General features: G+C 37.9%; 4 protein-coding genes and 1 long non-coding RNA gene across 5 annotated transcripts in view; 1 reads left to right on the forward strand and 4 right to left on the reverse strand.

The window, feature by feature from the left end:
• LOC139709693 (acid-sensing ion channel 2-like) overlaps positions 1-2,569 on the reverse strand; it is a 24,931-nt gene extending 22,362 nt beyond the window's left edge. The window contains exon 1 of the mRNA XM_071621652.1: positions 2,349-2,569. Coding sequence (XP_071477753.1) covers positions 2,349-2,569 — 221 coding nt within the window. The remainder of the gene's footprint in view (positions 1-2,348) is intronic.
• A 22,207-nt stretch (positions 2,570-24,776) lies between these two features.
• On the reverse strand, positions 24,777-26,603 carry LOC139710079 (uncharacterized). Its single transcript, XR_011709427.1, has 3 exons — positions 26,183-26,603; positions 25,583-25,729; positions 24,777-24,835 (listed from the first exon to the last, which is right to left on the reverse strand). It is a non-coding gene; the product is annotated as an uncharacterized lncRNA (long non-coding RNA).
• A 24,525-nt stretch (positions 26,604-51,128) lies between these two features.
• On the reverse strand, positions 51,129-78,536 carry LOC139710086 (pleiotropic regulator 1-like). The gene is made up of 13 exons (XM_071622033.1): positions 78,404-78,536; positions 75,580-75,686; positions 69,925-70,061; positions 69,100-69,156; positions 66,650-66,746; positions 65,881-65,968; positions 65,071-65,286; positions 64,169-64,306; positions 63,422-63,616; positions 61,800-61,918; positions 54,931-55,070; positions 53,456-53,649; positions 51,129-52,199 (listed from the first exon to the last, which is right to left on the reverse strand). The coding sequence occupies exons 1-13, from the start codon at positions 78,410-78,412 to the stop codon at positions 52,140-52,142; spliced, it is 1,557 nt and encodes a 518-aa protein (XP_071478134.1). The 5' UTR covers positions 78,413-78,536; the 3' UTR covers positions 51,129-52,139.
• A 311-nt stretch (positions 78,537-78,847) lies between these two features.
• On the forward strand, positions 78,848-100,991 carry LOC139710099 (kinesin-like protein KIF13A). Its single transcript, XM_071622040.1, has 20 exons — positions 78,848-78,988; positions 82,850-83,005; positions 83,769-83,816; positions 84,771-84,917; positions 85,610-85,681; positions 86,098-86,177; positions 86,773-86,892; positions 87,525-87,616; positions 88,638-88,668; positions 89,987-90,086; positions 90,647-90,784; positions 91,345-91,461; positions 92,657-92,761; positions 93,251-93,343; positions 94,178-94,274; positions 94,934-95,076; positions 96,047-96,208; positions 97,351-97,557; positions 99,719-99,869; positions 100,728-100,991. Exons 1-20 carry the CDS (start codon positions 78,986-78,988, stop codon positions 100,808-100,810), a joined length of 2,145 nt encoding a protein of 714 aa, XP_071478141.1. The 5' UTR covers positions 78,848-78,985; the 3' UTR covers positions 100,811-100,991.
• Positions 100,992-104,811: 3,820 nt separating this feature from the next.
• Positions 104,812-115,118, reverse strand: LOC139710110 (small ribosomal subunit protein eS1-like). The gene is made up of 6 exons (XM_071622047.1): positions 115,041-115,118; positions 108,646-108,749; positions 107,900-108,087; positions 106,590-106,798; positions 105,826-105,935; positions 104,812-105,206 (listed from the first exon to the last, which is right to left on the reverse strand). Exons 1-6 carry the CDS (start codon positions 115,100-115,102, stop codon positions 105,082-105,084), a joined length of 798 nt encoding a protein of 265 aa, XP_071478148.1. The 5' UTR covers positions 115,103-115,118; the 3' UTR covers positions 104,812-105,081.
• Between the last annotated feature and the right edge of the window lie 6,778 nt (positions 115,119-121,896).

The raw sequence follows: 121,896 nt of genomic DNA on the forward strand, positions 1-121,896 counted from the left end.
TAGGGTTAAGCTTTCTTGGTGTTGTTGTTGTTTTTCACAACAGTCTTCTGCATTTCTTGCTTAACAACAAGTTATATAATTAGTCGTAACCCAACACCTCACGTACAATTCATCAATTCGTGGTTTGCAGGTGCATTTCACTTATTTCAAAACCGAGAAAAATAGAATACATCCATAACACATCAATGATGATTAATAAACGTTAAGCATTTTGAGCTTATGAAAAGGTATAGTATTGGTGGTGATGGCGAATGAGCTTTTAACTTCTTGCGAGATATTAAGCAACTACACAATGACATGTTATGGAACATACAACTCTCAGAGGAATTCAAAGTTTGGCCGAGATATCAAAAATGTACAAAGTAAAACAAAGCAATCCTAATAAAAGGTAGGTCCCACTTTTTATAAGGATTGCTTTGCTGTGGATATCTCAGCCATTTCAAAAGCGATTTTGATCAAATAAACTTTGAATCCCTCTTAGAATTTGATATAGTATTTTATGAGAGGTTTCTCATTATCTCACAAAAAGTTGGACTCTTGAAGCCCCATCTTAACAAAACCTATACTATTCCTTTATAAATTTCGAAGGCTTTCGAAATCGAATCGAAAGAATTGTGGTTAATAATCCTCCTCGTGATGAATAAAATCGAGTATAGTTAAAGTGTTACACAAAACAATGATTATTACAATTCCATGCAACTCAAAATGAAATTTCGTTAAATGTCTGCTGTGCTGCTGTATTGGCAGTGCCGGCAATGAGGCAGCTTTCGTTGCTATGCCTTTCTTACTGTTTCCATGATGGGAGATGCGTGGCGTAACGACAATTAGCTTTGTTTAAAAAAAGTGGGCCGCTCCATTTCTGTGCTATAATTATAATTATCTTTGGCGTCATTTCTTGCACATGAGTGTCTATATCATAGCATTGTGTAAACGAAATGAACAGAACACCTGAAGAAAGTAAACACTTGTTGTTCATCCAAATTGTACAAAATAACATTCTGTTACTTTTTACAGTGATACCAGTTTAGATTAGGCCTACCCAGCCTACTGTTGTTGTACTACTTGAATGGAAATAAGTAGATACTCTTTTTAAAAAAAATGCTTGTGTCGGTGTGCGTGTGTGTGTGTGAGCGTGTGCGTGAGGTCGGCGCAGTACGAGTCGGATGGGCGTATGAAATTACAAACAAGGATTCTGAAAGATAATCAAAACTATTTCATGTGATTCTCAATCTTTCTTTATTTCAACCTGACGGTGTGTTCTAGGCATTGACGTTCTTCGAAATTTGCATGAAAATTTGATTTAGTGTTAGTGGAATGTCCATTAGCAATGCTTAGCGAGACTCGAACCCACACTTAATTCATCTCCTCACTGGGGAGCGTACCTAAAATGGATTAGCAGATTCCGACAATAATGATAACCCAGCTCGAGTGTCGACAGAATAGAATTACACGAATTGGCGTGGAAGCCACAGCTTTATCTGGAACACGTGAAAAGTTTTCGGTGGTGTATATCATACAGTATGTAAAACTCGGATTCTACATTTGTTTTCATGCTCTGCGATTTTCATTTTATCATTACTTACTTGTATTGCTTCTCGGGAGTTTTCGGGAATGAACCATAAATTATGCGATCTCGATCATACAATTAGATAGTTAGAAACCAAAAGTTTCACAGGGAGCATGATTAACCCAATCACTTCAATTAGGCATTTTTGTGTGCAATGAAGAGCAAATATTGCATCATAATAATGGCATATAACAATTTCATCAGAATGTTATGGCAAGTGATCGAGATGGATATTCCCGTAACGCTGGGGTCGACACTATCTTCTTTTTTGTGTGTGTGTGCGTGTGACCCATTCGGGCCCGTATTGAATTTGACATTTTGATGCCCCCCCCCCCCCCCAAAAAAAAAAAAAAAATGTATTGGACTAAAATAAACAGCTGCCCAATTGTCCCAACAATAGATAACCTGTTTTGGAAGAATGTTGACCTGACATCAATTTCAACGGGCCCAGGGCACAGGGCCACAGCTAATATCGAGCCGTGGGTAACGCTTATTCACAGAAATGATTATACACTCAAGAGGCGCTGATAAAAAAAATGAATTTCTCATATTCTAGTTTTCTTAGCAAATTGCATTGTGCAATGTCCAAATAAGGTCGGGCTACTCAAAATGATCCTTCAACCTTTGAATGTCTAAAGACAGTTCAATGATTAATTGAATCTTAATAAACGATGCAAACACTTGTTATTATGAAATCAGTGACAAGTTGTTTTATTTTCAAAAAAAAAAAACTTTCTATTACTGTATGGGGTAATGAGGAATAGAGATGTACTCACTCTACCTTCGAAAGCAGCCATGATTCTTATTGAAGACATATTTGATCCCGTGCAGTGTGGTGGTCTCCAGAAAGTCTGCAAAGAGCATCTCGGATCCCTTTTTAAAAGCCGCCATTGTCTGGGCATCGTCTGCCCCGCCTTTTGGCGCCGCCGTGGCGCCGCCATCGACAGCATGCTCTCCACTCGGTAGCTCTGCCTTGGTCATGGGAACACCGCTGGAAATCATTGCAACTTCAGTTTGCTTTTCTTTCGATGCGTAAACAGGCATGTCAAAACTCCGTTTGGTGTACTATAGCAAGACAACATCAGTCGCATCAGTGAAATATTACCGCTCCCTCTGAGATGGACATCCAGCGAACATTAGCATCCAGTCATGAAGATGCACGCTGTATCTTTCATCACAGAGCCACATTCATTCAAGCACTCTGTCACATCAGTCGATAAGGACAGTACAGACGAGACGAATATTAGGTCTTTCATGAGAATAAAGCAACTCGTGTCTTCCCGAGAGTCAGTGGCCACCAGTGTGCAGAGATTTCTCATTAGCCCAAATACCAATATATCACTCCGCGAGCAGATATCACGGCAACCCATTAGTTGTTGGAGAGAGGCACACGAGAGCTGATACTTAGCTGACAAATTTCAAGGTCTCCTTCAGTTACATCTTGTCATCATGCATCGCAGCTCGAAAATGTGCATTTTTCAGTGAGTGCCTAAACGCCTACCCTTTGTGGTTGTCCAAAAGAAGAAAAAACACTTTAGCACACATTGACAGTTCAGTCTTAATTAAGTCAGGGCCTGAAAAGGTAAATTGTCAATGCTGGAAGTCTGTTTAGATCGCATATTGAAACGTTTTCAGACTTCAAATAGCACTCGTTTGAAGTGACGTTCCTCAAACGCATTCGAATTGCAGAGTAGTTCGCATACTGAAATGTTTTCAGAATTCAAATAGAACTCGTTTGTAATGCAGTTCCTCAAACGCATTCCATTTGCAGAACATTCAAGCATATTATGAGTCTCTCCGCTTACTGCTCTTTCACAGGCGAGAGATTAAACTCATGTGAACGTACCCTGACAAACGTTAATGCAGTGTCAGGATATAGGGACCATCATGTCAATTGCATTTTAGAAGTCGCGCATGCTCCAAGTACAGAGTGGGCTCTAGAGAGGTGAATGGGGCTTTTGACATTTAAAATGGCTGACCCAAGTTTGAATCATGCCCTATATTATACCCATCAAGAATGTCCCTCTTAACCCAAATTCATAGGGAATTATGCTATCTATATTTGGGTTAATATTTGGTTTAAGGCTCTGCTTACTAGGGCGATGCCCTCCACTTTTTTTCTAGAATATTGTGCTACATAAGATCGAATGCCATCTGGCCATAGTGAATAAAATGGCACAGAAGTTATCCGATCATTTTGGCCAGTTTAGGACAGCTCACATACGTGTTTTATTTTTTCATTTTTCGTCATCATCTCTTTTTTTTTCAACAGAAATTCACATATTTTTTATCTGCCTGCAGTATTTCACTTTCATATTTAATTTTATGTTTAAAAAAAAACCACATAAAATAGTGGCAAAGGGTCGGTGATACCAAGCAGGAAGGTATACTAGTATACTGAAGATATCAAACTGGGTAAAAAGACCGTAAATAGGGAACTTTAAACTTTTATTGGAGTCGGGATTACCTGGTAATTCCAACTGAATTCGCGACTACTGGGCCTCCTCCTTCACCACCATAGCCTCTAATCATCATCAGTTTATGCGGGGCGGCATGCAGGACGGGGGGAATGGTAATGAATCGCGATGCGTCAAATTGTTTTTTTTTTTTCTCGCTAGATTGGACCGGGGAGACGCCATTGTAAAATGGACCTGTCATTACTCAGGTCAAACACTCCACCGCAGCAGAAACCGGCTTAACTCATCAAAGGACAAGTCCCGAGTAGCACTCGGGCAGGTGTCTATGGGAAATGGGTGTTGTAGAAAAAACAGCCCGTCCTAAGGAATTGAGGTAGCTTCTTTGATTATCATTAGTTGTGCACTTAAGTGTATCATTTTTTGGTCGTTATTTGATTCTTCGTTAAAAAAACAGCAATGCTTTTAGAAGTCGGGCTATAGGTACCTTTAGTTTAGGTTGAAGTGTCATTAAAGTGACCTAGGATGTTTCAATAGTTTAATAGAGTATCACTCCGGAACGCACGAGGAGTCTTCACTTTAAATACACACTGCAAAAAGTCCGGTGTTAAATAGTGAACACCGAGTTAAATTAACACCCCCGGGTGTCATTTCCGAACATAAAACTGTTTTTTGACGAGTTTCTTAGTAACTGCACTCCTTGTTGATTTTTAATTTAAACAAGACGATCAAGAATTACATTAAAATACCAGATTTTTGAAAAATTAATGTGAAAATAAATTTACAACACAGTAACACCGGCTGGTGTGGTCTCTTATGGAAGCTGGACGGGTGTTAAACCATTGATATTAACACCAGCAATATCAAATCAACACCATGTGGTGTCATTTTTTAGTTAACACCAGTACAGTGTCAAAATAACACCAGGTACAGTGTTAAATCAACATCACGAAGTGTCAGGTGAACACTTTTCAACACCATCACAGTGCATTTTCAACACCTGTGGGTGTGGTCCTCTATTAACACTTGATGTTTTTACAGTGTACGGAGATAGTTAAATGGTGCTCGTAAAGGATATCTTCCCATTATTTTTCGTATTGTGTGTGTGTAGTGGGGGGGGGGGGGGGTAGAGGTAAATAGATTCCGTCTCTAATGACTGGTCAAAGGAATGTTGAGACATCAGTTTGTCCACGTAATGTTGACAATGGTTGATGTCCGCCAAATGATGTGATTTTAACTCCAAATGCCAACCTAATGGCGCATGTAGAAGAAAAAATACATGTATAATTCTTTACATGATTATGTATTCATTTAAATTATCTTTGTATAGGAGAAATAATTGACATCGATTCCTTGGATTTATGCCAAAGTGAAATTATCAGTAAGGATCACTATTACTAATATGCCATTGCCATTTGTATTTCGTAGTTGTTTACATCTCGTCTTCAGGTTGTTTAAAGCAATTACGAAACAAGAATTAAATCATCTTAACTTGATACATTGTACTTTACTTATTATTCCGACAGTAGTTTCATGTCCGATCCTGAACACAATAAGTCCAGATACAGCGACTTCATAATTTCTTGTGCATTACTACCTAGACGAACCAAAACTTCCATCACGTGTTTAATGCACTTACTTGAATAGGGAAAGTATGCAAGGGCGTCCCCTCTAGCAAGAGGCAAGACACTGTCCCTCGGATAGGACATAAAATGTAGGTCCCGTGTGTGAGAGAGTCACATCTCATGCACGTAAAAGATCCCGCTTCATTCATTCATCGCTAAGCAGGGTGTTATCCCGGTGAAGTGGTCCAACCTCACATCCAACTGGGCCCCATGGAAGACTAGCTTAACGTAGCTGAAAACGGGATATCCATACATCTTCTCAGATAGAAAATGAAAAAAACAAACAAACAAACAAAACCAACGTAGTACATAAATTATACTGTATGTCGTGTTAACTTTGATCGCTTGTAATTTTGTGCCAACCCTTCTGGTCTGAGGTGTGTCGTGACATATTGATAAAAAAACAAGTGTAATTACCTTTAACGAAAGACTATACGTGTATACCATGTTCATAAATTCGCATAGCAATATAAATATACACGATTGTTTTTGTTTCATCAGCTGTCTTAATTATTTATCACGATTACTCCATCGCTCCCTCTCTCTCTCTCTCTCTCTCTCTCTCTCTCTCTTTGTCTTACTCTCTGTGTTCCAGTTCTGCTGTCTAGCAATTATCTCTCGATTACAATGGCGCATTTTATTCGATGGTAAATTTCAGAAAGGGGAGGGGGTGTGAATCCTCGCGTATACTAATCTCAGTCAACGGAGATGCTTTACCGGTCCTTTGTAGCAACGTTATGGCAACGCTTTATGACGTCATGAAGGCTGATGAAATAACAAATACAAAATTCATGTCAAATTGGACTACAACGGTTGGTGAACATTGTTTGCGGTCATGTCTGGCACTCAAAGCCATTGATCATAGCTAACCTCGATAATGCAATCGTATGCAGGTGGTAGGTAGACGATAGTGCAATGACTCTCTTCATCCGGTTGACACTGCCAAGAATCGGTATGACCAGAATAGAACGGCACAAATAGGTAGGTTTCTGGGTCGAGGAACCTGCAAATCTGGCAATGGAGAATATGGAGTCAAAATTTAGAAAGGAAAATAATTTTGTTAGATGAATGACTCTGGCCACATAATAGGAACGTCAGTTAACATGACACGCCTTTACTTCACCACAACATGATTTCTGGATGTAATTCACTGCAATCTTTCATATTGTGTATCAAAAAAAAAAGATAATAAATTAATACAAATTTGAATGAAAGCAAATTTTGGTTCTCCTATTAACATTATTTTACTATAGTTTGGGTGCCAAAGCCACTTTTTGGGCCTAACCTTGCTTTACCGTCCACCCAATGTTTTATTATGTTTTTGCCTTATTTCGGGGGTGCTGAATCCGAATCTGGATGATGCAACTCTTCCATCCTTGATGTTTTTGAGATATTCAAGATGGCCGCCAAAATGGCAGACAAAACCGGAAATTCCCACGTATTTCCTTCTAAATGGTGAGATTTTGAAAACAATTGATGGATGTACCCTATTTCGAGGGTGCCGAATCCGAATCTGGATGATGCAACTCTTGCATCTTTGAGAATTTTGAGATATTCAAGATGGCCGCCAAAATGGCCGCCAAAACCGAAAATTAACACGTATTTCCTTCTAAATGGTGTGAAATTGAAAATAATTGGTTATTCTACCCTATTTGGAAGGTGCTGAATCCGAATCTGGATGATGCAACTCATGCATCCATGAAGTTTTTGAGATGGCCGCCAATTAAAACCGGAAATTCCCATGTATTTCCTTCTAAATGGTGACAAATTGAAAACAATTGATGGTTCTACCCTATTTCTAGGGTGCTGAATCTGAGTCTGGATGATGCAAACCTTGCATCCTTTGAGGGTATTGAGATATTAAAGATGGCCGCCAAAATGGCCGCCAAAATGGCCGCCATTTAAACCGGAAATGTCTACGTATTAGCTTTTAAATGGTGAGAAATAGAAAACAATTGATGGTTTTACCCTATTTCGAGGGTGCTGAATCCGAATCTGGGATGATGCAGTTCGAGATAGTCAAGATGGTCGCCAAAATGGCCGCCAAAACGGAAACTCTTATGTATTTCCTTCTTATAATTGGTAAGAAATTGATAACAATTGATGGTTTCACCCATTTTTTTTTTTTTTTTTGACTGAAAGATTTCAGGTTTTCGTCAATGGCACAGTTTGAACTTGCTGTACATACAGTGAAACCAGCTCCACCGGATATCTTTGAGTTGGTACGATACAAGTGTGCCAGCAATGAACCCTTCAAGACTACAGATGCGGTTGAATAATTGCAAGATTACACTGTTTCCTCTATATACATATTATAATGGATAAGTTTTGAACACTAGCAATCAATGGACAACACATGTGTTCATCTAAATCATATTGTGATAGTGATGTAGAGAAGTACTGAAATTACCCAACATTACCTGTCTTAATCCATGAGCAGTTTTAATCTCTTCATTCATGAACACTCAAATTGGTTATTTGGTTTATGTTGGTGGTCTTGATGACATTGTTACCAGGCAACCATCCCGAATATGTGCACAAACAAGTATTATGTAACCCGATTTTCGTTTTTTTTTTCTCTGTAAATGAACTTGGCGGCTGAGGATCAACCGCAGCATGTACGAATGATGAAACCTGTTATTGCCTGTTTTTTATGTTATTGTTCTGTTTGCGGTGGCGTCATCAGCTTATCATGATGGGACTGCGGTGTTCTACTCAAAGTAACTTACTGACAGCTGATTATTTGTCGCTAAAATAACTATGAGTTCGTTAATGATGTGCACAAACAAGTATTATGTAACCCGATTTTCGTTTTTTTTTCCTCCTGTAAATGAACTTGGGGGCTGAGGATCAACCGCAGCATGTACGAATGATGAACCCTGTTTGTTATATTATGTTATTTTTTTGGTGGCGTCATCAGCTTATCATGATGGGGCTGCGGCGTTTTACTTAAAGCAACTTACTGAAAGCTGATTATTTGTCGCTGGAGTAACTACGAGTTCGTTAATGATAAGCCGTCGGTTGAATTCTCTTGTTCTCCCCTAATAAGAAAAGAGTTTGTATTATTTGTTTTGGGAGTACAAATACAGTGTTGTAAATGACAAGGGTTTGTGGAAAGTGTACCATAAAATATATGGAAGATGTACGCTGAGGCGTCACGTGAACCCAAATTCAGATGTTTATTCCTTGGTCCTTTTGTTCCTCTCTACCCTCACACAGTACACGCGATATCTAAGTTATGCCTTGCCCTTGTACCAGATAACCATATACCAATTATGTGCACAAACAAGTTTTGTGTAACCCGATTTTTGTCTTTTTCTCTATGAATGAACTTGGCGGCTGAGGGTCAACCGCAACATGGTTGAATGATGAACCTGGGCTTGTTTTTTCTTATTGTTGTGTTCTTGTCGGAGTCATCTGCTTATCATGATGAACGGCTGCGGTGTATGACCCAAAGCAACTTACTTGTTGCTAGAGTAACTATACAAGTAGAAATTTGATCCTGTTTTTTTTTTTGTTAGCTTTTCTAGGAATGATATGGGACCTTTTGTAATTCGCTATTTTCTTTCTTCTTTTTTTTTCTTTTCGTCACTTTGTTCCTCTCTTATGTAATTGAATACCAAGTCAAACTGTTAAACCGATGGACACTGTGACCTAATCCTGGTTAATAATGTATTTCAGCAGCCGGTCTTCAATCTGATTTATCAAATTTACCTCGCTGCATCTTTACTTTTGATAAGGTATGCAATTTTACACGACCGCTGCACTGGTCATGACACTATGGCAACATTATAGACCTATGCTATTTGATGTATTGCCATTTTTCACTTTTATCCGTTCACATACCCGTCATTTGCAGCATCACTAACAATCGACGTTGCCATGGTTGCCGAATCATTCATATATTTCCAATAGGTCAATACAATCTTTTTTTTCTTTTGCATTTATTTCTGCAGTATCAATTTCCCCCTCTTTTGTATAATCATAGAAATGTCATGCACCGATATGTCAAAATTGATACTCTCTAATTTGTGTCAAGAAGGATGATAGCAAGAGGAAGAGGAAAAGTGTATTAACCATCTTATTTCTTTTTCTGTGTATCACTGTAAAAAAGAAACCCGACATGAATTATTTTTTGTGATATTATTATCATGAAGTACCAAAAGTGTTGTAATATATGGGTTTTATTAAGGTGTATTGGAAAATGTGTGCAGGGTCCGTCGAGTATGACGCTATGATACTGTACATTTTGACTGTATTCAGTGACAGTTTAGCATTTTTCAATGTCCTTTTCATTGTTATTATCCACTGCTCTCTCCACACGGCATTCCATTTCGGACATGCCTGCTGCTGGTAACCACATTACAAGTAAATGATTATATCTGTATACTCGTACTCTCGACACCTAAAACAGTTGTAAAATGCAATCTGAAATTTCGGTGTTTTATGTATACGGTTTCGGTAGACGAGGGAGCTGCGCCCGGCCTAGTTTTCTTTAATTTTTTTTTTTAGCTTTTTTTTTGTTGTAACATTGTCTCTTATAATACATAAAACTGAGATCTAAACTGATGTTGATTATTAGCTGGTTTAACCGCAGTTGTCTGCGATTACTATGGCGTTGTTGGTCTATCTTATACGTAAGCCATAGATTTATACCATTCATGAGTGGTATTTTTTACTCGTGTGTTTTCAAGCACGCCGGGAGCTCCGCCTTGCTTGATGTCTATCAGGTTTAGTTATGTTCTGAGCAATATGTGTGCTTTTGTTGTTTTGTTTATGTTTTGTTGTTTATGTTTACTTGTTTATGTTGTCGCTTGTCATGCTATCTCTCGTGTTCACACTCAGCTGTTGATTTATTTCCAATCCATGGTTTGGTCCCGCTCGGCTTATGTAAAGTTTATTATTCTCCAATTAGGAGCTTACGCTCCATATCTAATACTTAATTTTGGTTGTTAATAATGGCGCAGATAGATAGTTTTGCTTTTCATTCTTTAGGGAATGAAGATTTGATTAACCTTTTTGGAATCAATCAAAAGGATCAACAAAGTAAAAATAACTCATTTAGATATGAATACCGTGCAGCAGATACCATTAATTCTATTTTTGATAATTTGAATGTGAATGAGGGAAATACATTATATCAAGGTTCTGATTATCTAACGATTAATCAATTTCAGTCTTTAGAGATATCGAATGATAGTTTTTCATTGATGCATCTAAATGTCCGAAGTTTAAATAGCAACTTCGAACATTTACAATCTTTACTAGAAAATCCTACCCAGAATTCATTTTCTGTTATTGGGCTCACTGAGACGTGGCTTACTAAATATTCCCCTAATTCTTTTGCATTTTCTGGTTATGATTTTATTACGAATAATATAACTAACAAGGTAGGAAGAGGGGTTGCATTTTATATTCAACAACATTTTGATTATTTTGTACACACCGAACTTAACTCCATGAATGAAATTTTAGAATCTTTGGTTGTTGAAATAAATATCCCAAAGTCTAGGAATATTTTGATTACATTGATATATAGACCTCCAAACTCCAGCAGTGCATTATTTCTAGAAGCCTTACAGGATCTCATCCATAACCCAATTTTTGTTAATAAAAAATACTTTGTTATGGGCGATTTCAATATAGATATTTTGAAATGCCACACAGTAAATGCCTCTCAGAATTTACTTGATAGTATGTTTTCAGCTTCTTTTTTACCACTTAATACTAAACCCACCCGAGTGACAGATAATACAGCTTCACTTATTGATAATATATTTTGTAATATTACGCCTACTCCTAAATCGAATATCATTTTAGCAGATATATCAGACCACTTTCCAATTTTCACATCCATCCCAGTCATCACGAAACCAATTAGTCGCACTAGAGAAGTATTTAGAAAAGTCACACCGGATAACTTACAGAATTTGAAGAATAGTCTGAATGAAGAATTAAACTTGGAGAGAAGTATATAGCACTCATGGTACGGATTTATCATTTGATGTTTTTATGAATATTTTGAATTCTCATTTAGAGAAATATGTTCCTTTGGTAAAAGTTAAACGTGATTACAAAAAGTATCCTAGATCACCATGGATAACAAAATCTCTTCTACGATCTATAAACCGGAAAAATAATTTGTATTATGCAGACAAAATCAAACGTACTGAACAATCTCATCGTAAATATATTATGTATAAAAACACTCTTACAAGAATATTGCGTTATGAAAAAAAGAAGTATTACGCGGATCAGATATCCTTTTGTAAGCATGACATGAGTAAAACTTGGAAAATAATAAACAGTGCTATAAATAAAGAAAATGATAAGTTTTGTATTACAAGAGTTGTTTCTGGTGACAAGGAAATAACAGACCCTGTGATGATTGCAGATGCATTTAACCTTTACTTTTCGCAGATTGGACATGATCTTGCTAATAAAACTCCTGCTTGTCAAAAAAATTCTATGAATTTCTTAAATTACCCAACTCAAATTCATTCTTTTTTGATCCGATTATTAGTTATGAAGTAAAAGATATCATTATGAGTTTGGAAAGTAAAAGAAGCTCGGGACCTGATTGTATTGATAACGTTATTTTGAAAAATATAGCTGAGAATATTGTTGAACCTTTAACTTTCATTTTTAATTTGTCATTAAGTAGTGGTGTTGTTCCGCTACGAATGAAAATTGCTAAAGTAATCCCAATTTATAAGAAAGGTAATAAGGAAGATATTAGTAATTATAGATCAATTTCATTGTTGTCATCGTTTTCAAAATTGTTAGAAAAAGTTGTTTATTCTAGACTCCTTAAATTTCTTGATTTTTATGATATCATTTCTGATTCACAATTCGGTTTCCGCAATGGACATAGCACTTCTCAAGCAATTCTCCCTTTATTGAAAAAGTAGCCAAAGCAGTAGATAGGGCTCATCACACAGTGGGTGTCTTCCTGGACCTCTCCAAGGCCTTCGATACCATTGATCATAAAATATTACTTCATAAATTATGTCACTATGGTATACGTGGCAAGGCCTTGGAGTGGTTCAGGAGTTACCTCTCTGATCGTAAACAGTACGTTTTTCTATCTGGTCAAAACTCCTGCAACCAATCTGTCATCTGTGGTGTTCCTCAGGGTAGTCTACTGGGACCTCTTTTATTCATTTTGCTGTGCGGAGTGTGGAGTGCGGAGCGGAGCAGAAAACCTGACGTAAAATTTCAGCTTTGTGCAACTACCTAGTAGTTTGCTGCCGGCTAAAGCAAGTGTATATTATTGGATCTCTCATTGACGTCAGGATAATGTTGGTCCCAGAGGAAAATATTGAATAATTTGTTGGATTTTCTGTGTTCAAAGTAATGCACTGGACCATCTTACTTGGAACGATATACCCTGCCCAGTCCCACATGTACTCTTCATCTGGACATGCAACCCCAAGGTACGTGGGAAGTGAGAGTGATATGGACGTTGCATACCTCTCTCGATAAATGAATAGACGGTGTATACCGCAGTGAATTTGTTGTTGATATACTCTTCTGTGGACTTTTGCCACCACAATGTGAAGTTAATTTTTTAAATACTACTCTTCGCGGATCTTCAACAGCTATTACACCTCCAAAACCATGCCTCCATCTTAGAGACTAAAGCTGTACAAACATATTTCTTTTCCGGATGCCGAACGTTCGCAATTTTCAACGAAATTCTGCCATACGATTAATCATCTGTCAATCTAAAACGAATTTTATCATCATCTCTCATATTCAGTCTGTGCATGACTCTGAAACATTGATACTTTGTACATTGTGAACTCAACGTCATTTTCATCGTCCTGGCGCAAGTGAAAGAAAAATGGCGCCAGTTCCCAGAACAGTTGACGAGGCCATTAACAAAATAATGAGCAGTGAACGCTTGACCGAAACTATCCGACAAGCAGTCAAAGAAGCTGCGAGCCAAGCATTCGCTGAATTGATGGACCAGCTTGAAAAGCAAGAGAGCAGAATAATGGACTTGGAATCGGTTCAACAGTCCCAGAAAAAAGAAATTGCGAAGCTAAACGGGTTAGTCGAAGGGTATGAATCCCGCATCTCCCGCCTGGAAAATGACACAAACAATCTCGAACAATATTCGAAACGAAACTGCATTCTCTTCTTCGGGGTTCCCGAGACAAAAGAGGAAGACACAACTCAGCTGGTCTGTAAAATAGCGCGGGAGAAACTACGAATCGACTTACAACCTTCTGCCATTGACAGATCGCATCGGCTTCAACGACGTAGCCAAGGCAACGACGCGAACGATGCGCCACCTAGCGACCGAAGGCAAACAAGGAGCGGGCAACGAGATGGAAGCAGTCAAGGCAGCTCCCCGTCTACAGCACCGCGACCACTTTTGGTGAAGTTCATATCCTACCAAAGCAGACAGCTGGTCATCAAAAATCGAAAGCTCCTGAAAGGCTCACGGATGTCAATACAAGAACATCTAACTAGAAAAAATCAGGACCTACTCGCGAAAACGAGAGCCAATCCGACAGTCAAAGAGGCTTGGACATCAGACGGCAGAATTGTTGCGCTAGTTCGAGCAACGGGTGGAAAATACATCACTCGTGGGATCCGCGGAGTAAAGGATCTTCCTGCAAGCTAACTTTGAACAAAAATAATAAACGTTGACTGCGATACTTTGGTGTTGAATACTTCTGTGTGATTTGGATATTTTAATGATTTGTCGTTTTTGTTTTTGTTTTTGTTTTAAGCTTTTGCTTTTGCTTTGTTAATCTGTTTAATGATTATCAGGATTTTTTGTGGTTAATCTGGGAATAAGGTAACGAGGGACTTTTTTTTTCTGGATAATGTTGATATCATACCCATGTGTCATATGCCAAAAGTCCGTTAAAAGAAATCAAAGAGCATTACTGTGTGTAAATTGTCATCTTTGGTGCCACTTCAGATGTACGTCTGTGTCTGAAGCTGTCTTTAACTCAGATAATGATTGGATATGTGATCCCTGTCTACTTTCAGAACTTCCATTCAGTATATGCCTAGACGAGCCTGAATGTGGGCGAGGTAAGTCAATTAACCATCCTTCTTTGTGATATGCAAATGTAAACGATGAAATTGATCCGTATCCCTCTGAACGCAGTGAGGTAGATGAGAAACTTCAATCTTTATCCTCAAGTAAAGGTCTCATTATTTCACATCTAAATGTCTGTTCACTTACTAAGCATTTTGATGAGATAAGACTGTTATTATTACATTCTAAAATAGATATTTTCACTTTAAGTGAAACTCATTTATTTGATTTGATCGATAATAGTGAGCTTTATATAAAGAATTATAATTTAGAAAGATTAGATAGGAATCGATCAGGTGGAGGCATTGCACTGTATATCAATGACAACATCAATTATCGTATGAGATATGACTAATGCATGATAATTTAGAATGCATGGTAGCTGAAATATGCCTAGAAAGACAAAAACCATTTCTGGTTGTAACCTTATATCGACCACCGAATGCAAGATCAGAAATGTTTAACCTCATACAAGAATGTTTTGAAGATCTGAAAGACACAGGCTATGAATATATCATCCTTGGAGACCTTAATTGTGACATGCTGTCGAGTCCTAAGAAGTGGCAGGCAGAAAAATTATCTGATATTGTAAATGATTTTAATTGTCAACAAATAAAAGATCCGACTAGAGTGACAGATTTATCTCAAACACTAGTTGATGTGATTATAACAAATGATTGTTCAAAACTACAAGATTCGGGGATTGTGCAGTTAACAATCAGTGACCATTATATGGTTTACTACGTCAGAGGTAGGCAAAAAGAAAAGCCACAAAAGCATAAGTTTAAGTATTTTCGAAATTGGAAAAAAGTGAACTGGGATGTTGTAAAACAAGAGTTTAATGAACTGAAGTGGGAGAATGTTTTGACATGTTCTGATTGCCAGATTTCTTGTGACAATTTATATCAAACTATCACAGATAAAATTGAAAAACATGCTCCCCCAAAGAAATGCCGAATAACAAATAAAATTTCTCCCTGGATGACATCTGAAATACTGGGTCTGATACGAGAGAGGGACGAAAAGAAAGTGAAAGCAAAAAAATCCTGTTCAGAAAAGGATTGGTATGAATACAAATCGCTCAGAAACAAAATCACGTCAATCATTCGCAAACGAAAACGTGAATTCATTGCATCATGTATCAATGAGAATAATGGAGATCGAAATTCGATGTGGGCGTCACTCAAGCATTTACTTCCAAACAAAATAACGCACTCTCTGGTCAATTCAGTCAAACTAGGTGATGATCACTACGTCACAAACCCCAAAGGAATTGTGAATGCATTTAATACCCACTTTGTTAATGTAGGTAAGAATGTTCAGAGTGAAATACCTCACGCGGAAAAGTCTGCATTGGATTTCCTTACTCAATTAGAAGATTCATTTCAGTTTCATGAGGTTTCAGTTCAGAAGGTCACTGATCTGTTGAAAAGTCTCCCCAAGGGTAAAGGTTGTGGACCTGATAATATATCAGCCGAATTAATTCATGAAATATTACCATATATAGTTGTACCTCTTCATCATATCATAAATTTATCTCTGAAGAGTGGGGATGTACCTGAAAACTGGAAAATTTCAAAAGTAACTCCCATATTTAAAAAAGGTAGCAGAGAAGTTATGGACAACTACAGACCAATTTCCCTTATGTCTGTATTAGCTAAAGTTATAGAGAAGATAGTATTTGAACAAATGTATAAATATGTCACGGATAAAAAAATTTTAATCGAAAACCAATCGGGTTTCCGACCTCATCACTCCACCTATACTGCAGTTTTGAATACAACAGAAGATGTTTTAAATAATGTGGATGAAGGATTGCTTACTGGCATGGTAATGTTAGATTTAAAAAAAGCTTTTGATAGTATAGTTCATCAGATTCTTCTTGATAAACTTCATTTCATTGGCATACGGGGTATTACCCACAAGTGGTTTAAGTCATATTTGTTCTCTCGTTCTCAGTATGTTTACATGAATGGAATACGATCAGAGCAGGCTACAGTTGAATGTGGGATACCACAAGGGTCTGTACTCGGCCCGTTACTGTTTTCAATATACATTAATGATCTCGGTAAAGTAGTACAAAAATCGAAATTATCATTGTATGCTGATGATACTTGTATATATTACAGTTCCAAGAATGTACCTGAAATTAAGTCAAGTCTTGAAAGTGACTTACAAGCTATATCGAAATGGCTTGCTTGCAATAAACTTAAGCTGAATTTAGTAAAATGTGAATTTTTACTAATTGGTACACGAAATCGCCTGAAGAAGGTAGATAAAACGATTACAATATCGTTAGATAGTGATGTGATTAAGAGAGTAAAAACTACAAAATATCTCGGCATTGTTATCGATGAGTATTTGGAATGGGGAGCACATGTTAAACACATGAAGTCCAAGATTGTTAAATGCGTATACCTTTTAAAGAGGATTCGATCGTATATATCTCAGAATGAAGCGCTGATAATATAAAACTTTGATACAATGTCATTTGGATTATTGTGATGGAGTTTGGGGAAACACTGGAAAGGGGCATATTGAACAGTTAAACCTATTACAAAAACGAGCACTTAAGATTGTGCTTGTGGTGAATAAAAGATACTCAACGGAACAACTTTTCCACCAACTGAAGATTGATAGAGTTACAGAGAGGATTAATCAAAGAATGTTATTGTTTATGCACAAAATCTTATACGGTGTGGTCCCAGACTATGTAAGTCGCAGATTTAGTTTTCGAAATCCTCATTATATTACACGGAAGTCAGAATACAGCATCTGTATTCCTCGAGCCAAAACAAACTATGGGAAAAGACGATTAGGATACAGGGGGGCAGTGGCCTGGAATAATCTAACTACTGATCTCAAAAGTATAAGATTCATATCTATTTTTAAGAAAAAAATAAGAAATTGTTTAGAATGACATGACAGATAAGTTATACATATATTTTTTTTTGAAGTATTGCATATAATTTCATATTGATGTTTTAATGGATTTTTAGGTATAAATGGCAAATGTTTTGGATGTTTGGGGGTATATATATCATTTGGGAGGGTGGGACGGTGATACATAGTTTGTTATATTTATGTTCATGCTGTGATTATTGTGTAGATTTGTGTTGTGAAAGTTATCATGTTAAACCTTACTTTTGTGGATGAAGTGCAACAAATGTTGATGTTTTTGTTTGTTTTTACTTAAATCATTTCTTATCGCGTTAATATGATTTGTGTACACTGATTCACGGCCCCATTGAAAAACAGCATATTTGCTGATTGGGCTTGTTATCCGTGGTAAAATAAAATGAATGAAATGAAATGAAATGAAATTCATTTTGTATATAAATGATATAACAAATGCTTCTAATATTTTATCTTTTGTACTTTTTGCTGATGACTCTAATGTTTTTCTTTCTCATTCAGATCCTCATATTTTGGTGGATTTGTTAAATTCTGAATTAAAGAAATTGTTATGTTGGATAAGGTCAAATAAGTTGTCTATAAATCTTCTTAAAACTAAATGTATATCATTTAGTAATACTTTAAATAATCTTCCTAATGATATAAAAATAGATGATATAGTTATAGATGAAGTTACATCAATGAAGTTTTTAGGTTTGGTTATTGACAATAAACTTTCATGGAAGTCACATATTGATAGTATTTGTCACACAATATCTCGAAATATTGGTGTTATTAATAGAGTTGAATATTATTTTCCTATTCCGCCCTTTTAATGTTATATTCAGCTTTGATTTTACCTTATTTGAATTATGGCATCATAGCTTGGGGGAACACACATCCAACATATCTCGACAGACTGTCCCGTCTCCAGAAAAAAGCTCTTCGAATAATTTGTCATGTTTCTTGGAGAGCCCACACCGATGTTTTATTTTCTGAAAACAAAATTGTAAAGATAACTGATATTTATTATTATTGTCTTGGCCAATTTATGTATAAACTTTCTAATAATTTGTTGCCGTCTGTTTTCACAAGCATGTTTGCGAGAAACCGCTCGTTCCATAAATATCCAACTCGTCACTCAGATGAATTCCATCTGCCTTTAACTAGAACAATGTTTACACAATCTATATTTACATTTGCTGGACCTAAATATTGGAACAACCTTTTTAACAGTTTGAGGACATCTCCAAGTTTAAGTTCTTTTAAGAGTAATCTGAAGAAAAATATTTTGAATAGCTATAAGAATTGTTGATTCTTTATTGGTTGCAAAGTGTAAAATCCAACCTTATATTCTATTGAAATTACAGCTAAGCGGCTCCATCCATCTACTACCTCTCGTGTCCTTCTATTTTTTTTGTCTTTTATCTTCACTCCACGCATTAAGCTGCTTTCTCCCCCCCCCCTCTCTCTCTCATACACACACACACACACACTCACACACACACAAACACATACTACTTTGTTTCTCTCCTCTCTTTTCCGGCATGACAGCGACTTAGTGTAGGGATTTGTTCAGGGTTTTTGTTTCGGATAAGTTAGGTTATAAGTCTTTTTGTCTTAGTTTCTTTGTTTCATCCATTTTCAATGCTTATCAGTCTATCGATCATATAATTTCTTGTATTACGTGTGGGGGAATGCAGCCTACAAGCTCAGCTTTTTAGCATTCCTCCCCATTTCCAACATTTTCCTATACCAACAAGTTTTCTGTAAATCTATCCTTTACTTTGTAATGATGAAATTTATGCACTGTATTCAATTTTTGTAATATATTTATATGTTTTTGTTGGAAATGAAAAATAAATGAATGAATGAATGAATTGTTGAAGATACGAGTGGGACATTTTTACAGTTATGCTTCAATTTTTCGGCAATATGATGTAACTTTATATATATATGTACTCTCTAAAAAAGAAAGAGTGAATTTTCACTCGATTTTCACTCCCCTTAGTAGTGACGTCAAGGATCACTAGAAGTGGAGTGAATTTCGAGTGAACAGAAATTTCACTCCAAAAGAGAGTGAAAAAAGACGGAAATTTTTTTGGTGGGATGTTCACTCCTTTCTCACTCTAAATTCACTCCTGTCGTATTTCACTCTTTTGTCAGTCGTTTTTCACTCCGGAGTGAAAAAAGACGGAAATATTTCTGGTTGGATATTCACTCCTTTTTCACTCCAGGAGTGAAAAAAGACGGAAATATTTCTGCTTGGATATTCACTCCTTTCTCACTCTCAATTCACTCCTATTGTATTTCCCTCTTCTTTTGTTACTCCGGAGGTTTTTCACTCCTTTTTCATTCTTTTTTCAATCCCAAGCGGAATTACACTCTACATGAGCACACATCTCTATCACAGCACTCAGTGCACTAGTTATTCAACCCTGGAAGAAAAAGTGACAATATGGTGATGGATTTGGGAATAATGTAGGTGGTCTGGAGCCATTTCTGGATAATGAATACCAATCAAACTAATACAAACAAAAACAAAAAGTAACGTTCATAATATAGATATTTGTTAATATTAATGCATGTATTTTGAAGCAAACCATCCACCACTGGTAGCCCAGTGCATTGCCAACTTTGTGTTCCAGTTTTGAAAGTCATTCCTACCCGAGCTGGATCAATACATGAAACTGAATAAATATAAGCTAGTAATCCAAATGGCTGTAGTTTCATTCTTTCTTATTAATTTATTCTTTCTTTAAGTAGCATTGAGGGGGATATAAGAAGATAATGTACTAAATGCTACGCATGTTATGCTTTTTTTATGAGCTGATTCTCTATATTTCATAAATGTGTGATGTCCACTGGATCACCTGAAAAAAAGAAAGGAATATACCTCTTGAAATATCTACATTTCAACTACAGAGCAGTACACCATTACAAACAGTCTTCATGTGCTGAGTATCTGGTTTTCCATGAATTATGTGGCCAATAATAATTTTACATATTTTTATCTTTTAAGAACAACTGTCACCATAATCATCACAAAGTCCCTGTAAATATGCTATTCTAGCTGTCATTCCCAAAGCTCTACAAATGAAGAGTTTGTTTGCAAAAACTGATAAGTCCATATGTGCCAAATGGAGATATTTGTGATTTAAGGTCAAGAAAAATGTAGAGAATAATAAGAAAATGTTTGCTTCTTTTGATCATAACTTCAAAAATGTACCTTTATATGTAGTGACCAATATATCATTTAAAATGTATTATTTTGTACTTTATGACAGAGACTGTACTTCAAAATCTCAAAAAATCAGTTTTTGTGAACAAACTCTTGAAATATTAACATCACACATTCCCTGAAAATATGCCAAATTCATAAAGTTTGTGTAAAAGTGACAAATTTTACAAGTACCCTTCCTGAACATGTTTAATTTTCGACTACAAGTGAATATGGCATGTTCAATGATAAGCTACAAAAGACTTGCAAAGTATAGTCACCATTATCTATATTATGCTCTACAAGTACATTGTACAAATACCTAAACATACTCGATCAGAGAAGCATGGTCTTGACTTTAAGTCTTTAGGTGGGGTATTTATGTAGATGATAGAGCCAGAGGGGGGCCTCCCTGGAACCCCCCCCCCCCCGACCTCGGCCATCAACTGTGCGATCATTACAAAATCCACACACAAATTGCCTGTGACACAATTTATAAAAAGGTAATATTGATTTTCAAAAAAAAAGTCACTTGGCTAAATTATGCTAATTTGAGCATGAATCAGACCATTTGCTGTAAAGTTCCAAAAAGGCACATTTTTTTTGGTGTAAATATTCTTTTTAGTGTCCATAGCAAATGTAAGAGAAAAAAAAATGTGCCATCAAAAAATTCTGAAGTATCTATTTTTTCTATTTACTCATGTATTTCTCTGTTTTTTACTTTTTGATTTTCGCTGCCTTTTCAATGAAATTTGTCAGCGACACGTTCAGCATGAAAATATTTATGTTATTGATTACAATCAATAACCCCCCAAAATAATCATACCTTCATGAAATTTGGCATGGAATGTCAAAGGGGGAGGAGGGCTCGTAGCCCCCCCCCCCCCCCCCTCAACCGGGCCTACTATTTATGGAAAAAGAATTGCAATCAATACAGTTGACACAACATGCATCATATCATTGATCTTCTTCACTTACATAAGGCATCATTGTACAATATTGAACACTTGTAATCCTTCTGAGTTTTGCCAGATGTAGCAACAACTAATGCATGCAAACTGAATTTCTTATAGAGTGATTTCATGTGACGTCATGTTGGCCACCATAATGGTGGCTTCCATAGCAAAGGCGATCAATATTCACTCATGCATGCCTCTCTAACAAAGGTGTTCTTTCGCTTTAGGTTTCCCTGAAGTAAACATTGCTGCAGCTTTTGTATGCAGGCTTGATTTCTTGTCGGTTTAGGCAATTGACTTCATTATGGTGGGCAATTGTGACATCACTGCAAACACTCTATAGAGTAATTCCGTGAAGTTGGGGCACAAAGTGTTACATTTTAGCATAACTCAATACTAATTATGCTATACATATATTGTTTATAGGCTTTACATTTGTATTGAGACTATACATTTTCCTGGAAATTTTGTGCCATTCAGACTCAATTTTGATGAAGTTATTAAAACGATATGTAACGGTGTCCTGTAGCATCGTGACGCGTCCATGTAGCATCGTGATAGTTAAAATCTGATCCTAAAAGACAAATTAATGCAATTAGCTTGACCAAAATTTGATATATGCATAATTACTAGATTAGTCAGACAGCTAAATATCTTAACCCTCCTTTCCACCGTTTTACTTTTACAAGAAAATTACACAATGTGTCACTATGCTAAGCGGTGGCCACCAAATGTTGCAAAAAAGGACATCGCATAGCATCATGATACATTTTGTGATTTTCTTTTAAAATTCAAACTGTGTACAGCAAATTTGAGATATTTAGCTATCTCATTCATATCTTGTAAATGCATATTGCATCAAATTTTGGTCAAGCTAATTGCCATTATTTGTCTCTTAGGACCAAATTTTAAAATATCACGATGCTACAGGACACTGTTTCATATTGTTTAATAACTTCATCAAAATCGAGTCTGAATGGCACAAAATTTCCAGGAAAATGTGTGGCCTCAATGCAAATGCAAAGCCTACAAACAAAAAATGTATAGCATAATTAATATTGAGTTATGCTGAAATGTATTTTTTAGATATCATGATGCTACATGGACACTGCCCCAACTTCATGGAATTACCCACATCAAAATATGATTGTCAGTTGCAGGTTATCTTAATAATTTGTTACGAGGTCAAGGGAAGAATTATCCATAAGTTTGACTTGGCACATTAGTGAACTAATCTATTTGGCTCCATCTGCTCCAATGCCATATATTTATCAATGATGGGCTGCAGATGTTTTGTGGAAAAAGAAGTTGAACCAGTTGAGCTTCTACCCTCAAGTTTTTCAAAGTACAGTACATCAATTACATAGAGGTGAAAATGTACAAAATAACTCTGGGTCCCGTAACCCTAGGGATCAATGATTCCCATCAATTTTGTTTATTTTTTTTCCCCTACTCCAAAGAAGATGGATGCAATAAATTTGAGCACATGCATATTGTGCTGCATCAATGTTAATCAAAGGGGTGACAAGTGTATGTGGTAACTTAATCACAACATGGAGACATGATCTTCATCCCAAGAGCATGGATGACCATTGGAAGATTCTACTATTTAGCTGCTATTTGTAGCATCCCCCCTCCCAAAAAAAAAAAAATTAATTAATAAGATCGAAAAAATTACATGCAAGTGTCTGTCAACAGTTAACTTCTCTCTTGAATATGAGACCATAAAAAGATTTTATTCAAGCAAGTCAGAATTGCCTGGAGAGAAGGGGGTGCTTAATCATGAGCGCAGCCAGGTTCGTATCATGCGGAATGCCAAGCCAAACATTCTTTGATATGCTTGGAACACCTCACAGATGAATGTATTGATTAACATGTGGCCATGAAGAGGAGATTTTTTCTTGACAATATAAGTCAAAACTATTTTCAGTTACTAGTACAACAATCAACAATTTAAAGCATTAAGAAACTCTTTTCATCGGCGAGTCCTGTTCTACTTTTTATGTTGAAGTGCTGCAGTACATCCTGGTAACAGCTTCATGCTAAACTACCGCTGAGCCTGATGAGGCTGACTCTTCAACTAGAATGTAAGTTCCAACGTCAGAGGAGCATATACTGTATCTCAAAAGAGGAAAAAGAGCAAGGGTATTTAGACCTATACACCGATGGTAGCTGTCTCTTCTCATTGGGCTTCTAATCTTACGTTGGAATGGTGCTCGGTCAGGGGCTTGGTGGGAGCTGCAACTACTCTCTCTCTCTCTCTCTCTCTGCCTGAGGTGATGAGTGGTGTCATAGCTCCTCAAGGTCTTCAAACGATACTCAATGAATCCATGATCCTTGCCATACAGGTATACTCCTGAAATATAAGAATGCATTGTAAGTCAAAGTTTTTTCTTGAGTCTCAACAAATTTGACTTTGGCACAGAGTTGACTATAACTGATGAAGATCTGGTAGCAGTAGAAATACATGTAGTGGCACTCTTATGGAAGAAAACGAGAACAGGTTTATCATAAATGAACGGCACAACTGGCATGTTGGAGGTTATCAAGTTACATTACGTTACGTTAAAGTTATCGTTCATTGAACCTAAGTCATGGAATCAGGCCAATCTGCACACAAACTTTTTAGACATCTATGAGAAGGTACATCAAAGATTATAAAAAGTCCCCACATTGCCTGTATATTTGCACAATGATTTAATTAAGAAATAGATGCAATTTCCCTGTAAAGGCCATTTTTTTTTTTTTTTTTTTTTGGGGGGGGGGGGGGGGGGGGGTCATGCCCATGACCTGAAAACCTTTGGGTCCTTGCCCCCTAACTAAACAAGGATGATCAACTCCTAGTTTGGCTGCTTAATTCTGTCCACTAGCTCTGGAGAAAAGTTGAAAATATTGAAGTTTTTGCAAGCTAGATGAATAAGATACCATGTATGTCACTTAAGCTTTCTGCTAAAAAGGGCTAAAAAAAGTTGTAGATCACATAAACTTATGAGTATAAACTTACATGTCCTTTTGCACCTCGTGTGGCGTCTCACAAAGTGGGGTACTGCATTGCAACTGCCTTGGCTACAACGTCTTTTGCTCACTACTTGGGTATCTGAATTTAAAAAGAAAGCAAGAAGAATGTTAATCATATTATACGACGCAAATATATAACATCAAAAATTTGGCCCTCATCTTAATCTTTTAAGGGGCTGAACTATTTTTATGTTTTTTTCTTGGCATTAATTTCTATTGCTATTCAGTACCACTGTTTCAAGTACATTTATTGCTACTTGAGCCAGATATCAGTTAATACATATGAAAATTTCATGCATATAGGTTAAGTGTGAATGTGCACAGTTAGTAGAAAAACTTATACAAGATGTGATTATCCATTGAACTTCATGGCACATCAACTCCAACTTTTTTATTCATCATTGTGATGATCATATCATAAGTATTAGGACTATTACCAAATCAATATACATGTGGCCTGATGGGGCTACCAAGAAAATAAGTCAGCGTGGAGTCTTGTACGTTAACTCTGTTTACATGTTTCATACAAGTATATCAGTCTTTATTTTTAAATCTATAACCATCACTTCATTAACACTGTTATACTTACCGGTCCCTTCTACTTTCTTTCTTTCTTTCTTTTTTTTTTTTTTTTTTTGGGGGGGGGGGGGCAAATTTTAGTCTGTTGTTCTCTATACTTGAGAAGACAATTAAAAAAAAATGAACAGGCAAATTACATTGTTATATATTGGATGGAAATGTAGTACAAGACATGACAATGGGAAACTGGTATTCCAGACCAATTTTCAATAATTATAATAATAATATCTTAAATAATTGAACTTACGCTGTACAGTTTTCTGCTTCCATTTTCAACAATAAATATGCTACAATGATCTGGATGTGCAGATGTCTCCTCGGAACAGTCAGAACTCCTTCCCTCAGCTTTTGAAGTATCTCCTCCCCCTTGAAGTGATGTGTGTGTGTTGAATTCCTGGGCAAATAAGTAAAATTTAATGGTTTTATGAATCATACAAATGGCATGAGGATAGTAGGTCCCTCTAGTTTACATTATAAACTTGAAGTGCAAAATCATTCAACATACATATTTGACATAAGCAACAGCTCTACTTACACAACTCAAGACTGACCATAACATGGTTTTCACTTCTGTCGATACGGCAAGTACCCAGTACACATTTTTTCTTAAATACAAGTACTAACCTGTCAAGAAATCCATTTTCAGAGGGAAGGACAGCTCCAAAACTGCTCCATGGAAGTATCTTGAAAATCATTTCTTCAAACAAAATAAAACCAACCAAGCATTCAGTCTCTTAATGTAGCCTCTTATGTAATTACTGAGACTCTAGAATGTAAAATAAATGTCAATCAATTTCAAACTAGTCTCCCTTCATTAATCATCGTGAAAAACAACAGAATAGCTTACAGCAGGGTTAATGCAATGGAAGTCCATATCTCAGAGGCTCCTTCGCTGATGTTGGCCCGGTGTTTCCAGCATTCGTCAACCCTGAATTCAATGGCTAGTCGTTGACCACATCTGGTACTTTGCAATCTGGTGATCTGCACCCTCTTCGTGTGACAGAGACTGTACAGCTATCAATATCCGTCTTTGTGCTCCAAATGATGACCCCTACACCGAGTTCCTTTAAATCACCACCACTCCCAAAGAGCTGTCATGTATCTAAAGCTGGAGGAAAGTATGAAAACACAAGGTTCAGAAATGGATTTAGAACTCGATCATTTCCACAAGACAATATGCAGTTGTTTTGTCCACACAAATACTAAGTGAGCACCAATACAAAAGCTAGTAGACCTAATTACTTTTTTAGCTACATCAGCATATTTAACGTTGAAAGACCCAAAGATGATCTCTGCCAAATTTCAATACCTAATAAGGTCACCTGTAACTTTCATAAAAAAACAATGTTGAAACATAGTACCCGTCATCGTCTACTACAAGGGGGATCGATCTCCATGACGTGTGATGAGCACGCTGATCTTCAGCTAGAAGTGTGATATGTCACAGTGGACCAACACTTAACACGAACAGTACACGCATCGTACTTCTTACCTAGTAGTAGAACCACGTCTACAGTAGTAGATGATCACCACACATGAAGTGGGAGTGTACGTGGTACTAGTATATTCTCCCAGCTGTTTGGATACTCGAATGTAGTGGCAAATAAAAGTCCTTTTTACTACATACAGTGTATATAATGAACAATAATCATAAATCACCAAATTTCACCATTTTTCATTACCGTACTGATCGAGATCACCATCTCATCTGGCAACACAGTGTCAGTGATTCGGCTGTCAACTCAACAATAGCAATGTAGAGTACATGTCTAGCGCTAGGCGCTTGCTTTAGCACAGCTTAGTAACAGTTATAGTATTTATAAGTTCTATCTTTATTTACACTCGACTACATTAATCTCTGTGTGATGAGTATGCTTGTACAATGTCAATTCAATGACTATAACGACCAACGTTTCACTCATCGCTCTTTTTTTTTTTGAAATCAGAACTCAAATTAACTGGTCTATTTTGTTTGAAAATTAGTTTCTAAAAAAGTTAAAGACTTTACATAGTCCGCGAATAGTTCAAGCCCTAGATCCCAACGTGTACAATTAAAGACTCAACGTATTATTACATCCCAACACCCACCAGTTGAGTTTCGGCCTCGGATTCTACAACTAGCTGTTCGTAAGGTGTTCTTCGACCAGCCCCATAGCTAACTGTGTAAGGAAAGCCCCGGGCCCAGGGTTATTCGTAAGGCAACTTACACGTTCGTTTACGGAGAGGTATAACGTTAGACTAGCCCGTAATACTGGAAAAACTCAACAAGTTATAATTAGATCGGTCTTTTATGGTTTGCTTACCTTCAAAAATGTGAATGATATCTCCGCCCCACTCAATTTGAAGACAGAAATTTTCTCACGTCCATCACGACATCCAGCTAGGCTCTGATTCTCACGAATACCACACGCACGTAAATCTGTGATCCTATGCATAATACACGCACAGCTAGCACACACACAGCATGCACGCAATTGCACACAGTCCACGCACAGGCGACGCGTCGCTCTTCAGGTAAACCATGCCCGCGCCCAAGCCAGGGGAAATTGCGGCTGGTGATTGGCTTAGAGTAAACACATGACAAGGGAATTCTCAATTCCTATTGGCCTAGCCAAATGCGTTTAATTATGTATTCACTCGGAATTCACTCGGCTTAATTTTCACTCGGAATTCACTCGGCGAATAGGTTTCACACAAATTTCACTCGTTACAAGAGTGAAATTCACTCGACAACGAGTGAAAGTCACTCTTAATCGAGTGAAATTTTGTTCACTCCTTGCGAGGAGTGAATTATTCACTCGAAATTTTTTAGAGAGTATATATATATATATATATATATATATATATATAATCTATTACAAACACGCACGAGGGGACGGACAAATCACAGGTTACGCGCTGTGAAAAAAAAACTGACTAAAAAAACAAACGACAACATGGAAGGTAATAGTTGATAATCCAGTACTTACAAATATCATAATCGCGCAGAGTGCTTTTGAAATTACCCTTATCGATATCCACTATGGATGCAACCATTTCCAACGACGTAATCAGAATATGCGACAAGTTTCATAAGAATACGAGGCGAGACTCGCCATAAATACAAGACAAGTTTCAACACCAAATACCAACATGCCATAATTTAATTTTAGTTTATTGATAGCCGGAAAGGGATTAACTTCACATCTGCGGAGCCATATTATTGGTGACCACTAGCATTATTTTATAACAATTATGCATAAAGAAATTTTTTTAGTCGTATCTTTGTGTTTGTATGTTTCAGTATGATGTCAATATCACTTCTTTTTTTTCCAGTACGTGTTAAAGTTCCGTTTGAGACATATCGGAATATCTCAGTACATTACAATACCATTGTGACAGTCATTTTGGATGTCAATAACTTTTGGCTGATTTGACAAATTCGCTCAACTGAGTTGAATTCAAGAATACGAATTATTGCTTTTCACCCTGCGTGGGTTTAATTCCCCGCTTCGCGTTAGAGCACAATACTTCACCATTTAAGTATAAGAAAATGTTAAGGAGTTTCCGTTCATACACAGTGGCGGATCCAGAGGGTGGAGCAAGAGACGCACGCCCCCTCTTTATTTATCGGTAAAAACAAAAGAAATAAAAAGAAAAAAATGAAATAAAACCCGAAAGTGGCACCAAAAATAATAATTACGCCCCCTCTTTACAGAATTCCTGGATCCACCCCTGATACAGGACATTTATAGATGTCCCAAAACCTTCAAAGACCTTCAGCACCCTCGAAATAGGGTAAGACCATCAATTTATTTTAAAATTTTTACCATCAAGAAGAAATATATTAACAATGGAATTTCTGCCACTTATTTTGGCTGTCATCTTGGACGTCTAAAAACCCTAAGGAATGGACGAATTTCAACAACCAAGTTTCGAGGGTGCTGAATAGGGTCTACAATTTTCCAATTCTTGACAGTTATTTTTGCGGTCATCTTGGACATCTCAAACCCTTAAAAAAGAACATGAAGGTTGCTTCAACCAGGTTCGGATTCAGCACCTTCGAAACAGAGTAAAACCGCCAATTGTTTTCAATTTTACACCATTTAGAAGGTAACATAGGGCTTACATGGAAATTTTCGTTTTTGACGGCCATTTAGAAGCCATTCTGGCGGCCATCTTTATTATCTCAAAACCCTCAAGGAAGCAAGAGCTGAATCCTGGGGCTTCAAATTCAGCAAATTCAAAATCGTGCAAAAACCAGCAACTGTTTTATAATTTACACCATTTAGAAGGAAATAGGGGGTCTACATATGAATTTCCGTTTTTGGCGGTCATTTTTGGCGACCATCTTTATCATCTCAAAAACCTTAAGGATACAAGAGTTGTATCCTGAGCTTCGGATTCAGCACACTCAAAATAAGATAAAAAAACACCAATTGCTTTCAAACTGACACCATTTAGAAGGAAATACATGGGAACTTCCGTTTTGGGCGGCCATTTTAGCGGCCATATTGAATATCTCAAAATCTTCAACAATGCAAGAGTTGCATCATCCAGATTCTGATTCAGCACCCTCGAAATAGGGTAAAACCATCAATTGTTTTCAATTTCTCACCATTTAGAAGGAAATACGTGGGAATGTTCGGTTTTGGCGGCCATTTTGGTGGCCATCTTGAATATCTAAAAATCCTCAAGGATGCAAGAGTTGCATCCTCCAGATTCGGATTCGACACCCTCAAAATGGGGTAATATCATCAATTGTTTTCAATTTGTCACCATTTAGAAGGAAATACATGGGAAATTCCGGTTTTAATTGGCGGCCATTTTGGCGGCCATCTTGAATATCTCAAAAACTTCATGGATGCATGAGTTGCATCATCCAGATTCAGATTCAGCACCTTCCAAATAGGGTAGAATCATCAATTTTTTTTTCAATTTCACACCATTTAGAAGGAAATACGTGGGAACTTCCGTTTTGGGCGGCCATTTTAACGGCCATATTGAATATCTCAAAATCTTCAACAATGCAGGAGTTGCATCATCCAGATTCTGATTCAGCACCTTCTAAATAGGGTAAAACCATCAATTGTTTTCAATTTCTCACGATTTAGAAGGAAATACGTGGGAATGTTCGGTTTTAGCGGCCATTTTGGCGGCTATCTTGAATATCTAAAAATCCTCAAGGATGCAAGAGTTGCATCATCCAGATTCGGATTCAGCACCCTCAAAATAGGGTAAAACCATCAATTGTTTTCAATCTCTCACCATTTAGAAGGAAATACATGGGAATTTCCAGTTTGAATTGGCGGCCATTTTGGCGGCCATCTTGAATATCTCAAAAACTTCATGGATGCATGAGTTGCATCATCCAGATGGGGATTCAGCACCTTCCAAACAGGGTATAAGCATCAATTATTTTCAATTTCACACCATTTAGAAGGAAATACGTGTTAATTTTCGGTTTTGGCGGCCATTTTGGCGGCCATCTTGAATATCTCAAAACCCTCAAGGATGCAAGAGTTGCATCATCCAGATTCGGATTCAGCACCCCCGAAATAGGGCAAAAACATCAAAAAACATTGGGTGGACGGTAAAACAAGGTTCAGCCTCTGGCACCCAGACTATTGACTGCTTTACGTAGGTGTCTAAAATATTCCGATATTGTTATTTTCATGCGATGAAGAATATTCATCTAATTTCTGCCCACTTCGTGACGAGTATGAAATAGAGTGATTTGCACTGATTGATATGCCTGGAACAATGCAAAGCATGGTAGGTGAAAATTTTGGATAACGCCATCTTTCGGGTATTGATTATTCGGGTCGCACTGTTGGCAACAAAGTACAATCTTTATGCCCCAGTCACACCTACGTATAAACACGGATCTCTCCCCGGATCACCCAGGATCACCCAGATCCGGGGTGGTCTGGGGTGATCCGGGATGTCTATGTGACTGGGGCATTATCAACACAATCTTTTCCCATTGAGAGAGGCCCTTACACATTTTATCTCACCCAAAGCTCATCCAAAGCTCAGCAAATAGAGTTAAATCAAACGAAACTGTCACTGACTGACTACAAATGGATGCAATTGTTGATGGTCTTACGATTACAAGGATTAATGATAACTTACGTTACATACCAACTTCTATTATCGTTAACAGTATTGGTATAACATTGGAATATGAACATGTAGAAATAATATGAAGATGACTTTACTCACGTTTGCACTTTTGAGTCGCTTTCTATTTCCTTTCTTCTTTGGCTGTCTGTTTGCTAAATATGTTTGCATAGCCTGATTTGCGTCAATGATGCCTCTATAAAAGAAAGTCACGTGCATATTTTTTTTTTACCTCTATAGCCATGCAGTCATAATTGAATCTTAGCAATCCCTCATTTTCTTTCAAAATTCTGTAATTACTGGATTTACAAGGTAGAATGATAATTTTGTAAGATTCCATTTTCATGGTGTAAGCCAAATGGTATGCTTTCATGTTTGCTTTTATGAATACAAATGCAGAACTTAAATCATATCAAATCGTATTTTCTGTAACAACAGTCTGGGTTTTCCCCCGCAAGGAAGCTATTGTGGCGGGCTTAGGCTGGTTGTTGTTGGTGTGTGTGCCCTTCTGAGTTGTTTGTTTGTTGTTCGTCGAGGGCGCACTGTCGCCACTACCACAGAATATAATAATATGACCGAGATGTATTAGTTTAGTGTAGATGTTGTGTGTGTTGTCCAGAAAGATCGATCAACTCCGCGGGCGAGGTGTTAAGCCCAATGTCCGAGCGGTAAAAACATGTACAGAGTTAATTGACCTTTCGGAAACTAATAGTCTCGGTGGGGATGAGTTCTTAGGTCAAAGTATATGACCGTGGAGGGAAGATGGAATATTCAAGGAGAGAAATATATGTGCAGTGTGTGTGTGTGTGTGTGTGTGTGTGTGTAGTAGTAGTAGATGTGTATGTTGTTGTGTATGGGTTGCGTTGGTGTATGAAAATAGAAACTAAGTCAAGTGAGTCGTACACAGAAACAAAGAAAGACACAAGGTTGTAGTACTCAGATTTCAGGTTCAACAAAAACAAAAATCAAAGTTCAATATTCCTTTTACAAAGTTCTAACTAGATCGCCACTGTTACGTACTCATTCACATATGTGAGACTAAACGGCTGAAGTAATTAAAACTATATCTTCAAGTTATTCATGCATGCCTAAACCAACTCGTAAATTCTAATACAGAATCATCTATACATTTCGTTTGATTTGTACATGTGCCTAAGTTCTTCAGTTTCCACTTAGTTAACTTAATGACTCGCCAGAATCCCTAAGATCTCCTGAAAGTAATACAAAGCATGTCTCTTATATGTCTTAGTAGAATTTGAATTTGCCAAAAGATCCCAAAACATAAGTTGAAATTTTACATGGGGACATAAGGGGGGGGGGTTGTAGTTGGTATGTTGAGGAGTGAGCAGATGCTCGATACCTGGAGTAGAACTCCAAGAGTCTCCTCTACATATGGGGGGGGGGGGGGAGAAGAAAGTTTAAGATATTCTAGTGTGTTGAGGAGTGAGCAGAGAGTAGCTTGATACCTGGAGGAGGAGGCGTCTCCTAGATCCTCTCGAGCTCGATCTTAAAGATCCTATATGAAGGGAATAAATGTTCGTAAAATTCGTTTGTAGATGAAATATATGTTGGTAATTGACCAATTATGCAAAAAGTTTGGCTCAAATCCCCGCAAGCATCTAGATATCCGCTATTTGCAAGTCCCAAACATCCCCCTCCCTCCCCCTCGAAAACCAGCCACAGTACGGGACTCCAAAAGTTGTGACGTCACGCCAGGGTAGTTAGAGCCACGGGCCCCGGATGCTCTGTAGAAAAGCATTTGGCATCGGGAAAGAATTTCTGTCAATTTTTTTTCAAAGTCTGAAATCTCTGCTATTTATACTTTTGACACCAACTCTTTACTGTTTGTCTACACTTAATAGTATTATCATGAACTGCTTCTTCTCAAACAATTATTTTGTATTACTATGATCTGCAACAAGCCCAAATTTCACACAATTATCACAATTTTCTCCTCATAGTTTTGGTGCGAAAGTAGATCCGGTCGGCCGTCGGTCGGTATGACGTATCACCTCGCAGCTCGTATCGTATGCATTGTACGTACGTACGTGCGGTTCACATTTGTATCATCGTAACTTTTTCATAGCGGTTCGTTTCGAAATTTCGCGTCGATCAATTTTGAGCTTTCACTCCTTCCGAAAATGGCCGAGAACAGTGAGTTATCAGAGTGATCTTTTTATGGACTTTGAGGAGTACGTTAGTGAAGAGGAATGAAGCGACAAAAGCAGAGAAGGGGACGAGAATATAGACGAGGACGATGGAAGTTGGGAAGATGTAAGCTGGGGAGAGGACGATGGAGAAGTGGGAGAGCAAGGTGCTGTCGACGTCAATCCAGCCGGGGAAGCAGCGGCAGGGCCACGGGTGCCGCAACCCTATGAGCCGCTGCCTTTCGATGGAGATGGAATGGCAAACGACGGGGATGCTCCTCGTCTCGATTTTAGACATATTCATTAAGACATATTTCAAATTTCATGGCGAAATGATGTTTCTATCTTGAGAAATTTAACTTTGAAATCACAGCAATATCACCCCATTTTTTTACGAGCACGCATGAAAATGTGACCCAAATCATGTTTGCAAACAACGCCGAAAAGCTGCATTCGCGTGTGGATCTCCAGCGATCAGATAATGAGCGTACAGCGGTTAGAAAATACGCGTAACAAGCGCAGAAGCCACTCCCCCTATGTGTTGTCATACCCTGTGTGCGCTGCGTGCGTACGTACGTGCTCGGTATTCAGTTTACATTCGATTCACATGTACCGTATTGAGCGCCCTACAACACGTACGAACCCCGCGTATGTATGCAGGCGCAGCTAGCTAGCAGCAGCTAGGCAGCCCCGCCGGTAAAATTCGGGGAGCCGAGCGGACGAGAGAGCATCGCGATTGCAAGCCAGGGCAGCCGGCATGGCGAGCATGGTTACGTTCGCACTTTGGCTAAGCGGACATGATTGTATTCACAACCGACTTCTCGGCTTTATAGTGCCAGTGACTCGAGCATCGCGAGTGCACTTTCGAAATATAAATGCCATATAAATGAACAACGATAAGATCATAACCAATCCACAAGTAAACTAATAATAGTAGACAGAAATTTAGTCTGGTTGTTTTGCAAGACGTACGTGATTTGTGAGCGTGACTGTATCCGATATGTACAGTACAGGGTGCGTGCTATGCTGTGATGCGTGTTGTAGGCCTATAGGAGCTATCGCAAGCGACACCAGCCCAGTTTCCTGCCTCGATATGCACATCATACACAACACATACACACACACACGTAGTGACACACACACACAGAGGTAGCTCTTTGCTGGCAGCATCTGGCGTCCGCACCGTACCGCGCGCTGGCACGTACAGAGTCGCATCACTCGCGGATTAATCTTTTACGCGGGACGTTATTTTTCCAACCAAAATAAAACTAAAAAAGTCCTCTCAAAATTCTAAATTTTCTGAATATTATGTGATGTATCAAAAAATCGTTCACTAGAACATTTTTTTCTAATAATTCTTAAACAAATTAGAACATAAAATCCATCATAAGAGAGCGATATGACGCAATTTTAAAGCTTTGACAGCACTGCATTTGCGTGGACATAAGAGGGAATACCCTTACGTGACATCATAATCTAGGGGTCTTGACTCAACGGGGAATAAGGCTTCGATATTTTGACGAAATTTGAACGCATATTCCTCAAAAACCAACCTTTTTAGGGGTTTGAAAGATGTGAGATAGGAAAGTATGGTTAATAAGCCTTTCAAAAACACAAACAGTCCAGTTTTTGGCGATCGGCTTCTTATGTGAACTTTAAAAATTTTCCTGCTTATATACACTTAATGCGGACGTCGCGGGAAACACTACGCGGAGGTAGCTACGGTATGCGCTAAGCACTGAACTTGTACACTCCGTAGATTTTTGTGCTAGTTTGACGTCGCAAATATCTTAATATCTCGACAACTATCACTTTCCATAATAAAGAATCTGCATCTTTGTAAATTGTGCGTTATTTACTAAATGACCAGATACATATAATAAACCAAATCTCTCCAGTATTAACCAGAATCGACAAAATAACAGTAATTTTCACACACGAGGGATCCAAGTCACAAGCTGACGTGGCTACGTCATAACAGCGATGCGAAGCGGAAGCTCGCATGCAAACTCATATCATTTTGTAAGTTAGCTTCCGAGGAATAATAAAATTCATTTCTATCACCAAAAACTAAATCGTGTATCAATATCTGCAACTTATTTTTCTCAGAAATGATAAATTTAGGGAATTTTGGATATGATTTTAAAATGAATGGCCAAAGTATCGATGATAACGAACGAGGGAAGGTCTACAACCCTGAATGAACACTACGCGGTACGCGCATCTACCGGCAATGTTTTGGATCCTTCGTATAGGACTTAACATCGTCTTCAAACTCCTTATTCCTTCATATTTCTGTCAACATGGGGTAAGTTACCACTCAGATATTCGCTACACATACTAAATCCTTCAATTACCAATATATTCCTGGCCGTAAGTTCATAACAAACGGGTATTCCCTACATTCTTCAATGCCTTAAAGAATGTATGAAGTTGCTGAATGCAATGTGCATTAACCGTTTCTATACCGTACTTATATATTTAACACGTATTCAAGCAAAACAAATTCAGCTAAGGATAGGTCGTACTGTAGGTCATGAATGCCGTCAACTTCGATATTGGAATACCGACCAATGACTAAATTTCAGATTTCTATTCTCGGATCAGTTATGCTATGAGTTATATGCTTGTCGTGACTAAAGCAACTGTAATGACTTCTATGACAATTCGCAGCCAAAGCATAAACTTCTAGCGACTTTACAATTCATCTTTTTTGAAGCAGTGAGAGAAGAGAAGAGGTGGAGAGTGAAGAAAAGAAAGTAGACATAACAACAGGCGGAAGGATAGAGTTAGAGAATAGGTGAAGAAATAGAATAAGGCGCTGCTTCGTTACTGATGAAAGAAATGCAAGAAAAGAAGACATTTTTATACGGGAAGCCTAGTAGAGGACCGTAACGAGGTTGGCTCGTTACACTGTTGTACGTACTTGTAGTGCAACATACGCCTGTAAACAAAGGAAAGTCACTTGACCGAACTTTCTGCATTAATGATTAAGCATGATTGTATACCCTGCATTAAAACGCAGGTAATGTGGGAGCATATAGCTAGTATTTACCTATGCAGGCGCTCATAATCAATTTTCCTTTTTTAATACTGGTATACAGTTGGTGTCCTCTGTGTATTTATCGGCTCCAGACGAATTGAATGTTTTAATGTTTGGAGGAGATTTGGAAGTGATAATATATTCATGCTTCGTGCTGTCATAAAGGCTGACTAGATAACAAATACAAACAAAAAAATAATCATTTTGAATAGAACTGAAACAATGGGGTGGACATTGTTTCCAGTTATGTCTGGCACTTTAAAGTCATTGGTTAATATATAAACCTCAATAATGCAATCGCATGCATGTGGTAGGTATAAGAGACGATAGTGCAATGACTCTCTTCATCCGGTTGGCGCTGCCAAGAATTGGTATAACCAGAATAGAACGGTACAAATATAGGTAGGTCTCTGGATCGAGGAACCTGCAAATCTGGCAACGGAAAATAGCTGAGTCATGATTTAGAAAGGAAGAATAATTCTGTTAAATGAATGACTATGTCCAAATAATAGGAAGATACGTCAGTTCCATGACACGCCCGTGAACAAAGGGAAGTCACGTGACAAAAGTTTATGCACTAATGATTATGCATGATTGTATACCCTGTGTAGTAACTCAGATTTATGGAAGAAGAGAGCTAGGCCCTACACCTATTTACCTATGCAGGCGCTCATAATTTAAGTTCTTATAGGCCTCTATAGTAACAGCTGCTGTCCACTGTGTATTATCGTCTCCAGACGAATTAAATGTTTTGACGTGTGGAAGAGATTTGGAAGTGGTCATTGAAACAAATATTGCCACAAGAGGGAAATCTTACAGGCAGCTAGATGGCGTAAGTATTCTAAAAGTCTCTTGCGTCTACCTAATTGGTTTATGTACTTCTTCTTGTCCCCATGTAGTCCTCAAGCTGGTACTCTAGTTATTATTATTTTTTTTTTTTAGCTTCCGGCTATATATTTATTTGTTTTTCTTTCTTTCTCCCTTTCTTTTTCTTTGATAAGGGAGATGGAAAAATTTATGGCTGCGTCCATTTGTATGCAAAATGCTTCTATTATTAAGCCACAAAAGGACAACTACTAAATAGAATTGTACATGTATGGGATGTGTGTTGTCTCATTGTTTTGACGTTTCTGTTATCAAAACTAAAAATCATTTTCCTTTTCCACATTTTCGTCGAAGCCCTGTTATAAAGCAAACGTACAGTACTGTACGTCCCTGTCTTTTTAACGCTCGCAGGGCTGCTTCCTTCTCAAATGTACATGTTGTATATTGGCTGAGAACTTTTGTTCTCTCTAACCTCTCTTTTTGATGCACAAATGACATGGCACTAATTACTCTGTGGTAAACCTATAGTGGAATACGGATACTGAACAAAAGCCACATCTTGATCGGGTGGGCATTTCATGGAAGCGTTTTGTCAGATATCTGTTGTAAGTGTTATAAGCTATTGAAATCCTTGTATCTGCTTGGCGGAGAGCAAATTTGTCAGATAAGTTTGTCGGACAAAACGCTTCATGAACTCCCCCCCCCCCCCCGGAAGTTTGCTGAATTATTTCATAATTATTGCTTAGCCGTGTATACTTAAAAGCGAAGTGGAACAGATCCGTTGCACACTTTAATACATAAATGAAGGACAGTTTGTTGACTTCATATGATATCTTTCGCACTGATTAAATTCTACACCACTGACTCACGATTCGTCCCAAATTACCTTCACTTTTTCCATATATCCAAATCATGGGTCGATTTCCAGTAAATTGAAGGGGTCGTGTGCGTGTGTGTTGCTTATTTTATCGTTTGCTTCTTTTTTTGTTTACTTGCGTCTTTTTAGGAGTGTGTTTTTCAGGCAGAGATTTCTCATCTCTGCTGCATTTGTTTTATCATCAGGTCAACTTCATCTCCATCAAGGGAAATAGAGTTTGATATGAAGGAGAGCGAACTCAGAGGCCGAAGCAGCCTGGAAATATTTGAGAGGTTCTTGACATGCAAGCTGCACGATAAGAACAGGGTGTTACTGACCCATCCCTACATGAATACGGAACCTATCTGCGTCGCGAGAATCTCATTCAAACGCCATGATGTAGTTCTCATGCTATCACATAAAAAGGGGGAATCTAAACATGTCGAGAGGCGTATCGTTGACTACATAGACAAGAGAGTGTCTAAGGGAGCTATACTCAAGCCTGGTGCGAAGATAATCATTTACAGTACGTTTTCCCCGTGCAGTGACTGCATCAAGAGAAGTATGGAGTCTGGTTACGGGATAACTTATATTTTCTCGGCCATTTATTTTCAAGTCCCCAGACCGTCTTGTGAGAAAAGAGGATGCGAATGTTTCAAAATAGACGAAGATTTTACGGAACCTTGCAGGAGGGCACTCAAAAGACTAGGCAAATCGAAGAGAGTGGAAGCAAAGCGTTTTACCCCGGAAGACTGGGAGGAACTCGAGGAGATTCTCGCGCGATGGGATAAGGAGAAGAGTTTAGCCCAGCTCCGGAAGGTCAAGAAGAAGTATGAACCTTTACGTCGATTGGAAGATGATGAATTGCAAAAGGATTATGACATGTTAGCAGGGATTGATCCTAGTGGCCTGAGCTCCCCGATGTCTGCAGACCGTGATGCCGGGTCGTCGCAAGGAGCCGGTAAGCGCCCAACTTCATCTGAAAACGAGGAGAGAAAATTCAAAACACTGAAATTGGGTGATGATATTAGTAAAGCGTCACGTGACAAAAGCCGCTATCTAGGAAAGAAGAAGTAATCGACTTAAATCGAGAATACCGCTTGGCTCTTCACACTTCTTCTTATGACCTATACGATGATCGGCAGATTAATCATCAAAGAGGCTGCTCTCAGTTAGTTCAGATTATCAGTGAACCACTCTGGATTGCATTAGATATTTAGCACAAATATTATGTTCTACAAGTTGTGTATACGGTATACTGATATGCAAACCATGTGTGTAAAGACTGTCTACAATTGTATGCCGGACGAACACGAAAGCACCATGTGAAAGAATGAAACGTTATTCAAATCGACGGAAATAGAATGTTACGTTCATAGTCATGTGAATTTACGTCATATCCTGTCTCATATCCATGTCCTTTTTAACAGCATCGTAAATAATTATAGTCTGCAAATTTAATATGAGGGAGGCTTATGTTTAGAATTGTAAACATTAATGGTAGTCGCTATGTGATAAAGAAAAAAACAGGAGTTTTATTTTGTTAATTTCATATAAGAACAGTAGTTTCATTTTGCTAATTTCATATAAGATTATGTATTTGTATTATGATATGTGACCGTGCACCTCAAAACGAACATAAAGTCGCACACACTGATTTTGCGTGAGGACTGAAAATAAGTGAAATGGGTCAACCTAGCCGAAGTTGACTTTTTCAGATTTTCTGAAAGAGCGGGTCTTCTTTTATATTATACTAAAATTTGGTATCATAAAACGGGCAGGAAAGTGTGTGTTTTTTTAGCAGTTTACCTCGAACATTTTTGGTAGAATAGTGTGATTAGGTGTGTCTTTAGAATCCTTTTTTCATTTCTGAAAAACCTTGTCCACACTCTTCACTTTCAACTCTAATAACTTTTGAAAATATAGTGCTACTGCTTTGAAAGTTGGCATTGATTATAGACAGAATGTGTTAATGAGGCATGCTCAATTTCAGTTTAATCTGATAATCTCTTCATTGTTGTTACTCTGGTGGTTGGCTTCCTGTTTTTTGTCCCATTCATCGCACAGCCAGCACGGTTTGGTAAAGATTAAGCGCTTGAATAGACACTGTACTTCAGAGCCTCTTTTCTCAGTTCACACTTTTCCTGAGTTTGTGCTTTCTTTCCAATATTTAGATAGGTTAGGAGAGTCCATTTGATTTGAGTTATACATCATTTTAAAGCTTAAAGTCTGCCCTTTCAGAATATGGTCTTAATTAAAAATTCATGTCTGGCGACTTTTTGTTTGTTTTGAGGTGCAGGGTCACATATATAATAATGAAGGGTCAATATTCATTTTTGTCCCCGCCGAACAAGTTCGAGCAGGGGACTATGAAACGGGCTCCGTACGTGTGTGTGTCCGTGTGTGTGTCCGTCCGCGCATCCGTCCGTGTGTCCGTCCGTGTGTCCGTGTGTCCGTGTGTCCGTGTGTGCGTCCGTGTGTGATCAAAATGTTCAATTTGCTACTTCTCTGTCATTTATGAGCCGATTTTGATTCTGTTTGCTTTATAATATGAGAGCACTACATGGGAGCTTTGAAACTTCTACACAGAATTTCAGTTGTGACCTTTGACCTTGACCTTTGACCTATATTGTACATTTTGCTACAAAATGCTACTCCTTCGCCATTTCTAACCCGATTTCGATTCCGTTTGCTTTATGTGATGGCACTAGTTGAGGGCTTCAAAACTTCTACATAGAATTTTGACCTTTGTCTTCTTTGACCTTTGACCTTGATTTTTTGACCTGTATTGTACATTTTGCTACAAAATGCTACTCCTTTGCCATTTCTAACCCGATTTCGTTTCCGTTTCCTTTATGTGATGGCACTAGGTGAGGGCTTCAAAACTTCAACACAGAATTTTGACCGTTGACTTCTTTGACCTTTGACCTTGATTTTTGACCTATATTGTACATTAGCTACAAAATGCTACTCCTTCGCCATTTCTGACCCGATTTCGATTCCGTTTCCTTTATGTGATGGCACTAGGTGAGGGCTTCAAAACTTCTACACAGAATTTTGACCGTTGACTTCTTTGACCTTTGACCTTGATTTTTGACCTATATTGTACATTAGCTACAAAATGCTACTCCTTCGCCATTTCTAACCCGATTTCGATTCCGTTTCCTTTATGTGATGGCACTAGGTGAGGGCTTCGAAACTTCTACACAGAATTTTGACCGTTGACTTCTTTGACCTTTGACCTTGATTTTTGACCTGTATTGTACATTTTGCTACAAAATGCTACTCCTTCGCCATTTCTAACCCGATTTCGATTCCGTTTCCTTCATGTGATGGCACTAGGTGAGGGCTTCAAAACTTGTACACAGAATTTTGACCTTTGACTTCTTTGACCTTTGACCTTGATTTTTGACCTGTATTGTACATTTTGCTACAAAATGCTACTTCCGGCGGGGACATATATTACGCACCGCGTAATTTCTACTTTTCCTTGTTGTAAGGTGCGACAGGTAACAAAAGTAACTTCGTTTCAAAATCAATATTGAATAATTATTGATAGTTATTCTGTTTCCCCACTATCAAGTTCTTATGAATTTCATCGATACAAAACACACTGCGTACTATACGTGTAAAATGTAGTCCCTTGTCAATGCTTGTAGACAATAGTAGAGAAGCGATATAATCATATGTTTGTAGTCCTCAAGGAAAATGCTTTCTTTTTGCATCAGATGAAATCAATAAATATATTAAGAATAATACAAACCTGTAGTTGCCTACGTGAGGATGAGTGTTGGCACCTACAGTGTAGGTCTTTCGAACGCAAAACAATAAAATAAGCCTACAAGACAATCAAGCTTTAGAATTGTAGATGACGTGGTAAATAACCACAGAAAGATAGCTAGGCCTATATAGGTCTACTTTGGGCTTAATCATTATTTGCTATCTCGTAGGATCACCTGTACTGTCAGGGAGAATTACATATGCTGTGTGAGTGAAGTATGATATTGTTTATTGTCAACTGGTCGTCAAAGTAATATGCTATATTCAATATGTATCCCATTTTATAAATACAATCTTTCTGGGCATACTATACGATATGCCGGTCTTCTTTTATGGAATGACTTACCAGATAACATCAGATTTGTCATTATTCTTTCGTCCTTTATTAAAAAAAAGTACAAACAGTTTCTTTTGATTGTGTAACTTCGCTTGTCACGCGCATGTATGAGTAGGATACTAGTATACTGACGTATCGTTTTGCCTAACTTCTTGTTCATCGTGACGTTTTGTCATCTGTATAGTCCAACATATAATTCAAAGTTCAAATTTTCAAATTTATTTCCATTTCCATCAAGTAAACAGAGAAAATTGAATACAATGTATAAGCAGTGTAATGATTACAAAAACGTAGATTAACAAAATACACACGATAATGGGTAATAAAATGAAGAAAACATTATTGTATATTGTAAGTATAAATATGGGTGTATATGCATACAAATTAGATAAATGATGGGAAAGGAAATGGAGGGCTCCACTAAAAAGCAAAGCTTGTACGATATGGAGCCCTCAATGTTATTGTTATTGTACCACTTACTAGTAATTTGACAGAGATCAGCCTTTGAATGGCCTTAGGGACTATCCTTGAACTTATTTATTGTAGGCCGTATCTTGCATAACGCAAGTTGTAAATAATTAAGTGGTGTTTCCTTTTTACTTGCAATGTGGAAATAAATTAACTCAATTGAACTTAATTGGTTTTAATGGTTTTTAATGGTTTGTCTAATTCACATACCGTCTGACACCAATACAGTTAAACCAGTTTGGTGTGTATAACCAGGGAGGTGAACCTCACCTCCCTGGTATAACTATAATTACTGTTGTCAGTGTCTGCTTTATGAATAATTAGAAAGGAAGGAAACAGAGATTGTTATTTGTCAGTTTATGACATATAACAGGGATATTATCACTGCTCTGTTTTGATTTCAGATACAATGTATAGTAGTAGTGAAACTGAATGTTTAAAGGGATATAAACAGCCAATATCTTGCATGCTGAAGAGACGAAAAGTCTTATTTTAGCTACCCACATCATTTAAAAAGAAAGACACGTCGAGCAAATCATTAGAACACACGCGCGCCTTTGTATTCAGTTTATATACATACACAAACTGGACAAGGTACTATAGTGGTGTGAAAAAAGAAAGTTTCAGACACTGCAGTCAAGCTCTTTCGCACCGAATGACACGTGACTGAGTAAACACGAACAGAATGTTTCGAATGTATCTTACTCTCTGAAGCATCCAGTTGAAGGAAGAGCATGGTTGTGTTTTGTTAGTTTTCTGCAACCCTTTTATCATTCTTTTTAAAAAAATGTCGAATAAAAAAGGAAACAAAGTCGAATAAAAAATGGAAAACGAAAGGCTTGCCGATTTGGTTGAGGTAAAGTTGGAGTTCACGACATTCGTAGTCCAACCTCAAAGAGGGGTCATGCGAATTACAATTCGAAGTCCTGCAAATTTGGACGGCATCCTAGGCTGGAAGTTTTGTTATCGGAGATGAGCATTTCTAACCCCGAAAATAGGCGTCTAATTTGGCACATCGATGAATGAAAATGGCTTCTAGCTGGGAATCTAGAGAGAGGCTCAATGGGCCATCGTCTGTGATGCCGTGCTCGTTAGATTGCACAAGTACACCATTTCATACCTGACAATGATAGTAGTCGGATGTTTTTGGAGAAAAGGATGGCCTAATTTTGCAGCGAGCGCAGGAGCCTCGAATCAAAATGTGCTCATTACAGTGGGTCCTACTGGATGATACTCCGCATGAATGAGAGCACGACGCACTCCTTTTATGATCAACTATCAGGGTATGTGAAATTTACGAGAGATTGCAAATTTTCCTTTCATGACAGCGAGAAGGCACCACTTAAAGGGATCGTACTAACTTCTGGGCAATTCCGTAAATACGCCTGCGGACGTATGTTTCACAGCCTTTAATGACACTTGACCAAAAAAAAAAAACCACAAAAAACAAATATTATTAAGACAAGTTTTTTTCCTACCAAAAGATGTACCTCTATGAAAAGAAAACATTCATATAACATTTTGGGGCGACACCCTTCCTGTGACCTTCAGGAAAACACCCTCTGGTTGGACGTACAAAAATGGACGCTGTTTTCCAATCTCTTGATTTCAAATAAAAATTTCTGTGATTTATTCAGATTTTTTCTTCAAACTCAGGTATGACTGTCAGAAGATGTCAAATGATAGTAAGGTACCAAAATCAAGCTTTGTTTATTCATTTTTATGGAGATATTCTACGTTTTATTATCGTGACGGACGTACACGGTTGGACGTACAATTTGTCCGTGATGGACGTACATGTATTTTACATATGGAAATTGAGCATTTTTATCATATTTGTAACCACAATTAACTATCACTCTCTGTAATTTGAGCTAGCATTTATCAAAAAGAAATATACAAGCCAAGGTTATTTTTTCTTTGTATTTCCTTGTTTTTCCATCTTATCATACATTTTTGTCCCCGCCGAACGAGTTCGAGCAGGGGACTATGAAACGGGCTCCGTACGTGTGTGTGTCCGTGTGTCCGTCCGTCCGTGTGTCCGTCCGTCCGTGTGTCCGTCCGTCCGTGTGTCCGTCCGTCCGTGTGTCCGTGTGTGCGTCCGTGTGTGATCAAAATCTTCAATTTGCTACTTCTCTGTCATTTATGAGCCAATTTTGATTCTGTTTGCTTTATATGATAGCACTACATGGGAGCTTTGAAACTTCTACACAGAATTTCAGTCGTGACCTTTGACCTTGACCTTTGACCTATATTGTACATTTTGCTACAAAATGCTACTCCTTCGCCATTTCTAACCCGATTTCGATTCCGTTTGCTTTATGTGATGGCACTAGGTGAGGGCTTCAAAACTTCTACACAGAATTTTGACCTTTGACTTCTTTGACCTTTGACCTTGATTTTTTGACCTATATTGTACATTTTGCTACAAAATGCTACTCCTTCGCCATTTCTAACCCGATTTCGATTCCGTTTGCTTTATGTGATGGCACTAGGTGAGGGCTTCAAAACTTCTACACAGAATTTTGACCTTTGACTTCTTTGACCTTTGACCTTGATTTTTGACCTATATTGTACATTTTGCTACGAAATGCTACTCCTTCGCCATTTTTAACCCGATTTCGATTCCGTTTGCTTTATATGATGGCACTAGTTGAGGGCTTCAAAACTTCTACACAGAATTTTGACCTTTGACTTCTTTGACCTTTGACCTTGATTTTTGACCTATATTGTGCATTTTGCTACAGAATGCTACTCCTGCACCATTTCTAACCCGATTTCGATTCCGTTTGCTTTATGTGATAGCACTAGGTGAGGGCTTCAAAACTTCTACACAGAATTTTGACCTTTGTCTTCTTTGACCTTTGACCTTGATTTTTGACCTATATTGTACATTGGCTACAAAATGCTACTCCTTCGCCATTTCTAACCCAATTTCGATTCCATTTGCTTTATGTGATGGCACTAGGTGAGGGCTTCAAAACTTCTACACAGAATTTTGACCTTTGACTCCTTTGACCTTTGACCTTGATTTTTTACCTATATTGCACATTTTGTTACAAAATGCTACTTCCGGCGGGGACATATGTTACGCACCGCGTAATTTCTACTTTTCCTTGTTTTTTTTGCATTGCTATAAATTTTGGGAGCCATCGCTCAATATGTCCTTAACATACCAAAGTAAACTAAGCCAGAGTAAAAATGTTAACAATACTCCTCATAATATAGCAACTCATTTAAGGCAATATCTATATTAAAATGGGGGGGGGGGGGTAAAACAAACAAGTTATCATGATATATGGATATATGACATCAAACACTGAACAAGTGGTTGCAAAAGAAAATGAAAAAGAATACCGGTAGGTAAAAGTACATGTACATTGTATACCTAAAAAGGACTGACAGTGTGACTTAAGATTAATACTTTCACATACAATAGTTTTAATTTTAAACAAAGAGAAAACTAAGTCATGATGTACATGTATGTAACCATACACATAAAAACTATAGTAGGATTGATGTATACAGTAAGTAAGCACAATACTAAGAGGTAACACGAGTATAATATCAGGCTTAAACCTGGAAACTACAGAAAAAAACTACTAAAAAGTCTTAAACTACAATTAGAACTAGTATGTATCCAGTGGCGGGTTATTATACAAAAGTAAAGTTCATGTACATTATCACATGTATAACAAACAAAAAGAGCATTTCATGATAAAAATTAAAACAATTTGTCAAAAAAAAAAACAGTTTAAGCAAAACATACCTTGTTTCTTAAATTTTGGAAATACAACCATGCATGATTGTAGTACTCTCCTTAAGAGCAGTTTTCTTTTACATGAATGGAACTGTATATTGACTTTGTATGATTACTAATACTATGGATAATCACGATTGAATGAAAACATAAAACAGTCTGTTAATTTACCAACAATTGAAATGTCTGTGAAGAACTTTGCAAAGTCTGGGGAGGAAACACCAAACCATAAGAAGTTGAATGGATTCATACATAGTCCAATGTTGGACAATTTGAGGAGTTGAGATAATTTGCCTCTTACTTACATGTATATAAATGCTATTTTCCCCTTGCAAAATTAAAATGAATATTTTTTTTTTTTGGACATCTTTTTTGAGGTAGAATATCTGATCTGGTGGCTCTGGCCATCTCCAGAATCCCCCTGTTGGGTGCATGACATTGACCTTCACATCAGCATTGTTTGCCCCATTCCATGACTTCTCCAGGGAAGGATTCGCCTAGGTAATCTACCAACACCCAGTCTCCAATGTTTATTTCTAGGTCTTCGCTCTCCTCGTCTGATGTTTGAGACAGATCCATATCATCTATACTGTCAAGCGAATCATCTTGCTCGGTCTCTGCTCTTATTCGCACAAGTATGTAGTCTTGCGCGCCTGAAACTTCGCTGACGAGCAAATAAAATGTCAAATAACTTCTTTTAGACAGTCCATCATCCTGTAGTGGCCCATTCATTTGGCCATACATGTTTTTAGTTTTTACTAGACTTTTTCTGTTCATTCAAATTCCTTAGTGTATTTTGTGAAACCCTACAAATGTCTCCTCTGTCCCTTCATTGATATACGATCATCCCTTCTACCGAAGGTTGTTTACCTTTTTGACCACCAAACTCCACCAGCTTAACTGGTGTGTCATTTTTCTTAGAATATCTCGACTTAATTATCATCACATCATCATTCAAACAAAATTCAACCAACAACAACACACACACACCTTTTATAACAATTTATTTCCCACAATCCCAAACAATGTCACATACATTACCTGAAAAAAAAACTCTTCCTTTTTTCACCAAAGCCCAAACTTTTATGAATGAAGAAAGTTTAGACAGCTAAATTCCAGTTCCATTCTAATTAGTGACTAATGAACTAATTAATCTGCCCTTTAACAATTTTGACCATCTCTCCAGTCATTGTCAACAAAGGAGAACAATTATACAAGATGCTTAGGCAAATTGAAATGGGGAAATGAGAGCTATATATGACACCGTGATGGACGTACAAATTAGATGCGGTAGGACATACAAAAAAAAAAGTGTACGTCCAACCGCTCATTAATAACTTGATTAGCAGGGGTGAAAACAAAATTTTGTGACAAGTATGTAGATACCCTAAAGCTTATTTAGGATTGACATTATATCATCAGTTGAATACTTTGCTTTTCTGAAATCTAAAAAAAAATAGGTGTTTTTGTTTTGTTTGTTTTTTTGTGTGACGGACGTACACGACCGTAACTCGTGTAATGCAATTTAGTGGCAATTAGTCATTAAAAGAAAAATTAAATCAAAAATAAAATATTGCATTTATAAGAGCTGGATATAAACTACTTTTACCATAAAGAAAGAAACAATTCCATGAAGTCAGTTCTGGAAATAGGGAAAAAATGTCAGGTATACCTTGTGTTTAAAAAGATACAATTATCTGAAATATCTCAAGAAACTGAGGCATGATGACATTGACCTTGGTCATACCTAATTGAAAGTCACAAATTTGGACGATTCATTGTCTCAGCTTTCAAATGAGGTGCAATTTAGGTTTAGCCTATGAGTTTTGAAATTTCATCCTGAGGTTGTCACATTTACGGAATTGCCCTTCAGGTTTCCTACATTTTATGATGAGATAATGAATGACAAACCTATTGTAGAATATGAAAGAGCACGTAATTGCAAGAGGAATTCAACGTTTAACTTGATGAAGATTGGTTTAGAAATGGCCGAGATAGGAATCCTAATAAAAGGTGGGACCCATCTATCATTTGGATCACTTTGATTTACTTTGTCTTTAGATATCTCAGCCATTTTTCAAAGCGGATTTTCTAAAAACTTTGCATTTCTCTTGTAGAGTGTACATGTAATTGAGTATATGAATATAAGAACGACCTAAGTCCAATTTTTGGCCAAATTTAGTTTGATGTGGGAAATTGTAGCTTATGCATGGACTCATCTTGTGTGTAAATGATAAATCCTAATTACCCCCGGAAGTGCCTGAAATGAATGAGTTAAATCTTATATTAATGTAAGAATGAAGGACTTGGTTCATTCTTACATTCATATAATAGCGCCCTCTCTCATGCTTCTCCCATCTCTATAGCAGAATATCATGTATATGAATCAAAGAACGACCCAAGTCCAAATGAATCAAAGAACGACCCAAGTCCACCAAACAAAATGGCCTCTCCACAATCAATGTAAATTTATGTTAATTGTCATAATAATATATGTTTTGATTTGTATATACAATGTTGCCTTCCCATCACAGTTAAATAGAATATTATTGGACAAATAAAAAAGATATGAAGTTTTTTTTAGTTTACTCGAAACGATCTTCCATGGACTTGGGTCGTTCTTATATTCATATACTCAATTGCACTTGTATTACCTACATGTATTTCATAAAAGGTTTCTTGGTAACTGGCAAAATGTTAATGCCCTATCCTCATCTCCAATACTTTAGGTGTACCATCCCTTTAACGAAAAGGGAAACTGGAAAATGGAGACGTTAAAATACAGTATATGAGGCCTTCGTTATGGAAACTAAGGACGGCATTTGAACACTCGCTTATATTTTAAAGTAATAACCTCTCCCCCCCCCCCCCTTTCTTTTTGACGCTGGGTTCTGAAAAAAGCGCGAGACCTGCTAATGGCAGTTGCAATGTTTCATTCACGATTTAATTGACGTGTGATTTGTAGTACAGTTTGTAATGCATTCACACCATACATCTTGCACGGCTGCGTGGCGTCATAGTCTCGTCACAATGGATTTTTTTCGCCCCGTATCCTGGCAACGAGTCACTGCCCTTAGCTCAATGCCGGATGTTTCTCCTTGTTCATCTTCCTAGAGCGGCTTCGAGTTCATTAACGCTCGATAAACATAGCGATCATGTGCATTAATTGGAATGTGTCGTTTGCCTCCGGTTTTAATGTTGTAATGGGCCACGAAAATTAGTCTGTGCTTCCAGACCCCGAGTCATCACATAGGCTGTATTCAGAAATCATGCAACCTCTAATTCTTCACCTAGCCTAAGGACATACATGAACCAGAACGCTTCCATCTTTTTTTTTTTTTTTTGGTTTTTTGTATGTTTTTTTTTATTTCCACTCTCTTTCTAGATTACTATGGAAACATTTTTGTGCCTCATCTGCCACCCAACCAGACTCCTCCCCTTATCAGTCATATTACAAGACTGGTTTATCTTTGCCACCGAGATGTGTGCACAGCCTCAGAGCTTGCACAGTTAAAATCACTTTAGTACGAAATGCCAAAAGATTTTCAAAATATATAAAGCCTTGAAGAGGAGGATCAACAGCATGTACAGGTACATGGTATTGTCATCTTTTCTCTGATGATCACGCATGACATCGATTCACTGATCACATTACAACAATTTCTCACTCAATCACTTTTTTTTTTCTTGATGTAGGCCAACAGTCTTTCTCAATCAAATAACTCATATAATATATCATCTTCACCGTCAAGCACACATGCTCACCAATACATTCCTTGTACATTGTACAATATTGATAGAAGAGTCGAATAATGAAGAAATACATGTACGGCATGTTTCAAACTGTATTTACATTTTTATTACATGTAAAAAAAATGGGGAAAATTCAGCTGATAGAAGTAAATCAAATACTCAGGGAATCTGCATGAAGCAGTTGTTGTTTACATTCACGAAGAACAGAGCAAGAATATCAAAAATGAAGTTGTATCAAGTATTATGTACATCAGTATCAACATCACTGGCTAACAGAATATTGAGGACATGTATTGTACACTGTAGGAACAAAACTTGGAATATGTTCTGCAGAGTCAAATACACAAAATATATATCTAGAGAAACTGGTAAACTAGATATTATAGACCTACTGTATTTCATAAACAAAACAAAAAAAATCACATTTTGTTGTTGTTGTCGTTGTTGTTTGTTTGTTTGTTTGTTTGTTTGGTTGGTTTTTTTTTTTTTTTGGGGGGGGGGGGGGGTGGGGGCATACTTTGCAGCCAGCTGCACACTTGCTTGCAACAAAAACCTCCCAGAGACTGATCAATTCCTGTGACAGACAAAGTTGATCTGGTTTTTCATCTCTTAAGACATGGGAAATCAATTCCAAGGACTACAGTGTATTTACATTCAACTTTCTCTTGAGGAGTACAAGAGCACACACACCACTGATCGTTGTGTAATTACCTACCCACTTTAATACTTCCTGAAAGATGATAGACATTTGGATTGAAAATGCACATCCACAGACACTCAATATTGCTCCTTCTTCCAATTATTCAGGGTTTTATTTTTTTGTATGATCTGTTAAATAAGGAGCAAGGGGGCTATTCCGGAAATGATTTTCCTGTTTGTGGCTGATATTCCGAGTTCCAAATTAGGTCATTTCTCCTGTTTTGGCATATTCTTTTCCACTCCACCTTGAGTACACTTCCAAATATTATCCTAATATTGACCACATGGAAAAATATATATGCAGTGTATATACAACTGTACTTCCTCTTTACCCCCACATACACACTGTAGTCCATTGTTCACTTCATTGGTCAGTATTTATGAAAGTTTTGATTATTTTCACAATATAGGTGTGCCTTACTGGGGGCTGAAAGGTAACATCATAATCACCATTAATGTCCCCAGGGGCTAGAACTATATGGCTAATTGAGATTCCCAAAAGGTGTGTTTGTGTGATTTTAACCCGTTGAGGACGAGTCCCGAGTATACTTGGGCAGGTGCCTATGGGATATGTGTGTTGTAGCAAAACCAGTCCGTTCTCAATGGGTTAAGTTACTGTATAAACTAAAATCTTGAACATTTTGCATGAAAATATGCATTATTGTAAATTTCTTTATTCCAAAGTTCTCAATCATTGACATCTAGACACATTTCATGGCAGAACCACAACGCAATACATGAGAAAAGCTACAATTCATCTATCTCAGTGACCCCAACAAGTAAGATGTTGAACGAACTCCATTCAAGTCAGCTGACTGTTCCCAACAATGTCTGACGACTCAAATGGCTCCATGGATAAAACTTTGCCCAAATTGTGCTCAAGTTTACGGACCATTTTCAGCTTTCCTCTGGGTTATTAGACATCCTTTTCTAGCATTCTGTCTAAAACAATGTGCTCAAACTTAGTTCAGACCATTCCCTGTAGCATGATTCGGAATGAAAAGTGCCGCTTCTTCCAAGAATAGTGACCAGAGTTAGTACTTCTTCTTCTTTGCTATTTCTGGCTTCCAGTTCAGTGGATGAGTTTCTTCCGTCTGATAAATAGACAAGATAAAAGAAAATGAATAAGATTGTCGCTTTGGTACCTCAATTAAGACAACAACACAGAAAAAAATTAAAATAGTACGATGTATGCTTCTTTTAAGAGCTTAGAGAAAGACAGTTTGAGTAAAATGAGATAGTCATAAAGAAGAAATTGCAGAGTAAGTCAATGTGCAGGACATAAACAAAAGAGAAAGTATACATGGACAGAGAACAAAACAAACCAGAAATGTTATCATGGCAACTGGTATGCCTCTGCTATATCAAATTATTTTTCCAACACGTCTACAGTACATCCTGCCTATGTGACATGACAGTTTTATATGATTGGCAAAAAAGTCATTATCGGGTAACATCACACTTATTTTCAAGACAAAATTTTGAGTCATTTTCAAAATATGGAAAAAAAAACCAGTGAAAATTAAGGGTGGACAGACAGACGGACAGATGGGTGGACTGACTGGAAACCTAAAAATAAAATGACATTCTGTGGCAAAGTCATACAAATGAGGAAAGAAGGGACAAATGTAATGAATGGATAACCACAGATGTGACCATTACATCTAACGTGAGAAATCACTGCTGAGGTAAGAGTCCCTATCAAGGTTCTGTACAGTGTAAATGTCTTGTTTCTGCTTCGTGCATCAAAGTATTGACACAATCTTACATTTGTGACAGGAATGTCTATATCCATACAGAGCTGCAGCTATAAATGATTCTACAATTCTTGCTATCAGGAACACAGGCATCTAAGGTAGGCATGAGCAAACACTACTAAAAGAAAACTAAATGATAACAAATGTTTATAATTTTGCAATACTGATTAACAACTGTTTATAATTTTGCAATTCTGATTAACATAATAACAAAAAAGGTTCAAAATACACAGACATACAACCTGAATATATAGACAATGGATAAATGGTAGAAAATTAAAGAAGTTGTTGGTCTGAGTACAGTAAACTCCCGTCATAACGAAGTCCTCAAGATTCATTCATATTTCATAATATCGAAATTTCGTTGTAACCGAACAAATAAACAATAACAGAACATAGAGCTGATAATGTTCTGGCCTGAATTTTTACTTTGTCGTAACCGGAATTTCATTATAACCGTGTTCGTTACAATGGGAGTGCACTGTATTGTGCTATTTCTCAGTTCAAACAATTAATGTGGACGACCTAAAGAGCATCTTTCCAATCCTGAAATTCGGACTCAGGGATGCCTTCTCAACAAACACCCTACTCACCGCTTCCTCATCCTCCTTGTAGATCTTGATGGTCTTGTCTGCCTCGGCAGTCAGCAGACGACTGCCACTGTGGTCAAAGGTCATGGCAAAGATACCGGCATCGCTGTCGAGTGAGCCGGGCTGGGTGGGGGCCTGGGTCCGCTGGAAGTTGAAGCCTGTCCGCCAGTCCCAGAAGTGAAGGGAGCCATTGTCACCTATTCAGTGAAAAATGAGGAGTTTCGCTTCTTTCCATGAATACATGAATATTAGAATGGTCCAAGTCAAAATCTCGCTATCATCTTTAGCAATCCTTCGCAAAGTAATGCAAATATAGATAATCATTCAAAAGATTGTTTACGTTTCATTTTGAATACATAATATTCCCATAACTCAGAAACTGAAAATATTAGGATGATATTTATTTTGGGATTTTCTTTCATTTGTTTATTCAAAATCTTGTGAGGTACCATTTGAAGAGATGCTGCCAGCTATCATGTAGTTGTTGCTTCATATCCACACATCTTTTCATTGAGACATGTGGACTTTCCAGCAAACAAATTCAAGTTACCAAGTTGGAGCTACAGTGTACCTCTCACCCATGTCTGTATGCCGATATGTGTGTCTAAGCACTAGGGCATAACTTGCCCAGTTGGTTAGATGGTTTAGGATTATCTAGATCCTCAATCACCACCATATAAAAAAAAAAAAAAAAAAAATCAAGTTCTGAACTGCAAGTCAAAGAACTCAATGTTTACAATGTACATGTAAATGTAGCAATTGTACAATTCTACATAAAGGCCAATAAAATTCCTGTGAATTAATACTTTTTGTCGCAGAGATATAGCAAAGTTATAGGTATACCTCTCAGTATAACCGTATGAATGTATATGAAGTATAATTATTCCACGGTGGTCTTCTTTCTGCATTGTTTGTGAGTAATCCAATATACAATTCATTTGCATACCCAGCATCTTGTGAAGAAATTGCTTCTAGTAACACCAAGGTTTTGAATATTGTCTCAGAAAAAGTGGATAATTGCTAACTTTTCTTTTGAAGAAGTATGACACTTCTTTCTTATTCCACCACTGTGTTTCTCTATCATGAATTCAACCACTCGTCACGTTGCCTTACAAGCCTAATTTGTGGCACATTATACAAGTGAAACAGAATATGGTGAGCACATTACCCTCCATAAGATCTTATTCTGTTTTTCTTTAATTATCACTCCTACAGAGAATGGCAACAAGAATATCTTCGTCCCTGAGCATTGACAGTTTCAGGATATTCCCACTGATCAGCAAAGAATAAGCCCATGTGGATGTGCTGAAATTGAAACAATGTATTTTCATAGTGGTTCGTAATATTGTCTCTAGTAACACAAATTGTTGTAAAACAAATTGTTGCTTCTAGTAACACATTTTGTTGTAGTGGTTCATCTTGTATATATGTGGCACCCTTTCAGTATTCTATATTACAATATTCAATTTGGGACGAACCTCCCGACACCAGGACGTTGTCTGAGTTGATGGCAAGACAGTTGACGATGGCATTGTGTCCCCCAAGGTTCTGCATGAAGTTTCCATCAGGGAACTTCCACTGTTTGATGTTGTCTGGTGATGCCGAGGCCATCATGTACCTAATGATTCATGAGATAAATCAGACACACATAAAATATGTTAAAGCGAAACCTTAACTCACTGAGGGCGAATCCCAAGTATACTCGGACAGGTGTCTATGGGAAATGCCTGTTGTAGCAAAATCAGTTCATCCCCAAGAGGTTTATAGTATGTACATACATGTATCAGTGTATATCCCCTTTTTTTTCATTTCATGACTTGATCATACAGTGCACTCCTGATATAACACAGTCATAACAAAATTATGCTTACAATGAAGTACAATTTCACACCCAAACATTATCCGCTCAGTATCTTTAATTGTTTATTTGTTCGGTTATAATAAAATTTCAATATAACAAGAACTTCGTTATAACAGGAGTCTACTGTATCTTGCCTTTGATCTTAATAGCAAAGCACGAGATTACTTGATGCTATTCTAGCCAACAGCAATACGACATGGGATAACATACCTGAACAATTCTCTTTTTCATAAGAAAAATGGATACGTTCACATTCGTGTGAAATAACACTTCCTGTTGAAGCATTCAAGTGTTCATCATTGTCTTTGGGATCTGACCATCCATGCTTCGTATGTCACAGGAGCAAACACAGCTGAAAAACATTAATATGTGACCCGCTACAACAAAATGATCCTAAAGTCGGGCGAGGTCGATTATTTGAAAATTGCATGACACAATTCCCTAATCTTTCTGCTTTAAATTGATATATAACACATGTTATAAAGATAACCGGCTGCAGAGATATCGATGTTTAAAAGAGAGCATGTCGAGACAGCTGGGAAATCACTGTTTCGAGAAAAGCGCCCTAAAAGTTCTCCTTGCGATGCAATCACGATCAACGGACACGCAAGTCAGTTTTCACCTCCGGACAAAAGAAGGTAAGCCCTAGCAACCCCCGAAATGCTCATTCAAACACAGCGTCGGCGGTCTCCTCACCGACCAATCAGTGACCAGGATGCCACGAGAAGCGGCCGGGCATCGCTTCGGTTAGCGGCAAGCAGCAAACTGACCATTGAGATCACTCTGGTCACTGTTAGGGGCGGAGCCTATCTGTGGCGCTCAATCCAAATGTTCGAACCAGTTTCTGCTTCGTTGAAACGCCAAAAAACATGGCCCAGAAAAACGCTATTTTTTGGTCTTTCCTTTCATCGTTTTGCTTCAAAATTTCGACAGATGATAGAAGACATAGTCAGACTCTAATAATATGTCAAATTAAAAAAATCTTAAGTTTTGACCAATTTTGATGCTCTGACTTCAAACTCGATTTTCACGCCTTCGACCGCGCGCGACTTTAGGACCATTTTGTTGTAGCGGGTCACATATGGCCATTTTTACAATCAGTGGTGTAAAACACGGTTTTGGCACTAATTGGTGTATAACTTTCTTATACTCTGACAGATATGCATTATTTTTTCTCATAAACTTACCACCCACAGTGTCTACCTTGGGTACCTTAATGAACTTTCCTCTCTTTTTCTTTCAGATGTGGCATGCACTTACATGCTTGAAATCCAACACTTTTGGTGTATGCACTCTGACATGGTTTTTTTGTCAGACCTAGCATATTAAATTGTTCATTCCTTTTCATTATTTTTGTTGTTGTGGTGATAGACAGGTATCCAACATTAAGAACTATTATGTTAACCAGGTTCTGCTTTGTCTTCTTTAAAGACTGAAATTGTCCAAACTTTATGTTTCGGAGGTGACATTTTCCGTTAACAATTAACCCCTCTTTTGAGTTAGCTCTTGCTCACAATTATAAAATCCAACTTTGCTAATTTCCATCAAAACAGAATAGTAATCAATCTGACTTAACTTCGATCCAAAGATTATTTGATTCAAATAGCTTATCATTTTTTGGTGAGTGTTTATAAATTTATGCAACTTTTCCGTTAACTTTTCTGTCACCTCCGAGACAACAGATTTATGTATTTGATTTTTTTATTCTTGACATCAGTTATACATTACATTTACAAAAATGTAACATATCCCCTCACATTATCTCTGAAGGAAGGTAGTAGAAATATAGCCTGTTGTTTTCATTTCGGAGCAATTTACAATTTTCCGTTAACACTTGTCACCTCCGAAACAATCGTCACCTCCGAAACAACAAGCGTATTATATTTGATAATTTCTCGAAGACAACGCAATTTTGTTTGATTCTGTCCAATTGACAGGAATCTCTTTTGGATGGAAATAGTAATATGGCAACAGGAAGTGAGAATTTTCTAGAGATTAATAAAAGATCTCATAAAAACTAAGAATTACTGTTTCGGAGGTGACAAAACACTGTTAACAAGAGTTTTTGTTCATTTCTATTGAAGAGAAACCATATCATGTACACCAATGGTTTCATTTATTTTAGTAACATAAGTCTCAAAGTGGAGAAATCAACTAACACACTCTCACTCTTATTTTTGTTACTATACTGTACGTTTTACGGCAAATTTAAATTTTTTCACTTTTTTAACAAAGAGAATGCACAAAATACACCCATCTGTTGTATATATAATATTGTAATCAAGATCAATTCTCCTGCTTTAGTTAAGTAAACATATAGATGCTTTCATCTTAGAAGCTTGATTTCCAATTTAAGCAATTTAGTTCTGAAGATTTACCAATCACAGCTTTCCATGTAGGTTGCTTTTTCTTGTGTTTCGGAGGTGACATTGTTTGTTAACACCATATTGTTATGTGATAGTGAAAGGCAAGACTTCAGTTCCTTTTCACTATCTATTAACATTTTCAAATACATTTAATATCTACAAAATCATCACAATAGAAGTGACTTTTGTATACCTAGCTCACCAGAATTCCCTTGATACCAAAGTGATACATGTGGCAGTTCATGCATGCCCTAGTCCACAATCTTAAAAAAAAAAATCATAAAATAATCAAACTCCACAAAAAGGCCACATGCCTATAGCTGGTGCACAACTTGTTCTTGAATTCTTAGTTGTTGTTTTCCCATGTACAACGTGGTAATCATAAACAAAATTATGTGATTTTTTTTTTTTTAGGTATGACAATAATTGTTACATTTTCCAAGTTGAACCAACTGTTTATGACATTGTATTTTTTTAAGATTATTGAAGTTATTTGACAACTAAAGTGAACAGAGGAACAAGTCCCCAGGACTGGAAAGGGAAAGATCCAAAAACAAGATTTGTAGTTCTATCTCAATATAATTTTGATGACGTGTTTACCTTGTTTTGTTATTATGTTTTATCTAAGAATTTGGCTTTAAGTACTGGAATTTCAAGGAAAAGAAAATGGTTTCTTAAAGGACAAGTCCACCTTCATATACATGTGGATTGAGTGAATGCAACAACATTAGTAGAACACATCATTGAAAGTTTGGGAAATTGGACAATCCATTCAAAAGTTATGTTTTTTTTTAAAGTATCTATGCAATCACTGCTGGATGAGACGACTACGACATTGTATGATGTCACATGCATACAACGATATAAAGAAAATATAAGTGAATTTCACAAAACTTTACTTTTTGAAAAAAGTGCACATTTCTTCAACTTACTACTGAGGTATGTTAGGGCAATATTATTCACCCTGCCTTCCAAAAGAGAGAAGTCAAGTGTTCTTTTGTTATGCAAGAAAAGTGAAAATATGTTGAATTTTCTTGATACTTTCTCTATATCCTTGTACACGTGTGACATCACAAACTATAGAAGTCTTCTCATTCAGCTTTGACTGAGCAGAAACTTCAAAAATTCATAACTCTGGAACGGATTGCCTTATTTTCCTCAAACTCTCACTGATGTGTTTTACTAATATTGCTGTATTTACTCAACCCTCGTGTCTATTGAGGTGAACTTGTCCTTTTTCGGTCCATTATGGGGTTATTTGAGACCAGTTTGTGTCTGGGACCTCCTGTGAAGTTGATGGGTAAAATTACTGAACAAAAAAATTTTCCCCATAAGTTCACACAAAAGCATTATGCTGCTCTCTTTAGCTGGGAAACACAAACTGTTGTCTTAACCAAACTGTAAAAACTTGCTAAAGATTAGTATGAATTACAATCTAAAACAAAATATAAGCTGGTATCCACTATCATGAAAGAGAATAACTAAACAAAATAACAAGTAAGAACTGAAAGAAAGAGCTTATATTTGAAAATTAAAGCCATGAGGAAAGACATGAATGTTCACAATATATTAGTTACAAAACGTACATTGTAACACCTGAGAAGTTGGGTTGTCTCTGTGTTGTGTCACCTCCAAAACAATAAAATGATTTTTTCTTATCTTATACTTTTTACTCTCAAAAGTGACTAATATATATGATTTGCTGGTAATTTTCAAGCAATTCAGAAAGATACATAAAATATATTTTAGTAATGTCAACAGTTTAAATGAATCTGGTATATAGAAAATTTATCCCAGATGAACCAAACACCTTTCACCAGTATTATAACATTTGTATGGTGGCTATCAAGAATGATGAAAAATTAATGAACATCCTTGAATTAATTTATTTATAATACTATGTGCAAACAAAAACATAATACAAGTCAAATAAGAATTTTTGCTTTTGGCATTCATAACCTACAAATTGTATATCCCCACCTAAAACTTACAATGGTACCCTCCGCAACGATAACTTTAAAGATAGTGAATCAATAAATACAATTTGAGGGATTGAAACTATAACTCATTGCCCACACCTTACAGAAAACCCCATTCAATTTGCTTCAGAGGTCAAAGAGAAATGAGGATTTTTGTAGAGCATGTCAGGAATCCCTTCCCTCCAAGTTCTGTATATTGTGTTTACACATTAATATGCAGTCCAAGAGCATCCAAGTGCTAAACTTGGAAGAATCAGATTCCTGACATCCTTCATAACAATCCACATTTCTTTGAGACCACTTAACCAAATTGACTGGGGCTTCCTGCAAAATAGAGCTAAGATATTATAATTTAAGACCCCAAAGTAGATTTTAGCTGATTTAATCATATTGGGTGCTGTCAATGCAAGAGTCTAATTGTATTTTTTTTTTTTTTTTTTTTGGGGGGGGGGACATACTATATGAATACTTGAACACAATGTTTACATTGAATGTCTCCTCCGAAACAAAGTTATTCTTCCCTGGTGTTGTGGAATAAAATGTTCTGAGAGCAAAGAAACATTACTAAAATGATCTTACACCCTCATTTCAATTTAAAGTAGAAAATGGAATGCCAATTTTCTTCAGGTTACAATATCTAGCTTATGTCTGTCATATTCTTACTGTAAATGAATATTTCAACACAATGTTAACATTAAATGTCACCTCCGAAACGAAGTGATTCTTCCCTGGTGTTGTGGAATAAAATGTTCTGAGAGCAAAGAAACATTACTAAAATGATCTCACACCCTCATCCCAATTTAAGGTAGAAAATGGAATGCCATGTTTCTTCAGATTACAATATTTAGCTTACAACCTTCGTCCAAATGGAAGGCAAACTACCGGTGCCCATGCTAATTAATGAAGTGTAAAAAAACACTTGTTCTGTGTGGTTTATCTGCTTGAAACAGGAGTTAATTTCTTGTTCTTGAGTTATAATTCTTAAAAACATTGATAAAAAGAAGAAGTTTTGTGTTATTGTCACTTATTCTAAAAAAAACTGAGTGTTAATATTAATGTCACCTCCGAAACATTCTATTATGTTAACTGTCACCTCCGAAACATCCATGTGTGCAAAATCCAAGATTTAAAGAAATGATTGGAATTTCATTTAACCTACATAGGAAGGTAGCCCTTCTTAAAGACTTGTTATAGTATAGAGTTTGACCTGGCTTGCCCTCCAATAAATAGTTAAAATCTTAAAAATTGCATGTCAATTGGTATTTTTACCAAAAATTTATAAATCTCATGTATTTTTTTTTTAATTCACTTTATATTCAACCCCCAAATAGTTTTGATTCACAAACTATATATTGTTGTTAACCATATAAACTTTGCATGGTGAAGTTTGACTACAGAGTTTTGTCATTATGGTGCAATTCATGAAAACAAAATTTTGCTTAAATTTACTTCAGGTGCCAGGGTTTTCCTTAAATTACACCAATAACTCTTCAGCTTTAAGGTCTGAAATGTTATTTTTTCAAAAATTTGAATACTTGCCAACAGGAATCAAACAGAATAATGAAAAAATATTTTGTTTGAAATTTTGACCCTCTGAGTACAAAAGTTACACCACTGATCGTAAAAAAGGCCATATTGTATATTTCGCAAGTCAGGTGCTATTCACCAAATTAAGGACATGCGAAAATATTGACTCTGATCCCGAAGTGGATGTGACATACGCATGTTCATTTCTCTGTTCAGTACAGGACTCCATGATTGCGAATTTAACCATTCGCGAAATCGTCGGGAATTCCCGATTTGGGAAAATTTAGACTCGCGAAATATATGGCGTATACAGTAGATCTTCATACAGCAGTGAATATCAAAGATGAATTGGAGAAGACTTTACACGGGCATTAATTTATGTACTTGTACATCTTGTTTTAGTCAGTGCACAGAGAGAAATTATTCATATATGTCAATCCATCACTACAAACAACCAAATATAGGTACCCAGATACACATATTGTATAAACATACATTGTAGATAGACAGCAAAGGTAGAGATCAGGATAAAAAGAGAGGGGGGGAGGGAATGACTGAAAAACAGACAGACATACAGAGAAGGAGATATCAAAGATATCTGTTTGCTGGCTCACAGTTTTGGGTGGAGGACAACTGATCGGACACTCTTCTTGTGGTTGGTGAGTGTGGCCCTGGACTTGCCCGCTGCCAGATCCCACAGCCTGATGGTAGAATCATGGCTCCCACTCACAATCTGAAAGAAAAGATGAGGTTTAAAGGTTAATGCACTTTCCTTTTCAGCAGGAGAGTAGATTTTTTAGTAATTTATATCCATTGCAAAATGAAATTCAGTTACTTTCCTGCAATATAAATCGGCAGCCTTACAGTAATCACCATATCAATATTTCATTAGCAATCATGATATTCTTTCATTCATTTTTCAATTGATGATGACTTTAAAGGAATGGTACAGTATTTGTAGAGATGAAAATTGAGCTTTTCACTTTTTGCGAGATACCAAGAAAACACTTATGAAATAGTACAGAGCATACCATTTTATGAGGTATTCAAAGCTTATTTGATGAAAATCGGGTTGGGAATGACTGAAACATCCAAAAACAAAGAAAAACGAAATGATCCTAATAAAAGGTGGGTCCCACACTTTATTAGAATCACTCTGTTTTGGATATATCAGCCATGTCAAAACTTATTTTCATCAAAAAAATGTTGAATTCCTCATGGAATTACATTACTCTTTCATATTTCATAAGATTTTTCTAACTAACTCACCAAAAAATGTTAGAAACCTGAAATTAGGTCTCAAACAAAACTATACGATCCCTTTAAATGAATAATTCTTGTATTCTTTGAGGGTTTTCTTTCGTCATTGTATCAGGTGTTCTAAAGTGGAATGCTTCTGACTCTCATAAGCTGTGATATTGCTATTTTATGTCACCCCTCCAGAGTACCAGCAAATTTCAAAAAGAGAGCCATATTATTTTCACACACATAAAATCACCACGACAGTAAAAATTGAGCTCTTGAAAACATGGATTGAACTGTGTCATAATTTGCTGGAATGCTCCGCTTTAGCTTTGGCATGATTTATACAGAATATCTGCTTCCCTGACAGTGGGTGTTTAGGTCAACCTCTCAAGCAAAATTTAAAAAAAGACAGAACTCCTTGCTACCAAGTGTATTCAAAGTGCATTTGTGACTGCTCACCAAGGTTAAAGTATATTGAAGATACTACAATGTGTTCACGATGTATTCATTTCCATGTTAACTTCAGAATGAAATGATCATTCATCATTTAATCTGTCACCCATCATTCTTCACAGCATATTTCTACACTCATTCTACCAATGACAAGTTACAATGACCACTGAAGAGGTGTGAGTTTTCTTCAGTTTGTCTCCCTCTACAAATGAAATTTGTAAAATCACAACTGCTGATCTATAACATCTAAGAAACATGTCAGGGGAAAAGGAACCAGCGGGAATGAAACCTGTCATCTATTGCTTTCCAGGCAGGGGCACTACCACCAGACTATCCCTGGTGGCCGACAGTGACATGATGCACTTGGAATAAATACCCAAGCTCCAAAATTCTGACATTATCATGTTACATGTAAGTACCTGTAGTCCAAGGCAGGCAAGGCATTTGACCGATACCACCGATGTTTCCTAACACTGCTCTGTGACCTGACAACCACACCACAGGTCCGAGCAAACTGACCATGTGTCCTCTTCCTTACCTGGGGCTCAGCACTCTGGCACTTGACCGATGCCACTGTGTTCGTGTGACCGGTCAACGTGTGGATGCAGGCCTTGCTACGCATGTCCCAGATTCGTATCGTGGCATCACGGCCGCACGTTGCCAGGATATCAATGGTTGGGTGGAGATCAAGAGCGTAGCAGGCACTCAAGTGGCCATGGTAATGTCTAATGACCTGGAGGAATGCAAGAGGTCAGAGTTCAGAGGTCAGGTCAGAGAAGCAAGAGAGAAAGTAGAACTCAGGCGGGCAACACATTTACCTATAACAAAAAATAATATGATTTCCTTGCAGGGAAAATAATAAGCAGGTAAGCTGACAAATGGTGGGGGTCACAAATTAATTGTCATTATCAGACTTTTGGGGGGTCATTTGTCAGAAGTTCAAACTTTTGAGAAAATAAAACTGTACAGATATCAGAACAAGCAAAGAAAACCAAAATAGATATTACATTTTTACCATTTATCTTTAATGCACTAAGCTGGACTGGGTGAAAAAAAAGAGAGTAAAATTAATGATTGCAGTCTGTAGGCTTTACTTGCAAATTGGAGCCAGCTCAGGATAAAGGCAATTCCAAAGAAAGTTTATTTAACATCAATAGTAACCACCAACCCGAAAAAAAAGTTTTCTGCAAAAATGAAAAATAAGATCATTTTCTCTCTGCAGATATCAATATGATCATAATCAGTTTCACAAAGTATTTTATGTAGAAAGGAGAGTCACTTTTACCTTGTTTTGTTCCAAGTCCCAGCACTTGACCATCTTGTCTTCTCCACAGGAAAATAGGTAGGGTTGCCTTGGACTGACCGCCAGACCTCGAACAGCACTAACATGACCGGTCAGCGACAACTTGAGCTGACCACTAGCCTGCATTTGGAAGAATATGATTTTGACATAGAGGAAAGGAACGGCACTTGTTTTCACCCAACTACTGCAAACACGAAGCTTTATACGCATGTACCTCCACATAAAAATGATATCTCTTTTACTTTAAAATATTCCTATGTAAGGCAATTTTTCATTATATAAAGATAAAACACTGGTTTTTGTAAACCTGAAGCCTTTCAATTCATTATAATGAATAATAATTCAAGATATGAAATATTATCTATCTGCAATGCCATGTCTAATTCTGAGCAGAAAGTACATGAATCAATAAACTTTTTACAAAATGGCAGACTTTGGTCATGAATTTGAGTTGAATGCATCAAAGAACTCTTTTGCAATCCCATATCAAAATGATAGATACCACTAAATTGTTTTAACATGCCTTGACCTGAAATCAAATGATTACACTCAATTTCGATGATTATAATATTAAATAACAATATTTGATGATTCCTTCTTCGGACAAAACCAAACCAGAAGTAGGCAGAGCAGTCTAAAATTACAATTCAAGATATCTCAATGGGAACAGCCATCGCCGACTATGCTATTAAAGACCAACATCAAACAATGGTGTTCCTCATTGCAGTTTGCTTTTTTTCTTTTTTAGACTGCTTTAGTTTGTTTTCCAGACACACAAAGTATTAATTGATGGCCAAGAAAATACATAGAAAGCTATTACATTATGTTGCAGATATCTGTACGTGTTGTATTCTAATGAGAAGGGAAAGCACATGTATGCATACCAGGTCCCAGATCTTAATGACCCTGTCACCCGCCCCTGTGACAAACCACTGGTTTCCGGGCTCCACGGCGATGCTTCGCACCCAGCCAAGATGGCCGCTGATGACCCTGTACAGCTTCCACGGAGGATGCCATTTTGGCTTAGGCATTGTGGGTGCTTTCCTTGGCACGAGTGCCTGTGAGTTCTTGGTGCCACCCCCGGCGATAGCGACCAGTGCCTGGTGGAGATGAAATGGAAAAAAACAAAGATAAGAAAGAAGAGAAAAAGAGGTATATACAAAAATGAGGAAACATGAATGAAGAAAAAGGGAAAGATTGAAGTAAAGAAATGAAAAGAAGAGCAAAAGACAGAAACAGGAAAAAATGTGAGATGAGAAGCAAATGAGCAAGCATCAATAACAGATGATAATCAATCCAGTATCATTATCACAGCAAGGCATTTCCTTTAAATTGACACAATATGCAATCACACTTTTTTTTTTTCAAATCTAAAGTTTCAAATATCCTATTTCAAAACAGGGCATGAACTGAATTTAAATGCCATATCATAATCATTGCCATTACTGGCAAAGTTTGAGCACATAATCAAGTACACAATCACTCATAATTAGGATTTAGTATTGTGGCTATAGTTTGGGGAGAGTTGGGGTTATAACAGTATAGTTCTACAGCATATTAGATATTTGGTTTTTGTGTTGTTGTTTTTTTACTGACCCCCTGATGTTTCAAAATGGCACAAGTTGAATGAACTTTAATTTCTCACAGACAGTCAATTATCTTTATACACTGGGTCCCATTTCAGCCAGACTCACCCTTGATCCAGGCGGCTGCACTCTCTCAGCTATGCCAGCTTTTCGGTGAATATCTTCCACTCCATGTGATACTCTGGATGCCTGGATTCTGGTAAAGGAAGGCAAATCAATAGATATGGTGTAGACAGACTGAATTAGAGCATGCAATGACATATCCAAGAACAAATAAACATTTTAAATGTACAGTTGTATGTGTCAGAGAAGAGGAAAAAATGTATTGCTTATTAATCATGCTCAGAGTTAGTGAGATTTTTCAACTTGTGGATCAATATGTGGTTTGGGATCTCATATGCAAATATGCAAAAGAAAGGAACATGAGAAAACATACTATATTCATATTATAGCACTAATTTTAGATTAACAATTGTAATTACCTTTAGTCAAATAAAAATATACATTATTTTAACATGCATGAAAATGACCATATGATTGAAATTATGGCATTTAGATTAAATCTCTGAGATGCAAGTTTCTGTATTTAGGAAAGAGATATTCCTTCAGTGGTATATGAAATTTGAATATTGATTCCATTGCTGTAACTAACAAACAATTTAATAGCAATATTTTCACAATAAGTGGACAATATTCACTTGAAAAGACATTGTTCTCTCAATAACAATGACAAAAAATCCAATGCATTCCTGCAGTGCTTCTGTACATCAGACTACATACACATGTAACTGCTATAATCATATGCTTGTTGCTTTGCTTCGAACAAAGAGCACTGTTCTACATTGAATAATTTTTGCTCTGTAAATCTTTTGCTTACTGTGCTTCTGAAGGAGGGAGACCTCTCAGCACTTCCTGGATACCACTATCACTGAGAGGCGGTTGCCTGGCAACAGACTCCTGTGATAAAGGGATGCCTGCAAGTCACAAAAGATGATTGAACAACATCAGACTCCCACTTTTTACCACATGTTCAATAATCTTCACAGCAATTCAACACAGAATTGTCCTACATAATTAGCTTTCAACCACTGGTAAATTCTCTCTTTTTCAAAGAATGATAGTCAAAATACATTAAACCTGTGCATTGCCAATGTCAAGATTTTTCCCTTTATTTCATTTCTTATTTTATTATATTTTATTTTCCGTTGGTACACCTTATTAGGGCTCGCTGTTTGCTCAGCCTCCCCCCCCCCCCCTTCCCTTTGCTGTTGCTATATCACTTTTTTCCTTTCTTTATCCCTCTGTTGTTCCTTATCTTGTTTGATGTTGCCTCCCTATTCATCCTTTTCCTTCAATGGTTACCCCATGGCCCTCAGTATCATTACTGACTGTCCTCTGCCTTTTGTCTGTCCACCCTCCTGCCTTAATCCCCCTCCCTTTACCTGTTGGGCTCCTTGCCCATGACCTCCTACCCTCTCCTTTTGTTTCCTTTGTTTTGTGTCCTTAGCCTGTCCCTGACTGTTCTTGTTGTGTGAAGTCCTTAATAATATCATATGATTGCTTTCCCTGCCTGTTTGTCATTTTGCCTCTGACAAAGATTCTGCTAGGATCGAAAGCTCAGGCCCCTTTTGACTCCCTTTTACTCCATTGGCTCGCCACTATTGGATAAGCAGTTTTCAGCAGCTTTTTTTTTTTTTGCTTCCTTTATTTTATTTACATTCCTGGTACATTCATGTAGACCTACAGAACTCCTGCTCAGCAGACTGGTGATAGAGTTACTGTTAGTGTACTTTGAATGAAAGGGCAGCAATTCTTCCTTCTAAAGAATAGCTGGAAATATGCTGAAAACATTCAGTGCATCATATCTGGGGCACTTTCCATCAACTCTACTAAAGCAGTAACACAACATGTGCACCAATGATAAATGTTCTCTCAGACACATGAAATTAGCAGGAAGAAACGATACATCATTAGCACATAAACAAACAAACACACACTCACACATTAATACACTGTACTTTAGAGATGAGTGTCATAATTCTAAAATTCTCCAGATTGTTCTCATACACATGTGTATTACATATGTGATCCTGCACCACAAAACCAACAAAAAGTCGCCAGACATGGATTTTTAATAAGGGCAGATTCTGAAAGAGCAGACTCTCAGCTTTAAAATGATGTATAGCTCAATTCAAATGAACTCCCCTAACCTACCTAAATACTGAAAAGAAAGCACACACTCTGAAAAGTGTGAACTGAGAAAAGAGGCTCTGAAGTACACAGTCTATTCAAGTGCTTTATCTTTACCAAGCCGTGCTAGCTGTGCCATGAAAGGGACAAAACACAGGATGTAAACCACTGAAGCAACAACAATGAAGGGATTATCAGATTAAGCTGAAATTGAGCATGTTCTATAAACACATTCTGCCCATAATTAGTGCTAACTTTCTAAGCAGTAGCGTCATCCTTTTAACAGTTAGTAGACTTGAAAGTGAAGAGTGTGCAAAGGATTTCAAGACATGAAAAGTAGACTCTAAGACATACCTGATCATTCTACTCATCCCCCCAAAAGAGTTGTAGAAAAACTGCTAAAAACACACTTTCCCATTCATGTTAAGATCCCAAAATTAAGAATAATGTAGAAGAAGGATAGCTCATTCAGAAAACATGAAAAACTCAAGATTGACTTGGTTGAACCATTTCACCTTTTTTGAGTCCTCGCGTAAAATTAAGGGTTGCGACTTTTTGTTTGTTTTGTGATGCACGGTCACATACATGTATGTACTTTTTAAACAGTCATCAACAGGTCATGTAGGATATTCCTAAATGAACTCATAAATTCTGTTTTAAATACTTTGACAATACCTTTCACGTGAGCTCTCAATAAATGCCAAATTCGCCCTTGGTATTTTCAGTTACATGCCCTAAACTCACCATGATGTTTTGCTAAAGAAAGATTGTACCTTCTCATAAACATAACAACAGTCTACCATAACAAATAATCATACAGAAATTGCATTCCTGCATCATGACATAAAACAAGGTATCGATAACCACCTCCAATATAGACAGAATCCTATGTTTCATTACAGTGTCTGTCTACAAATTTGTACATGCAGATTAGTGCCACCTTGATGTCACAGTCATACAAGTGACTCCTGGGCCCCATTTCAAAAAAAAGTTTATATATGATAGCAACTCTTGCTGGAATGACAATTGTCGTGTAATGACAAAAATCCAGCTTCCTGATTGGCTGTTGCCATGGGAAGTTGCCATCCTCACATCTTTCATGAAATTGGGCTCTGGTCTCTCAAATCTCAGTCTTACCTGGAGCACTAGGGTAGGGGTGACCTGGCAAAACATGTGCTGCAATGTCCTCGTATCCTGAAAAGATGCACAGTAAAATAATGAAGATATTATTTGGGCTCATACAAATGTCAATTACATGTAGTGCCAACATCACAAAGATGCATGTAACTATGCAGTCGTTACAATTTTCTGTACACATCACAAAGACTTGTTTTGGATTTAGGTAGATTTGTGTACAGGAAACTAAAACTGTATGGGGTAGATGCTGATTAATATTACCGATGTGTTAATTTAAATGACAAAAGTTTCTTTACAAAACCGACCTCATTTATATCATTTTTTGGTACGTTTGTTATTTCTGTCACCGCAATCATTCTAATGCATGATATTAATACATCGACTGCAAGTCATTTTTTGCTTTACAATTATTTTATACCCACGACTCTATAAGATTTTACTGTGCATAAATTTATTGATTGTTTATGTGGATTTTGATATGTATGTCAAGTGGAAACCTTTGAAAATCAGCTTTGCTGAAAGGGCTATCCATTCTATTGCTGGAAATACAAATACACTGTCCACTTATTCATATCACAGGTGTGGCATACCCCATTTTGTTGCTGTTGGTTTTTTTTTTTGCCAAAAATCCATCACATGAAAGCATCATTGAACTACATCAATGTAGAATTCTACCAATAGATACAAATATGTACTACATAAGGAAAGAAGTCTCTATTTTCTTGTAACCACAAATAAACCTACTCATAGTCACTAAAACTTGAAAGTGTCTTATTCAAGTCAAAGACATGAATGTACAAGTGTACGTCTATGGACTGCATTTACCTGAGTCTAAATGTTGATTGCCTTCTGTCATGTCAGGATGGATGTGTTCTGCCATGTGGAGTTCCTTTCCTGGAGTAGGCAGGCTCTGAATCATTCCGTACTGGTCCTGCACCTTGCATGCAACTTTTATTCTGTCACTGAAAAAACCAAAAGAGATTCACATATTTACAAGTAGTCTTCAAAAGGGATACCATTAAAAAACATATTTGAATGTAGGTTGCCAAATAGGTCATCATTGATGTCGTCACTGTGATGTCATCATCATCCTCATGACATCACAATACCCTCTGGTCTCCTCAATTACACATGTGTGTCTAACATACGCAAATTATGTTCAGTGTATGCAAACAAGTCTGTACATTTCTTTGTGAATGTTCTGGGGGTGGTTGACAGCAAAAAATTACAAAGATCAAAATAGTACATTTGTCAGCACGCTTGTCAATTGATACGAAACATCACTCATTACTTACTGATCAGCCAAAATATTAAAAAATGTGAATAAATAGCAGATTTCATATCAGGTGAGGTTACATCAATGTGCTTTACAACACATTGGTCATTGCCCCTGTATTTGGATCGATTTTCAATCATGTACATTCAATGCATTCTCCACTCCTCGCGGAGCGTTCAAACCAGTTACCATCTTACAGAGGCACACATGGTGCCAACTCAAGTCCCAATGACTCTCACACCCTTCCAGGTCCCCGTGCACACAGCTAGGTCAATATATAGGGCAGCAGAATTTCTTGCCGAGGAACATGGCAGCTGCTTCACAGTATGTACGTTAATCACAAAACCAATCTAGTGGAACAACAACAGGGCAGATATATCTCTATGCTCAAGTACTAGACGACAAGACCCTAGATTATTGCAACATGACCTTCACTGCAATTTCAACTGCAGGTTTCTATAATGACATTGAGTTTATGTTTACTACGAAGAAAAATGTCTAGGGTTGCAAGAGTTGTTACTTACACGGCCCTGTTTACGTTTTCAAAGGTTCATTTTTAATGATATTAAGTTTATGTAAATTACTAAATCGTAGAAGAAAAAGTGCTAATACTTTTGGCGCTGTTTATGACCCTGAGTTTGGTTAAACAGAAAGTTCAGTCGCCAATATGTGTCATACAGCATCTTTGGATGGATAAAAGAAGGCTTTCTTCCAGATGTGTGGTCATGGTATCTGCTTACCGCAATTTAAAACTCAATTTCACACTAATCAGCTAGGCTGCCAATGACACCACAGAACAAATTGCATTTGTCAGAACCATCTACCAAGGGGCAGGATAAATCATACAGCTGTACTCAGAGACATACCAACTGACAAGATGCTTATTTGTTCTCATGATTTGTTTACTTATTAATCTTTATTCATCTCTGCAAGATCAAATTCTTTGTTTGACCTGGGTTTACTCTTACTGATCGAAAATGTCTTGTGTTATGCTACAAGGATCATTCATTTTTAGCTTTGTTACAATAAATCATTTTGTGTTTTATGTATTTTAAAAGAAATACATTGTAGCTTAGGGTTGCAAGTGCAATGTTTTCAGCTATTTATGACCTTGTGATTAATGTAGGTTGATATTTGATCTCTACCATATCTTGGGACAGAGAAAAAGAATGTTATTGGTCTACTGTGTGGTCATGCTCCCTGTTTGCCAAGCATTTTAACTCATCTTCTCACACTAATCAGCTAGAATACCAATAATACACAAGGACAAAGTGCAACTGTCAAAACCATTTACCAATTACATGTACCAATAAAACGGAGAAACTACTCAGCTGTACCTACATAGGACATAGTGGCAAAATGTCTATGGTGAGCATGGTATGGTCCTTTTTCCACATTACAAGAATCAAAGTCTGATTAAGTACATTTATGACCTGGATTCATTCAAACTGTTTAAAGAAGGGCAAGTCCAAGATAACACGCACGTTACGTATGGGACATTCAGAGACTTTCATGACCTGAAAAAAAGTGTTAATGGCCTTTGATCATATTGAACTTCATCATGGTGATTGATATCTAGAAGAAGTATAATCATGTAAAAAATGGAGAAAAATGACCTTCACAATTATATTCTAGAAGAGAAAAGTGCCGTTACGTATGGGACCAGAAAATTTTTGTTTTTTTGAACATTTTTTTCAACCTCAAAACTCTCTGAAAGTATATCATTCTACAACTTGTAACTCACTGTGATGAAAGTCACAACACTCAAGATTATCACAGGTAAGTTTCATGTCATGAGGCAAAAAGCTCTAATTACAGGTTCTAATTAAAGACAGACATGACGTGTTACGTATGGGACAGTTACGTATGGGACAGTTTGTCCCCCATTCATTTAGTGTGTGAAGAACCATGTTTATGGGTATTTTGCATATTTATTGAAGTAAAACCAGTTGAAACTACTCAAATACTGATCCAGATTGTCAAGGAAACAATATTCCCCAAATATTCATCATCATAATCATATTCAATCATATTTTTATATTTTTATGACCAACCTCGGTATGCATGCCCTTTGTCCCCCATTCGTTTAGTGTGTGGAGAACCATGTTTATGGGTATTTTGCAAAATAATTTTGCAAAATACCCATAAACAAATTTTTGCATAATTATTGAGGTGGAATCAGTTGAAATTACTCAAATACTGATCCAGATTGACAAGGGAACAATATTCCCCAGATATTTGCCATCATAATCACATTCAATCATATTCTATATTTTTTATGACCAACCTGAGTATGTATGCCCTATTTTTATCAGGATAGTTACTATTGAAAAATTGAATAGTTTAAAGTGTTTACTTCCATTGATGAAGGGCAGTTTGCCATTTAGTTTCAATAAAATACAACTTGACACAAGAAATATTAAGTTTAATAAATAAGCAATGCCTGCTGCGTGGAACCCCAGTGATCGAGTAGACATACAGTATGATGTCTGTCTATCAGTCAGGTCATTGATTCGAGTCACACCTCAGTATGTATACCCATGAATTTTGTTGTGGCTACTACTGAAAACTGAATAAGGACAATTTGTGTATCACTTGCAATTAAAAAAAAAAAATCATTTTACTTTTTTTTCTATTATATATATCACAACCATTTCATATTGGATCTCCATCACATAAACTTTGAATTCCTCTAGTCGTAGGATTTTATGCTCTAATAAGTAATTCATACAATTGGTTTCCAATCATCTCTTTAAATGTTGAAGACTGAATCCCCATTTCTACAAAAAACTATACCATCCCTTTAATGATGATTTTTCATTGTGTATTTTGCAATTTTCTCCTCCCCCTTTCTGAAAATTGTTCAGTCAAGTTCATGTATTGTTTCAATTGTCTATAACTCAAAAAGTAGCTACAATGTTGGGATGCTTTCTTCAGGATGATTGACCATTTGTATACTGAGAGACCTTCCCAGCTAGGTGTATGCATTCACATGCAATATGTATGAGGATGTCCCATACGTAACGCATCTGTCCCATACGTAACATTATTTCAATGCCTAATAAAAAAAATTTCTTTTACTTTTTTTTCTTTTTTCTCTGGTATTTAATTTCTCTAAACAATAAATTAGAAGTTTCCAAAAGGGCATTAAAATAACCTTAGCAATTTCAGAAAAAACCTAAAAAAATGACCTCATTTTGTTACGTATGGGACATCTCATGATAGGACACGAGCTAATTTGCATAATCATTTGCATAATCCCTAAATTGTCATGCCAAGTTAAACTATGTGATGAACTTCTTATGTCCACATATTAAATCAAATATTATTTACTTTCCTTTGAATTAATATGAATTTTTATAAATGTCCCATACGTAACGCTGTGTTTCACATTTATGCAAATGAAGCCCTTGAAATTTGCATAAATTTACATAATATCATTTTTTCCTCCACGGAAATTAAAACTTCAACTCATAAGCTTCAAAATGGTACCAAACATGTCAATATTGAGCAAAGATGAAATTTTGCCTTCTGAGGGGACCTTATCTTGGACTTGCCCAGAAAATGCCATGTGTTACAAGAAATACTTTTGAATGTGAATTCTTACATAGCTTTGTAATTAAAGGACAAGTTCACCTTCATAAACATAAGGATTGAGAAAATGCAACAATACTAGTAGAACACATCAGTGAAAGTTTGAGGAAAATTGGACAATCGATGCAAAAGTTATGAATTTTTTAAATTTTTGTGTTGGAACTGCTGGATGAGGAGACTACTACAGCTTGTGAGTCATATGCGTACAACAGTATAAAGAAAATGTAAAAGAAAATTCAACATATTTTCACTTTTTTCTCTTAATAAAAGAGCACTTGACTTGCCTCTTTCTAAAGGCAGGGGGAATAATATTACCCATAACATTTGTCGATAACGAGTCGGGGGAATGTGTACTTTTTTCAAAAGATGGAATTTTGTGAAATTCTCTTTATATTTTCCTTATATTGTTGTACGCATGTGACATCTAAGTTATTCATACACTGCAGTAGTCTTCTCATCCAGCGGGTACTGCACAAAAACTTCAAAAATTCATAACTTTTGAACGGATTGTCTGATTTTCCTCAAACTTTCAATGATGTGTTCTACTAATATCGCTACATTCTCTCAATCCTTATGTTTATGAAGGTGAACTTGTCCTTTAATCATACATGTATGTAATTATATGGTACTTCAAAAAAAGAGTTCAGGGTTACAAATACTGGTATGCAGTTGTTTTCAGTAATGTTTATGACCCTATGAAGGTTGATATTTGATCTGCACCATTTTTTTTTTTTTTTTTTTTTTTTTTTGGGGGGGGGGGGGGGGGGGACAGAGAAAGGATGCTTTCCTCAGCCTGCTGTGTGGTCATGCTCTCAGCTTGCCAAGCAGAACTCATTTTCTCATACCGTACTACTAACAGTGTACAGTAATCAGCTTGACTGCTAAAAATGCAAATTGAAAAGTGCAAAATGTCAGAACCATCTACCAAAAGATAAGAGAAATTACACAGCTGTATTCAGAGAAACAGAGTCTAGAGACAATTAAAAGTGAACATTGTCTGTCTGTATGTTTTGTCTATTATTGTTGCCTGAAAATGTCTATTTGTTTAGTATTGGAAAGGTTATTCATTTCAGACAGGTGTATTTCCCTCCTTATTAGCTCATTCTTCTATAATTCAATGTGACAATCTATTTACGGATAGCAATTATACTGTAACTCCTTATGAGCTATAATACTCTTGGGGCAACATATGCAATCAAAGAAATACATACAAAATTGGCTTAAAAAAAAATATTGTATCTATAGAAAAAAATAAGGTTCTATTTTCTTTGAGAAACTGATAAGGAAGTTATATTTAACGACATCTGTACCACAAACATTGCTCTTCCCAAAGCTTTTTCAGTAAAAAATAACCAAAGCTTTGATTTCTTGCATAAATTACCTTAAATTCATTCACTTGTATAAAGAAAAGAATTCAGCCATACAGTTTTATATATCATTTCATCTTCTACCCTCATGCAAAATTCTGAGGCAATCTGGCAATCCACACCTGAGATCTTGGGGGTGGGGAGTCCCTTACTGAAGCAATCCAGCACTCCCCAAACAAAGCTTTTTGCAACTGGCCAAACTAAAGATCCATCAACAAATATTATGAGTACTTGATTAATTACCTTGCATCATCTCTTGCTGGGGGCTGAATGTTGTCAGCCATGAAGATGTCATGAGACCTCTTGAGTGATCTGAAGACCAGAGTGTGCACCGAGTGTTTGCTCACCTCCTGGATGGGTTAAAGGTCACAGCACAGAGTCAAAGTTGTATGAAATGTGATTGCATTGCATTGAACTGAGGGTGCGTTTATAAGATTTTGCGGGCCTAGAATCACTGTTTTGAATCACTGTTTTGAAACACTGTTTCAAATCACAGTTTCGTCAGGAGAGCGTAACTTTATAAGATTTTTTCTCCGAGCGTGTTGGGGCTCTCGCTCAGACTGTGCCATTGCGCAACTCACTCTGCGCAGTTTTTCCTCGGCAAAAGGTCAAACAGGGTGCGCGCAAGGCATTGTGACGTCACATAAACAGTGTTTGCGATCACGGTTGCATTTATAAGATTTTTGAAACACTGATTCTACAGAAACACTGTTTGTAAACGCACTATTTTGTGCGTTTACAAACAGTGTTTCAAAACACTGTTTCAAATCACGACGAGCGTTTATAAGAATTTTTTTCGAGCTAGAATCACTGTTTGGCCAGAAACAGTGTTTCAAAACACTGTTTCTGGCCAGAAGAAAAATCTTATAAATGCACCCTGAGTCAAATACTTTATTGCCTGAAAATAAGACTGTAAATAGGCTTTCCACCAGTGGTACACACAAAAATAACAAATAAATTTAAAAATGAAATACTCTACTGCCATGTACCAGTGTTACATGCAAAAATAAAAGATTATAATAATACAAATAATTAAATTTGAAGAATCAAATTGAGTCTAATCAATTTTGTTTGTTTTGTCACCATATTGGAGGGAAAGGCTGTTCCCAAACATGGTAGTAATGAGCTATTTCTTTTTCCAGCACTCTAAATCTTTTATATTGATTTCCTGTCTATCAGGAAAAATTTAGTACACAGAGTTTCTTTTTGTTCAGTATTTGCAGATTGATAGGAGACATTACAGCTGTCAGCTGTAAGGTGACTTTGATATTATCCTGTCTGCCAATTTGAGTATCAGACAAGACAATTAATACTTTTATGCCCATTCCCATAAGGCTCAGTTCAGAGCGCTTACATGTACAAAATTATAGAATTATACAGGGAAGCATTTAGACAAAGTATAGTAGTCATGACTACAAGTACTAATTACGGTGGAAACATGGGGAACTTGACTGTTCCATATTCTCATTAATTATGATTGATTTGGGTAAAAGGAAATTTAAAGTTTAGGTATCATTCTGTTCTTCTAATTTCATCCTACCCAGCCTTCATTCATATAAAGCTATTAATACTAGGACATGACAAAAGATTTACTTTCAACTCTAAATAGTATGATTGTAAGTGCTTACATTGTAACTCATGCGCAATATAAATTTTTTTTCTTAATTCAGCATTAAATAGAATGTACACATCTTGCAGTCACAGTTATTAGAACATCTACATTACACGCACTGTATGTCCACTGTACCAGTACATTTGTACTACTGTAGCCAGTTGTATACTTATTACAAGTTATACACTTACAACAGAAAAAAAAATACAAAAGAAAATTATACAACAGGAAAAAAAAATAAGGCAAGTTCATTTTCATCATCCGTAGAGTGGTCATGGTTGTGCTGTACCTGCTACAAGTTTGGCAAAGCTCATACAGATCATGTCACAGGTAATTTAACTAGTAGAGTCTCTAGTCCATTTGTACCCTTTTTAGTTTCAACATGACATTCAGGTTCCCTTTCTCTTTTTTCCCAACAAATATCTTTTTGTGTCTTTTGGGGGAACAGCTAACCCTAAGGGCAATTCTGCAGTTTGAGTTAACATTACAGTGTACTTTAAAGCAAATTTACACATATTGGTACCACCACAGCTGTACAGCTGTACCGTACCTGGTATTATAATTCATCATCTATTCATTTCAAGTAAATCAAAGATCATGTTACATGTTCATCCTTCCCATGTTTATGATATCGAAAAGAATTAATACAATTGAACAAATATAAATTTAGAGCTGCCATGGTAACTTGGTAAAGGGTTTAACGTTAGTTTGTAACATTAAAGAAAAAAATGAGAAAAAAAAAATCACTGTCTTATGACATGACATTTACAATTAAATTTACATTACTTTCCAAGAAAGCATAATGACAAAAATGTTCACACTTCACACAGCCAATATTTTTTACAGTTTTTATGACTTTTTGGGTAGACCCCCCCCCCCCCATACCCAAGCATGGTTAGTAATGTACTACTATAGTTTATCGATGATACAGTTGGTAAATAACGTAACATTTCATTTGTCCAGACTCAGAGTATGCTTGTAACTTGGCAGGTAAATACTAACGTTACAGGTCATGACACTGCGTCAGCCGTTATTAGGCGTTAGTACAATTGTATTTTGTCCTTTTGTTCTAAAGTTAAACTTAAAATACTTGTAAAATGTATGACTATGTATACAAAACTATGATCTAGAAATTGCTCTGGAATAGATTCATCTTTTCCCTTTAGGCCTTTAGCAAGATTAAAAAGAAATCAAAGGAACCCACAGAAATTTGCATTTAGGTAGAGTTTATTATTTCTTAACACATATGACCAGGATGGCATGTGGCATACGGTGATACCTAAATTAAAAGTACAAGAGGCACATTTTTATTGCAGATGAGTGAGATGTGTCCCATAGACAACGTGCACTGCACACTCCACATGAAAATGAATTATCGGGACTGAACAAGCGTGCACGTTACAAATTGCTTGACAGTTCTGCTGGACATTTCAGCTAAGTTTTGCAAAAACTTACCTCCATCATATTGTTTGTAGTTATATCAGTGTATGCTACAGATATAAAATCAAAAACATTTTCAACTTAAAGGAAAATTGGCATTTAAAGCAGTTCCTCGATCGTCAAAGGCGTTCGTCGAATCAGCGTATGGAGGTGCCAATTTAAATTACAGAACAATTCCTGTGCTAAAATATTCCAAAATGCATTTTTTTCCAATTAGAAAAGTTAAAAATAATTATAAAATATATTTCATATTTTTTCCAAACCAAAAATTTGATATATAAGATTTTTAAAGAATTTCTGATACTTATGACTTTCATACAATTGTAGCTGGTGTGATGAATTGTAGTGTTCATGACGTCAAAGTTGCCAGGTTCAGTGTAAACTATTTCAGTACGTCTACCTTGCCTTGTATACCGCACGGTCTGTACGTAATCCTGCATCTAGCTGTGTATGAGCCAAGTTATTTTGTGGACAGGAAAGGAAGGTCTACACCACTGAGTGAATCTGAAAGAAGCCGCTCGTTGAATGCTGACAAAATAATCATAAGCTAGTTGATCGTTGCATCACGACGGTTTTTAGCAGTATCCAGAAACAAAAATGGTAACTATAAGCTGTAGAATAACACTAGATCTAACTGGTTAGAAACTACGGTATGTACTATGTTTGACCGAAAGATCGGTCTGTATCTGTCCGTCGGGGAATGTTCCGCGGAGACTGCGTCTGGCTTCACGGATCCCCTCCGTATACAGACCGAAGTCAATGATTGCGGCTCCTGTGTGGAGCAGTCGCGCACAGATCAAACGTTACGATAAACCAAATTTCAGACAGCTTTTTTACATTCAAACAAGTATGACATGACATGACACATTATGCAGCAATATTTGGGATAAATTTCTCACATTGTGCAATCGAAATACTCACATAACCTCGGTTATAATGCAGAAATTTTATCGATATCGCAACATCGCCGTTCGCGAGCAGTAAGTCGCCATTTTGAATCTGTAACAATTGCTAAGCCAATCACATGCGAGGTACGTGTTTTAGTAAAACAAACACGTAGAAACTACCTCGCATGTGATTGGCTAATAGATTCATAGTGTATGTTTCTGCAGTTTGAATGTGACGACGCGACAGGCTGTGTTTTACGTTGAAAATTCTCCTAAAATGTTGGATTATTCATTAATCTGGTGAGTGTAACGTATTCTTAAAAAAATAAATTCACCATACAAGCTTAAATTTGCCGACCTAGGGCCGTGAATTAGACGCAATCGAGAAGGGTGAGGTACCTCACCCAATTTTCCATAGAGACAGTGGTTAAGAACATCCACACAGCAATGGGTACTGCAACCTTCCGTCTGTCTACGGAGGACAGCGTTAATGGCAAAATATAAAAGAGTCCTCCGGACAGACGGATCTTTCTGTCTAGTACTATGTGTGTTTTCTAGGCCCATCATTGGCGTCAGATATCAGATTGATATGGCAATTGGTATGTAAATTAAATTAAATTTATGGCAGTGAGTATCTTATGAGAGTCGTGTAATTACACATCCCAGCCATCACATCAGTTCGGGAAACCCACTCACAAGGGGGGCCCCTCCTTATAAGTAACCCGTCCCCCTTATAAGTAACCCCGTCCCCCTTATAAGTAACCCCCGGGGCACCCCTTATAAGGAGTCTCCACGCTTTTTTGCAATGCAACGCGAAAATGAAAGGACTGCGGCAATTCGCTTGATTATGTCCATAAAGCTTCACAAGTTTCCTAGTTACTCACGAAATTTGAGCAAAATCGGTTTGAGGCATCATATCTAAAATCATGGATTTAAATGCGATGTCAAACGACCCATGCGAATGCTGACATGCGAGCCATTACTGGCGTGAGTGTCGCCAGGCGCGGCGGCGCGGCAATGCTTGAGTGCAGACGTGGCGACTGAGTACGTACTCAGTCGCCACGTCTGCACTCAAGCATTGCCGCGCCGCCGCGCCTGGCGACACTCACGCCAGTAATGGCTCGCATGTCAGCATTCGCATGGGTCGTTTGACATCGCATTTAAATCCATGATTTTAGATATGATGCCTCAAACCGATTTTGCTCAAATTTCGTGAGTAACTAGGAAACTTGTGAAGCTTTATGGACATAATCAAGCGAATTGCCGCAGTCCTTTCATTTTCGCGTTGCATTGCAAAAAAGCGTGGAGACTCCTTATAAGGGGTGCCCCGGGGGTTACTTATAAGGGGGACGGGGTTACTTATAAGGGGGACGGGTTACTTATAAGGAGGGGCCCCCCTCGTGAGTGGGTTTCCCGAACTGACATTGCATGGCATGGCATGGACGGTACATTGGTGCAAAATTATCTGTTCCTGAAACTTGAAGTTGTCAGTTGTTTATCGTGTATTTCTCACGTGTAACATTTAAAAGTCCTACTCCTAGACCATATGGCAATGCCAACCAAGACAAGCAGGGTCGTTTCTTGACACCAAATTCAATCACTGTCAGTTTTCATCACCTGCACCTACAAGATGTATGACTCAATGAGCTTTGAGTAATGAGCTATTTTTTTTTTTTTGTAAATCACTAATTTACACACAAACCAGTAATAGTATTGGGCACGTCCATGAGTAACCCCGGGACGCTCCGTATACACAGTTACACACTGTGGGAGCGTCCTGAGTCAATAGAGTGCTATATCGGTAAGCTTGAAAAACATACACAGTCTGTCACAGATTTTCGCACCTCCGTAAGTTTCGAATATCACGAGGAAAAAACGTACTTTTATAGTATACATAAGATTCTTATCTAAATAATACCCTTCGTTCACCTTGTTCTTGTTCACACTGGTCCAATGATCTTGAAAAAACGTTTTTTTCAAGGCCATATACGGGTCCGTAGTCCTAGCTCCCCATCCCATTCACCATTTTCGAAATCAGTATGCAGTAGCCTACACTGCGCACGTAAATATTCATGTGCTGGCGGAGTCGCAATGCGTTTAGCCTTCTGACAAGGCCTGCGCGCGCGCACCCACCCAGAAAGCAACGCAATATACAGCGAGAGGGTTTGCCAACAGTATGATAAGGCCTTGCCACAAAGCTACACGACTTGACGGCCAGCGCATGCGCACAAATCTCAAATCCATTGACTGTATAAGGTGTAGTTCTCCCGAGTTCCTCTCGACCGAGTCGCATTTAACTCATCAAACCGAGCAGAAAGGGACTATTGCCAGAACCAAAAGTTGAACGCAGTCAGTCTTCAACATTACATCTTCACCTGTAAGTCTTCATATTGCAGAATTTTTGCGATTTCATATTGATTTTTAGGCGCTATACTTCGCCTGTCATGATCATGTCTGCTACAATGCGCAGCCCCAACACTGCGTGTTGGGGCTGGTCGCAGTTAGTCCATGAGTGAACCCGTGGGCTCTTGGCTTTGCATGGAATCAACACCATGTAAAATTGGCCTAAATGATCATCAGAGCCCAGATCATGCCCCCAATGTCATGATACCGAATAGACCTCTATCACCATCTGATGCGATGTTGGTAGCCTTGCAAACAAATTGAAACTAAATTTACATACAGACTCCTTCACACTCATGTTATAGCAGGTAGCCATGAATCATAATCCGCAATGAACAATGAAAGGCTGATTCAGTAGTTAGCCACTTACACCAGGAGCAGATCCAAGAATTCCAGAAAGGAGAGGAACCTTTACAAAGTTAAGGGGGGCACATGCCCCCCCCCCCCCCATTTTTTTTTTTTTTTTTTTTAATCTAACAAAAAATAAAGAGGCGTGCACGCCCAGGGCATATGTACAGTATTCTAAAGATAGTGAAAGTATTGTACGTATATGTCTTCATGTAGATAAAATGAACCACAGTCAATGATCGAATTACAATAAATGTAATGAGGTAATATTGAAAGGGAAGTGCGTTTGACTACAGTGTATAGTACTACAGCTTGTACTAAAACATTATTTGGTATAATCCCGATACTGTCTGTGTACATACTAGCCAGAGATAAAGACTAATTGTCCTTTTCACAGTGATACTCATGACAATAAAAGTCAGATACACGTGTATGGAAGGATGTGATGATATTTCCTGTATAGTTATGTTCCCCATTAAGGTCATCCAAATATACTCCTTTTTTTCTTTCTTTTTTTCTTTTTTTTGAAGTGCCCAAAATTTTGTAGAAAATCTATGTGGAGCTTGTGAAATGTCAATGATGTTGCCACATGCAATATCAATACTGAACATGTGATAAGAGCATACACTTGTACCAAACACTACTTACATTGTAAAGTCTTGCAATAAAGTACACTAAAGAAATAATATGTCATTTTCCATGTACCAAACCTAGTACAGTAGTAGTATAGTGTCTTAATTAATGTATGTGTGATTATTTGTTGTTGTTTTCTTGAACTATGTTTCTTTTCTTTCATTTTTTTTTTTCATTATTTTCTCAATAGCCGGAGTCTCAGAGCGTAGAGAAAGTGGCAGTGAAAGTGGTAGCAAGATGTCGCCCCTTCACAGACACAGAAAAAAGCAAGGGGGCTTCAAGAATTGTGAAAATGTCTGGGGATAAGACTACCCTCCAGAACCCTCAGCAAGGTGGAACTGGCAAGGTATTTTTGAATGCCAAATATCCGTTAGTTGTGGTACATAAATGTGAATAAATGTTTTATTATTCCTCCTTTTTTCATTATTTTGTTTTGTTTTGTTTTGTTTTGTTTTGTTTTGTTTTGTTTTAGTTTGTTTTGTTTTGTTTTTGGGCTTCTTGTTTGTACTGTTCTCGCACTTTGTGACCTACAAGACTTTGTATTGTCAGAGTGGTTGTACTTGATCATCAAATCGCCCAGGATAACGAAATATACACATGACTTGCTAGAGATTAATCATAGTTTTTATAGTACATGCCACAACAACAGATAATGATGCTTTAACTGTTGGGCTGCAATTTTTGACTTGATACACACGTGCTGTGTACATTTGCAACTCTTTATGCCTCTCAGTCTTGGTTCAGTCAGCATTAAAAATAACTTTTACATGATGGCAGAAATTTTAGGTTACTGTCATTACCATACTGAAAATACAGTTTATGCCCTTTCACCGTAACAATGTTCTATATTTTCTAGGTCATACACACACACACACAAAAAAAAAATGATCACATAATGTAATACTAAAATATTCTAGGTCAGCCTCTCATTTGCCCTACATGTATGACTGTTTCTTCATAAAATGCATTTTGCATTTATTGTAGAAGTGCACAGAAATTTGTACTTGTCAAAATTCTTGTGTTAGAATTTTTTTTTGTTAGAGGTAAAGTTGATCACAAAGTGCTCATCCATTCTCAATTGTGCTTTATCACTTACACTCTGATTTCAGGAAGCTGTGTTTGCATTTGATGCCAGCTATTTCTGGGACACAAGGACTGTAAGTGCCTTCTCGTGATGTGTTTATTGTCCTCTATAGGCTATTTCAGCAAGAATTTCTATACAAATAGAAGTGCTGTGTTATAAAGCAATGCCTGTGTTTAGCCTACAAACTACAGTCTGAGGTTTAGTTATTAATTGATTTGTTCATTTATTTATATCTATGCAATATAAAATGTACATTGTTGTGCTTAGATTAAGGGCTTTCCAAGGAAATAATGCTGTATCGGATTCATCAACACACAATAGGCTCAAGGACGGACTACACATTAAAATCTTGAGCCTCAAAATCACAATGCTTTGATTTGTATATGTGCACAGCTTATTGTAAGAGAGGAAATAATTATTTAAATCAACTGAATGCTGTTAAGGTGTGCATTTTACCATTTGCTCTGATTATTGATAATGGTGCAGAGTTTACAGCAATACCCTTCTTAAATTTCCAGTTCATTTTTTTTTGTTCCCGCACCTTAACCCCGCTGCCTACCTTTTCTGTACCATTTGTTTCTCCAGTTGTAGTGGGATGGTGAGAATTTGTTTCACACATGTTCATGTACATGTATTAGATTCAAATTCTAATTCCAGAAATGTGATGACATGATGTATTCATGGACTGATTTTGTGTATGCATTGTATACAATGTGTACAGCTGTGACTAGTTACAATGTTTTATCCAATGTGAGATTTACGTGATGTACCCATAAGTGGTGTTAATAATCAGAGGATATATCATATTGCCATTTGTCAAAGGGATGTCCACTGCAAGCAAAGACAATTTTTCTTTTTTTATAAGACATTCCTTGTCAAATTCTCAAATTATCAGAAGATTCACAACACAATTCCTTTGCACAGACAAGTAATGCAAGTGCCTGTAGTCGTAAGTAAAATACAAAATGTTTTCTGTGGTGATCTGTCATGCAGCAATATTTCAATGACTTTGACCTTTGCCCTGCAGAGCCTGGTCTACAAGGAGCAGTGTGAGCCCCTGCTGAAGAGGGCCCTTGAAGGCTACAATGCAACCATCATTGCCTTTGGACCAACCAACAGTGGGAAGACCCATCTTATGTCAGGACCAAATGAGGATCCTGGACTTGTTCCCATGGTATGAGAACCATTGAAGTCTGTTTTGGTCCTTGGTTGATGACCTAGCTTATTCCCACTTTCCCAAATCATACATCAATGGACAGAAATACTGTAGAATCATAGTTTTATTTCATGAGAGTGCACTCTGTAATGTCTAGCTTTATATTTCAGTAGACCACATATCCATGGAGCATAAAACAAACTAACAAACAAAGAATCACGCTGATAATCAGTTTATGTCCTACAAAATCATATATTTCTATTCATTTGACCAAAGTCATGGGTCCCTGGTCTGAAAATAACATTGAGCACAGATCACATTAGTCTTTTCCTGACATGTTTGCAAACCACATTGATCTAGAAATCTAACAGCGTCTTTTACAGGTCATTCATGAGACACCATCACCATTTTACCAGACCACAAATGATGTTGAAACAGGGAAGAGCTCTCCTCCAAAAAACATACAGACCCTTTCATCTACTCTGAGTGTTTCACACCACAGCTCACAGAGCACAATTAATGCATCCGATAATCATCACAAGTACTCTGGCAGCAATAGAGTATTAAGAACTGTCAGTAAGTTATGAGTATTGGAATTGCTACTGCAGTAAATACCTGCTTTGTAGGAAATGTTCAGTTGTGTATAAGATTCTTGTGAATGAATTGCATTATGAAATCTGGATGTTGCTGTTTTTTTTTTTTTTCTACAGATAAACAGGAGTCTGTTCAAACAGATCAAAGAATCAAAGAAACAATTCCTTATCACAGTTTCCTTTCTTGAGGTAAGAATTTTTTTATGTTTTTGGATTTTGTTATTACCTTAAAAGAAGGGTAAAAGCGCCAGCATTTGGGATTGATAATACCACAAAATCATAATCCTGCCATCTATTTCCTTTTATAGTTGTGCATGAAATTTGCCCTAGCATGCCTATTGTGAATTGTTAATATACCATCAGGAACAAACCTTTTTTTTTTTGTCTGTCTTATTATTTTGTCAGTATTATATCCCTCTGTTAATTGTAAAGTTTGAACATATTGATGTCTTATACAGCACTTTCAATAGACGCTCAAACATAATGAATACTGGTTTAACTTTCTTAATTCTGCAAGGAAGGTGTTGTTACACTTACTGGTGACAGATATAATTGCAGTAATCCATTGGTATTAACGCTATGACAATATCGTCTTGTTTCCACAGATCATGGATGAGCAAATGACAGATTTGCTGAACCCACACACCGATGAGATGCAGATTAGACAACATCCACAAATTGGAATGTGAGTCAGCAAAAAAAAACCCATTTCATTACATGGGGGTATGGATTGTCTGTGAGAAATACTTTGTAGCCGTACAGTTCTTTGATAATGAACCAAAATCTCTCCCTCAAAAAGAAAAAAAAAATAGTGGAGCGTATCTACTGTTGGAACAGTGATACACTGGAATGGGGAGGATCGAGGCATTTATGTGTTTTATGTGTTTTGTGTAGTCATCTGGATTTGAACAGAGCTGCATTCTACACATTTTTACCCTTGACCTGTTCACCTGGAAAACAAGAGCAACTGCGAAATGAGCGTGGTACATTCCTATATTTTGACACAGCCACAAGACGTTCACAAGCATAAATGTACCCAACAACCATGTTTAGCCATGCATCCATGCCAGACCAAGTGTCCACGTTAGAGACAAAATATTTCTTGCTCAATTACAACAAAAAACCACCTTTTCATATTGTGATACATGTCCTGTGCAAAGCACTCTGCATGATTGCAAAGTTTGCTTCTGGAGTCAGTTTTCATGAGGCATTAACATTTCTTCAAAACGGTGACATGCTCGATCTTTGATAGGAAATGTCTCTTCCCTTCCTCAATCCAGTTTTGTCGATGGTCTCTCTGAGTTGGTGGCCAAGAGTGGGGACGACTTGTCTCGTTACTACGACCAAGGGAGCCGAGCCAGGAAGATGGGAGCTACTGACATCAAAGCCCACAGAGCAAGGTGACTCTTTTTTTCTTCTCTTTCTTCTGGTCCCTTGATTTTGCCTTCTACAATCCTTTGCCATTCATTTTTATGTGTTGTTCCGTTCTCTGTTACCATTCATTGACATTAAATGTACAAGCATCTGTTTGCATTTCCTGGCTTCTTTGTTCAACTAGAATGAAAAATTACTTTTTGCATTGGCTTCAGTTTCTGTCAAAATGAATTGCACTACGGCAGTTGTTTTACAGAGTACTAACTTTACATTTTGCTGGTACAATGCATTCAGACTGTAAAAAACAACAACAACAACAACTTGGTGCTACATCTAAGAGTAATCCCCTGGCAAAGTAATTGGTTTAACAAATAACTCTGGAAAGAAGTCAGTGAAATTGTGTTGTTCCGTTGCAATAATTTGTAAGTGCTTGTCGGAGCTACCGTGCAATTTAATATCTGAGGTTAAAAACGTCCACCAAATTAACATATGAGTTTAACCCGTTGAAAACTAATCTTGAGTATACTCGGGTAGGTGTCTATGAGAAACATGTGTTATAGCAAAATCAGCTTGTCTTTAAGAAGTTAATCTTAGCCTGCATGGGAAAATTGCATTTATATGGTCTTACAATCACTTGAATCACATGATTCTTCTGCAGAGCTCATGGAATCTTCACCATCACTGTGGAACAGAGAGATGGGGAAGGAGGGAGAGGTCGGCGAAGTAAGATTGTCTTGGCAGACCTTGCAGGTAATATCATTCCTCTTATGACAATGTAGCTGAAAAAGTCAGCAATAATAATCGATAGATAGATAGATAGATAGATAGATAGATAGATAGATAGATAGATAGATAGATAGATACTGTATGCGCCATATATTTCCAGAATGTAAATTTTTGCAAATCTGGAATTCCCAACGATTTCGCAAGTGATGAAATTCGCGATCATGGAGTCCTGCACTGAACGGAGAAATGTACACGCGAACGTCAAATCCACATCGGGATCAGTCATTTTTTCTCGTGGTTCTTTAATTTCGCGAATAACACCTGACTTGCGAAATCCATGAAAATAAAAACCTCGCGAAATATTTGGTGTACACAATAGATACATAGATAGATAGATAGATAGATAGATAGATAGATAGATAGATAGATAGATAGATAGATACACAATATGGATAGATAGATAGATAAATAGGTATATTGATAGAGATATATTCAGTCATCAAATCCATACACTGATAAAAAAGTAGCTGTGAAGGTTTGTTTTAAATCCAGTGAACTGCAGAGAAACACCTTTTTTCATATGACTCTAGCAAAGAATTAGGAAAAGCATTCACTATCCACTCACCATTACATTTAATCCTCTCGGGCCCATGGTTGCAGAATGTCATAGGCATTATGCAAAATGAGAGCACCACTGTTAATCACAGAATTTATTGTGGGGGCACTGTGGCATCGTGGATAAGACTCTTGGTTATCACTCAGAGGTCCCAAGTTTGATTCCCGTCCAGTGCTTACTTCCCTGCACAAGGTGCTTTTACCCACCATATCCCTCTCGACCCCAGTGTGTAAATGGGTACCTGGCAATGCTAAAGTGATCATAATGGCAGGGCCGTCTGGTAGAGCAGTGGCAATAATGAAGATGCTACCCTGGATAAAGAAGACCATATTATATGTCCTCCCATACTTTCTATGAAAGCATATTGTACAGTGTATATTTGTGAAACCAACTATATCCTTATTCATCTTCATCTTGCATTTCATTTAGGATCTGAAGGAGTGCAAAGTAAGGATAAAGGGTGAGTTCCTTTCCCTTTTTTTATGCCTCCGCAACGAAGTGGCCGGAGGCATTATGTTTTCGGGTCGTCCGTCCGTCCGTCCGTCCCGTTTTGTTTTTGTCGATATCTCAAGAACCGTGTGGTGGTTTTACATCAAACTTGGTATGAGGGTATATCCTTGGGGGATAATACTTTGTGTGGATTTTAGGGTCACAGGGTCAAAGGTCAAAGGTCACAGGTTTATTTTGTGAAAAAAAAATTGAAATTTCATGTTTTTCTCCGTATCTCACAAATGGTTCAAGGTATCTTCATGGAACTTAGTATATATGCTTGTACTGATGGGCAGTGATTATCTAGGGAAGTTGGGGGTCATGGGTCAAAGGTCAGGGGGTCAAAGGTCAAGGTCAACTCCTCAAAATATCACTACTTTCCTTAAAATGCAATAGGCTGAAGGTTTTTTTTTTGAAAACTTGATGTATGGCATGTATTACCCAATATATATTTTTGGGGAAGTTTCTTGCCAAAAGGTCAAAGGTTAAAAGGTAAAAGGTCAAGTGAAAGTGCTAAATTGCACTTTTTCCTCCATATCTCGAAAGTAACTCAAGGTATCATCATGAAACTTACATATTTATGTGTGTTCAACCTAACAGTGATTCTCTTTGGAACTGTGAGGTCAAAGGTCAAAGGCCAGGTTTAGATAATGCTATTTTCCCATTTGATACTGAAATTATACTTTTTCTCAATACCTTGAAAATTACTCAATGCATAAACTTATAAAAGGGTCAAAAGTCAAGTAAAAATTATCAGTTCCCCAAATACCTGCACTCTGACATTTTAATTATTCATCCAATTGAACCTAGTTCTAGGAAAGTGAACATTCAGCACATTTGTGTCAAACCTGTCATTTTAATATTTTGCCAATTGTGTGAAACTGTCATCACACATTGTCAAGACATTGTACTATAGACCTATTAGGAGAACCATGCATTATGGCGGAGGCATATCAGTAGCCGTAGCGATATATCTAGTTTGTCCTGTATATCAGAGTTTTAAAAGTATGATACTAAACAGTATTATGTACATATGTAGATGTGATGTTGGATGTACTCTGTAGTAAATGCTGTTGGTTTACATCCAATAAAAAGTATTTTTTTTTTAATGCTTATCAATTTAATACAAAAGAGATGTGCATGTCTGATATATGTGAACAAAGTCTTACCATGCATGGATGTGTGGAGGAAGAATTTTTGTGTAGACATATTAACCTGTCTAATCTTTTACAGCATGCTAAGTGTGCAAGGCAAAATGAATGATATTAGTTTAACATCTTCCACTGCAGATTGGGTGCACTTGGTAATGTGATCAGCGCCCTCGGTGACCCGAGGAAGAAAGGAGGTCATGTGGCCTACAGAGAGTCCAAGGTCACTCGCATTTTGCAGGTGAGTTACTTTTGATATTTTGTTAGCAAGTAGGGAGGAAGCCAAGGGGACATTTTGGAAGAGTAAAAAGGACATAGGACTCTACAGCCATTTTATCAAATTAGAAATGTTAAATGACTGCATTCCAGTGGGGGACAAAACCTAAGATTTCACAGATCTGATATAATAATGTAAGCATACATGTACATGTATGTGTGTGTTTGCGGATATGCATGTACAGTAGCTGCTGTATGCAGTCATGCGAAATATAGATTGCATGCTTGTGCAGGTACAACACTTAGGTTGGTGCTAAAGCTTACTACAGGTTTAATGTTCAGTCCTATGTATTTGCAGCTTCAATGCCTGTGTTAGCTTTGTGAATATGTGTGAAATCAACACACTGCAGATTACACATCATGGTGAAATCAACAAATGCAAATGATCATATATAACATGATACCCAGACGGCATGCCATACTATTTGATCTTCATTTACAGAATTTGACATTGATTATACTGACCATGGTTTCCTTGAGACGATCGGTGATGAAATTGTTTTGTCGTTCTTCCGTTTCCCAAAGGACGCCCTCGGTGGTAACTCTCACTCGCTGATGTTCTGCACCATCTCGCCGTCAGACACAAGTTACAATGAGACTCTCACGACACTGCAGTATGGACAGTACTGCAAGAACATTGTTAACTCACCTGTCAAGAATGTGGTATGTCTTACTTTATCATAGATATCATGAGATACTGACAGTCTTGCCTTGCTATGACATGTATTTGTATTAGGATTATTCGTATGACTTATAATAAGTAAAAACGATCTATATTTCTACCTGTCTCTTCCAAAAGATACCCTGTGTACAGTATCTCAACAGTCTAACTGCCATAATATGCGTACAATTTTCATTCATTTCACGTAAAGCATATTATTGAAGGGCAACATGTGTGCCAACACCTGTGACATATCTGTGTTTGCATATCCCACTTTGAATATTCATGTTTATGATTTGTAGGATTACTAGTAAGAGAAGTATAAAGAGAATGTGAAGTGATAAGCTGTCACTTTATTAAAGTTGGCACATTCTGTAATGGTATGGCATGTAAGTACTAGAGGCAAGCATTGTATTTGAAGGCCAGGTTTTCACTAAAGGAAAAGAGAATGATATTGTGTTGAGTCAGCCCATCTTTTTCTACAACTACTAAAGTAATATCATCTTCTTAGCTTTGCAACAAAGTTGCCAACAAATGGTATCTTTATTGATGATGTTGCCAGGACGACAGCGAACGCCTGACCAATCAGCTTCGAGATGAGATCTCTCGTCTGCGAGAGAAACTGACCAAGAGCTCACTGACTGAGCCTAGCAGTAAGGATGATGTCGCCAAGATGCAGGTTAGCGACAGACCAGTTTGTTTGTTTGTTTATATGTGTGTGTGCTAAACAAAAGGAAATTGCCACAAAGTCACACAATTGAGAATTTGTCAGGAAATACAAGGAGAGGCCATTTTCAATGCAGAGGTACATGTAAGATTCTGTTACTGCAGATGTGTTGCCGATGCAAGTCACATTGAAATTGCATCCTGTGTCAATTTCTTCTAAATTTTGGGAAAAGAGCAAGTGTCTTGTTGTTACAAAAAAAGAAATAACTTCAGAAGATGCATTGTCATCTTGATATTGTACACCTCATATAAAACAGCTACATGTATGCCATTTTGCTTGAAATAACGACCTGCCATATTAAAACTTGTCTTGTGTTTATCATTTCCAGTGAAATATTTCTTTTCAGAAATATGAAAGGCAGTGTGTGGAACACCATCCTAGCAGCTATGTCTCTTTATTGTCTTTATTTTTTTTCCTTTTTCTTTTATTATTGTTGAATGTCACTGAAAACAGCTTTTCTATGCATCGAAATGGAATTATGTTCATATGGTGATGTTGATGAGCTTTTTTTGTTCAGGGATTTATAATGGTAATGATGTTGAGGAGAATGATGATGGTGGTCATGACACAAAGTTGGCACTAGATGTAGCTTTGGTTGACAAAAGGTTGACAATGAAACTCCAAACATCTCACACTGATCCATGCGACTAGATTATTAAAGGGATTGTATAGTTTTGGTGGAGACCTAACTTCAGGTTTCTAACAGTTGTTTTCGTTTTGTTTGTTTTTTTGTGAGATTATGAGAAACCTCTTATGAAATGTGAAAGAGCATGTAATTCCAAGAAGAATTCAACATTTATTTGATGAAAATTGGTTTTGAAATGGCTGAGATATCCAAAACAGAGCAATCGTAATAAAACGTGGGACCCACCTTTTATTACAATTGCTTTGTTTTCCTTTTTTTGTTGTTGGATGTCTCGCCAATTCCAAAACCGATTTTCATCAAATAAACTTTGAATTCCTCTTAGAATGGTATGGCCTGTACTATATTATATGTGGTCTCTTGGTGTCTCATAAAAACTTCAAAGCTCAAATCTCATCTCCACCAATACTGTACCATCCCTTTGAGCTTTGAGAAGATGTACCAAGAGGTATAAGATGAATCTTATGATGTACTGAGATTAACATCTCTTCTCCTTGATCCTAGGATCTGATCAAGGATCTTCAGATTGCCAAACGACAGGGATGGGAGGAGAAGGAGAAATTGTCGGCCCAGTATGAGGAGGAGAGACGAGTCAATCTGGCCAAGAAGGTATAACGATAAATAAAAAATTCATCATCTTGATGTCCTTGTTGAGGTTCATTGCATATTTCATTAGAACCTTGTAATTTTCCTGACTTGTATTGAATGGTATGCATATTATGAACTAAGCTGCTTCACAGAATTTGCATAAGCGTGAGTAAAGTCAAGTATGCGTTGTCTGTTTCTTGACAGATGTAACTTCATCAGTATTCATTGACTGTAGGAATGATTACTTTCAGTATCCCTGAATTCATTAATTCTGGTAGTCTCTGTTCGGCCTTTGATAATGCTAATGATACAAAACAAGCCAATATACTGTTTGTTGTGTATTTATGGCATTATGGCAGTATGCCCTTGTCTTTTATTCTCCCTTTCAAGGCATATATCAATATTGCCAGTATCCTCTTTAACTGATTCAAGAATTATCACACAGCCGTTACACACAGTGCATTATTTTAGCATCATGGTGTGGCTTGTTTTTTGTCTTAATTCTTGCAGGGAATTCTGCAGTGGGTGATGGCAGAGAGTGTCCACCGTGACAACCGAGAGATGCAGGAACGCATCCTTCTTATGCAGAAAGAGAAAGACCAGGTGAGGAATGCAGTATCTGCTGAATAGGGGGGAGAAAATGTACTTCGTATAGCACATCATTGGGTTTCACTTTGAGGGAACTTTGATATTGAACAGTTTAAAGATATTACAGAAGGAAGTGTTATTATTGAGAGCTTTCCCATTTTGCAAACATTTGGTACATCTCAACAATTTGTAACTTTTTCAGTCTGTTACTAGTCAATCTGTGAATAACTGTTGATATCATTGCATACTTAGAAGATTAGGGAGTCTCTTTTGTTTTCCTTCTTTGCATACCCTAAAAAAAAAAGTAGTCAATTACATGAACAGACTTTGCTTCAGGATATGTATCAGACTACTATAAATTCACATCCTCCATTTTGAAGTTAACTGGCCTATGTGCCAGCCAGAAAGTATTGTTACATACCTAGCTAATTTTCTCCCATAAATACTGGTAGTTACTGCAGCACATATGGTTGAACATGATATTTAATGTGTTTAGACATTGATATAATTTGTGTTTGGTATTTTGTTATGCACATAAAATCTTTAAATACAATCTATAAACCTTTGTATTACCCTATTAGCATGATGACAGTTAATTTTTTTTTTCACATACAGAACAGGTGAAATCTTTTCTGTATGAAGTCATGATATGAGTCATAATGAACACATCAAAGTGTATTCTCTTTGAAATGATTCACATAAAAATACAATGAATTACCCCTATATAGGCACAGTATATTAAAAAGACCACAAATTATCTAGATCTCAGTGATTTAGAGGATTTGTTAATGTACTAACAAAATCACATTGCTCACCAGTCTTTATATCATATTTTTTTCTGTCTTCCAGCTGCAAAATGAGTACAAGGAAAAGAGAAGTCTGTTGGACAACCTCAAGGAGGACTTACAGGCCAAGATTGTGGAGTACACCAACATGGCTGAAAGTGGTAGGCAGTATCTCTATTAACCCATTGGACTGATTTTGTTATGACACATATTTCCCATAGACACTTGCACAAGTATTCTTGGGACTCGTCTTCAACAAGTTAAAGTATATTCCAAAACATAAGCCAATAACAGTTTGACCTTATTATGCTTTTTATGCTTCCACCAATAGAATGTCAGCGGGTTATTACATATTTCTTGATGTAGTTAAACACATGTTTTCTGTCCTTGTGTCTGTAGTTGTCCCAGCTGTCTGGAGATCTTGCAGAAGACCCTATACCTCCCCTTCAAATTTTAAAAACAGAGGAATGTTATCATTTTACATTGTTGAAATTATGTATTATATGTTAATGCATTGTAATTATACATCATATGTATTAAAGAATAGGGAACCATGCAGTACGATTTTTCTGTTTTTGTTTGTTATGTTCTTTTATCTTTTCTATTGGCATGCTAGCTGATTTTAGAATCAAATGCACTGATAGTGATGCTGTGAAATGGAGATTAAAACCCACCACAGCAAAGAAATGTGATCCCTTGGTGGAGATAATTACAGCTCGACAGCTATGTACATTGTCTTCATTGTGATTTTGTGATAGGTTGTAGGGATAGAGAGCATGTCAGGGAGGAGATGACTTTATGGAAAAACTTTCTCGTGCAGGGAAAGGCAGTGAATCGGAGACAAAGGCCAGGGTGAACGCCATCCATGAGGTCAAGGAGATGATCAAGCGGGAGAGCGAGAGTTTGAAGGACGTCAAACAGAGACTGAAAGAGCTACAGGAGAGACAGAAGAGAGAAAAGGAGGTTTGTCCAGGCTTTGTTGTGACCCAGAAGAAGAATTTATTTAGTAGAGTCAAATACTGTAGTTGTGTGTATTTATTTTCAAAAGCTGATGTGACAGATTTCTCTTTCCATTGTCCATTGGTGGAAAAGAAAAAAAAAATGATTCACTATAATCAAGTGTGTATGCTTCGAGGGGATGTAGTATTACATTTTATGTTTCTTATTACATCATTTTGTTTCTGTTTTATATGTTTCCTTAACTAGTTTCAATGCTGTGCTATGTGTATTAAAGGGACTGTACAGTACTGGTTGAGGTAGGGATTCATGTTTTGAACATTCCTTAGTGAGATAAAGAGAAACCTCTTATGTGATGAAAGAGCATATAATTTTAAGAAGGATTCAACGTTTATTTGATGAAAATTGGTTTTCAAATGGCTGAGATATCCAAAAAAAATGCTAATGATTGAAGGCGACATGCCCCAACTTTATTAGTATCTCTTTGTTTCACCTTGTTTTTGGATATCTCAGCCATTTCAACACCGATTTTCATCGAATAAACTTTTGATACCCTTTAGAACTGGATCCTCTTTGACATCTCATAGAGTGGTTTCTGAATATCTCACAAAACGCTAAAAGCTAAATCTTCACCTCGACCAGAACTGTACACACCCTTTAATCCTTTTTTGTTTACATTGCAAAAAACAAACAAACAAACAAACAAATCGAATCAATGATTCATAAGATGTTTATCATTTTCACACCGGGCCCCACTGGTGATGCTGCTCTGGGTTTCATTCATATGATTGATATGCTTGGCACCTCAGCAAAGAATCTAAGATTATCATATCTTTCTAGCCACATTTTCAGAGATTGGCTATTCACTGCATGACACTGGTATAGCATCTTATAATGAAAAAAATAGATAATTTCTGTAAGACATTGTTGATCAATGTGGCTTCCATCTTCTGATTTGACTTTTTGACCTTCACAGGACATGAGAAGCCAGCATGCCGATCTCCATCACAACTCGGAGCTGCGTCGGCTAGCCAGGGCGGAGGAGCGCAAGCGACTGGAGGCAGAGCACGCCTTCACTCTGGAGGAGGAGCTGGAGAGGATGAGGATGGAGATGGACCACCACAAGGCAGAGATCCAGGTGGGTTGGAGGAATGGAGGGGGGTAATGTGAGCCCCTCTCCCACCCAAATGTTTAGCCAATAAAAACTCAGTTTTGCTAAATATAGAGTGGTAGACCACAACAGGGCAGAGGTTCAGGTGGGTTAGAGGGATGGAGGGGGTGAAATGAGCCCCTTTCCCACCTAAATATTTAGCCAATGAAAAGTCAGTTTTGCTAAATTGAGAATGGTGGACCACCACAAGGTAGAGATCCAAGTGGGTTGGAGGGGTGAAATGAGTCCTCTGTACCACCAAAAGATTTAACCAACGAAAACTGTGTTAATCCAATCTAAACACTGATAAGCCAATTCTGAAATAAGTTCTGCCAGTGGTTGGGAAGATTTGCAAGACCACACAATCAAAGTAACACACTTTATAGGGGGGTTCACATGTACAACAATTAGCGGGATACAAATCTTGAGATTTGCATTGCGATTGGTATCTCAAGTTTTTTGCACGTGTGGACAGAAAAAACTGAAAATTAGCGCGATAAGCATCGCGATGCTAATCCCAAGAAATCTTGCGCTAGTTCCTCAATTAGCGGGATAATTCGCCCCGCGCCGGTACGTGTGAACGGTCGGGATTAGAATCTCGAGTTTTTACATCCCATCATACTTCACCTCTTTCACCTCTTTGGCGCACCACAACAGCGCGTGAACCACACCACTGACGCGCAAAAAACAATGGACAAAGGGAAGTGCGCGCAGGCAGTAATAGAGAAGGGCGCTGTGTGACCCAGTTTGCAGGCTTTGCTGTTATCTTGATTGGCAATTACTGAGATAATTCTGTACGTGTGGACGCTTGCAAAAAACTCCAGATTCCAAGCGCGATCGTTATCCCGCTAATTTGGAGAGTGTGAACGTTGCAAAAAATCTCGAGATATGGAGCGCGATCATCATCTGACATTTCGTAGATACAAGGTTTTGTCGCCCCAGCAACAGTTGTGTTTGTGAGATTCTGTCTTGTTAATGATCACTATTCTGGATTCTAATTGCAGTATGATCATCATGCCAACACAGAAGAAGATTGCCATGATGTCCATCTCGAGTTGACAGTACCTTTGATAGAAATCAGTAAGAAGTTTTGTTCTTATACAACCTGTATTTCTCTTTAACTGATGCAGCTCAAAGGAGCAGAAGGTTACAACTACACCAAGGAGCAGTCGATGCAGATTGAGATGAGCCTGGTGAAGGAGCGAGAGGAGCGGAGGGTGGTCACCATGCAGCTGCAGGCCATGGATGCGGAGAAGGCGCTCCTGGTAGCCGAGCTAGATGAGGCCTACCTCAAGCACAAGGAGGAGATGGAGATCCAACAGCTCCAGCACTTCCAGGTGGGAATCTGGTTTGGGTCAGTGATGAATGTGTCGGATGTTTTCCTCCTTTTGAATCTACTACTAACAGTTTTCATTGTACCTGGGCAATACTGTATACGCTATATATTTCGCGGGGGTTTTATTTTCGCGAATTTCGCGAGTCGGGAGCTATTCGCGAAATTAACAACACGCGAAAATATTACCTTCCAAAATGAATCCCTTGCCTTGATGATACGAACATTTCAGTACTAGCATGTCACGGCTTACCGAACAGACCATACTGGCTAATCTTGTGTACGCACGTCCACGTCTACTTACGAATACTGTAGAGAGCCAATCCATTATCGCAAGGGGACCACTCGTCAGAAATCTAGCGCGATGGACTTTAATAACCACCTCAAAAATGTTGAATTCTAACTTACTAGTTCGCAGAGTTTGGCAAGTCTTTTTCATGCAGTGTATAACTAGTATCATTCTTATATGCTAGTAAGTTGAAAATTCACACTTTCTTTGCCACTTCATATTTTCTCTGGTCCCCCAATCGCGAATTTAACCACTCGCGAAAATGTGTGACATCGGCAATTCACAAAAATTTATGTACGCGAAAATTATAGCGTATACAGTACTGTATGCAGACTATAGAGCATGGAAGTGATGATGTCACAGTCGTTTGTTACAGCTTGGGATGAAAGCAGGTGCATGCATAAATAACCAGGCTAGGTGAGGCTGTTAAGGACCAGTTTCCATACCCATGAATGGCTTTGATGTCACACTTTCATACTCTATTTTAGTCATCTGAGATGAAACCTCAATGAAGTGTCATCTTCATTCATTTAACATAAGCTAAAAATGTCCAACACTTGTCGATTCAGTGGGAAAGAAAATTGCAGTAAGAAAAATATGCTGAAAACTGCTTATCTCATAATAGTGAGCCGAGGGAAGTAAAATGAAAGCAGAGGGGAGTCAAAAAAGGGTCTGAGCTTTTGATCCTACCAGAGTCTTCATCAGAGGCAGAATGACCAACATAGAAAATTAGGCATACACTATTTATGAATTACAGACAAGTAGCAACAGAACTTGCTCTATCTGGGAAGGGCTAGGGACTCTGCTCAGAACAATGAAAACAAAAGGAATAGGCTTGGTGTCAAAAGCAGGGTATGGAAGGGGGAACATATCAGCTGAGTGAGCGAACACAAAAGAAGGGTGACATAAAGCCAGTGATGACCCCAGGCTAATGAGTGAGCAACCTGTGAAGGATAAAAAGATGAAAGGGGAGGCAACTTTAAAGAAGATTAGGAACACAACAATGAAGATGGGTAATGAAAGGGGTGAAAGAATAAAAGCAGAATTAGGAAAGACAGGATCCAACAGGAGGCATAGAAAAGCCTAGGGTAAAAAAGGAGTTAGAGCACTGACGTTCTACTGCAAACATGGATAAAAGCTTAAATCATAACTCAAAGATTACTTAACTTTTGCTAGAAATGAAATATTTCAGCAAGCAATAACTTCATTTGGAAAAGTCTATTCAGAGAATTCTTTGATGAGAAGGTAGCTTATGTTATGGGGAAAAAAAAAAATATTTCTCTTTGTTCAAGTTCCACAGTCAAAGGTTACTTGACGTTTGCTGGAAATGTAGCATTCCAGCAAGCAATAGCTTCAACTGGGAAAGTCCATTCAGAATATCTTGTGGTGAGAAGAATAGGTAGCATATGGAGAAGTATTTCTTTTGTGCAAAGGGGCTTTACATGGTGGATTACTTCCTGTTTTCTGTCCCATTCATCGCACAGCCAGCACGGTTTGGTAAAGATTAAGCGCTTGAATAGACACTGTACGTAAGAGCCTCTTTTCTCAGTTCACACTTTTCCTGAGTTTGTGCTTTCTTTCCAATATTTAGATAGGTTAGGAGAGTCCATTTGATTTGAGTTATACATCATTTTAAAGCTTAAAGTCTGTTCTTTCAGAATATGGTCTTAACTAAAAATTCATGTCTGGCGACTTTTTGTTTGTTTTGAGGTGCAGGGTCACATATGAATGAAGAGCTTTGTGTATGATGCATTATCGTAATATCTTGAGAAGACGTAGGCACCATATTTGACTTTGTGTGGCAGTCATATCACTATAATAGTACATTACATGATACCTTTTCTCTCATCACGTCTGGACTCTTCCCACCCTGAAGACATTCCGCAACTACCGGGAGGCATTTGAGGAGCAGAAGATGGCTCTGGAGCAGCGCTACCGGACTCTGCTGGAGGATGCTATCCAGGATGCGGTCTTTCTCTCAGCCAGGAACTCAGAGCTGGAGCAAGAAAAGCAGGCTCTCAGACAAGGTGAGCAAGAACACTCTTTCCAGACCACTTTGGGGTAGAATGAAAAAAAAAAAATGTCCCAAATTCAGTAACTTTCTATTGGTAGTATTTGCTACATATCATAATGCCAAGTCAGCCTTGCAATAGAGCACTAAGGAATAACTACCAGTTATACCATTTTGCTCCCCTATGTCCAAAATAACTAAGAAATTCATGTGGATTTGTACTATTAAATGTAGAGCAATTTTTTAGTGTGGATATCAACATCTTTAACTGCGCAATATTGATAAATTACAGACGTTGCATGGAACTATTATCACTGGTACTTTCCAAATGCAGAATGACCCTTGCAACAGCGCTCCCAAGCACTAACTGATGCTGTGTCTGCATCCTTGCATCCAAAATGATGAAAGTTCAGATGGATTAGTACTAAAGTGGTGCAATTTTAGTGTCAATACTGTTTAACTGCACGAGATTGTTAATGATGCAGAACATATTCAGAGACTCCAACCCCAAGAACCTTCTGATCTGGAGATTCTCCCGCCCGAAACCCCTAGCAAACGGGAGACTCCAAGTTCTTGTGTGCGAAGCGCGAAGTTCCTGGGGTTCTAGATGCTCTCTGGTGCTCTCTAAGGCTTATTTTTTTCAACATACGATAGCAATAAGTAAGAAATCATTTTCAACGGGAGACACGGAGCTAGGGCGGGAAAAATTAAATCTCAAGCGGGAGAACGGGAGATTTTGTAAAAATAGGTTTTCAGCGGGAGATCTCCCATCGAAAACGGGAGAGTTGGAGTCTCTGCATATTGTAGCTAGTCAAAGTGGTGAGCAATGTACAATTTCTCATCTTTCTTCCGTCCTGTGCCTCATACTTTGCAGAGATTGCTGAGCTGAAGGACAAGGTGTCCATGATGGGAGGAAGTGCCAGGAGCAGACCCAGCTCTGCCGCCAGCTCCCGTTAACTCACCTGGGATAAGACAATGGTCTCCATGGTGACAGCAGAGTACACAGGGGTGCCCTGTATTTTCCTCCTTGTGCATTGCTGTTATTTCATCTGTTCCATAAACCAAATTTGTACAAAATGACTCCTAGTAACTAATTAGTTTATTCATGCCTTTTTATCACTGCTGTCAGTGTTCTGTGGATGGGCAAGATGATGTGTCTAATGGAGGTGAAGGATTCAAATTTTCTGATGGAAGCATCTCCCGTTAAAACAGAGTCCTCAGGACCTGCATTTTTTTCCCCCCGGTTATATTGCAGTGTCATTAAAACCCAAGGGAATTTTGCAACATAAATTTTAATGAAGATACTTCTGAGACTTGAATTTTAATTTTGTGGTAACAAAATTTTGTATAACCATGTTCATTGTACCAGTAGTGCCCTTACAGTAGAATCAATCATAAATATGACTTGTATACCACAAGAGTCTTATGATCATTCAGCTGTGTATGATGCATAGGTCTACCAGGCTTTCTTTAGTGTCTCTAATCTCAATGTGTACAGTCCAGGAACACTACTTGGCTATTTTTGATAAATTTTCAAAATCATATCTTCTATTAAAGCTACTTTGATATTGATGCAGTAGAAAGCGTGCCAAGTGAGGCTCATCGTCCTCTGACAATAGCTCAATTACCTAAGATATTCTGTCACACACAGTCCTGTCTATAAACTTTAATATATACTCCACTGTCATTCAACTTTTGACATTTCACTGTGTTTTATCTTCAGAGTGAACTATGGCATAATAAATGAAAGATAACTACTTGAACATGGATAGACTCTGTGAAGATATAATTTTCAGAGAAAGAAGTACGGAGTAATGCAGCATACTGCCTTTGGAATATCTGTACTGTGAAGACTCTTTCAATACCAGAAGAGTCGGATGTCACTTATAATCATTGTATTTATCATTCAAAAAAAAAAATCATTTTCAACTCATTTAGATTGGAATAATTTCTACTCATCAGAATCCCATTGTACAGAGCTTTGCTGTAAAAGAAAAAGATGTTGTGTACAGCGGCAAATACAAATATATAGCAGCTTTTATTTTTGCAGAAATTCTTGTAATGTAGATATGTGTAATTCAGCAGAAGATATCATTTTCTATGTACACTATTTGTAACAAATGCAAAGTCAGGAAGTTGTATATATTATTATCTCTTTTGTGCCTTGTGTAAAGTATTGATCCCTTCCATTTATATCATCTTGACTTCTTTACTGTAGATAAAGAGAAATTTATAAACAGCTATACCTGTATTTGGTGAATGTACAATTTGTATAGAGTAGGATATGCTGCATATAATGGCATACAATGTTTGTGAGTGGAGTGTGTATTAATTGAAGTGTTGAGAATACTTATCAGTTTATCACTGTCTTCAGATGTAATTAATCAATCACCTTGAAATACATCACTAAATTATGATCCAACATTGCAATGTCTAGTGTAAATGTATGGACATTTAGGTGTTCTGGATTGCACAATCTTTTAAAGTTTCCAGTGGAAAATCTTGAGGTAGTACAGTTGTATGTGTTTCTCTACATGTTTTTAGTGTGTACTGATATTGTTGGCCTGTACTAGTCATGTACTTTATCTCCGTCCAAAGCAGAATATGCATTTTGTGTTGTTCCTAATGTTTGTATCCACCTTCTGTGTGCAGTGTATTTAGCATGGTAGTCATTCAATTGTACAGGACTGCATGGGGATTGTACTCGGTTCTATCAAATGACTTGATGTAGTAAACAACAACAAAATACAAATGACTGTTAACTATGGTGTACAACCTTTCAGGACTGGTAGCATTGGGAAACATGGGTGATCCCATTGAATTGATCTTCATTCACTTATTAGTGAATAAGTGAATACCTTCAGTTTTGATACCAAAGAAAATGTTTTTTTGCTTATTTGCATAAAAAGAGCAAATGATGTACATGTATATCCCACTGATATACTGAAGGCACAATATGCCAAATCCCTTGCAGGTTTATTGGACTCAAATTATTTCTCAAATACATGAACAACTACAGACACTTTTTTTTTCCTTCTTTTTTTGTCATTTGTACCAAACAAGGTTGTGTGGGTAGGTCCACTGATACAATGTACATGTAAAAAGCATCAGTGTGCATGGATTCAACACCCACACAAAAGAGAGCAAAGGATATATTTCAGTTTATGATACAAGAAGCAAAATTCTGTAAAAGCCTCTAGAGGCATCAGTATTTCATGAAATCACTGTGCTCACTATCGCAACCTTGCATTAGAAATCCCAGTTCCTAAACCTGTGTGTTCTTTTTGTACATTGCTACGTTAGGTTGCATTTGTGTGTGTGTGTTTCACTTTGTAGATTTCTGGTTTTCTTCCAATCTTAGGTCTTTCTATGCCCAAGCGGAAGTGCATAGTTGCAGTTAGCAGTGCATTGGAATATTCCATTCATGTGAAACAAACTTATCAGTAGTGTAATGAATGTTTGTAATCAAGACTTGTTGATCTGGATTGCATTTATACCAGAAACATTGTTCGACATTTCAGTAATATATTACTTTTTACACAAGAGTGGTTGTGTGGTTGTGTTTTGTAATTTTTCAGTTTGTGCATGTAAGGTGTGCTACGAATTATATGTAGAGAAAAACAGTGCTCCTTTCCAGACAAGTATATAGTGCATCTTTGGTTGAACTGCATACAGTAAAATCATTATACAATTTGCCTTACTTCACATAAATAGCATTTGTGTAGATTTCAGCTGAGAGGATCTGAGCTTTCTTTTTCATCATCTGACATTCAGTTATGTAACTGCAGCTCAGCCAAAACATGTACTGCATGTATGCAGGACGAAAAGTCAAGCCCATTTTTCTTACATGATGAATTACACTAATCCTTATAGGACGTGCTATTAAAACATTAGTACACTTTCCAGAGCCACAAGATTAACATTTACAGACTGTACTTTTACTTAATTTTTCTTTTAATTCTTTTGAAGGATGCAATGGAAAAACTGGAATTGTACCTGAAGTCAGTCACACACACACACACACACACACACACACACACACACACACACACAACAATATCAAATACATGTACCATCAAACAGAATGAAAAACTTGTTTCTGTCCTTCAATGGAAATGAATGAGAAAGTTTGATAGAGGAAAGACTCGAAGGCAACAAGGAGGGTTACCGAGCGGCAATAGTAAATAGTGAATGCGGCAATGTTAGTAGAACATACATATTAGTGAAAGTGTGAGGAAAGTTGGACAATCTGCTCAAAAGTTATGAATCTTTGAAAAGTTTCTGCATAGTTACTGCTGGATGAGAAGACGACTACAGTTTATGTCACATGCATTGAACGATAAAAAGAAAATTATAAAGAGAATTTCACGAAATTTCATGTTTTGAAGAAAGTACACATTCCCTTGACTTGTCCCTGACTGACATATACCAAGGGTAATATTATTCCCCCTACCTTCTGAAAGAGTCAAGTCAAGTGCTCTTTTACCATGTGAGAAAAGTGAAAATATGTTAAATTTTGTGCATATTTTCTTTGTATCATTCCACACATGACCCCACAAGCTGTAGTGGTCTTCTCATCTAGCCATGGTAGCACTGAAACTTCAAAAATTCATCACTTTTGAACAGGTTGTCCAATTTTCCTCTAACTTTCACTGATGTGTTCTACTATAAATATTGTTGTATTCTCTCAATTCACATGTATATGAAGGTGTACTTTTCCTTATATGTGGTAATGATTCTCAGAATACCTAATGATAAGGCTGACTGGGACTAATTTGCTAGCAAATTACCCCATTCATGTATGTCAGTAAAAAAAAAAAAGAAATAATAAATTTTGAGAAACAGAATTCCATAGGTTTGGGGATACACTTCTACCAGAATTTTCAGCACTGGAACAATCAACAACTTACATTACACACATACGTGACATCAAACAAATTAGCTGGCTCACACGCATATAGTATTTTATGTGATTTTTATTTTTGCATTATCAGCAATGCATGATGACAACTGTCAGTTCATGAACAGTGATTTGGACCGAGAAATCTAACAATGGCGGCTGGCTTTGATGATGACTCCCCTGTAAAGTAATCAGGAGACCCTGGAAGTTGTAACTCAGGGTTGACTTCTGTTGTGATGGCAAATGAAACTCTTGCTGTCTAAACTGTACTCTTTTGGATGTGTAGTGTGTGGCAATGTTTCCGGAACACGGGATATGCCTGCTGGGTTTAGACGCTTTCCTGGACTGGTGGTTCGTAGCCGTCGGGCCTGTCCACCTTGGTTCCCGTCTCGTCCTCCGTCGTTGTCTTGCCGCTGCCTGAGCCCTCTCCGTGGAGCTCCATCAGACGCGAGACTGGGGGTAAAGGATTTAATCTTTCTTATGAACAATCATTTCATGGTGAAACATTACAGACTCACCATATGGTGGAATATTAGTACCAAAGTCCCACCCCCCCCCCCAAAAAAAAAAAAAATAATAATAATAATAATAATAATAATAATAATGATAATAATAATGAAAAATAAAAAAAATAAAATAAAATGAATAAATAATTCATAACAATGAATCATTCTTTTTTTAATCTTACAAATGAAAACACAAGTGTCAAAATAGTGCCTCCAAAACCCTTACGATGGAACCATAAAATCTCAACGAGGTTCCATCTAAAAAGTTGTATATGTACCTGTAATAATTTCTGTTTTCATTGCTGCTTGAGAATGTAAATCCACAGCCATGACCTTCATGATGGACTCAATTTATACAAATGTAATTTTGTTGGTGCTGCTTCATCCTTGGATTTCTTTCATTCACACTACTCAGATCCCCCATTAATCACATAAGGAGTTGTAAAGACCAACAGAGGGCTAACCCTACACTTGATATAGTTACTCTGATCATAAAGAGCACATTAGCAAATGAATAGTGGGAACAAATCAAAGCTGGTTGTAACGCTGTTCATCTGTCTACCTACCATCAAACTTGGGCTTCTTGAGGACCTTGACCTTGCGGATGTGAACATCGTGAAGTGGGTAAATGCGATGACAGGCCTTTTCGATGTCCCTGGCGATGCTGTCTGGGATCCTGTGTGGCAAACCATATATCACGATAAGTGAGCTTCAGTTCAAGTCTATAAACACTACTGAAAACTGATTGAAAACTTGATTGGAGTGTCTTTAGATTCAATCTCTTTTAATATAGATGTTATACCTAAATTCTTCAAACTACCGTTAAAGTAAAGGCATGACCTCTTCGTTTAATTCACATCAGTATGGGTTTTGCATCTAAAAACCAGTGATACCCCCTGCACATCAAAATGACAGAAGACTATAATCATTTTGCTGCATCTTATCTTTATGCTTGGGACATAAATTAGACTGCTAAAGTCTACTGTTGGGCAAGTATGAAAGCGCAGAGAGGTGAAGATCAAGACTTGGTAAACAAGTATAAGAATAAGTGCGGGTTTTATCTTATATGTACAGCTACTTTACCCACGGATATGTGCCATTTTCACATACCCCAAAATGTGAAAAATCACATTTTTTGTTGTGGCACAATTCTACATGAATTTGGCTTCTACTTTTTTTTTAAATCCATCTGCATAATTGCACACACATTTAATTCTTTTATTTTTCCTGCTTAATTCTTCCACCTGGAACTAATATGGCTGTTCTGACATGTCATGACACAACTGGCTTAATGGTGGAAATAAAAGACAGACAAAGGATGGTTACTCACAGCTTGTTGACAACTTCCTTGAGGTCATTGGCCTGGCACTCACGGGTCATGATTTCCACCATCTTGCGGCGGATGGCACGGACCTGGGTGCTCTGGGCGTAGGAGGTCTTCTTGATCTGGTTCTGTCGGCGCTTGGTGAAGCCAATGCAGAAGAGGCGAAGGAGGTAGCCATCAGTGGTGCGGACGTCCACGTTGGCATCAATGAGAGTCTACATTGTACACAAAGACACGCCACATCCAAGTTAGCATCCAACTATATCAGAGCATTGACATATTTCCAAAAGCACCCCAGCATCCATGACATAGACCACATATTATGATGCTATACTTTACGGTGAATTTCTCATTCATCTCTTTTACATGTTTAGTGTTAGCCCGAAGAGCTTAAGCAAGTACTCGACCTGAATCTTATTATGAAATTTAGAATCTCCAGTAGTGCTTCATCTTAGCAGCATAATAATCAAAGCCACATTGTGTCTTTTCTTTAGCCACATTTCTTGTCTTAAAAATCCAAACTAATGTCTTCCTGAAATAAAATATAATAATCATATAATAATGTTCATGCAGGCTTTATTCTAACCCTAAAACGGCCGGGGGGGAGGGGGGGTTGAATCAACCCCTTCCCCCTCGACATTTTTTGTGACTACTCCGCCACGCGAAATTTTTTGACCGTGCCGTTCGCTGACTTTTTACTTTCAAGTCTCGTACATCTTTTGACACCATTTTTGCGAAAATCACGTCAATGTTTGTTTATACAAGCTTGTCAAACCGAAAATGGCTCAAAAACGTGATTTTGTGTATAAAGTCTATGCAAATGGACTTTTCTCACTTTATTCATAAAGATATGATTATTTTCACTTTCATATGATGAAATCAATTAATTTTAGCATAATCATGCTTGAAATAGGTTCTGTCATAAATCTTGCAAAAAATGATAAAACAAAAGATTGAAAAACAAAGAAATAAATAAGAAATTCATAAAACAACAATAAAAATACACAAGAAATTGATTTTGATACCAGATTTTGTTTTTTCGAGTACATTGTTAGGAATGCTACAAAGAATATTATCACCAAAAATTAGGATTCTAGGAGCTTTACTTTCTGATTTAGAGCAAAATGTATGATTTTATGCATATATTAGCATACCTAATCATTATGATGAAAATTTCCATTTCTTTTAGTAAAGTCTGGCAGATTACACTACAGAGATAAATAGGCATATTGATCCAGAAAGTTATCTTTCACTGTTACTCTCAAAACTAATCTTGTTTCAGTGAAAGTGAATGAAAATACATATATTCTTTGCACCTGCCACTTCTTGACCATGGAGCAGTACTTGTCCCTGGTGAGGTTCATGCCATGGAAGTTTGTCAGGCAGTTGCGGCCACGGACATCCTCCACCATCAGGCGGAACTTGCGGAAGGCAACCTCATCGTTCTGGAGGTCAGCCAAGGAGACCTCAAACACACGTCCCTTCAGACCGTCGGAGGCGATCTCTGTGAGGCAGATAAAGACAGCATGATGAATAGAAGCTGCGAGACCCAAATTCAAAGCCAGTGGTACTACTGGAACTGATCTCTCTCTATATCTCTCCTCAATGCAAAATATAATATAAAACAAATACGCAAAAATTGTTTCTTTTTTCCTTTAAAAAGATGAGATTTACGATGTAGAAATGTATATTCACATGTAAAGGCAGTTACCTCTGGGGAAATACCAGGTAAATATCAGAGAATGTCTTATAGGGCAAGGTTCACATTTTGTAATACAAGCAGTAATTTACAATAACTACAAACATGAAACATTCTCATCAGCTTTTAGTGAACACAGGAACAGTTCAACATCTGAAACAAAACATGCATGCATTTTCACTTCTCGCACCTACAATGTACTAGTTAATGTTGTTCATGTTTATGATGACTTTTAAAGTTTATGATAACTTATAAATCTGTGAAGGCCTTAATGTTTAGAACTGCTCTTGTATTATGATGGTATTTTATTTCCTTTTACAGTCAAAAGTCACATTTGAACAGTAGTACATGATATATCCTTACTAGTTCCCTGTGTCCTGGTCACCAGAGTCTTGCCGATGTTGCGGATGTTGAACATGGCAGGAGCCTTGACATCGTACCATTCTTTCTTGGTGAAGGGATCAGTGCTGCACACAAGAGAGAAAAATCTCATCAATAGCATTTGATGAAAATATAACTCATATACACTCAATTCACCTTTAACCTCAGGATTAATTCTTGGATTTCAACAATCCTGTTCCTTTAGGTTATGATGTAAAGCAAGAAGTGTGTATTCATTTCACTCATTTGAAGATTGTGTATCATATTGCAGACAGAGTGCAAGCCATTGCATGCAAGCTGTGGGATTTTCAGAGCAAGCTTGCGCACGCATGCACGGGAGATTTCTGTACATTGCATTTATTGCATGGCTTGCGCGCTGTCGTTTGCGCTGGATGCTACAAGATGCTTGCACAAAAGGTGCCATAAGGCTGGTGGATGGGGGAATTCACAAAGAAGATGAATCCGCAAGACCTAATACAGAGTGATCAGTTTGCTGACACATTCGAGTACCACCTACTCTATCATTGTGGGAAAGTAGATAGACAGTCTAATTTGAAATACTTATGCACAAGATCAGGCTAGCCCCGATTTTATTTTTCTCTTTATTGTATAATATTTGTGAAATGATGTCAGATTTCACTTTCCTGGGCTGATTCGTGCATGGAGAGGCGAGAGCCACAGAAAAAAAGCATCGAAAATTTCGGCTCGAAATTTGAGTGAGATCAGGCCGACAGGTGCGGCAGCCCGGCATTGAGTGAAACTGCTGGCACCCATGCCATGGCCATGTTTCAGTGAGTTGCTGCATGTACTATCAATATTGCCTAGTATTGGATGATTAAAACTCAATTTTTGTCAAAACGCGCTGATAGAATTTTTTTTTCTTTACTTTTTTCTTCATGTGATGAAGATCATTGCACGTGTAACAAAAAATAATAATAATATTAACTGTAAGAACTTGCTGTGTTGCTGCAATTTTCGTGTCGGATGTGAGCTCGCTCATGAGTAGACAGAAAGATCCGTCTGTCCGGAGGACTCTTTTACATTTTGCCATTAACGCTGTCCTCCGTAGACAGACGGAAGGTATCAGTAGGGGAGAGCGGGGAGAAGTGGGACATTATTTCAAGTTCGCCGATTTTCTTCTGATATCTTTTTATAAAAGAGATGATTACATTTCCTTGCGGGCTTGCATGAAGGTTCATATGGTAGGTTACATAAAGAGCTATAAACTGGGGGTGGCACTGTTCTCAATTTTCTGCAGTTAATGAAAAGAAAAAACCTTATTTTGGGGGAGAAGTTGACCCACCCGTGGGTAAAGTGGGACAACGGCAAGGGAGAAATGGGACGGTGTTGGTAAAGTGGGGTAAAGTGTGACATCCTATAAACATGTCGGAAAAGTCAAAGTTTGAAGGCGTAATGAAACATTGGTAATGAAAACAGTCAAACATGCTTTAAAATGATCTTTATTTCAACAAAACAAGTTTGAACAACATGTTTGAAAATCTGAACTGTTTTACATGTAATGCTATTATGAGGGACAAATGGGACACGTTGTCCCAACTGTCCCTCACATGGCATATACATAGATATGTACAACTGCTCAGTAACCATGCAGGCATTTGTCAAAAACAAGTTATATTAGTTGCATATCAATAAGGCTCACCACCAGCTTCAATTGTGCCCTTGAAATCATGAATACAAAGACAACAGGTTAATTAACCTGATTTAAAAAAAAAATCATATTTGGGGGAAAATTTTCAATAGCAATTTATGACCACTTAGAATTTGCCGAACTGCATGGCTTTCTTAATGTGATGTATGGTTGCTAGGGACTTATTGTAGATATTAGCCAATCGCTGATTGGTTGAACAGTTTTTGATTCAGAGGACGTGTCCCATTTGACCCGCGTCCCAACTCACCCCGCTCTCCCCTACCCATTGCTGTGTGGATGTTCTTAACCACTGTCTCTATGGAAAATTGGGTGAGGTACCTCACCCTTCTCGATTGCATCTAATTCACGGCCCTAGGTCGGCAAATTTAAGCTTGTATAGTGAAATTAGCTTTTTAAGAATACATTACACTCACCAGATTAATGAATAATCCAACATTTTAGTAGAATTTTCAACGTAAAACACAGCCTGTCGCGTCGTCACGTTAAATGCAGAAACATACACTATGAATCTATTAGCCAATCACATGCGAGGTAGTTTCTACGTGTTTCACTAAAACACGTACCTCGCATGTGATTGGCTTACCATTCAAAATGGCGACTTACTGCTTGCGAACGGCGATGTTGCGATATCGATAAAATTTCTGCGTTATAGCCGAGTTTATGTGAGTATTTCGATTGCACAATGTGAGAAATATATCCCAAATATTGCTGCATAATCTGTCATGTCATGTCAAACTTATTTGAATGTAAAAAAGCTGTCTGAAAATTGGTCTCGTAACGTTTGATCTGTGCGCGACTGCTCCACAAAGGAGCCGCAATAATTGACTTCGGTCTGTATACGGAGGGGATCCATGAAGCCAGACGCAGTCTCCGTGGAACATTCCCCGACGGACAGATACAGACCGATCTTTCGGTCAAGCTCATGAGATGGATTGATAAGTGAACAGGGGCCCCCTTGCCTTGAGCACTCTGGCCAATGCAATGCTCATCATCATCATGCATCATGAGATAATTTACTAGATACCGATACTGAGAGGTTGACGATTACCGTAGGCGTGTAACCGTTACTAGTTATTGTAGCCTGGGCCGGTTCGCTGTGAAGTGTCCACGCAAGTCGATGATTATGCACTTGTCAATGTAATGACTCACCCCACTACCCCCGGACATGGGTGCGTCATTTCCTCGTTTGGTCCGTCAAATTTGTGACCCAGGTGTGCGTCATTTTACCAGCTATGTCCGTCAAATTTTTGACCGAGAGGTGCGTCAAAATCCCATCATTGTCGTCAAATTTTTGACCGAGGGGTGCGTCATGGTACGTCACTTGGCTATGGAAAATAACACGCATTATTCTGAACCGAGGGGTGGGTCATGGTATGCACTTGGCTATGGAAAACTGCACGCATTTTTGCACGCTACCAGTACCGGATACACGTACGTACCGCGAGTGAATTTACAGTGAGCGCTTCAATTCCCGCGGCAAGTGAAAACCAAAGTCGGGAAGCGTTTTGGAGTAGGCCTAAGAGGGAAAAATGCTTGCCCGAATCTGGCAAGCAAATGATTTAAAAGCCACCCTTTCTCCTCACATTTTCTTTCCAACAAACTCATGAAATCACGCATACTCACTCTCAAGCCAGACGGACTGTTTAGCGATATAACGATTTCAACCTCACAGTACTAAATAGTAAAATCAAAGATCGTATACGGAATTCCGTATACGATCTTTGGTATACCGTTGCGTGGTGCGTACTGCGCGTACCTGCCGTAGCAGGCAAGTCGAGTGCTAGTGGTGCGCGACTCGCTCGCTAACGCTGTGCAATTCGCAAGTGAGCAGCGTGCTCGTTATTCCTCATCGAACGTACATCGTCCATGTGTTGCATTCAACCGGACTAGAAATGGCCGCGCACATACAGCGCATCTGCAGACAAGTTTAGTCATGGCCAGGTGACTATGGATCGCATGCACATCACATTCTGAATATCGTAGCAGCAGAGTGATGTACGGTGAATGACGGTACGGTGCTTACAGGGCCAGGGTAAGGGAAACTTGCCGAAACTTTGACAAATTGTGTTTACGAACCGAAAGAAAATGAAATTGCGTGAATAAAGCGTATGCAAAAATCCTTTCAGTATTTACGGGGTGCGTCAAATGCACCGAGGATGTCCGTCAAGAAAGTGACCTAGGTGTTCGTCAAAAACCCCGTGTTGTCCGTCAAAAAAGTGACTGTGGTGTTCGTCAAAAACCCCGTGTGGTCCGTCAAAAAGTGACTGTGGGGGTGCGTCAAAAACCCCGTGTGGTCAGTCAAAAAATGACCATGACGCACCCATGTCCGGGGGTAGTGGGGTGCGTCATTACATTGACAAGTGCATTACTTGCGGTGCCTCCACTACCGCGATACCAGCAATACGTTAGATCAGGTAAAGATAGGGTGTCTGATCGCGCACTGCCAACCTTCGGACAAAACGCGCCCCTATCTTACAACACGCAAGCCTCATAGAACACAATGGAGTCGCGCGCCTACGCTGTTTGACCCCGCGTTTTGTGCTAAAATATCGCATTTATTGCAAAATCCCCGGTCCATGCCGCTATCGAATCCTAACAAATTTGGTATCATATGAAAGAGGAAGTTTTGCTCCATAATCTATCAAAGCGCTGGTACATGACTCCGACGATAAATTGGTGTAAATGTCGTTAGAATCACACCTATCTCGATATCTCGGCGTCTGCTTCGCTACTTGTACCAGCGTGTGGCATGCGAGTAGTTTAGGATGTGCTGAATCCGATGGTGAGGTTGGTTTTTCGCTAGCTCCACGTCTTGGACCGGGGATATTGCCTAGAAGATACCCCTTGCAATAACTTTTTGATCTCAGCGAACGTGTTAGGCGTGGCTTCGTATGCAACAACCATAGTAACGTCCGAGCAAATACGCTCATACATATGTAAATCTACACGCATTCGCCGCCACATGGCGCGCATGCAGCTAGCTCGCGCGCTGTGTGTGTGTGTGTGTGTGTGTGTGTGTGTGTGTATCTCACGGACCTACACGTGTAGGTCAGCAGTGTGACTACCGTCGCAAGGTACTGGGTAGCTACGTAGCTACATACAATGTAGTTCGCTAGATCGCTGTGTGTGTGTCTACTTACGAGTACGTGCGCGCGCGCACACCCGTGCCACTGAAAACAGACTGAGCTAGCTAGCTAGCTGTCACGTCGCTTCGCTTGCGATAGTTCTACAGCACTGAGTTCTATGGGGTTACGATTGCCCAGCATTCACAATGTGCATGTATGTAACACGCTCGTAAACCACCTGGCGCATCAGTTTCAACGTAGTCAAAGTACATGTACTATTACTGGATTGATAATGATCATAACAGGCCTACAATGTATGAGTAAGCAATCCAAACGAATGACCATGTAGAGTCATAATATCTTTTTTTAATACTTCAATAGAAAAGTGCACTAAAGATGCACGAGTTACAGTCTTTCTCGCGATCTTATGCAGCACAACACTGTAACACTACTAACAGATAGGCCTAGGCTACACAACGCACCATATCAGGCAAGTCAATTGTGAAGCGGTACACCACGGTGGAAGGTAGGTACAAATACCGATTTTTACGACTGAACTTCCAATCGACAAAAAAGGGCAAGCAACGATTTTGGAAGCTACACTCTTCAGCCACGAATGGTGGTAAAGTGGCATTCATGGCTAAATAGCCATATAACATTTTCACTTGAACTGCCATAGATCTCGACAGCATCGACGTGTTTAATAGTCGTCGCATTCAGTAGCCAGCTGTGTACGTGTGTACACACGTACGTAGTGTAGCGCATATAGCGTGTGTGTACAGTGTGTAATACACTCAAATGCACGCTCGCTAGCTCGTCCGCCGATGTTGGCTGGGCCGGAATGCATGCGCTACGTATTCATTCACAACGCTGAGCGCTGTATACGTACGCACAACATGTATTATGACGACACGAGGGGGAGTGGCTTCTGCGCTGGTTAACGCGTTTTAGCAATCCGCTGTACGCTCATTAACCGGTCGCTGGCGATCTGCACGCGAATGCTACTTACCGGCCTTGTTTGCAAACATGATTTGGACACATTTTCGTGCGTGCTCGTCAAAAAAAAAGTTGTAATATTGCAGTGATTTGAAAGTTGAATTTCTCGAGATAGAATAATTATTTTGCCATGAAATTTGAAATATATGCTAATGACATATTTTTCTTTCATATGATTAATGAAATAGTTTATAATCCACCTTTTATAGAATTTCAAAAGTTGCAAAAATGCTACAGACACCCTAGTAAAGAGACTTGTAAGGTTGTAATTACACTTTGTAAGACGTCGCCTGGACAGTACCACATCTGGAAAAACCTTACATATAGCAAATCGATCACGTGCCGATATCGCCACTAAATAGAAAGTGACTTAACGCCGAGTTTGCCACAGTTAGCTCACCAATCAATCATTCACTATCACCCACACGTACAGCTACAGTAGCTCCCCGTACAGCTCCGCCGCATCACCGTATGGCCGTATGCGCCAGTGCACTTAGTGTCCACATTTGTTATCAGGAGAAGGACGCTACAACCGCGAGAAGTATCAAAAAATATCTGAGTAATCAGTACATTTTAAGGATTACTGTTTCATCATATCCATAGAATGATATACAACGATGTTCAAAAGTACTTTATCATATCCTTACATCTTCTTCTTGGATCCCTTTTTGCCTCCCTTAGAGAGTCGTTTATTCTTGCCCACCGCCATGGTTAGCGAGCTATTCGAAGAGGAAGTTCTTATCGCAAAGCATAATGGGAACCCATGGGAGCTGTTTCATTTCTGCGTTCAATGAGGACATTTCACTCAAAAATTAGACTAATTTTATCATGGAAAATTTGTAGACTTTGTGTCATGACAAATTTCTGTATTCATTTTGCATCATTTCTGAGTTTTTGATCAACACTGTTGTTTCCAACGACTGCAAAGGCAAATATTTTGTCGAGACCATTTTTATAGCAGACGACATAGCTCACATTGCACGCCATGCACGTCATGTAGTACTGCAGTGTCAGTGTACGTTGTGATCACGAGCAGTGGATGTGACGGCTGATCACGCAGAGTTCTTTCTATCTATGCATTTCAATTCAATTCAGTTACTATTTTTCATCAATCAAACAAAAAGAAATACATAACAAAATACAAAGTATACGTTTGTCAATTCATATACTTAACAATGTATAATACATGAATTTATGATAGACCTAAAGTTCCGTCTTTGCGACCCTCTAGAGTTTATAGTGTCTTACGACGTATAAATGTAAACATTGTGAAAACAGTGCCCATCAGGTCGAAATCCCAATAGGCTAAAATGGACCATCAAAACCAACAGGCCTGTTGGTTTCAATAGGGGAAACAAAGTACTGAGTATTGCTCCATGGCGAATGCCACTAAAGAAAAACTAATTTCTTGTTGTTCCATTACAAATCATTTTCTTCTTTTTATGAGGGGACTGCTCATCACAAGCTCTGCTTTATCGCACGGTCCCCTCCATTTCATTTCCAACCATTTTGTTTCTGAGTTTACCATAATGAGAAAGCATTTATTTGTACGTCTGTTTATAATTTACCTGTGTCTTTATTTACATGTTATTATATGTTCATCACATTGTTGTGCTGATGTCGTGACATTGTTTAAATTGCATACACCGCGATTAACATTTCATTGTTATATCCCTAATGTGTTGGAGATGAAATAAATCAACATGATTGGATTTGAACTTGACTTGAAAAATCCAATACATATCCAACAAACACCAATAGATAGTTTCATAATTATACAGTGCATATTTTTGTTTTGATAGGCCCCTAAGGGTTTTTTTTTTTCTGTGAATCTGTATCGACAACAGACATGTGTTTTTTTTATGGAAATAAATTTCATTCAAATTGAATTGAATTGTAAAAAGTCCTATTGGTCCAGTAAAATACCAATAAACAATTTCTTGTGCGAGTTTTGCTTCACTTTGTCTCCATCTACAAATTAAATTCGGCAGTGACTGCTGATCTGTAAATTAACACACAATCATGTCGGGGAAAAATATTGAAGGAACTGAGCGGGACTCGAACCTGTCATGCACTGCTTCCGTCGAACCTGTCATTCACTGCGGAAAGCAGTAGATGACAGGTTCGAGTCCCACTTCCTTTTTTCCGACATGTTTGTTAATTTACAGATCAGCTACTAGCAATTGCGATCTTAACAAATTTGATTTGAAGAGGGAGACAAAGTGAAGAAACTCGCACCAGAACCTTCATCCCTCTGAATAATACCATTCTTTTATCTAATATGCCTTGTTCGCCTTGGACTTCTTGAATTCTGAACCTTGAACCTGAAGGAGTATAATCCCTGTTGCAGCTTTTCGCGGGAAGCAATACTGCGATGGTACACGGACGGTGTCATCAAAGGCCAACGGACGGAGTGTATTTACAGATGGCAATAATCATTATACAAATAAAAAAATTGCCAGGTGCAAGTAAAAACAAAGCCGGTAGATCAACAGCATCCTGGATCCTACTGGGGGCTGCATGTTCCGAATAGATGCAAACGTATCAACAAGGATCCAAAGAGAGCCGCAACACTTCATACAACGCAACCGACGGCTGATCAAGTAGCCCACCAACTCCTTCTCAATGGCAAGACAGGAACAAGAGAGAAGCGACACAAATCTGCTGAATATCCTGAAGCCATTGAGGAGCTCTGTAGACCATTTACGATGGGAGAACTTGATGCCGCTATCTGCACAGCCAAAGCTGGGAAAGCTGACTGGCCTGGATGACATGTCATCATGACCGAGCAGATCAAGAACCTGGGTCCAGCCTCGAAACATTGGTTGCTGTCTATGTATAACAACTGCATGGAGAGGTGCTATATACCAAAGATTTGGCGCCGTGCCCGTGTCATCGCCCTTCTGAAGCCTGGGAAAGATGCCGCTGCAGCAAAGAGCTACAGGCCGATATCACTTCTTTGCCATACATACAAGCTATTTGAGCGCCTCATCTTGACCCGCCTCGTAGATGTAGTAGATCCATCTCTCATCAAGGAGCAGGCAGGGTTTAGACCTGGAAAGTCGTGTGTGGGACAACTCCTGAATCTTACCCAACACATCGAGGATGGCTTCCAAAAAGGCATCATTACAGGAGCTGTATTTGTTGATCTGACAGCAGCTTACGACACTGTAAACCACCGTCGACTCCTACATAAAGTACTTGCCATGACTCGGAACTCACACCTAACCAGAATGGTGGAGTGTTTGATCCAAAACCGACGCTTTCATGTTGAGCTGTCAGGAAAGAGAAGTCGCTGGCGTAAGCAAAAGAATGGGCTACCTCAAGGGAGTGTCTTGGCACCCATCTTGTTCAACATCTACGTGAATGACCAGCCTATTCACCACAACACCAGGAGCTTTATCTACGCAGACGATTTGTGCATCACCACCCAGACTGTGGACTTTCCTGAAGCGGAAACTACTTTGACTGAGGCACTTGACAACCTGTCCTCCTATTATAACGCAAATCACCTGAGAGCAAATCCATCTAAGACACAGGTGTGCGCCTTCCATCTGAAGAACATGCACTCAAACCGGAAACTAAAGATCTCATGGAATGGTACAGTCCTAGAACACTGTGACAACCCAGTGTATCTTGGCGTCACCCTTGTTCCCTAACCTTCAAATCGCATGTCATGAAGTTGAAAGGGAAGGTTCGAGCGCCAGGAATACCCTACTTCGCAAGCTGAGCACATCATTGTGGGGAGCAAATCCAACAACCATCAGGTCAACAGCTTTGGCTCTCTGCTTCTCTGCTGCTGAACGGTATGCTTGCGCAGTGTGGGAGCGTTCAGCTCATGCGAAGAAGATCGACCCAGTGCTGAACACAAGCTGTCGCTGTATCACTGGCTGCATGAAGCCTACCAAGACTGACGACATCTACATTCTCTCCGGAATCGCCCCCCCCCCCCCCCTGATGTAAGAAGGGCGGTTGCAAGCAAAAAGGAACGCCTTCAGGCAGATGGAAGACGAAAGACATCCCCTTTTTGGCCATGCTGTGATACCACAACGCTTGAAATCACGCAGAAGCTTCCTGGCCACTGTCTCCCCCTTAGAAAGCAACGTATCAACAGAACGTATGAAACTGTGGGATGACAGATTAAGGGAATCTGGATACGACAATCACATGCAAATCAATCCAACCGAGTCACTCCCTGCAGGTTCCAAACAGTCATGGATCACCTGGCGTAGTTTGAACAGATTAAGATCGCGCATGGGGAAGTGCAAGGCAAACATGCTGTTCCAAAGTGGGGGTACACTGATAGCTCTGCAGAGTGTGAGTGTGGGCAGGGCAGCCAGACTATGCCTCATCTTCTGAGCTGCAATGCAATGTTACAACCTTGGGCTTGTACCGAGAGGGACCTGGCAGTGGCGAATGACGTGGCTCTTGCATGCGCGACATTGGGAAATGGTTGTGTGATGCCACGAGATGATGAACCTAAAACTATGGACAGTCACGGCGTTTCATTCATTATCCTACTTCTGTAATCTTTAAGAAACATCTCTGTAAAACTGTGCCCTGTTGCATAAAACCCTTACCGCTGGACTTACCGCTCCTTTCTAGCGGTAAGTCTTCAAATTAGCGGTAAATTTTATAATCCTTGATGCTGATTGGCTGTGACGCCTAATTTTGACGGTAGTTAGCGTTGAAATTCAACGGTTAGTTTTATGCCACGGGACACTGGTGATCTAACTAACATTCACCTTGATTTGGCGTAGCTTGAGAATCGGTGCAAGCTGCATGGACTGGATAAAACTAAAAGGTAAAGTAGAGGATAGATAAACATCGTCTATGTAACAGCAAGTATTCGTAGGGGGAGAGGAGAAAGATGAAAATTGTCATCCCTCAGTCGCGGTGATAGCGACTTGTGTTGAGTCGAATCGGATCGCAAGTCGTCTGACTTCCCGACTGCACGATCGATGAGCATGCACCACTCGTGTGTGTTACTAGTCAGTCCACGCTGCGCTGTCAAGTGAACAGACGTGACGCGATCCAACTGCAATCGCATTCAAACAAACCTGACAGTCAAGATGGCAGACGTGGCAGAAGCCGACCGACAGCAGGTGAAGCATGTTTTTCCAGACATCTCTGTGTAGAATATAAGTTTCTCAAATATACTTCCAATCACCATAGTTGATTGTGTTATTCCAAGTATTTGCTCTGATCTGCAGCGACATAGGAACGCGTTTATTGTAGTTTCATTCCTCATCTTCATCGCTTAGCGTAGATTACAGTCCCACACTCTCGAATTTGTGTAGGGCCTACAGTTCGTCTTACGCAAACTGACAATGCAATGTGCAGTGCACTGTAACGTTAGAATTTCTAAGTAGATAGTGGTGATGATGATGATGATGATGATGATAATGGTGATGATGATGATGACGAGGAGGATGAGGAGGATGATGATGATGATGATGGTGATGATGATGGTGATGATGATGATGACGATGAGGAGGAAGGCCGAAGGAGGAGGAGGATGATGATTAAGTAGATAGTAGAAGATGTAGAATAGACTAGATCTCCAGAGAGATAAGAATAAGATCTAGAATAGTAGAAATTGAACTTCTGAACAGCAGTAATGTTAGACTTATATTAGCACTTTTACTTTTAACATTGTTAGAAGTCTAGCGCCTTGAGTCTGCTCTGTTAACTGACTAGTGGTGAGTGCAGTTGCAGTGTCTGTCTTGAACATATACATTGTACTAGACCTACCTATGCCTGGTAGTGGTACTATGAGTAGTGGTACTACTCATGGTATTACTCATGGTCTCATATTCAAGTAATGTGCAGTGCAGTGTAATTTTTCCAGGTTAGCATGCCTGTACAGTGACAGGGCATTATATTAAACTGCACATTACTTGAATATGAGAGTATGACTATGAGACCCTTCTGAAGCAAATAATTTTCACACAACAATAGATATACAAGTCCTGTATAATGTAATCTTAAATGAATCTCACAAGAATTGGAACAATCATCCCGCAGCATTCCCACTGATTCCCGTGATGACCATTCGTTGAGGAAATGTCGCCTTAGAGTTGTCAGTGAAAGGAAGGAGGATGTCCCAAAAGGGGGTAGGGGGGGGGGGGAGGGAGAGAAATGGTATGTTGAGAAAAGATAACATTAGAACCTTAGAACCTCTCTTTTGTTACAATAATTATTCATTCGTGAAACTAAGAATTCATATATATTCAAAATTTCAAACACTGGCTGTAAATATGAGGTGTGGATTGTTTTTTGTCTGCAGAAGGTGTTTATGAACGCTTTTACTTCAGATTTTGTTCTCAATGAAAGAATTTATTGATTTCTTTAAGCAAATTGATTATGCATAGGATGGATGAAATATAAAATCATTACTTCAACACCACATAAAGCCATTTCTTTGGTACAGACAATTTAAACACTTATCTGTGTGTGTGTTTTTTTTTTTCTTTTTTCAAATATTCAAATAACTCCTTACTAATAAAAATAGAATAAAGGGATATAGTATAATTATAATGTTTCCTACCATCAATGCACAATACATAAACTCATTGTAAATGCTATATTATTATCCGATAGATATCATGCCGAAAATTATTTATAATATCTTTATTTCTATCATGCATGCAAGGGTACACAATAATGCGGACAAATGGCTGCACCCAACCAAAAGTGATTTGCCAGGGACCTACGAAAGCAGCAGATTATGACCAGCCCGACTCCGTAGTGGACACAAAAATAGGTTTTCATTAACATAAGTATTCATAATTATTCAATAAGTGAAATCTTGCTTTAGTGTAAGAACGAATGACAAAAGTATTAAGCTTTGTCCACTTTACTCGAAATAAATAATTCAGAATTTCACGCAAATACGGTATATAGGACAACACAGAAGTCATCCGAGTTTAATGTCTGCGAAATGTTTCATGTTTCACTGCGTATATACCTGAATAAACGGTCTGGCGTCATTTGGATGTGGTATCCAAGCAGAGTTGCCATGGAGACGGGCGTGGTGTGGGGCGTGGTCGTCGTCTTGGTAACTGGATGCCATGATGTCAGCATCAGCGATCCACCCCGCCTCCATCCCGAGTGGGAGATGACACATGTCTATAAAGAATGAAAGGGACACTAATTAATTTTCGAGTCTTTGAATCGTTAGCATGCACCTCAATAAGGATATTTCGCTTGTTTATTTAGTATATCATAACGTATAACGTGAAATTGTCTTGGCCGCGTACGTGATGGGTGCTGCGCACTTCGTCGCCACTATAGCATATTAATAGTGGGCTCATAACCATCTTTATAAAAAAAAAAAAATATGTATCTTTTTTAAGCAAGTCCATTATCAAATAGAGTGAAATAGAATTTTCCTGTGATATCGCACTCGTAACACCACAATAAACTTTTTTTTTCGGTTGTGATTAAAGATACCCAGTGTATATAATACTTTATATTTATTTCTCGCTTTAATCCCAAAAT

The sequence above is a fragment of the Diadema antillarum genome, unplaced genomic scaffold (genome assembly GCF_040938485.1).
Source record: "Diadema antillarum isolate AM-2024a unplaced genomic scaffold, OU_Dant_1.0 scf00000038, whole genome shotgun sequence".
Classification (NCBI taxonomy): Eukaryota; Metazoa; Echinodermata; class Echinoidea; order Diadematoida; family Diadematidae; genus Diadema; species Diadema antillarum.

Bases quoted from the DNA above. Each gene is read 5' to 3' on its own strand.
- LOC139710086 (XM_071622033.1), bottom strand. The intron at 65,969-66,649 runs GTAAGCAAAAGA...TTCCTTTACCAG, and splicing joins CTCCCTCCTTCAGAAGCACA to AATCCAGGCATCCAGAGTAT. The intron at 61,919-63,421 runs GTAAGGAAGAGG...CTTTTCTTTCAG, and splicing joins GCCAGAGTGCTGAGCCCCAG to ATTGTGAGTGGGAGCCATGA.
- LOC139710099 (XM_071622040.1), top strand. The intron at 90,785-91,344 runs GTATGTCTTACT...TGATGTTGCCAG, and splicing joins ACTCACCTGTCAAGAATGTG to GACGACAGCGAACGCCTGAC. The intron at 97,558-99,718 runs GTGGGAATCTGG...CCCACCCTGAAG, and splicing joins AACAGCTCCAGCACTTCCAG to ACATTCCGCAACTACCGGGA.
- LOC139710110 (XM_071622047.1), bottom strand. From the start codon at position 115,102: ATGGCGGTGGGCAAGAATAAACGACTCTCTAAGGGAGGCAAAAAGGGA. The intron at 105,936-106,589 runs GTGAGTAACCAT...TTTGCCACACAG, and splicing joins AAGGAAGTTGTCAACAAGCT to GATCCCAGACAGCATCGCCA. The intron at 105,207-105,825 runs GTAGGTAGACAG...CTTTACCCCCAG, and splicing joins CAAGAAGCCCAAGTTTGATG to TCTCGCGTCTGATGGAGCTC.